This window comes from Dasypus novemcinctus, chromosome 18 (genome assembly GCF_030445035.2).
Source record: "Dasypus novemcinctus isolate mDasNov1 chromosome 18, mDasNov1.1.hap2, whole genome shotgun sequence".
NCBI lineage: Eukaryota > Metazoa > Chordata > Mammalia > Cingulata > Dasypodidae > Dasypus > Dasypus novemcinctus.
In genome coordinates this window covers 76268862-76413040 of record NC_080690.1, presented here as the reverse complement: position 1 = coordinate 76413040, position 144179 = coordinate 76268862, and the positions used below count along the sequence as shown (strand labels likewise).

Here is a 144179-nt window from a genome sequence, read left to right as displayed (position 1 = left end):
AACCAGCTCAGTAATAGGTTTGCTCGAAGGGAAGGCAACACAGAATTTACAGAAATAATGGACAAAGAGAAACATGAGAGAGGAACCAAGGATGGAACCAGGGGGATCGCAGCTTCTGGAACTGAGAGAGCCTCGACTCTAGTTTCCTCATCATATTTATTAGGAACTCCAAAGCAGCTGTTCCTCGTCAGCACAGCAATGTTTACAATAACTGGGGACAAGTACGACAAATAGGGAACAGGTAAGCCAGTTTCCCACATTTCCCCCTTTTTGTTTTTGTAAAGCAACGAAGGCAGATTCAGTGGTTTCTTGCTGCTTCATACCCCGAAGGGCTCGTTGCTTGCTTCTGAGGACTAAATTCAAAAGAAACAAAGACAAAAAAGCGACATTTCTCCCAGAATACCTCCTCCCCGACTTTTCCCCTGAGTCATAGGGTTTCGTGACTGTAGTCCATCTGCAATTCCAGCCATCATTTTAAGAAACAGGTCAGCATTCTGAATACCCATTACATCAGCTTGCAATTTGAACTATTATTATAAACATGTGGGGTTACACAAAAGTTAGATACATGTTAATCTCAGTTGGATATTTGCATTTTGTCATTTTTCTTCCAAGTTTAGAACAGCATTTTATACGTAATCCATAACTACAGCAGATTATACAAACTTCTAACTAGCAATGACTTATTTCTCATGGGCTTAAGATTTCCTACCAGCAAGGCTATAGAGGCCAGCACCCGATCAAAAATGACCTCATTTCCTTCAGTTTGTATAGTTTGAGGTATAGGCAATGACAAATTATTGTTACTTCCCCATTTGGGGCTGTGCGGTAGCTGGAAGTTTATCACATAATGTCAATGCCTTCCTTGGACCTGGGGCCACAACTCAATGTTGAATTTAAACTTAGTCCATCATTGTGAGGACTCTTTTTCCAGGCAGAAAACAACAGTTGACCTGTTATAAGAGTCCCGTTGAAGTGTCTGTAATAGTGAAAGCATATCTTGCCCCTTCCAAGAGCAGGAGGGTGCTGATGTCACAGTCATTGAAGTGAGCATTAAAGCCACAAGCTGTTAATGAATAGCAGACAGTGGGAACTGCTGCACTAGGCACCACAAGGTCTGGTATTCATGATGTTCACTTTTCTGGTGGAGCCACTCTGCTTCATTCTCAGGTGTCAATTGTATAGCTCTGGATCTTCATGAGGCCTCTGCCTGAATAGTCCTGAGAGGGATGTTAGAGAAGTGGGCAGGGACATGACAGATGTGGTCACCCCTTGGGCTGAAGTGTGGTTTGCTGGTGGGGGAGCAGCCGCGGCAGGCCAAGCCGCTGCCCCCACAATAGGGTGGCTGGTCGGACTCACCGCCACCCCTGAAGGGAGCTCGGTATGGGCGCAGAGTGCCCTCGGGTCTCCCCTTCTCGGCAGCCATGCTTCCGCGGCCGCCCCTCCTCCCGGATGGCGCCACACGATGCCTTGTGGGGTGGCACCCTTCTTCTTCTTTCTCCCTGTGCAGGCGCAGGGCGGAAAATTCCAGTCTGCCCTTCCCCCTCCCCCAGCAGCAACAGCCAGGCGTGGGTGGAAAAATCCAGTCTGCCCTTTTCCTTCCCCCCGACAGCAGCAACAGCCAGGCGTGGGCGGGAAACTCAAGTCTGCCCTCCACCCCAGCAACAGCAGCCACCAATCCCTAAACCCTGCCCCTTCCCCCAGCAACAGCGACAGCCAATCCCTAACCACCACCCCTCCCCCGTCCAGTACCACCCACTGACCTTTCTCCGGCAACCAATCAGAACAGGGCGTGGCTTCGACCAATCAGCCTTCCCCAGCCCCTATAAAACTGTTGCCTCTCCCTCAATAAAGTGGACTTGCGTGTTTACCTTGTCTCCGCGGTAGTTCTTCTGCCGTGTGCCCTCCAGTCCTGAGAGCCCCCGACAAGGGCCTGGCCTCCCTTGTCCCCAGTTCGTAGCCTGCTTCTCCGAGCGACCCCTTCGTCGCCGGCTTTGCCGGGCGACCCCGTCAGCCGAACCGTGCAACCCCTGTGAGACCAATCCCTCGTCTGCTGCCGGACCGACCCCTCGTCCCAAGTGGGACCGACCTCTCATCCCAAGAGGGACCGACCCCTCGTCCAGAGCTGGACCGACCCCTCGTCCGCAGCCAGACCCCACCTCTACCGACCGAGCAAGCCGCCGCAGACAGACATTTACCTGTCACTGCTGGCAAGCATCCCAGATGTTCTTCTACAGATCTCTCCCCCATAGAGGGTAATTCACAACAGTCCATTGTTTCTGTTTTGCTTTTAGTATTTGCAATCCATCTCTGGATAGGGATGGCAGTTTTCAGAGTGACCAGACACTATTGGGTTAGATCTTTCACCTTCAGCAGGGTTTGCTATGCTGCACACAATTGCTTTTTTATATTGTACTTTTGGCCTCTTCCCACATTTGTGACTAAAACCCAAGGGGTACTCAATTAGAATATTGCCTTTGCCACAAACCCCACCCAAAGCCAGTATTGATGCTGGCCACAGCCAATTCACAAACTAAGTCAATATGCACCTTCTCCCTCTTTTTTTATTTTTTAAAGCAGCCTCCTGGATGTCCTCCTACTCCCATGAAGGACCTTTCCTAATTAACACATCTCAGTGAGGGATGAAAGATTTTTAGTATTCCAACAATATTACAAATTCTATTAACATGAGAAAACATTGTACACAGATGGTATAAAGTTTTGTCTTACCCAACCAAACAACATTTAATAATTTGATAGAGTAGCAGGGACCTTAAAGCTTGTCCCAACTGCCTATTCCAGGCCCTTAAAATACCATTGTCTCTGATGTTTCTTAGTAGGGTCACTGCCACAGGTTTCTTCTGTGCAGCCAGATTCATTGCCATCAGGCCAGAGCAGAAAGCCTTGAACTGCAAAAGTTCATTGTTGACCTTTTCACATAGTTTTTGCACTTTTTATATTCATTCAGGCTTGTTTTACTTTTACAAAACACATCTCACTGAATGCTACCACAATACTTTTACAACTTGCTGTATTCATACTAGCCCTGTCCTGCATATCTCCGTACTAACCATTTTATTTTAGGACAAAATACACCTTATAACATTTCAGTTAGCATCCCCACAAACTTTTTACCTTTTTCAATATTCACTTAACTTTTACATCCCATTTTATTTTAGGACAAAACACACCTTATAACATTTCTGTTAGCATTCCCATAAACTTTTTACTTTTTTCAATATTTGTTTAACTTTTACATCTTTCATTTTATCCTATGAAGAAAAATAAATTATTTGTTTCAATTTAAGCAAGAACTATTTTTTCTGAAGAGATGTATAGTAATTCTATTATCAAGATTTACATTTCTTGGGAAACGGACTTGGCCCAGTGGTTGGGGCATCCGTCTACCACATAGGAGGTCCGCGGTTCAAACCCCGGGCCTCCTTGACCCGTGTGGAGCTGGCCCATGCGCAGTGCTGATGCGCTCAAGGAGTTCTGCCCCACTCAGGGGTGTCCCCCATGTAGGGAAGCCCCACGCGCAAGGAGTGCACCCGTAAGGAGAGCAGCCCAGCACGAAAAGAAAGTGCAGCCTGCCCAGGAATGTCGCCGCCCATACTTCCCGTGCCGCTGACGACAACAGAAGCAGACGCAGCAAATAGACACAGAGAACAGACAACGGCGGGGGGGGGGGGGGTATTAAATAAATAAATAAATCTTTTAAAAAAAAAGATTTACATTTCTTATTATTGTAGAGATCTCATTAACATTTCAAACCTAGGTAATAATATAAGTGCTTATTTAATTTTTGGCCATTTGAATAGAGCTCTTGCAGAATTTTTAAAAAATCAAATTAGGTCACCATTGGGAGGTATCAGAATATATGCTGACAATGAACAATCACAAAAACAGTTACAACATACACTGAAACAATTACAACATCCACACTGACATTGAACAAACAAACACAAAAGCAGTTCCAAATCTATTAACCTAGAATATCTTCATTGATTTTAATTTGACTTTTTATATGCTCTTGAGCTGCCCTGTCTTCTGCCTTTTCTCTGTTTCTTTCCTCTAACATTCTTTTTTGTCAACTCTTCTTCTTGCTTTCTTTTATAATCCATCTTTTCTTTTCCAGTTTTTCTCCTCTCAATTTCCTTCTTAATCTCTTTCTGTCCCCAAACCATACTTGCCTTATGATGCCATGACTGAACAAGTTCTGAAGTTTACATACTTTGAGGTAAAGCCATTCCAATCTTCAGAATAAGACCCAGCCATGTAGTTTTCAGTGTCCATCTCTCCATCTACATGGCTGGAGGTTCTGGGTTCCACAGGAACTTTCCTCGTCTTTTGGCATTCATGGTATGGCTTTATCTGATAAGCTGGTACCCACACAGGATGTTCTCTGTCTCCTGGGGAAATACAAACAAACTCTCTTCCCCAAGTTAACAGCTTCCCTGTTGACCATTCATTGGTCAGTGGATCATTCCACCAAATTAAAGATTTTTCAGACAGTTTAGGTTTGAGTTTTAGAATTAGTTTGGAAATGCCTTTCTTTTTTTTTTTTATTGATTTTGTAAAAATATTACATTAAAAAAATATGAGGTCCCATTCAACCCTACCACCCCCACCCACCACTCCCCCCCCCCCAGCAACCCTCACTCCCATCATCATGACTCATCCATTGCACCTGGTAAGTACATCCCTGGGCATCTCTACACCCCATGGTCAATGGTCTACATCATGGCCCATACTCTCCCACATTCCATCCAGTGGGCCCTGGGAGGATTTACAATGTCCGGTGATTGCCCCTGAAGCACCATCCAGGGCAACTCTAAGTCCCAAAGGCGCCTCCACCTCTCATCTCTTCCTGCCATGGAAATGCCTTTCAACTGCTGTCCCTTCCAGGGTTGTTCCACAGTTAAGAAAATTAAGAGTAAATAATGCTTTGTGTAACTGTACCTGTGTAGTCTCCCTGTCTCCCCCTTTTTGTTTTTGTAACATGAGTGTTTAAGGGTTTGATTTGCTCACTCGACAACAGCTTGCCCTTGGGGGCTATAAGGAAGTCTTATAGTGTGTGAAATACTCCAAGTATCTAGAAACCTTTTAAGGGAGACACTGGTATAAGCAGGAGCATTGTCTGTTTTTAGAGACTGAGGAAGACCATTACAGCAAAGCAAACTAACAAATGCTGTCTTACGTGCTGAGCAGTTTCTCTAGTCTGAGCTATAGCTCAAATGAATCCTGAACAAGTATCTATAGGGACATGAACATAACATAATTTTCCAAAGGAGGAGATATGAGTTATATCCATTTGCCACAGAGAGTTAACAGTTAAACCATGGGGATTTACTCCAGGTTCTGATTGTTTTGGATTATTGAGAATTTGACAGGATGGACAAGTGCAAACAATGTCCTTAGCTTGTGTCCATGTTAAAGGGAATGAGCTCTAAGGCCAGCTGCATTCAGATGGATTAAATTATGAAAATGAATAGCTTCTTGTAAAACAGGAATAACTAATTTATCAGCTTCATCATTGTCCCTTACCAATGGTCCAGGTAAATTTGAATGTGATCGAATGTGAGTAATAAAAAATGGACTTTTTCTATTCTTAATTATCTGTTGAAGCTTGTGAAAAAGTTTATAAAGAAATTGATTTATATTGGGTTTGATAAAAGCTGTTTCAATTAATTGGGTTACTTGAACAACATAAGCAGAATCCAAAAGAATGTTTATGGACTCTGATATGTCCTGCAAAGCAGTAAGCACTGCTACTAATTCAGCTTGCTGAGCCTAGAATCCAGGAGTAGGAGTTTTCTTAATTTTATACCCAGTATACCCAGCTGCACCATTTCCAGACCCATCAGCAAAGATTGGAGGGGCATCAGATATTGGTTGAAACCTAGTTATGTTAGGTAAAATCCATTGAGTGCATTTAATGAATTGTAATATATGATTCTTAGGGTGGTGATTATTTGTCCAATATAATCAGCAAAGGCTATTTGCCATTGTAAGTGATTTTGTAAGCAAGCTTTAACTTCTTTGCATAAAAGTGGGAGGATGATATAAGAAAAGCCCTGTTTGTGGAGGGCATGAGTGCATTCATGGCCTTTAAGTATAATCTGGGCCATAAAATCCACATAAGAAGATAAAGTTTTAACAACACCATTAGGCAAAAATATCCATTCTACAATATTATCTTGCTGCATAAGGACTCCTGTGGGAGAGTGTAAAGAAGGCAAAATAAGCAATTGCAGTGACTGTTCTGGATTAATGCGTTCAACTTGGGCATTTTGGATTTTTTCCTCTATAAGTTTCAATTCTTGTTCTGCTTCTTTTGTCAGAACTCAAGGGCTGTTTAATTGAGGGTCTCCTCATAATAAAGAAAAAAGATTAGACAGTTCATATGTGGAAATGCCCACTTTGGGCCTCAGCCAGTTTATGTCTCCTAGTAATCTTTGCAAATCATTTAAAGTTTTAATAGAGTCTCTAAGAACCTGAACTTTCTAAGGCTTAATTGTAATTTTATCAACAATAGTCCTGAGATAAGAAATGGGAGTAACCTTTTGAATTTTCTCAGGGGCAAGTTTTAACCCTGCTGCAGTTAAGCTCTTTTCTAAGGCCTGATATGCTAAAACTAAAGTCTGGGAAGAGGGAGCAGCACATAATATATCATCCATATAATGTATAATGTAACAGGAAGGAAAAGCCATTCTGACTGGATCTAAAGCTTTAGCTACAAAATTTTGACATATAGTAGAGCTATTAAGCATTCCTTGAGGAAGTTATTTCCACTGAAACCATTTCATACATTCTTTGTTATTGAAAGAAGGCACTGAGAATGCAAATTTCTCACAGTCTTGGGGAGCCTTTAAATTAATAACAATAAGTGACCAGTTATGAGGGATCATAGCTGGTGTGGGCAAACCTGGCTGCAGTGCACCCATAGGTTGAATAACTGTGTTTACTGCTCAGAGGTCTATTAAAAACCTCCATTTGCCTGATTTTTTCTTAATAGGAAACACCAGAGAGTTCTAAGGACTAAAAGATTCTTCAATATGCCCCTTGTCTAATTGTTCCTTAACTAATTTATGAAGTGCCTCCAATTTGTCTTGAATTAATGGCCACTGTTCAACCCAAATCAGAGAAGTTGTAGTCCACTTGAGAGGGATGGGTTCGGGTGATCCAAGGAGGCCTGACTGAGCAGTGGCCATTATGGAAAAGATGAATATCCTAATCCTTCATGATTACCATGAGCTGTGGGATCTATTGGTTTAACAATTCCCTGGTGGTGCTTACCCAACCCTAATCCTGGAACATGTCCTTGTTTCCTCATCAATTGTTGACTTTACTACGTTGGCCCTTCTGGGGAATATAAATTTCAGCCTGCCACTGTTCTAGTAGATCATATTCCCAAAGATCGATAGGTAAGTCTGCAACATATGGCTGCAGGGTGGCAGGTTGCCCATCAGGTCCCAGACACTGAAAATCTGCATACTTTGTTTCAAACCTCTGGGAGTGCTAAGTCCCACAATAGAAACAGATGCATCTTGTAATGGCCAAGCAGGCGGCCAATGGTTAGAACTAATGATAGAAATGTCAGCTCCAGTATCAATAAGTCCTTTAAACCATTTTTTTCTGAATGGCTACTTCACAAACAGGACAAGATTCTAAAATTTTTTCAGTTAAGAATACTCCTGTCATTCCTGTACTTCAAAACCATCTTTCCCTCAAACTTTCTTACTAGCTCCTATTGAAACCTAAGAGAGCAACAACAGTTGTGCTATATGATCTCCAATATTGGCTTTCCAAGGAATTGAGGTGGACATGATAATTTGAATCTCTCCTTGATAGTCACAATCAATTACTCCTGTGTGTACTCTAACTCCCTGTGAGGTAAGACTGCTTCTCCTGAAGAGAAGTCTGACCATGCCAATTGGTAAAGGTCTGTTTATTCATCTTTTTACACAGATGGGGTGTCCCCTGGAAGCAAAATAACAGGTTCTGCTGTAGGGATATCTACAGCTGAGCTTCCTGCTGTGGTGGGGGATAAATCCAGGACACTGCAGAGGGTTGGGGAGTGCTGGGGTTGCTCTTGGAAATCTCCCGACAAGGGGGTGCCATTCTTATGGTATTTAGACTGACATAGGTTAGACCAGTGATACCTTTTACTACAGTGGGGACACAGTTCAGGTCATTTCTGAGCTGGAATATTCTGTCTGAATGGCATTGTTTTCCCCTCAGACCTTTTCCAACAATCTTTTTTCATATGACCATTTTTTCCACAATTAAAGCATTTTCCAAAAAACCTCTTATTGATTCTCATCCCAGCCATAGCCTGAGCCATCATTGTAGCACATTGACCCTCCATTCCTACATCCTGGCACAATTTAATATATCCAGTCAAATCCACTTTACACTTCATAATCCCTATAGCTTTCTGACAATCCTGATTAGCATTTTCATAAGCCATTAGCTGCAAAATAGTATCCACAGTCTCTAAGTTATTGACCTGTTTTTTGATAGTCTCCTGTAACTGAGCAATAAGGTCAGGGTAGGGTTATTTTGGTCCCTGTAATATTTTTTGGAATGGCACCAGAGTCTGGCCTTTAATCTCAATCTTTTCCCAGGCTCTTAAGTTATAGTGCCAAACCTGTGTGATGGCTTGATCATTCATCGCTAATTGCTGATCTACTCCTGCCCAATTCCCCACCCCCACTAATTGGTCCAAGGAAATGGGGATATTATGGGCTCTATTGTGAGCAACCTGAGTCTTTGCATGATCTGCCCACCAGGTTTTGAATTGCAAAAATTCTCCAGGCCCTAGGGTGATGCATGCTAATACAGACCAGTCAGCCAGAATCAACCTAGAGCTTTGGCAAGCCCCTGTACCACACCATAGGTAAAAGGAGAATTTGGACCATACTGTTGCACTGCTGCTTTTAACGCTTTCAATATTTAAATGGGAAAAGTTCATGGGTGAACTCACAAACTCCATTTGGGTTTTGAGGATCTACTCCAGGACTATAATTTCTTGTATGTTAACTGGACAGACCATTTGAAATGCTTCCAAATCACCCTCCCTTCTAGCCTGTAAGATGCCCTGTTGTAAAGCGGCAACAACTTTGGCTGAGTGTCTCCAGATATGGGAGGGGGAAGGGGAGGGGAAACTGATTTTCTAAAGTCAGTTAATGAAGGAGGTGAAGGAAAGACAATGGGAGGAATTTCCTCACATTCTCTATCTTCATCCTCTTCTGTTTGCAAGAGTCCTAAAACAGATTTAATTATAATCAAAGTGGGCCAAATAGAAATAGGGAGTGGAACACCTCATTCAAGTAATTTTTCTCTTTTCCCACTTTTTCCCAGTCTCCTAATTCTAAACTTCCTATTGCTAGGAACCATGAGCAATATTGTTCTATAACCTGTAAGAGTTCCAAAATACACAGTTCAGTGACCATAGCTCCTCTTGCTTTGAGAAGTTATTTCAAGAGACAGACATACAAGTGATATTTTGTTGAACTTTCTCTGCTTCCCATCATAACCCTGCAAAAACACCCGAGAGTGTCCTTACTTACTCAGGACTTGGAAGGCTTTCTGTACCACTCAAGGCTTTATGCTGTTACACCACCTTTTAGTTTCACTCCGAGCAAGACTTCTTCCCTTTGAGCCCCATGTTGGGTGCCAGTTGCTGAGAACCAGCTCAGCAATAGGTTTGCTTGAAGAGAAGGCAATGCAGAACTTACAGAAATAACAGACAGAGAGAAACACAAGAGAGGAACCAAGGATGGAACCAGGGGGAACGCAGCTTCTGGAACTGAGAAAACCTCGACCCTATTTCCTCATCATATTTATTAGGAACTCCAAAGCAGCTGTTCCTCATCAGCACAGCAACGTTTACAATAATTGGGGACAAGTGCAACAAATAGGGAACAAGTAAGCCAGTTTCCCACAACAAAAGAATAAAATAATATCTCAAAGCAAAACCACAGAATAGCATCAGAAGCTCCAATATCTAAATCTAAACTGTGACTGATAAATCACTGAAACCAGGACAAGAGGAAAAAATTTTTAATGTATTTGAGATAATGCAGGACAGAGAAATGGCATGTACCCTCCTCACAAGATCCCTGGAAGGTGTACATCATCACTTCTTTCTTTTTTCGTTTTTCTTCTCCCCTACCCGTCCCCTTTACCTATGAAAACCCTTTCCCAAATCCTCACTTTGAACTGGTTTGGGGAAGATCCCCCCAGTTCCTTGCTTGTGCCCTCGCAATAAATCACCTTCTCACTGAGAGATGTGTTTCTCCTTTGTGGTGCTGGATTGGGCAGGCCCTTCTATTGCAAATAGCCATGCTTACAGCAACAGAAATTCTTATATTTCCCACCTCCTCTTTATTAAAAGCATGGAGGTATTAAAGCACACCTCTAATAATACTGAAAATTTAGTCTATGATTCCTGTAAGAAAGCATGAATAGCAGCTGGATTTGCTAACTATCATCCATAAGCATCAGAAAAATCAGATTACGTCATCACTGGGATTGTTCAACAGCGATCAGCCTCTGTGAGATTTCATTGCAGTGCATCAGGAGCCATCAGGGCTTAGTGTGGCATATAGGACCCTCACCTCTCTACTAGCTGAGCTCTTAGCTAAGGAATTGTTCCTCCTCCCTGTTTAGTTCTAGCACTGGAGCTGTGTCTACCCCAGAAGAATCCTTTTCCAGAACCAGAATGCCTTTAAACTCTTCTCCTCAGACTTTGCCTCACAGCCAGGACAGTGGGATCTCTTCGACAGTTGGGATAGATAGCATGTGTGAGGCAGGGCAGCCAGGTCCTGAGACAAAGTATTGTGATTCCATAACCTCCCCTCTCCACAAAACTGCAATTATCATTTCATCCTCAGCAGCAATGACAGTACACCCCTGGGGAGCTAGTATATTTTGGAAAAACATTCTTCCCTGTTGCTAATAACCAAAATAAATTGTAAGTTTCCTGTGACTCTCTCCAAAGAAACCACTGAAATATTTAGGAGAGGCTCTTACTTTTCCATAATCCCTGTAGGCAGACAGGGTCCCATTTGGAAGGAGCAGGAATCACTAAGATCTGACATGTGAAGGACTGGCAGCTAAGCATATGCATTCTTTACTCCCCTGAGAAGTTCTTCTATGCAAAACCAACTTCCTTCTTAATTTTAATCTTAATCTTAATCTCAGTAGAGCTCCACCATCATTTAAGTGTTCAGCAGATCAATGGAATCAAAGTAACTGAGAACGTGAGAAGTGGATTTGGCCCAATGGATAGGGCATCCACCTACCACATAGGAGGTCCAAGGTTCAAACCCAGGGCCTCCCAACCCGTCTGATGAGATGGCCCATGTGCAGTGCTGATGTGCACAGGGAGTGCTGTACCACGTAGGGTTGTCCCCCATGTAGAGGAGCCCCATGTGCAAGGAGTGTGCCCATAAGGAGAGAAACCCAGAGTGAAAAAAGTACAGCCTGCCCAGGAATGGTGCTGCACACACATGGAGAATTGATGCAGCAAGATAACACAACAAAAGAGACACAGATTCCAGGTGCCACTGACAAGAATACAAGCTGACAAAGAAGAACACACAGCGAATGGACACAGAGAGCAGACAACTGGGTGGTGGGGGGAAGGGGAGAGAAATAAATTTTTTAAAATCTTTAAAAAAACAAAGCACCTGAGAAGGATTTCTAGTGAAAAAGGAATAAAGGGAAGAAGATGACATTCATAATTTACACTAGAAATCATGGAACTCATTTAACAACTAAATGCAAATTAATTTCCAAATGATACAGAAGTTTTTTAGTGAAATACCCTTTAACAGTTTTAGTCCCAGCAGTGATAGGAAGTCTAACAAGAATAGCCATAGAAGAGAGATATCCATAAGAGTCCTTCACAGGTGAAAGCACCAACATTTGATGGTTTAACTGGCAGATTCTCCCATTCTTCTAAATATCAGATAAGCCAATGCTACTTCTCAGTTCAAGAGCCTTAAGTGATTACCAAGTTCCCCACCCTTGTTCTTACTGAATTTTCAGTATGGAACACTCCCTGGTTATATAATTAATGGAGAAATATACAACTTAAGATCCAAAATCAGTCTTCTGGATTTTCCCACAAACATATTCCTGATTAGATCTAAGTCCAGTATCTGTTCCCTTGCAACTATTTTAAGTCAACTTAAAATTTAAAAGAACACAGTCCAACCAAGCCCACACTCCCATCTCACACCAGCTACATATGCCAAGAAATAGCCTAAGGTTCAATAATTTGCTGGGTCTCATAGAATTTGCTGAAAGTTACTATACTTACAGTTATGGTTTAGTGTAGTGAAATGATACAGATCGAATCACCCAAGAGGGGAAGAAGTGCATCCAGCAGCATCCAGGAAAGGCACCTAGCACAGAGCTCTGTGGAGTCATTGGCAGGTTACTTTCCTAGCATCAATATTCGGCAATATGCATGGAACATTGCCAACCAGGGAAACTCACCCAAGGCTTGGTGCTCAGAGTTTTATTAAGGTTACTCACATATTGCCACTTGTATCTAATCTCTAGTTTCCAGTCCTTCTGGATATTGGACTGATATCTTTAGTTTAATCCCTCCAGAGGCAGAACTGATACCATGTGGTCCAATAAAAGTAAAACTTTTCTTGCAATTTAGGATCTCACAGCTTTATTGAGCAAGTCACGAATCAGGCAGCATCCTATTCAGAAAGTAAAAGCAAGCTCATAGAGGGTGAATGCAGATCTGAGTGAGGAAATATTCAGATTGACTAATATGAAGCTTCCATTTTACTTGGGTCTGTGGGGGTTTGATATTATTTCTGAATTCCAAAAATAGATATTGATTATGTTTGTAAACTGGTCAGTTCCTCTGGGTGTGATACCCTTTGAATGCATTAAATTCAAAGGGTATGTTTACTTGATTAAATTAAGATTAGGGCTCTGATTTGGTCACATCAGTAGGATGTTGAGTCCCTGCTCCCTTGGTGGGTGAACACTAATGCAGAAAAAGACACAGCAGAGGAAGAGAGATAGCTGGATAGACACTGCAGAGGCACCAGGAAGAGAGATGAGCCTAATAGTCTATAGCTGATCTTGTGAAGAGACCAGAACAGCTGAACCAAGAAACAAATGAGCCCTGGGGGAGAGACAAGCCTGATGCCAGCCTGCAGCTGAGATCAGAAGAAGCTGGAACCATGGAGCCTTAAGAGGAGGAACAAAGGCTGAAACCTTGCAGACATTTCCCACCATCTTGCTTCAACACATAGCAAATGACTTTGGGTGAGAAAGTACCTTTTATGGTAATAGTATCTTGAGTTGGACTCTTTAGGGCCTGATAACTATAAGCTTCTGCCCCAAATAAATACCCTTTATAAAAGCCAACAGAGTTCTGGTACTTTGCATCAGCAGCCCCTTTGACTGACTAATACAGTGTCCTGCCATGTGGGGAACCAGTGGTTGCTTAGCAACAAGTAAGTTAGCTGGTGATAATTGATAAAGATTTGGCTGTATTTAAATTTGGTCTTCTGGGCAAGTCAGGCATTTATAGGAAATAGAAACTTGCTATGGGGTTTAGTAAGGGGCCTCCATGTTGGGCCTGCTAGATTTTATTTATCAGGCCCAAAGTCCCTGTTGTAAGTCACATTGGTAGACTGTCAGTGGCCTCCAGGCAACAAAAGACACTCCTATGAGGCATGATATTCCAAGGATCACTTTCTCTCAGCTGAGTGCAAAGGCCAGACCTCACTTTGGATAAGGTTAATTCTTCACTACACAGGCTATTTCCTAGTCTTTGGCCAAGATTCCTAGACAAGAAAAACATTCTGTTTTTCTGGGCATCTACAATTAGTGTAGCATTTATGTGAGAGACACAGGATTATATATAACATTTAGAGAAGCCAGTGAGGGATAGGGATAGATATAAAGAAAGAGCTAATCCATCCTTTAAAGTTATTCCACATATTTTCTTTTTTCCCCCCAAAGATTTATTTATTTATTTATTTATTTATTTATTTATTTATTTATTTCCCCTCCCCCCCACCCCGGTTGTCTGTTCTCTGTGTCTATTTGCTGCATCTTCTTCTTTGTCCACTTCTGTTGTTGTCAGCAGCACAGGAATCTGTGTTTCTTTTTGTGCGTCAACTTGTTGCGATAGCTCTCTGTGTGTGCGGCACCATTCTTGGGTAGGCTGCACTTTCTTTCGCTCTGGGCGGCTCCCCTTATGGGGCGCACTCCTTGAGTGTGGGGCACCCCTGCGCAGGGACACCCCTGAGTGGCATGGCACTCTTTGCGCGCGTCAGCGCTGTGCATGGGCCAGCTCCACATGGGTCAAGGAGGCCCAGGGTTTGAACCGTGGACCTCCCGTGTGGTAGACGGATGCCCTATCCACTGGGCCAAGTCTGCTTCCCTTATTTTTTTTTTATTACTCATCTCCACCCTTCCTCTATGGCTATTTATACCTTATGAAGAACTTGTGCAAAACTATTTAGCATAGAAATGGTTAGCTAAATCCATTTCTTCCTCAGACCAGTCATTTTCTATTGATATGTTATCCTGAGGAGGATTTACCACAATCTCGCAATACATTTGAATATCAATTTGTATAAGACAGTTGAATCTCAGTATCAATGCCAGTTTTATACATATTGCCATATGGTCAGTGAATTTCATTATGGAACAAATTAGTAAGAACTACAAAGGTATTTGCTATGCCTTTCCAATGATATTGACCCTTGCCCACATGCCAGCTATTATTAAGGGCAGGTATCATTACTCTCAACCATGACTGATATAAGAATGCTTATATCTGAATTATGAAGAATTGTGAATCTCCATTAATCTGCTGTTGATCATAAAAACCAAACTTTTGGGCCTTATAAGCTAACACCAAACACTGTGCTGTTTTCAGAGCAGGCCCCAGAGCTCACCAAGAATTCAGTGAATCTATAGCTGAAACCAGACAGTAGGCCCACATTCTTTCCTCCTGTTTTCCTAAGAATAGTTCATGGTAAAACTCAGTTCCATAACCATGATATACCTTAGCTCCCTATTTGATTTATGTCAAGCCTGTATGTTCCTGTTTTAATGATCTATAGGTAAAGTAAGGTGCCTTCTGGATGCCAAGTTCCTCCATGGGGGAACTAGCCATTTCCCCAGGGATGGGCATTGGTGGTTTGGAATGTGCTGAACATCCATGAGTTGCATGTTTGGCAAGAGCTCTGAGGTTTCAGAGCCCCTTAAAAGGAGAGTCCGCTGTGGCTGCTGGTTGAAGTCTCACCCAGGAGAGGACGCTCTGCCTGGGACTGTAACTCCAATTAGGACTCTGGCCAGCTGTTGAATGGGACTTCCCAGCCTTGTGAAAGACCAGATGTACGGTTTGCTCCGGTTTGGTGAGCGATCGTACATATACTTTCATTTTCCCTCTATGTTATATAATTGATCCATTTCTCTTTGTTATATTGTTATTACTTAGCTACTGTGATTGCTTGATCTAAATTCCTACAGATAATATCCCTTTAACTAAATAAAGCTCTCTTTAACTAATTCTGGATTTCTGCCTCTTCCTTAGCAAAACAATGACTTAGTTATTTTTGAGTTCAAAGTCAGCCTGTCTCAGTTCACAGGGTTGTAGTGAGGCTGGTTTCCACTGTGTACTGTCAGCAGCAGGGCTTGTCTCCCTCCTAGGGGAGGACATGGGGGCTCAGAATAGCTCCCCCTTTCCAGGGCAGCAAGACACGGCTGAGCTGCTGATGTGCTCAATGTTATCCATCCCTAGACCAGGGGAGTTCAAAAAGAGAAAGCTTTTATTGTGTTTGCCCCAAGGCAGAGAGAACAAGAGGTTAATTCCTCCTATCTGTCCCCCTTGAATTGGAGAAACTTTGGGTGTTTATGAATTTCAAACATAGGGAGGTGGGGATAGTAACTTTGGGCTCTTGGGAGATATTGATGGATTTGTTCAATTGGAAGTGTGTAAATGCAGGCCCCAGAAGCTGCTCTTCTGCAATGACAAAAACTAGCTCAGATAAGCATCTGGTTGCAGGTTACAACTGGGTCATAAATTGCTTAATTAACACAAGATATCAAGAGACTGAGCTATACTCTGGTGGACTTGGCCCAGTGGATAGGGCATCTTTCTACCACATGGGAGGTCCCCGGTTCAAACCCAGGCCTCGTTGACCCGTGTGGAGCTGGCCCATGCTCAGTGCTGCTGTGCGCAAGGAGTGCCCTGCCACACAGGGGTGTCTCCCGCGTAGGGGAGCCCCACGCACAAGGAGTGTGCCCCGTAAGGAGAGCCACCCAGTGCAAAAGAAAGTGCAGCCTGCCCAAGAATGGCTCCGCTCACACGGAGAGCTGACACAACAAGATGATGCAACAAAAAGAGACACAGATTCCTGGTGCCGCTGATAAGGATAGAAGTGGTCACAGAAGAACACACAGCAAATGGACACAGAGAACAGACAACTGGGGGGAAGGGGAGAGAAAAAAATAAAAAATAAGTCTTTAAAAAAAAAGAGACTAAGCTAAACAAAATGGACCATTAAGGGCTATTTAGAACTGACCAAGTCCAGCTGGGGCAATACATAGAGTTATAGAAGAGTCTAAATAGTGCAATTAACGTAAGTTTGTAAAGAATAAAAACAAACTAACATTTACAAATAAAAGTTTGGTCAGCAGTTATAATCTGTAGGGAAAGAGATGGCAGTTACACGGTTACACCAACTCAGTCTTATTCTGAATACCCCTGGGAGTGAGGGCACCCACAGTGCATTGATTAAATTACACGTGCCCACAGAGAAGTTCATCATGTCTGGAGGTTCATAAGTTTCCCATGGGTGTGTTTTGAGCCTCAGCAGCTGAGATGGAAGGGCTATTGCCCATGGCTACCTCAGCCTCCACCTGAATTGACCTAGCCCCGAGGCCCTGTCCAGTCAGGGTACCAGCCCTTTCCCAACACTGGGTTCTAGTGTTGACAGAACGCTCTGGGTTTCTAGGTTCTTGGCTATGTCACATAGAGGAATTTAAGGATATGCTGTAGTGAACAGGTAGTAAAATAGGGAATCAACAGAGCTATCTGGAACCCGGCAAGAAGCCCATATGGGCATCAGTGCCCCCAAGATGGCTGCGGAAAGATCCTTGTGAGAATCCTATTTGGAACGAGATTTCTGCAGGAGCCAGGAGAAGCCCTGGATGTTTTCCAGGGTCCTTATCATTGGGCTTTCCTGGAAGATTGATGGGTGGGGTAATCAATCAAAACAGCAAACAGCTGGGACCCTTCTCCTGTCATTAGCAAAGGGGCAGAGTAGTTAATGGTTCAAAAAGCTGGCACAAAGACTGAACAGGCCCGTTCTTGCTTTCTACCCCCTGCTCATGCCTTCTTCCCCCCTGGCTGGAACAACACACAAGTACACCTGGGCATTTGTAACCTCTAATGGGGATTGTAGTCTATAGAATAGCCTCTTTATTGCTCTTCAGCTGCTTCCTCTCTACCTGGGACTCTAATCTGTTATTTTCTCCCATTTCTCTTCCCTCCCTTCCTTAATAAATTACTGACCTAGCTAAACCGGCTTGCACTTAAAATTCACTTTTTATAACTTAGCCAAGAACCTAGAGAAAAATCTGGCAATAGTAGGGTAGGCAAGCAAGTTAAGAGTTTACTGAGAAACAAGAATAAGCAAGGGAAGTGGACTTGGCCCAGTAGTTAGGGCATCCGTCTACCACATGGGAGGTCCGTGGTTCAAACCCCAGGCCTCCTTGACCCCCGTGCAGCTGGTCCATGCGCAGTGCTGATGCGTGCAAGGAGTGCCCTGCCACGCAGGGGTGCCCCCATGCAGGGGAGCCCCACGCACAAGGAGCACGCCCTGTAAGGAGAGCCGCCCAGCGCGAAAGAACGTGCAGCCTGCCCAGGAACGGCACCGCCCACACAGAGAGCTGACACAAGATGACTGCAGCAAAAAGAAACACAGATTCCCGTGCCGCTGACAACAACAGAAGCGGACAAAGAAAAAAGATACGGCAAATAGACACAGAGAACATACAACAGGGGTGGGGCGGAGGGGAGAGAAATAAATAAATAAATAAATCTTTAAAAAAAAAGAATAAGCAAGAGCACACCCTTGAGATCTGAGTGTGGGAGTGCTGCGGGATGTGGGGCTCTGGGATAGGCCTTTTTAAAGCCTTCCCTCCTCCCACCATCCAGTATTAAGGAGGGAGTTCAGCTATTTGCTGTCCTGGTTGGTTGCCTTTCTATCCTCACCTGTAACCTTTCTAGGAACCAATGGGGAGGCCTTTCCGTTTGGAGTTAACTGGGGCTTCTTCTGAGCCCTGGAGTTTCAAACAGGACCTGGTGACCAGGGTCTTATGGTTACAGCTGTGTCCTCATGCAGCTGCCTTCCTGCAGGGGGTTTCGGGCAGAGTCTCAGCTGTGATGGTTAGGGCTCTGTTCCCACCAGCATCCTTCCCTCGTTTCCCACACTGACCTGCCTCGCTAGCATTATTCTGCATTATTTGTTGAGTCTGCCTGACCCACTGTTGGAAACTGAGGCACAGTGGTCTTGCTGTTTCCATGGCTATGCTTGCAACCTAAGGAATGCTATAAGAGTTCCCAGCAAACAGGATGAAGCTGTTAAAGGCTGAAAGAAAAGATGAGCTCACACCTTTTGTAGTAAATAGAACACTTAGACTTTGTACCATGAGATAAGGTTTTTTAAATTCCTTAGATTATGAGTAATGCTGATGCTTAACTGCATGTTACTGCTAGTTCTCAAGTAGACTGGGCTATACATAGAGCCCCTTGTAAACAGTAAAGTTGTCTGATGAGTCTCTACTTGCAGACCCCCTGATCCCAGCTCTCTCCTTCTCTCTCTCTCTCTCTCTCTCTCTTTCACTCTCCTTTTTCTTTCTTTCATTCCCAATACCCTTTGGGTCCAAATCTCCAAAAACCCACTTCCCTAAAGCCTCGTTTTCTTTCAGAGCTGACTCCCAACCCTTGCCTTACTCTAGAATAGAATTCCCTCCAATATGCTTCTTCTAGTTAATAAATATTTTTTGTTCTACATGCTGCTTCTTATTAAAAGTGAATCCAGGGAAGTGGATGTATTTCAAGCAGTTGCGTGCCCACTTCCCACATGGAGGTCCCAGGTTCAGTTTCCAGTGCCTCCTAAAGACAAAGCAAAACAAACAAACAAACAAAAAGCAAACAAACGAAAAAAACTAACTAAGGGGAGCTGATGTGGCTCAGTGGTTGAGCATCTGCTTCCCACATACAAGGTCTCAGGTTCAATCCCCCACCTAGGTACCTAAAAAAAAAAAAAAGAATCCAGCTTGTCCCACCATACTAGACAAGCACCTATCTTCCCTAAAGTCCTTTTCTGGCTTGTGGGTCAGCGTTGTGTTATCCTCCACATGTGTTGTCACATTCCCTTTGGGGCTGTTCAACTGTCTGGTCCCTGAAAGATCATGGCCAGCCCAGACTCCCTTCCAGGAAGCAGCTCAGGTGGAGAACATGCCGCTCTAACCCCGCTTCTCCCTCCTGATGTGCATGACTGGGCAGTAATGGCCGCAGAGAAGGTGGGGAAACTACTCAAATCTGCGTGCAAGACTCCACAGGCACTGAGGCTCCCACCCCACCTGCCCAGAATTGCCCCTCCCACAATCCCAATGCCAAATGCTTGCTCATGCGCAAAGGTTGCATGCGGATGTCCTGCAGGTGCTGGACCATGTGCCTGCACCCTGCGTCCTGCCAGGTGGTCTTCAGCTTTTGCTACCCACCCCCCACCCCAGGGATTACCAGTCCAGGTCCCATTTCTTATACGACCAGACACTAAATGCCAGGCCCCAGCAGTATTTGTTTTGAGATGTACTGTTCTTGCTTGCTTAAGTTTAGGACTATGGACACTGGGGTCTGGGGAGAGCTGCAGCATCAGGGACCCCATCGCAGGTCTACCCCAATGTAATTTTTTTCTTTCCTTTTCTCTATTTTTAAAGAAGCTTTAGATTACATAAATAAACATCAGATTATGGTCAAGCTGGAGAAGAATTTTTTTTTCTTTCTGGAAGGTACTGGGGATTGAACCCGGGACCTCTTACATGTGAAGCAGGCGCTCAACCAGTGAGCTATACCAGCTCCTCCCAGCATGATTTCTTAGAGCAGGACCCCAGAATCTACTTCAACAAGATCCCCAGATGATTCCTAAGCACATGGCAATGTATTAGGCCATGTTTAGCTAAGTGGTCCTTGATGCTGGTTTCACTGGAAGATCACCTGGGCAGTTTTAAGAACCATGGAACCCAAGCCCTCCCACCTCCCACCTCCCACCTCCCACTTCCATTCTGGCAGTTGGTTTGGGGTAGGACCCAGCCTCAAGGCTGTTTGAATAAAATGCCCTCGGGGAATTTTCTGAGGGCTGATGCCAGGCTCTGGTCCCTTGGAAGGAAAAAGGGATTTTGTTGAGGGGTCTCAGGCCAGCTCACATCCCAGTGGTGTACACGGTTTGTGGGTATTTCTACGGGGGAAGTGCACCTGAAGAGAGGGGAGGAGAAGCACGTCCTGACGCCCAGGTTGGAGTGCTTCATCCCCAAATCCCTCCTGTAGGAAAGGACAGGGGCGGGCAGGTACACCTGCATTTCAAGATCCTGCTTGTGGGTATGGCAGTGACATGGGAAGGTATGCTGATGCCATAAAAAAAGACATTCTCAAATTGCAAATGTGATTTTTCAATATAGTCACTCTGAGAAAGAAGCTTGGAGAGAGGAGGGGGGAGTGTTTTTTTCTCAGATAAATGTTGAGTCCCAGATCAGGCGCTGTGTCCTCACTTTCTCTTGCAATGCCTTGTTTTTGTAACTAGAAAAACTTAACTTCCCTACCTCTGAGATGGCTGCCTAACATGTTTGTTTTCTGCTATTTTGGTTCCTTCACTACTTATTCAGCGGAAGGTTAACTGTAGGTGGTATGTTCCCCTGATTTCAGAAACGTCTGTCCTTTCTATCCACCCGGGCTTTTTATGAACTAATGACCTGGACCTACTGAAAAGGTTTCCTTTGGAACCGGGAAGGTTTTGGTGTGCAAGGTTCCTACTGGAGAAGGGAAGTCAAGTTCCCTGGTGTCAGGGATGGGGGCCAGTGGCGGTGTGCAGGGCCATTGAGTTGTTCCAGCAGCTCAGTGTAGACCTCACTGGGCATTCAACAGTACACCATTACTGGGCTAGAATAGCTCAGAAAGCTCTGGAAAAGAAGAGTAATAAGGGGAAACTCACTTTGCCATAATGCTGGAGCAAGACTTCCTAATTAAAATATACAACTACCATAACGGAAGTATACATTACTTGAAATTTGCATAGAACTTGTCCATAAACATCAGAATTTTTATAAGTTAGGAACATACCTTTCACTGCTTGTAAGATGTATGTTAAAATTAATTAGGTTTTCTGTTTCTCTTTTAGTTCATTTTAGAAGCATATGTTTCTAGAAAATAAAAGCAACTCATCCTAGATGCATGAAATTGTAAAACTAAGTTGAGTGTTATTACCTTTTATGATTTAATATTAATTCTAAATGTAGTCATTTATGCATTTCCATTGTGTCTCTTTTTCTTATTCACTCATTCCCCAGATTACTTTTTTTATTGTTTTTCTCAAATGTTTATTTTTGTTCTTGGAGCCTATTGCTATTTTTACATTTTTAAGTTATCTGTTTTGTTTGTAATAATTTAAAGCTTCTTTTACATTATGGTTTATTCTATCATACTTTTAGTTTACAGTTGTGATAAGTGGTTCATATTTCTCAGTTTCTGGTGGTATCTGAAATGCATTATTTAAAAACTTTTACTTCGAAATAAGTGATATTTGGCGTCCTGGGGAATTTCTGTCTTTCCATTACAACCCCCATTACCTCTCTTGTGCAGGTGGAGGTGCCCAGGTCTGATCACCAGCACCTGAGTGAAGGCAACTCTCTCGGTGTTGTGGAATTTAAGAGAAGTTCAATTAATTGAGTATAGAGAGGCCAGGACTCAGGAATGATTTTGAGAAGGAAAAAATGGTTTATTGACGGCCGGCCGGACTCGGGAGCTTTCTGTTTGAATCCCGAGCCCGGAACAAGATTTTCAAACGTCTTTTATACAGAGAGGAAAGGCCAAATGGTCCCTTTGTTTCAGTTCTCAATAGGCTTCAATTAGCATATATCTCTTTCACATCTTAGGTAAGCTTTTAGCAAGGACTCCAGACATTTTAGATAAGCCTTGGTTTTTGCATTTCCCCTAAATACTTAAAGTTTATAGCCCTTGCTTTGTTAAACATTTCCTGGGACTGGAGCCTGCTGTCACCATCCCTAAGGGCAGGACTGCAGCCTCTTACCATTCCACACCCACAAGTCAAATAACTTAGTTATCTCTGAAGAGACAAAGAGCCTTCCACCCATAGCCCACATCATTCCCCCCCTTTGTCAAAGTTTACTTGCTAAGCTTTGGCATAATTATTGTTGTAGCTATGAGGTGGATGACTGTTTGTTGTCTTGACTGATTATTTATCAGTCTTTAGTACAGCATCAAGGACCGTTTTTAGAAGTTTAGAACTTTTCATTCTGGACAGCAGAATCTTGGGCAGGGGCCTCCCGCAGTTATTCTGCTGCCACTGGCACTCACGTGGATTTCCAGTCAGGTTCCAGATCCATCTATTACTTTTATTTTACTCTTAAAGAGTTTACACCTTTAATTTAAAAGGGATGCTGAAGGGAGACGATCTCTTTTCTGTAACTGCTTCCTGCTGGCCATGGGCTGTAGTCATTGCCTAATAAGGTGTAAAACTCTTTAATTTATTCTAACTGGAGGAAGATGGATCTGGCATTCTGTACGAAGTTGGATGAAGTTTTCATATGGTTAATAAGATGTTCACTCTGAAAGAAACAAACTTAATTAAAAATTTGGAATACCCGTTTTTAAAAGAGGACACATTGGATTACAGAGATAGACAAGATTAGATGCCTATAAAGATGGCATTCCTTAAAAGCTGGTGGGAACAGCATATATATTCTTTTTTAAGTTATCCATCTTTAGAGAGAAATTGCAACAGACACTTAGCTTTGTCTGAAGACACATTCCAAGCTGTTCAATGATTGACACTCATTCGCTTTGTCAGATGCTCCTGGTGAACTGGCACTCCTTGGGCAACTGGCTTCACTCAGGATTAGAACACTAATTTGGAAATACTCTTAGTTTTCACCTGTGGGAGTGATCAGAACTACAGAATAAAGATTTTATACACCTTGGTTTTCATTGTACAATTTCTAGCAATTTTGACTTGTTCAATAGGTGACTCACCATCAGCAAGCAAGCCTCACTTTTGCTAACTGAGTCTGGCTGAGACTGCCACCTTATTCTATAGACATGTTATTAACTGTTTAGAAAATGATTTTACCAGGAATTTAACATGTCTAATATACTTCTGCACTTGATCCAAAATAGAAAAGATAACATTACAATTATTAGGCATATATTTAGTACAGGATAAAAGTACAGCACTTAATATTAACTAATGTATTACTTAATGCATAAGGATTCAGTGTTGCCATTATTAGTTTTGAGTTTCAGGTTTGTAATACTTTACATGTTATCTCTCCATGAGAGCAGGCCATAATGCCAATTGTGTTTAAGTTTTACTTACAGTCTCCTGGTATCATGGCTCCACTTAGCATGTTCTTCAACGCAGTGAGCAAGTTGCAGCATCCTTCCAGTATTCCAGAGATTTTCCAGTATTCTACTAGCCTGGTGCATAGTGCTCTCTGGCACCATGGAACAGTGCCAGTCTGGAGGCGATATCCATTGTACACTTGGCTGTACCGAGTCATTATTGGCTGCAGGAGCTTGAAACTGCAATATAGTTTCCATCAACTTCAGGAGCAGAACCAGAGACTGATATAGCACATATTTTTAATTGAGGGGTCAGTGACCAGCCTAGCCAATAACTCACATGGAGAGGCCACCTGTAATGTATACAAGGCCTGGTTCGAATGCACAAGAGTTTGACAATGTTAAAGTCTATTCCTTGTTTTATATATATTTTAAACAACTTAACGCAATACATATATCAAATGACCATCTACTTACACAATTTTACTATGAAGATAACAGTAGGTACTTCACTTTAGTAATAGAGGAAAAATATTATTTTTCATTGTTAGAATGAAAACAGAATATTTCCAATAGAATCAAGACAACCTTTTATTACCATTTACTTAAATGTGTATTTTGCAGTGGCCTTCAGACAGGTTTATTATCATGAAGTTATTTCTGCTACCAATACCAATCTAAGTTTCTTTAGTTAACAATAACTTCTACAACTAGAACTATTTAAACATTTTCAGTTTGGAAGATGTTTTACAAACTCTTTATAATTGACTATAACCACATTGAGTAGCCACCTCATGTTTAAATAAACTTACTAAATTACAATTACCAATGAAAGAAATTTACTCTCTATTTAAGAGAGCATATCTACAATCTTTTCCCTTTAGCCTAATTTCACCAATGTGAACTTACAATTTTCACTTACAATTTTCATTACCGTAAAGATTTGTACATATGTTAATTTAGTTTATAAATTAACTATGGGAGATTACACTCAAGTTAAATAAAATTGAAACCATAATAGTTTATGCAAGGAATGTTCTCTTTTTCCCTTACAGGAAGCTAAAAACTTCTTTTCTTTAAGTTATGAAAATTATTAATTTAAAAGCATAACTGACTACCAGGTTTTAAAACACATGCATACTGATTTCCAGGTTTCAAAACACATTACACAATTACTTAATTTTTTAAAATCATAACCCAGGAAAGATCTCTCCATAGTTTTTATGGACTTTCCTTTACTTACTGAAATTTGTTAATAGAGCCACTAATTACCTTATTTTGTTGGAAAGAAATCTTCTGGAAGAAAATAAGGCTCACCAGATTGTGGAGAAGAAAATACTTTATTCTCAATCTTGCAAGAAGGGGCGCAGAGCCAGATATGGCTGGTGCCCCGAACAAAGAAAAATGACACAATTTATACCCCTAAGCCTAGCATGCAAGCTCTTCCTGTTTTTCCATAGATTGGATACTTCAGAAGTTACAGCTTATCTGAGATTTAACTTTCCCACGCAAAAGTTTGATTTAACTGCTTCTTCTATCACATTCCAACCATTTTAGTTTTTACCTGCTCCCCCCCTTTGTCAAATAAGGAATAGAATTTAGTGCTGAAATGGCACCGACTTAGTTAGCTCCTTCTTGGGCATCCTTCCACTGCCCATAGGACTGGCCTAAACTGGTCTCCTCCTCCACTGCTGTCCAACCCGGGAGTGGGAGACTGAGGCAGCAGGCCGCCGGGTTACATCAACATTTTTCTTATGTGAAAATTAACCTAATCTTTGTTTTGTTTTTTCCAATTTATGGCTGACAAAGGTTTAAACTGGGAAATTACCAGGCAAACTGATTCTTAATTCCCTAGCCTAGTAGATAGGTTTAATCTGCCACACCTAGTCTTGCCTTAAAAGCTCTTGCAAAGAGGAGGCCCTTTCCCAATTGTTTCCATAATCAGATTTCTATGACTTTTTCATCCTGCTTAGTTCAATTTGGGCTTTAAGAATATTTATAAATATAACTGCATATTTAATTTTCAACAATTTGAGCAAATAGGCAGGCATGAATAGTTTGGCACAACAACATGACTTTAGTTACTTTAAACTTTTCAAAGACTTTTGAAACTCTTCTTAACTTGCACTATGACCATGCAGCTTACCACAAGAATTTTCTTTCCCACTCAATGGATTGTAATAACCAAAATGTTCTCAATGCCTCAGCACCACTTTGTTTCAGAACTTTACACTTTACTTTGAAATCAGCAGAATTTTGGATAAGCCACAAGATTAACTTTATATATTTACCGAGGCTATTTGAAGCCTCAGGGAGACAGACTGCTTTCTCTCATGAATTGCCACTCTTAGGAACACTGACCGTCAAGGCAGGAGACTTCTCCCCCTCCACCCCCCTTTTTGATTTTGGAGATAATAAAACTCCAGTGGCCATTTAACCTTATTCTATCAGGCAGCAATTTATTTAGTTTACACTTGAATTCATGAGAGAAAGGGTTACTAATACCAGAAGAGGAGACAGTGATGTCCCAGCTCTTCTCAATTATGAAATAACCACAGGCAAAGGCAAAGGGCGAGGTTAGGCCTGAAGCAACCATAAACAAAGGAAAGGTTAGTGTAGAATTTACACTTAAATAATAGTTTCAGGCTAAATTCACCCAGCTATAATCTCAGTTATTGTCTTTCCACTGTTTTACAATATAAATGCATTTATAAATGATTTTAACTCTTAGTTACAGTTTTTATTAATTTTTTAAAACCTATTAATTTTATAACACCTTTAAATACCTTTCATTCAACTTATAACATATTAAATGAACTTAACCATTACTTTAATTTTTCCTTTAAAGTGAAAGAATAAATCTCTTGCAGTTAGTTTGAAATAAAAGGCTACTTTTCAGGATTTGATTTCTAGAACATAAAATGTTCTTTTAAAAGAACTCTTCTTCAAACATTGAGGATGTGATGAGGTTAAAGCACAAGAAGCTATTGATAAATGATTTTCTTTATATATTGATCTTACTCAATTTAATCATAAAAATTTCCCTTCCACAAACCTTCTACACTTTCAGTATTCATTCAGGTTCCGTCCCACACTCTACTCTTTCCAATAATCAATCATTTTATCTTAGGACAAAATCATCTTCTGTTGCCTTAACAATAAAAACACACTCCATATATCCCACATACTAAGTTACCAGGCAAACTTCTTACAACATATAATTGCCATTAATACTAACCAAGTTTGTTAAAATAATGAACTTTTCTTCACTTTAAATACTTAGTAGCATGTAATACCAGAAACAGTTTTTTTGGAAGCAAGTTGGCAGGGGAGATTGGCTGCCGAATAAGTTTGTTATAAAATTGCCTTTTATTATTATTATTATCAATTCAGTTTTGTTAAATAATGACTTTCTGCAATTAGCCACTTAAATACCTTAAACAATGCTTTGTAAAACTTTTATAATTATTTATACCCTTAATACAAAGTTTACCTTCACAGAACACATTCTCTTACTTAAGGTTACTACAATACCTTCTAAGAACCTGAGCAGAATGCAAACGTATTTTGGCTTTGACACCCTAAGGAGGGAACTTTACTGCATTTATTCTGATTCTGCTTTTCACCTCCTTCACTTCCCCCCCTTCCAGGCAGTCGGGTGCACAACAAACAGGAATGCGGCTTATGAATAGAAGGGTGGACTCACTGGAAAGGGGCAAGCCGCTCCCCCCTTTCCAGCTTTCAGCCAAAATGGGCAGACAGAACCTACTCAAATTTGGCAACTCTCCCAGGAACCCAGCCGCCCTGACTGGGACATTCCCAACAGACTTGGGTGCTTGGCTCGGACACAGAAGGCCTCCAAGCCCCGGCAAAGGGCCAGACCAGAGACAAGACACCAGAACATGCACAAACATCTAGACTCCGCAAACATCCAGACTCCTCAGCTTTTGCCCCAGAATCATTTCACCCCCTTGCCAATGGCAAGGGAGGGCTCCAGCTCAGCTGTAATTCTACTTCATGTAAGGACACAACTCCAACACTAACATTGAGCTGACACAGACAGAAGCACAAAGGTCACTAATCTAACTCACAAGTTTATATATTTATTTTCACCACGGCTGCCCCCACAGCCATCACAAACCTCAGAACACTTAACATTTGGTATAAAGCAAATTCATTCACAAATTAGCACCATAACAAAAGATTTCAGCTAGACTTTTCCACTGTTTAAACTTTACACCCAGACCAAGCTCCACCAGAAAAGCCGATCCATTTTCCTGTAACCAAGTTTTGTTTTCCTTAATCTAGACCAATTTCCAGGATATTAGGACTCGAACCTATAAATACCCTTCCTATTAAAATCGAGACTCCACTCCTTTAGTGGATATAAGACCAGTACCAGATTCTAACATGCAGTTAGACAAACCCAAAACACCAGGGCTTTTCCCCGGTTTTCCTCCTTTTCCCAAGCCTAGAGAGAACGGCTTCCCCCCAGCCTTCTGGGGCTACTAGGGTTCTCTCGGGAGGTGATCAGCCTCCCCTTCCTAGCAATTAAAGCTAGGGCCTTCCAGACTCTGCTCACCCGGGGAGTCTTACCTTCTTCCCTGTTCGGAGCTCTTTTTCGTTCCCAGAATCTTTCTCTTCAGACCTTCCATTGCCCCTTGATTTTGTCGGGAAGATTCTGGTGGAGCCCACATCTTTTCTGGATTAAATTTAATCCAGGGGCGCCCAGATTTGGGGTTCACCCGAGTCCTCCCGGCTTCCTCGGGGATTTGGAAGGGGCAGCAAAATGCTACCGTCTCTGGCCTTCATTTTTGTCCCTTCGCGGTCGCCATTAATGTTGTGGAATTTAAGAGAAGTTCAATTAATTGAGTATAGAGAGGCCAGGACTCAGGAATGATTTTGAGAAGGAAAAAATGGTTTATTGACGGCCGGCCGGACTCGGGAGCTTTCTGTTTGAATCCCGAGCCCGGAACAAGATTTTCAAACGTCTTTTATACAGAGAGGAAAGGCCAAATGGTCCCTTTGTTTCAGTTCTCAATAGGCTTCAATTAGCATATATCTCTTTCACATCTTAGGTAAGCTTTTAGCAAGGACTCCAGACATTTTAGATAAGCCTTGGTTTTTGCATTTCCCCTAAATACTTAAAGTTTATAGCCCTTGCTTTGTTAAACATTTCCTGGGACTGGAGCCTGCTGTCACCGTCCCTAAGGGCAGGACTGCAGCCTCTTACCATTCCACACCCACAAGTCAAATAACTTAGTTATCTCTGAAGAGACAAAGAGCCTTCCACCCATAGCCCACATCATCGGCCACCTCTGTAAAGGAGCCCCCAGACCACGGCCGCCTCTGGGTTGGAAGATTTCCTGAATGAGTTTGGATGCAAACTTTTCTGTCTTCACAGAGTGGGCAGCCTGCATCCCTCAGCAACACCTGGTATTGAGTATCTTCCAGGTGACAGTGATCAGCCCCGGGAACTCCAGGTGGCCAGAGCTTACAGGGAAAGCGCCCAAGTACATCTGCTTCCCCATATCCCTGTGCTGGCTCCTCTCCTGCTGGTAAATATCACTTTCCTGTTAAGTGACTGGCGGTTGGAGAAATGATACCATCAGAACTAGAAATTATGGTGTACTGTTCTTCTGAGACTCCTGACAAAAGTGCAGACTCACGGCCTGCAACCTTGCTGTGCCCCCTGAGGCAGACGTTGGGGGCTCAGGCTCTGGGCCAGCGGCTACCTGGTTTCCATCAGGTCTAGGCACAAGCTGTGGGTCTGACACCCTCACGGGACCAGCCTCTTCCAGATCCTCCCCTGAGTCCAGAGCCCCCTACACCATCCTTGTCCTGGTGGATTCCACACCCTCACCTTGGTGGTTTCCACACCCTCTCCTCCCTCTTGTGAGTTGTCCGGGCTCTTTTAAATACTCCCTGCCAGTGGCTGGTGAGCACTTCTGCACTGATCACTGCCTGTTTCCCAAATGTCAGCCCTTTAGTGCTCCTGAGCCGTGGCCCCAGGGTGTCCAGACTCTGCTTTTCCTAGGTAAGGAACACAAAACTCCCTAATCTTATGAAGAAACTATAAATGGTTAGTTATTGCACAAGGTTCACTTGTTGACCCCTTTGCCTCCCACAGAATCCTAAGCACAACTATGAAACAGTCTATCACGGCAAGCAGTGGTACCTGCAAGAGCATAGAAGTGAGTGTGAGTAACTGAGTGTGTGCAGGTGTGAGTGTTCAGGCTCATATTGGTCATTTTGTTTCTTGCCCATCTTACCCATCTAGCATTAATGTTGGGGAATTATACCTTGTAGTAGTTTGATATAGTTATGAATTCCAAAAATAGATATTGGATTATGTTTGTAAACTGGTCTGTCTGAATTTCACATTTACTTAATTAAATTATGATTAGAACTTTGATTGGGCCACCTCAGTAGGGCATTGAGTCCCCACCCCTTGGTGTGGGAATTCAGAGATAAAAGACATGGCAAAAGAAGACAGTTGGAGTTTTGCTACTGGAGTTTTGATGCTGGAGTCTTGAGCTGAAGCCCTGGGAAGTAAACATACAGAGGAGCATGGTCGTGAGGAAAGAGAGAAGTCCCCAGGAAGAGAGGAACCCAGGAAGCTTGAACCCTGGCAGACATCAACAGCCATCTTGCTCCAACATGTGACAACAGACTTTGATGAGGGAAGTAACTTATGTTTTATGGCCTGGTATCTGTAAGCTTCTACCCCAAATAAATACCCTTTATAAAGGTCAACAGATTTCTTTGGCTTACACTTACCTTAAAAATGTAAAGTGTAAAATAATGCTAACTACAACAATGACAAACTGATTTAACACAAAGACTAGTTTATCAATTTATCTTGCCATTTGAGTTGATTAGTTAGAATGACAAGGAATGGATTTTTCATTTATCTGCTTCAATTCTTCTGTTTCATCTATACCTCTTGGAATTATATCCAATTGAATATACTCAAACAATATTTGACTTTAGTGGGTATAATTAGTCTTTTATGTTTAATATAATAATGGATATATTTGGGAAGTATTCACCAAATTATTTTTGCTCTTCTTAACACCTATTTTCTTATTCTTTCTATCTTCACTTTTTTGGTGTTAATTTATTTTAATAATTCTACATTTTGTTTGGGTGTTGCATATTCAGTATCTCTTCATTTGTAACTTAGAAATTATGGAAGAATTGAAAAATTAAGCAGAATAAAGACATGCAACACTAATCAATTTTCCTTACAACTTATATTTTAATTTCTAATAAGCATTTTTTTAAAAATGCATGTAGGGGAATGAGTGTATCTCAGTGGTTTGAGTGCCTGCTTCCCATATATGTGGTCCTGGGTTCAAACTCCAGCACCTTCTTAAAAAAAAAATTCATGCACAGGAGGTTATGAGTGCACAGTTCCATAAAATTTCACAAACCGAACACACCTCTGTGTGCAACTCCTAGATCAAAGAACAGAATATTATCAGTCCCCAGATATCCCCCTGTGCCTCCCCCATTAACTGTTGCTAAGAGTAACCACAATTTTCCATTTAACAGCAGAGATCAGTGTGTCTATTCTGAGCTTTATATTAATGGTATCATACAACACGAAGTCTTCTGTATTTGTCTTTTAATTTTCACGTGTTGTTTGTGCATTTATCCATATTTTTACATGTTTGAGATTGTGTAAATATCCCCCCAAATCAATTTAATCATTCCTCTGTTGAATGATATATGAGTGTTGTTCAGTTTTGGAGCCATTATGAATAGGGCTAGTATATAAATTCTGGAACATGTTTTGGTGACAAGTATGAATTTTTCTTGGGTATACATGTAGTAATGGAACTCATGGGTCATGTATTTATATCAGCTCAGCTGTAGGCAATATTGCCAGTTTCCAAAAATGTTGGTATGAATTTTCACATCCACCAACAATGTATGAGATTCCTGGTTTATTCATTTCCTTGTCTGCACTTAGTGTTTTCTGTCATTTTCCTTTTTTTTAAAGATACATTTTTTATTTCTATTCTCTCCCCCCCCGCCCCCCCACATCCCCCTCCCCCCGCCGTAGTCTGTTCTCTATGTCCATTCACTGTGTGTTCTTCTTTGTCAACTTGCATTCTTGTCAGTGGCATGGGGAATCTGTCTCTCTTTTTTGTTGCGTCATCTTGCTACGTCAGCTTTCCATGTGTGTGGCGCCACTCCTGGGCAAGCTGTGCTTTTTTTGTGTGGGGTGGCTCTCCTTGAGGGGCATACTCCTTGCGCATGGGGCTCCCCTATGCAGGGGACACCCCTGCGTGGCACGGCACTCCTTGCGCACATCAGCACTGCGCATGGGCCAGTTCATCATACGGGTTAAGAGGCCCTGGGTTTGAACCCTGGACCTCCCATATCGTAGGCAGATGCTCTATCAGTTAAGCCAAATCTGCTTCCCTCTGTCATTTTCATTTTAGCCTTCTGCTTGGTATGTGATGGTACAAGGTCATGATTTTATTTGCATTTCATTGATTTCTAATGAAGTTGATCATCTTTTCACGTGTATATTAGCCATTGGATACTCTCTTTTTTGAAGTGTTTATTGCTTTATTTTGCCCATTTTCCCCTAAATATATTGTCTCTCTTTTCCTTATTGATATATAAGAGTTATTTATTTATGCAGGTAATAAATTCTTTCTTGGCTTGCTCTCGCATCTTTCTCCCTCAGTATCATTTGATACCGAGAGATCATTTAATAGAAGCTCTTAATTTTTAAATAATATCATTTATCCTGCTCCACCTTTGTATTTAGTAATTTTTATTCTGTTTAAGAAATGTTTTACTGGCGGCAGACTTGGCCCAGTGGTTAGGGCGTCCGTCTACCACATGGGAGGTCCGCGGTTCAAACCCCGGGCCTCCTTGATCAGTGTGCAGCTGGCCCACGTGCAGTGCTGATGCTCGCAAGGAGTGCCCTGCCACGCAGGGGTGTCCCCCGCATAGGGGTGTCCCACACGCAAGGAGTGTGCCTGGTAAAGACAGCCGCCCAGCGCGAAATAAAGTGCAGCCTGCCCAGGAATGGTGCCACACACACGGAGAAATGACACAACAAGATGATGCAACAAAAAGAAACACAGATTCCCGTGCCACTGACAACAGAAGCGGACAAAGAAGACACAGCAAATAGAAACAGAGAACAGACAACCGGGGTGGGGGGTGGGGGGGGAGGGGAGAGAAATAAATAAATACATAAATAAATCTTTAAAAAATAAAATAAAGGATATTGCTATTCATGGAATGCTAAGCAGGGACATAAAATTAACGTATAACTCAGATAAGGAACCAGCAAAGACAGAGTTACAAGTTGGGGTAAAGGTCCCCAAGGACCGTCTCCTTACATAGACTAAGATAAGTTTACATTCTTAAGGCAGGAGAGATCTCTAAGCATGTCCACATCTAACTCCTCCACCTACATGCTCAAGGCAGTCATATCATACTTTCAGTTTCTTATTCACAATCCTTCCCCCAATGTAATTAACAACACAGACCCCAAGCGTCAATTTACTCAAGAGGGAGATTATTTTAAATTTTTAGTGGGCTCAGATATTGACTTGGGCCTTAAAGTGATGTTTTATTTCATTACTAAGATCATAGTTAATATGCATCAGAATGCTAGCTGTCACTGGATTAGTACCTAAAGTTTAAACACTAGAAATTACTGTTACAAAGCACAAAGAAAACATTATATTCCTCTATTTTTGTAATTGGGGCAAGATAAGAGGTCCAATTTGTTTAAGAACACTTAATGTACCCAATACTATCTGAATAAGAGACTTTTATTAATTCTTCTGCCAAACACAACACTGATTTCCATCAAAATTATTTTTTAAGATGAGAAATAGTAGGTCAATTAAAAAAAAACAGTTGTGGCCTTGAACTATGAAACATTATATTTTAACACATCGATTGAAAATTCTAGAACGTCACTGTAAAGATGTTAATTACTGGCCTTCAGCAATGAATGGATGCAGCTTTTCTGTAACTTCTCCAAAAATGCTTTGCAGCACCTAACACACTACTGATACACAGACTCAAGGTCGGAGCCATTCCCCTCAGATTGTTTTCATCCATACATAGAATACAATCAAATGTGGCAAAGTCTTCTGTGGTAACCTGCAGGCAATGTGATTCATAGGAATATCGTGCTTCTTTATGCAATTTGGCCCTTGATAATCAGGAGGGTTGCCTGTCTCCTATGTGGATGGGGAAGCGCAGTCTATCCTCCAAGTATCCAAAATATGTTAAGCAGTTATAAGTTCTCTGAAAACTGCTTCTGCAGTGGGAGATTGACAAATGTCACCCAGGCATACAAACAGCACCAACTTGGACGCCTGCTCTGCCATCTTCTCAGGCGCAAAGAGAGGAACACAGTCTCACTATTTGATTTTATTGTTCAAGTAAAAGAACATAAAATCTTCTAAATGTCTCTGGAAATATTGCAAAATTAATTTTTCATTAGTTCAAAGCCACTTCAAATATCTCTGAAAGAGGACATCTTCAACAAGCCTCATTATCTGCACTAGGCACAAAACACTGAAAAACAGAAAAGGAAAGTAGATGAAAATATCTTCACCTTCGCAGCCTCCTGCTGTGCACTGGTGCTGCTGCTACCGCTGTGCTTCTGTTTCCTTCTAGCACCTCACAGTGATGTGGGCTATGGGTGGGAGGCTCTTTGTCTCTTCAGAGATAACCTGAACTGTCTGTCCTAACTTGTGGGTCTGGAAAGGTAAGAGGCTACAGTCCTGCCTTTGGACTAAATATATTCGGTAACTAATGACAAATCAAAATAGGGATGCCAACTAATATGTGTCCAGGTATTTGAATTCAAGAAGTGTGGACTAGAAAAACATGTTAAATGTAAAGAAATAAAAAATAATTTATATCTACACAAACAGTTTTTCTTCTTTTAAAGATCAGGCCCAATGACGTTCCCAGAACTGAGCCCTGGGTTGCTCTGCCCTGGGGGCAATGGGGGATAGAAAATGAGGGTTGGCAAGACTAAGCTGCACGTGCAGCACCGGCAGTTTCGCATTTCACATCCTGGTTTCCATCACCCGCGCAGACAACTCCAACACTCCCTCAAGACAGAGGATCTGCTGGCCTGGAAGAAACCTCAGCCTTCGTGGATCCAGCCACAGCCGAGGTCCCAGCGCCGGACGCCGCGTCTCCCTCGCAGGACGCGGGCTCCACCCGCCCGCTAACACTGCTGTTCACTTAAACCGCTTTGAACTTCACGGCTTCCGACAGCCCCGAGCTCTTACCCTACGGAGTTTAAAACAATCATTTAAAACAGGAAGGACGCGGCCTTGCTCCACCCACAGGGCAGGGAAGAGATTCAAAAGCCGAGAATCAATTCCGGGTGCCAGGCGAGGTCCCCAGCCAGCCGCTCCCCCCAGGCCCCGCCCCCTGCCGCCCGCCGCCCGCCGCCCGCGGTGACGACCCCGACCCCGCGCACGCGCAGATGCCTGCAGACGCCTCCGAAGCGGGTGGCGATCAGTGAGGGAGTGTCCCACTCTGGTTCCAACCTGCGTTTCGCTGCCCCTCGGGATCCCGTCCTGCACACTCGGAGTCCAGGGATCGCCCCGGACGTTAAAGTCCCCGCACCCGGTGAGTCCCGGCGCCGCCGTGAGGCCGCGTCGCTCCCCTGGGGGTCCCGAGTTCCGCGTCAGTTTCCGCTTAGACTCGCTCTGAGGCGGCCCCGACCCCGGCCTTTACGCCTTCGGCCGTGTAGACGCCGCCTGCCGCGGGTTTTCCTGCTTAAACTTCACTGACCGCCAGCACCCTCCGGCCATCTGCGCGGGTGAAGCTCCCACACAGGAGATGCGCTCACGCCCTTCGCCACCGACCCGAACCCCAGCCTCGTCCCTCGAGGACAGTAACGGCCGCCCCGTGCCCCTGGGAGCCCCAGGGAGCCGCGTCCTCTGGCCTGGGGTCCTGCAGACAGCACCCCTTCCCCGAGTCGCCCCTTCCTCGGGTCCTCTGCAGTCGCCCGGGCCTCCCTCGCCCCCCCTGGTTCAGCCCACGCCTTGGGGAGGCCCCTCACCCCGGCTCTGGGGAGGTGACCCGCACCCGTTCCGTGACCCCGTGTTTCCTCTGCGCGAGTCGCGTCCCACTGGCCGCCTGGGGTGGTTGTTTCCATCCCCAGTGCCCAGTGGGAAGTGCTCTTCCTGGGCAGGGGACGTGGGGTCCTTACCTGTGAATGTGCAGGACGGGGTGGGGGAGGATCGGGGCTGTGCTGCTCAGGGAGGAGGGTGTTGAGGAAAGAGATTTAAAATCTAAGGAGTAAAGGTGCAATGAGGGAGAATCAGGGCAAAGAGGGGATGGAGTGGGTGGACTTAGAATAAGAGTGAAAGACTGAAGTAGAGAAAGCAGAGAAGAAAAGGAAATAAGAGAAATCTAGAGAAAAATCAGTCCCTGAATTGATTGGTAAAACTGAGTGTAAGTGTCTGTGTGGCAGTTTTCTGGGAGAGAATGCAGATGCCTGATTGTAATTAGAATCTTAACCGGGTCCCAGTCCTCCAAAATAATGAGAACTGAGATAAAGGCTGAATCGTTAAGGTTCAGAGATAGGGGATCTTCCTCCCTTCCCATCCTTTCTCCCTCCCTCTGTCTCTCTTTCTCTGTCTATGTCTCTCTCTGTCAGGAACTTTTCCCTTGAGGGATCTGCAGAGGCTTTTCTTTCTGCTGAGTTTAGACTCTTTTTGCCAAAGTGGGTCTGCTCAGCCTCAGGCTGCCATCCCAGATGCTACTCGCTGAGTTTCTGGTTGAACTTTATACTCGAAATAGGAAACCTGGGAACGTCAGTCCCTAAAGTGAAGGCTTTGCCAGAGGGTTCACCAAGGTCACTGACCATTTGTCCTCTAGGTACCTCCGTAGCCTCTACTGTGTGGCAGTGATTTTATCATAATATTGGTTTCAAAAAAATGGTAAAAAGGAAATAGTCTCCTAGACCTCATCCATATTACTTTTGAATGATGGAGAGAGAAAACCCCATTCACTTACTCATGGTCATACAGTCAAAGGATGCCCCAAAGACCCCCGAATTTAAAGATGGATATAATCATTCTCTCACATGTCCCCAGTTTCTTTGCTTTTTGCTCACATAATCATCACATCCAATTCTGTCTCCTCTTTGCCTGTCCTGGTGTGGCTGGTCACAGATGGAGGAACATATAAACCGAAATTCACTGATCTCACTTCAAATTCCTGGTCTAGTTCTTCTTGTATTTGCTTATTCATTTATTCTATACCTTTTCCTCTAGATCCCACTAGAAACCCAACTCTTCCTTCCCAGTCATTTCTCTCAGTCATAGACCTTGCTGCTTACTCCAAAGAAGCAATGAGAGAGGTCTTCCCTAACTGGGCTGCCCACTTGCCTCAGACCTGTGTCCCTGTTTCACTGTTGACTCTGAATAGTCTGACCCTGCTCCTGGCTGTTCCCAACCCTGCAATTGTGTCACTCAGCGCTCCTCATAGTCTCAGGAGAACTACTGCAACCTTTTGCCACTGCATCATCAATTAAAAAAAATTTTTTTTAATTAGAGAAGTTTTACTTTTACCGAAAAACCATGTAAAAAATACCAGGTTCCCAAATACCCCCCTATTAATGACATATGCCTTAGTTTGGTGCTTGTGTTACAATTGATGTAAGAATATTAAAATTGTACCATTAACTATAGTCCGGGTGTTCAGGTAGTCCATAAGCTTGAATTAATTTTAAATAATCTAAAATTTTAATTTAAAGACATGCCAGTGTTAAGTGTCATAAAACTATGTGCTGCTGCATTCTGAGAAGGAGTCTATAGTTTTCACCTCACTTGCAAAGAGGTCTGTGGGACAAAAAGATTATGAGCCCCTGCTATAATCTATACTTTACATTAGATATTTTTTACCACTCTATTATTAACACTTTGCATTAGTGTTACTTTTGTTATAATTCATGAAAGAATATTTTTATAGTTGTACTAGTAACTATAGTCCATTGTTTATAATAGGTTTTACTGTTATAAAGTCTTATATTTTATCTTTTAATTTTTATTCTGCTAACACTGTGTGGCCTAAAATCTCCCCCTTTTCTTATGTAAAAAAATGCCTTTAATAAGTTTTTCTTCTTTCACATTAGGGTAGAGGCAGGAAGTCTTTTTTTTTAAGTTTTATTTTTAATTTATCTCTCCCCACCCCCTCATTGTTTGCACTCACCGCGTCTGTTCATCTTCTTTGTTTCTTTAGGAGGCACCGGGAACCAAACCCCGAACTTCTGATGTGGGAGGGAGGTGCCTAATTGCTTAAGCCACCTCTCTTCCCTGCTTTGTTGTATCTCTCATTATGATTTTCCTCTTTTGTCTCTTGTGTCATCTTGTCACATCAGCTCACCACGCCTAGGCAGGAAATCTTAAGAGTGTTTCCCCTTTTATCTATGGTAACGCAAGAGGTCAAGCCTGGGAAGGCTAACCAAATAATTCAATATTCCAGAGAAACCACATGGGAGCCCAGTTTTGGTCATACCTTTATTATGTAAGATTACTCATGTAACTCCACGGTGGCAGATCAGGAAAAACTCTGCACAGCCCGTTGGGGGTGGCAGATCAGGAAAAACTCTGCACAGCCCGTTGGGGATTACAGGTTTATACAGACAATATAGCAGAGAAGTGTATGTGTGCAAGTAGGGAACAGCACATTTTTGTGTAATGGGTACAATAAGAAGTATAGTTAATAATAAACTTGTGCCCAATACAGTTTCGATATCTTGTCATTTCTTTTACAGTCCTTCCACCCAAGAGGGTCGTGTTGCTGACTAGTTCAACTCCACCCTTTCCAGCAATGTACACAAATAGCTAGCAGGAGGGGAAAGTGGACATTCCGTATTCCCACATGTACATTTACATATATAATTCAGTGCTGTTAATTACATTGAGAATATTGTGTTACCATTCCCACTATCCTTTCCCAAAACCTTACAATCAAACTAAATATAAATTCTGCACAAATTAACCATTTACGCCCCATTCTTCATCCCCAACCCAGCCCCTGGTAACCTAAATTCTATGTTCTAATACGAGTTTGCTAATTATCATTTTTTTCTTATTAGTAAAATCATACAATATTTGTCCATTTGTGTCTGGTTTATTCCACTCAGCATAGTGTTTTCAAGGCTCATCCATGTTGTCACGTGTGAGGACTTCATTACTTTTTTAAAAAGATTTATTTATTTATTTCTGCCCCTTGTTTTGCGCTGTCTACTCTCTGTGTCTGCTTGTTGTATGCTCTCTGTATATGCTTGTCTTTTTTTTTTTTTTAGGAGGCACTGTTCCCAAATCTGGGAGCTCTTCTGTGGGAGGGAGGCACCCAATTGCTTAGGTCATATCTTGTTGCTTGTTGTTTCTTTCATTATGTCTATCATTATGTCTCCTTGTTGTGTCAGTTCACCGCACTTAGCACATTGCACCAGGTCTCTGTCTTGCTCGTCTTCTTTAGGAGTCATCGGGAATTGAACCTGGGACCTCCCATGTGGAAGATGGGTGCTCAACTAATTAAGCCACATCTGTTCCCCATTTCATTACTTTTTACAGCTGAATAATGTTTCATTGTATATAAATACCACAAATTGTTTATACATTCATCAGTTGATGGACACTTAGGTTCCTTCCATCTTTTGGCAATTGTGAATAATGTCTGTATGGCCATTAGTATGTTAATATCATTTTGAGACCCCACTTTCAGTTCTTTGGAGTATGTATCTAGTAGCTATATTGCTGGGTCATATGCTAATTCTGTACTTAGCTTCCCGAGGAACTGCCGTTTCGTTTTTCTCCTCGTCCTTACCAAAACTTGTAATTTTCCATTTTTTAATAGTAACCATTCTAATGGGTGTAAACTGGTGTTTCATTGTGGTTTCAATTTGCATTTCCCTGATGGATAATGTTGTTGCACATTTTTTCATGTGCTTTTTTAGCCATATCCTCTTTGGGGAAATGTCTGTTCAAGTCTTTTGCCCATTTTCTAATTGGGTTGCTTGTCTTTCTAGTGTTGAGTTATAGGATGTCTTAATACTGTTCTGGATATTAAAACCTTATCAGATATGTGGTTTCCAAATATTTTCTCCCTAAAGTAGGCTGTCTTTTAACTTTTCCGATAAAGTCCTTTGATGTACAAATGTTTTTAATTTTGATGAGGTTCTATTTGTCTATTTTTTTCTTTTATTGCTTATGATTTGGGTGTAAAATCTAAGAAACCATTACCTAACACAAGATCCTGAAGATACTTCCCTGTATTTTCTTCTAGTAGTTGTATATTCCTGGTTCTTGTATTTAGGCATTTGATCCATTTTGATGTATGGTATAAGATAGGGGTCCTCTTTCATCCTTTTGTATATCAAGTTTTCCCAATACCATTTGTTGAAGAGAATGTTCTTATCCAATGAGTGGAGTTGGACGCCTTGCCAAAAATCAGTTGACTAGGAGAACCAGCAAGACAGCAGCGGAATAAGGCACTCCTAGAGTCAGATCCTGCTATAGGACAGTTAGTAAACACCCAGAGCTATCTGGAGCTTGCTGAAGCACCTGTTTGGGGGCTCCAGGAGACCAGAAGAGCATCCTACCACATTGTTGAAGGAATGGAAGGAGGAGACTGCCCATCTACAGAGAAGATTCGTAATTAGAGCACTTCACGCCATGGAGGCCGGTGCCCATCCTCCACTGGAGGCATAACCCACCTCGGAAGCTGTTCCATGGCTGAAATTGAAAACTCCACTTCCCAAAAATGGGGGAGGAAGAGATGATTGAGCATTGACTTCAGCTACTGATGAGTAAATTCAGCAGCCTCAGTATAATCCTGAGAACAGCTAAAGTTTGAGCCTGTCCAAGTAGAAAGAGGCCAGTAGCCACCATCTTAACTCCATGCCTGGTACGAGGGAAAGCAGGGAGGACTGAAAATCACAGTGCTGGTAGGGACCAGCTTCTTTCCATCCAGATCAGATCGTAGGTCTAGCCTAAGTCCCAGCCCCACCTTTGGGAGGAAGGAAGCTGGGGGGACCTGTGCCAACCTCTCTGGGAAGTTACTGGCCTAGCCACAGAAGCCGGTGATTGTCCTACTTTGGCAGCACCAGCTGCCCCAGGAGCTATTCTGTGGCTGGAATTGGAAGCTCCATTTCCCCAAAACAGGGGAGGATGAGATGGTTGGCCACTGATTTTGGCTACTGATTAGTAGACTCAGCTGGCCAAGGTATAACCCTAGGAACAGCTAGGGTATGAATCTGTCCTAGTTGGAAATAGGCTGGTAGTGGCCATTTTGACTCTGCCCCCAGGCTGAGGGGAAACATGACTGACTGAAAATCACATTGACCTTAGGAACCAGTTTCTTTCACCCAGATTGGACTGCAGCCCTGACTTAGGCTTCAGCCCCAACTTTGGCAGGGAGGAGGCTGGCGGGCCCTACACCAGGCTATCCAGGTAACTGCAGGTACCTTTGGCTGGCACAGACTGAATAATTGGAAGTCAGCCGGGGCAGTGGTCATCTTGGACCCACACTGCATAGATTGTTGCCCACACCTGCAGCTCCATCCCTGCCCCAGGCAGGGGAGAAAGGGACTTGAAGCCTCATCAGTATCTTTGGGCAACTACAGTCTAGGCCTGCATGACTTGGATTATTCCACACATCTGTGACTCTGTCCTACCGCTGGCAAAGGAGAAAGTTGGGAGAAGCTTCATCTGTCTCTGGGGCAATGAGGGCAGATTGAGCCTCCACAGCTTATTGCACCAATTATATCCTTGGTTCCTACTGCACAAGCAGCAAGGGAGAAAGAGCAGGAAGCCCTAAACTAAAGAGAAAAATTGCACCCAGAATAAATACTCTAGTAAGCCAGATGCCAAGACACCAACCAAAAACTACAATCCACACCAAGAAATAGGAAGCTATGGCCCAGTTAGAGGAACAAGATAAGCCTCCAGATGACATAAAGGAGTTGAGACAACTAATCATAGCTGTTCAAACAAATCTCCTTAATAAATTCAATGAGATGGCTGAAGAGATTAAGGATATTAAGAAGACACTGGATGAGCACAAGGAATTTGAAAGCACACATAGAAAAATAGCAGATCTTATGGGAATGAAAGGTGCAATAAATGAAATTTAAAAAACATTGGGATCATATAATAGCGGATATGAGGAGGCAGAAGAAAGGAGTGGTGAGTTTGAAGAAATGACCTCTGCAAGTGAACATACAAAGGAACAGATGAAGAAAAGAATGGAAAAAATTGAACAAGTTCTCAGGGAACTAAATAACAGCAAAAAATGTGCAAACATATATGTCATGGGCGTCCCAGAAGGATAAGAGAAGGGGAAAGGGGCAGAAGGAATATTTGAAGAAATAATGGTAGAAAATTTCCCAACTCTATTGAAGGACGTAGATATCCATGTACATGAAGCGCAACATACTCCCATCCAAAAAAAATCCAAATAGACCAACTCCAAGACACATAATCATCAGAATGTCAAATGCCAAAGACAAAGACAGAATTCTAAGAACAGCAAGAGAAAAGCAAATGCATACCATATAAGGGATAACCAATAAGATTAAGTGTTGATTTCTCACCAGAAAGCATGGAGGCAAGAAGACAGTGGTATGATATATTTAAGGTACTACAAGAGAAAAACTTCCAGCCAGGAATCTTATATCCAGCAAGATTGTCTTTCAAAAGTGAGGGTGAGATTAGAATATTCACAGATAAACCAAGAGAATTTCTAACCAAGAAACCAGATTTTCAGAAAATCTTAAAGGGCGTGCTAGAGTCTGAAAAGAAGAGACAGGAGAGAAAGGCCTGGAAGAGAGTCTAGAAATGAAGATCGTATCAATAAAAGCAGCCAAAAGTGTCAAAAGAATGGGGAAAATAAAATATGACATATAAAACTCAAATAGGAATAAACTTAACCAATGATGTAAAGCACTTGTATTCAGAAAACTGCAACTCAAAGTTAAAAGACATCAAAAAAAGGTCTGAATAACTGGAATAACATTCTGTGCTCATGGATTGGAAGACTAAATATCATTAAGACATCAGTTCTACTCATATTGATATATAGATTCAATGCAATCCCAATAAAAATTCCACCAGCATTTTTAAAAATTGAAAACATGATTATCAAATTTATTTGAAAGGGTAAAGGGTCCTGAATAGCCAGAAACATCTTTAAAAGGAAAAGCAAACTCTCATCTCCAGACTTTAAATTATATTACCTAGCTATAGTGGTAAAAGCAGCATGGTACTGGCAGAAAGACAGACACATAGACCAATGGAACCAAATTTATGGCTCAGAAACAGACCCTCACATGTATGGTCAAGTGATTTTTGACTAGCCTGTTAAACCCACATGGCTTGGGCAGAAGTCCATTCAAAAATGGTGCTGAAAAAACTGGATATCCATAGCCAAAAGGAGGAAAGAGGACCCCTATCTCACACCTTTTCCAAAAATTAACTCAGAATAGATCAAAAACCTAAAAATAAAAGCAAGAACCATAAAGCTTCTAGAAGAAATTGTCGGAAAATATCTTCATGCCCTGTTGGTAAGTGGTGGATTCTTAAAGGAGATTAGAGGAGGGCTGAGATGGACTACTGATGTTTACTCTATGTAGAAGGTTTAATTAGTTTTAATGTAAAAGGGTGGAAATGAACAGGGTGGATGGTAACAAATAGTGAGTAACAGCTAGTTTATAAATGGGGATGTGGCTGAAAATGGTAGTCTAGGGATATAAATGCCAATTGACAGAATGCTAGGTAATAGTCTAGGAAATAACACAGTAAACCAAGATGTGGATGAGAATTGTGGTTGATGGTACAGATACAAGAGTGTCCTTTGTGAGATATAGCAAAGGTACATCACTACTGCAGGGTGGTGGAAATGTGGAAAAGTTTGGGGAAAATACAATTGGAGTGACCTATGGACTGTGGTTAGCAATAATGTAATATGCTTGCGTCTATGTCAAAGATGTACTGTGTTTATAATGTGGCAGTATAGAGAATGTGTGCCAAATGTACACTATGGATGTGATAACAATCAGATGATATTATTTTATCTGTAACAAATGTTCCATCACAGTGTGATGTGTTGATGGACGGATGTTGTTTGGGGATTCTGCATATGTGCGTGATTGTTTTATAAGTTTATAACTTTTGTCATAAAAAAAACATATTTAAAAAATAATAATAGGATGGGTTGGGGGAAAAATACCCCAAATGTAAGTTAAGGACTATAATTAGTAATAAGATTTTGATAATATTCTTTAATAATCTGTAACAGATATCTCAAGACAATGCAAGGTTTTGGTGGAGGGTTGATGTATGGGACCCCTGTATAATGTTATGCATGTTTGCTTTCTAAGTCCACAACTTTTACTATACACTTACTGTTTATGTATGTTCATATGTAAATGATGTAAAGATAATAATAGGGTGGTTTAGGGGGAAAATACTTTGGTTACTAGTAATATATTGACAATGCTCTTTAATCATTAGTTAAAAATGATGAACAACAATGCAAGGTATTGGTGGTGGGGTGAGTTATGAGACCCATGTATGATGCTATATATGTTTGTTTTTTAAGTTCACAACTATTACTATACACTTATTGTTCATGTATGAGTGATATACTTCAATAAATTTTTTAAAAAATCATATGGCTATTCGGTAGTAGATGTAGCTCAGTGGTGGAGCACCAGCTTCCCATATACAAGGTTCTGGGTTCAGTCTCTGGCCCTGGTACCTCAAGAAAACAACAACAACAACAATTGACTATAAATGTGGTGGGCTGTTTCTGAACTCTCAATTTGATTCCATCTGTCTGTATACCTATCCTTGTGCCAGTACCATGCTCTTTTGACCACTGAAGCTTTCTAATAAGATTTTAAAGTCAGGTAGTATGAGTCTTCCAACTTCCTTCAACTTTTTAAAGACGTTTGTGGCTATTCAGGGTCCCTTACCCTTCCAAATAAATATAATTGGCTTTTCCATTTCTGCGAAGTAGGCTGTTGGAATTTTGATTGGGATTCCATTGAATCCATAAGTCATATTGGGTAGGATTAACATATTAATGGTATTTAGTCTTCCAGTTCATGAGCAGGGGATGTCCTTCCATTTATTTAGGTCTTCTTTGATTCTAATAGCAATATTTTATAGTTTTCTGTGTATAAGTCTTTTACACCTTTGGTTAAATTTATTTCACAATATTTGATTCTTTTATTTGCTGTTGTAAATGCTATTTTTTCTTGATTTCCTCCTCAGATTGCTCATTACTGGTATATAGAAACACTGCTGATATTTGCTTTTTGATCTTGTACCTCACCATTTCGCTGAATTCATTGATTAGCTCTAATAGCTTTTTTGTAGGTTTTAGGGGACTTTTGATATAGGATCCTGTCATCTGCAAATTGTGAAAATTTTACTCCTTCCTTTCCAATTTGCATTCCTTTTATTTCTTTTTCTTGCCTAATTCTCTGGGTGGACAATGTTTAATAATAGTGGTAACTGTGGGCATCCTTGTCTTGTTCTAGATCTTAGCAGGAAACTTGAGTCTTTCACCACTGAGTATGTTGTTAGCTGTAGGTTTTTCATATAGGCCCTTTATCATATTGAAAAAGTTTCCTTCCATTCCCATTGTTCTAAATATTTTATCAAGAAAGGATGCTGGAGTTTGTTAAATGCCTTTTTGGCAATCTGAGGAGGAAATCAAGAAAAAAATCACATTTACAACAGCAAATAAAAGAATCAAATATTGTGAAATAAATTTAATCAAAGGTGTAAAAGACTTATACACAGAAAACTATGAAACATTGCTATTAGAATCAAAGAAGACCTAATCAATTGACATGATTATGTGTGTTTTTTTGTTTTCCTTCGTTCTGTTAATGTGGTGTATTACATTCATTGATTTTCTTATGTTAAACTACCCTTGTATACCTGGGATAAAATTCACTTGATCATGGTATGTAATTCTTTTAATGTATGCTGTTGGATTTGATTTCCAAGTATTTTTGAGGATTTTTGCATCTATTAGTCTGTAATTTTCTTTTTTTTGTAGTATCTTTAGCTTTGTTACTAGGGTGATGTGGGCTTACAGAATGAGTTAAGTAGGTTCCCTCCTGTTCAGTTTTTTGGAAGGGTTTGAGCAGAATTTGCTATTATTTTTTTGTGTGGAATGATTGGTAGATTTCACTTGTGAAGACATCTAGTCCTTTTTTTTTTTGATGACTGAATCAGGCTCTTGTAATTGGTCTCTTGAGATTTTCTATGTTCTAGAGTTAGTTTAGGTTGTTTGTGTGCTTCTCAGATTTTGTCAGTTTATTGGCATAAAGTTGTTCATTGAATCCTCTTATCCATTTTATTTCTGTAAGGCCAATAGTACTGTCTTTCCTCTCATTTCTAATTTTATTTGCATCTTCTTTCTTTTTTCCTTTGTCACTCTAGATAAGAGTTTGTTAATTTCATTGACCTTTTCAAAGAACCAACTTTTGGCTTTGTTAATATCCTGTTGTTTCTGTTTCCTCAATTTCAATTATTTCTGCACTAATCTTCATTATTTATTTCTTTCTGCTTGTAGGTTTAGTTTGCTGTTCTTTTTCTAGTTCTTCCAAGTATGTATTTAGGTCTTTGATTTGAAGTCTTTCTTTTTTTTTTAAATCCACAGTTTTTTAAAATTTAATTTTCAGTAAGTTTAAATTCTTGAGGGGTTACAGCATCACATGGATTTGGTATCAATGGCCCTAGCAGGAAGGTTGCTTTGGAATTTAGCATGAACCATACCACTGTTTTCATGGGCACGAGTTACCTTTCCCCAGGTTTTTCTGGTTTTATTAGGTTTGCTGTCAGGAGTCACTGTGTTCTTTTTTGCTTTGTACACATAAGCACATCTCTTGCCCAAATAGAATTCAGTTTCATTTTGGGTATAAATTACTTCAAGTTTAAGAAGAGCTGTGTGTTCACTCTGGTTCCAGAGTCCCTGCATATATCCAGCAAAAGTGACTTTGGACCACAGCCTTCCAGACATACTTGCGGTTTTAGAAGTCCTGTTCCCAGCAGACCTCTACAGGCTCCAAGATGGCGGAAAGAGTTTCTTCTTTTTTAATGTAACCAGTTAGGGCTATAAATTTTCTTCACAAGACTGCCTTTGCTGCATCCCATACGTTTTGATATATTATGTATTACAGTCTTTTGTCTCAGTATATTTACTGATTTCCCTTACAATTTCTTCTTTGACTCACTTATTGTTTAAGAGTGTGATATTTAACTTCCATATGTTCGTGGATTTTCCAGTTCTCTGCCTGTTATTCATTATCAGCATCATTCTATTATGGTCAGAGAGGATGCTTTGTATAATTTCAGTGTTTTAAAATTTATTGAGACTTCTTTTGTGACCCATATGGTCTGTCCTAGAGAATGATCCATGTGCACTTGAGAGGAATGTATATTCTGCTGTTTGAGGGTCCAGCGTTTTCTGTATATGTTGGGTGTATTTCTTTTATCATATTATACAGCATCTCTGTTTCTTTATTGATCTTCTCTCTAGGTGTTCTATCTATTGATAAGAGTCTTGTATTGAAGTCTTCAGTTATGATTTTATCTTACTTTATTTTTTCATTTTTTAAATTTTTAAAAATTTTTTTGTCTTCATTTGATTTTTTAATGTTAATTCAAAAATATGAGGTCCCCATATACCCCCCACCCCCCTCACCCCACCCCTCCCCCATAACAACAACCTCCTCCATCATCATGAGACATTCATTGCACTTGGTGAATACATCTCTGAGCACCTCTGCACCTCATGGTCAGTGGTCCACACCATAGCCCACACTCTCCCACAGTCCACCCAGTGGGCCATGGGAGGACATACAATGTCCGGTAACTGTCCCTGCAGCACCACTCAGGACAACTCCAACCCCTGAAAATGTCCCCACATCACATCTCTTCCTCCCACTCCCTACCCCCAGCAGCCACCATGGCCACTTTCTCCACACCAATGTCACACCTTCTTCGATTACTAATCACAACAGTTCATGAATAGAATATCAGTAAGTCCACTCTAATCCATTCTCTATTCCTCCATCCTGTGGACCCTAGAATGGTTGTGTCCACTCCACATCTATATCAAGAGGGAGCTGGATGCTGGATGCAATTCTCCTGCTTTCAGTTGTAGGTACTCTTGGCTCCCTGGTGTGGTGGTTGATCTTCTTCACCTCCATGTTAGCTGAGTGGGGTAAGTCCAATAAGCCAGAGTGTAGGAGTTGCAAGTCTGCTGAGGCTCAGGGCCTGGCTATCACATGGTCAGTCCAGAGATTCAGGTCCCCTGGGTATACATTAAACCCCAGCACCAACTACAGTTCCGGTAAAAGTAACAGGAGAGGCTTGTGGACAGAGATCACATCTGAGTCCAGTTCCATCACACAGAAACACAAACTCCAAAGTAGGGCCAACTGACATGGCACTAAACTCCATCTGCCATGACCATAGAACCTGTGGGTCTTTGTAGCCCTCAGAAGAACCAATACCTGAACTTGTATCTACTTTATCTATCTCTGAGACTTTGCTCAGGTGTGCACAAGGGCAACCCCTCTGATAACCTACCAGCTCTTTTTGGAGACTCATGGCCATATAAACTCATTTGTCCTTTCCATTTCCCCCTTTTGTTCAGGTCAAAAAGCATTTTTAACTCCTGGTATTATATGTAGACTGAGATATTCTGCTGGTCCGTTTTGACCCTTTTATTCATGGTCATTACATCATCAGCTGGTACTTGGTAGTAATCCCTCGGCGCCAGGGAGGCTCATCCCTGGGAGTCATGTCCCATGCTGGGGGGAAGGCAATACATTTACATGTTCATCTATGATTTTAGAGGTGTCATTTGCTCCTTTCAGTTTTGCCAGTATTTGCCGCCTCCTTTTTGGGGCACTGTGGTTAGGTGCATGGAGCAGTTTGATATTACTAAGAAATTGCAAGAAAGATATTTCATTATGTTTGTAACCTGGACTGTTATTCTGGGTGTCATACCCTTTGATTTTATTAGATTCAGCTGAGAATTCTTTGATTAAATTATGTTGCAATTAGGGCTTTGATTCGACCATATCATTAGAGTGTGCAGGGTTGAGTCCCCACCCCTTTGGTGGGGATAAAACAGACTCTCACACAGAAGTGGAGATACAGAGAAGCAGATATGTGAGGAAAGAAAGAAGGCTCCATTAGACACTGCAGAGGCCCTGGGAAGAGAGCTGAACCTAATAGTCTACAGCTGACCTTGTGAAGTAGGCAGAGTAGCTGAGCCCAGAAAGAAACTAGCCCTGGGGAGAGAAACCTTATGCCAGCACACAACTGAGATCGGAAGAAGCTGGGACCCTGGAGCCTTAAGAGGAAGAAGGAGGGATGCAGACTTTGCCTAGTGGTTAGGGCGTCCACCTACCACATGGGAGGTCTGCGGTTCAAACCCTGGGCCTCCCTGAACCGTGTGGAGCTGGCCCATGCGCAGTGCTGATGTGCGCAAGGAGTGCCGTGCCACATAGGGGTGTACCCGCATAGGGGAGCCCCACGTGCAAGGAGTGCGCCCCATAAGGAGAGCTGCCCGGTGCGAAAGAAAGTGCAGGAATGGCACCTCACACATGGAGAGCTGACACAACAAAAAGAAACACAGATTCCCATGCCGCTGACAACAGCAGAAGTGGACAAAGAAGAACATGCAAATAGACGCAGAGAACAGACAACCAGGGCGGGGAGAAGGGAAGAGAAGTAAGTAAGTAAGTAAAGTAAGTAAGTAAGTTAAATGAATGAATGAATGAATGAATGAATGAGGAAGAAGGAAGGCTGACCCTTACAGATATTGCCCACCATCTTGCTTCAACACATGGCAAATGATTTTGGGTGAGCAAGTCCCTCTTATGGTGCCTTGAGTTAGACTTTTTAGGACCTTGTGACTGTAAGCTTCAACCCCAAATAAATACCCTTTATCAAAGCCAACAGATTTCTGATACTTTGCATCGGCACCCCTTTGGGCTGACTACTACAGTGCATGAATATTTACGATTGCTATTTTTTCTTGGTGAATTGCTCCCTTTACTAATATATAGTGTCCTTCTTTGCCTCTTATAAGAGCTTTTGACCTATAAATCTATTTTGTCCAATATTAGTATAGCTACCCTAGCTCTTTTTTGGTTACTATTTACATGGGATATCTTTTTCCACCCTTTCACTTTCAACCTATGTGTGTCTTTGGGTCTAATGTGGGTCTCTTGTAAAAAACATATAGTTGGATCATGCTTTTTTATCTATTCTGCCAGTCTTGATTGGAGAGTTTTATCCATTAACATTCAGTGTTATTACTGTAAAGGTAGTACTTCCTTCTGCCGTTTTGTCCTTTGGTTTTTATGTCATATCTTTTTTTTTTTTTTGTCCTTTCCTTCATTGCAACCTCTTTTTCGGTACAGTAGATCTTTTGTGATATATCTGAATGATCCCTTTCTCATTTCCATTTCTGTATATATATTTTTAAATACTTTCTTTGTGGTTACTCTTGGGATTATATTACACTGGCTACATCTCTAACCTACTAATTTTGAAAAGGTACCAATTAGCTAATAACATATACATTCTCTGCTCCCATATCCCTCTGTTTCCCCTCCTTATGTTATTTTTGTTCCACTTTACCTCCTTTTATTTCATGTCCATTACCAGGAAATATGCCCTTGTTTTGTTCAGTGTATGCTAACTCTTATAGAGTTTTGTATATTGAGGATTTAGTACTAATGGGTTTTGCATTTACTGTTACCCTTACTGAAGATCTTTATTTCTTCATATGTTCCAAGACACTTTCTCCTATCTTTCCCTTTCAACCTGTAAAAATCCTTTGTACAGCAACTCTTTGTTAATAAACTCAGTTTCTTTTTTTTTTTATTGACTTTGTAATAATATTACATTAAAAATATATATGTGAGGTCCCATTCAACCCCACCCCCCCCCCCACCCCACCTCTCCCCCCCCCAGCAACACTCGTTCCCATCATCATGACACATCCATTGGATTTGGTAAGTACATCTTTGGGCACCTCTGCACCTCATAGTCAATGGTCCACATCATGTTTCTGCATTCCCACCAGCAGTGGATGCAGGTTCCCGTTCCTCCACATACTCTCCAACACTTGTAGTCTTCTGTTTTTTTAATAGCCTGCAGTCTAATGGGAGTAAGGTGGTATCTCATTGTAGTTTTGCATTTGCATTTCCCTAATAGCTAGTGATTTCAAGCATCTTTTCATGTGCTTTTTAGCCTTTTGTATTTCTTCTTTGGAGAAGCATCTGTTCAAATCTCTTGCCCATTTTTAAATGCATTGTCTTTTTATTTTCGAGATATAGGATTTCTTTATATATGCAGGATATTAGTCTCCTGTCTGATACATGGTTACCAAATATTTTCTCCCATTGGATATGCTGTCTTTTCACTTTCTTGACAAACTCTTTTGAGGTACAAAAGGCTTTAATTTTAAGGAGGCTCCATTTATCTATTTGTTCTTTTGCTGCTCATGCTTTGGGTGTGAAGTTCATGAAGCCATTTCCTAGAAGCTTCCCTACATTGTTTTCCAAGGTCTTTACGGTCTTGACTCTTATGTTTAGGTCTTTGATCCATTTTGAGTTGATTTTTCTATAAGGTGCCAGATGGTAATCCTCTTTGATTCTTTTGCATATGGATATCCAGTTCTCCAAGCATCATTTGCTGATGAGGCCATTCTCTCCCAGTTGAGTGGGCTTGGTGACCTTCCCAAATATCAGATAACTGTGTATGTGAGGATCTATATAAGAACTCTCTTTGGTTCCATTGGTCAGTATGTTTATCTCTGTGCCAATACCATGCTGTTTACACCACTGTAGCTTTGTAGTATATTTTAGTTAGATAGTGCGATTCCTCCAAATTCTTTTTTTTTCTCAGAATGTCTTTAGCTATTTGAGAACTCTTTCCTTTCCAAATAAATTTCATAGTTATTCTAATTCATTAAAAAATGGTGTGTTGGGAATGCGGATGTGGCTCAATCAGTTGGGGCCCCGTCTATCATATGGGAGGCCCTGGATTCACATCCCAGGGCCTTCTTGTGAAGGCAGGCTTGTCCACACACAAAGAGCACCACCCGACCCGCAAGCACCACAGAGCGCCCTCCAGCCTTCATATGCCACGGGAGCTCCACCTGGCCTGCAAGTGCCGCAGACAGCCAACTCAGCAAAGTGATGCAATTAAAAAAAGGGAGACAAGTGAAAAAAACAAACAAACAGAGGAGTGTGCAGCGAATGGACATAGAGCAGACAGTAAGCAAGCTGCAAGGGGGGTGGAATAAAAAATGGTGTGTTGATTTTTATTGGGATTGCATTAAATCTGTAGATCAGTTTGGGTAGGATAGACATCTAAATGATATTTAATCTTCCTCTCCATGAGCAGGGAATGTTCTTCCATTTATGTAAGTCTTCTTTGATTTCCTTTAATAGTATTGTGTAGTTTTCTGTGTCTCATCTGTTATATCTTTGTTACATTTATTCTTAGGTATTTGACTTTTTAATTTACTATTGTAAATGGTATTTGTTTCTTAATTTCCTCCTCATATTGCTCATTATTGTACAGAAAAGCTACTGATTTTTGCACATTGATCTTCTAACCTGTGACTTTATTGAACTCATTTATAAGTTCTAGAAGCTTTGTTGTAGATTTCGCAGGGCTTTCCATGTCATCTGCAAATAGTGAAATTTTTACTTCTTTCTTCCTAATTTGGATGCCTTTTATGTCAGGTTCTTGCCTTAGTGCTCTAGGAAGTACTTCTAACACAGTGTTAAATAGGAGGGGTGATAGTGGGCATCCTTGTATTGTTCCTGATCTTAGAGGGAAAGATTTTAGGATTTCACCATTGTAAATGACATTAGCTGTCTGTTTTTCATATGTACCCATGATCATGTTCAGAAAGTTTCCTTCAATTCCTATCTTTTGCAGTGTTTTTATCAAGAAAGGGTGCTGTATTTTGTCAAATGCTTTTTCTACATCTATAAACATGATCATGTGATTTTTTTCCTTCGTTCTGTTTATGTGGTATGTTACATTGATTGATTTTCTTATGTTGAACCATCCTTGCATGGCAGGTATGAAACCCAGTTGGTCATGGTGTATAATTCATTTAATGTGTTGTTGAATGTGATTAGCAAGTATTTTGTTGAGGATTTTCACATCTAGGTTCATTAGAGAGATTGGTCTGTAATTTTCCTTTCTTGTGGTGTCCTTATTTGGCATTGATATTAGGGTAATGTTGGCATCATAGAATGAGTTAGGCAATGTTCCTTCTATTTCAATTTTTTGAAAGAGTTTAAGCAAGACTGGAGTTAGTTCTTTCTGGAATGTTTGGTAGAATTCACCTGTGAAGCCATCTGGCCCAGAGCTCTTCTTATTTGGGAGGTTTTTAATACTGATTCTATCTCTTTACTTGTGATTGGGTTGTTGAGAGCATTACTTTCTTCTTTCGTCAGTGTAGGCTGCTTTTGTGTTTTTAGGAATTTGTCCATTTCCTCTAAATTGTCCTTGTTGGCATATAGTTTTTCAAAGTATCCTTTTATGATAGTCTTTATTTCTGTGGGGTCAGTGCTGATATCCCCTTTCTCATTTCTTATTTTGTGTTTGCATCTTCTTTCTTTTTTTCTTTGTTAGTCTAGCTAAGGTTTTGTCAATTTTATTGATCTTCTCAAAGAACCAGGTCTTTTTAAATTTTTTCTAGTCCTTATTTTTAATTTCATTTAGTTCTGGTCTGATTTTTGTTATTTATTTCTTTCTTCTTGCTTTGCCTTTAGTTTGTTGTTTGTTTGTTTTTTACTAATTTCCTCCAAGTATGCTCTTAGGTCTTCAATGTTAGCTCTTCTTTTTTGATGTATGAATTTATGGCAATAAATTTCCCTCTCAGTACAGCTTTTGCTGCGTCCCATAAATTTTGATATGTTGTGTTGTCATTTTCATTAGTTTCAAGGTGGTTACTGATTTCTTTTGAGATTTCCTTCTTGATCCACTGTCTAAAAAGTGTGTTGCTTAACTTCCATATCTCGGTGCCTAATCTGGTTCTCTGGCCCTTGCAGATTTCCAGCTTCATTCCAATGTGATCAAGGAAATTATTTTGTATGATTTCAGTTTTTCTGAATTCATTAAGACTTTCTCTGTGGCCTAGCATATGGTCTGTCTTGGAGAATGATCCATGTGCACTTGACAAGAATGTATATCCTGCTGTATTTGGGTGTAGTGTTCTGTATATGACTATTAGGTCCAGATCCTCTAATATTACTCAAGGTCTTTGTTTTTTTATTGATTCTGTGTTGAGATGTTCTGTCTAATGGTGATAATGGTGTATTAAAGTCCCCCACTATAATTTTAGTGACATCTATTTCTCCACTTGGTTTTTCCAACATTTACCTCATGTATTTGGAGGTGCCCTGGTTAGGAGCATAAATGTTTATGGTTGTTCTTTCTTCTTGAAAGATTACCCCTTTTACTAATATGTAGTGTCCGTCTTTGTCTCTCACAATAGTTTTGCATTTAAAATCTATTTTGTCTGATATTAATATAGCTACTTGTGCCCTTTTCTTGGTAATTGTTTGCTTGTAAGATTGTTTTCCTGCCATTCACTTTTTTTTTTTTTTTAATTTCTTATGTCTTCAAAAAAGTTTTAGATCACAATAAAGTCACATATAGAATATAGGGGACTCCCATATACCCAGCATCAAACCCTTTTCCCCATTCCCCAGCAATGATCTTTTTACATGTGGATGTTACATTTGCTGCAACTGATGTAAAGATATTGAAACACATCTACTAAGCATGGTTCCAGTCTGGTTCACATTATGGTTTACATTTTAGACTATACACATTTATAAATTTTTGGTTACATTATGGTGGAGTTATGGTTTACATTTTAGACTATACATTTTTATAAATTTTTGGTGAAATTTAACATGGCCTGTATCCATTATTGCAGGATCATGCAGTACACTTCCATTGCCCCCCAGTTACCCCCTCTTCCATCTTTTCTATTCCTCTCTCCCCCTATTCTCGGGGCTCACAGTGACAACCAAGGTTTACTGCTTGAAGGACAAGATTCATAGATACTTGCAACAATGCTGAGGGCTTGACACACTAGTCTGTCCTTCCCCATTCCAGCCGTTCACTTTCAACCTCCTTGAGTCCCTGTGTTTAAGATGTGTTTCTTGTAGACAGCATATAGATAGGTCATATTTCCTTATCCATTCTTCCAATCTGTGTCTCTTGACAGGTGAGTTTAATCCATTGCATTCAGTGTTATTACTCTCAAGTAATTACTTACATTAGCCATATTTTCTTTGGATTTGTGTATGTCATATGTTGTGTTTTTTTCTCTTTTTGTCTTTTTAGTTGTTCTTACAGTCTCCTCCAACTTTGTCTCTCCTGTTTTTTTTCTTTTCTCCTTCAGAACTCCCTTTAGAATTTCTTGAAGGGCAGGTTTCTTGTTGATATACTCTCTTAGTTTCTGTTTATCTGTGAATATTTTGAACTCTCCATCATTTTTGAATGCCAGCTTTGCTAGATAGAGTATTCTTGGCTGGAAGTTTTTTTCTTTTAGTAACTTGACTGTGTCATACCATTGCCTTCTTTCCTCCATGGCTTCAGATGAGGAATAAGCACTTGATCTTATTGAGCTTCCAATATATGTGACGGTTCTCCTTTGTTTGCTACCTTCAGTATTTTCCCTTTGTCTTGAGCATTGGATAATTCAACAAGTATATGTCTTGGCATATGCCTGTTGGGATTTATGCTTTTCGGGGTGCATTGTACTTCCTAGGCATGTACGTCCATCTCCCTCAGTAGGTTTGGGAAGTTTTCAGCCATTATTGCCTCAAACACCCCTTCTGTCCCTGTATTAGTCAGGGTTCTCTAGGGAAACAGAATCAATAAGAGATATCTGTCAATAGTATGCAATTTTATAAGTGTCTCTCATGTGACCATGGGTATGCACAAGTCTAGGTTCTTCCGGCAGTTTGCAACCAGCAGCTCCAATGAAAGTCCAGTGAAGGTTCTGGACTAGTTCTGGGAGATGATGGCTGTCTAAAGACAAGCTGGGAAATTCTCTTTTAATGCTGGAATCACTTACCCTTTTAAGGCATTCAACTGATTGGATAAAGCTTCACTCATTGCTGATGGCAATCTCCCTGATTGATGTAATTGTAATTTCAGCTATCTATGATTTACCACTGCAGTAAAGTCAATGGTGACTAAAGTCCATCAATGCCCTTGTATTATAGTTAGCCCAGTGCTTGCTTGACCAAACAACTGAGCACAATTACCTGGCTGAGTTGACACATTAGTCTAACCATTATGTCCACCCCTTGTCAACCTGGCAGCCATACACATTACCTTAAACCATACTATATAAGTAAAAGCAATTTTCTGCCTAACAATGTTCAACTCTCCTGCATACAACCAGAAACACATTAATTCCACACAGAATAGGGTGCAAATACTTGGGTAATATTCACTCTTAAACTTGACATCCTCAAATATTATGACATGAAACTGATAAAACTTGTTGTATGATAAGGGAAAAGTTTGGGGAAAAAGACAAATTTGTTTTGTGTACATATACAGTCATCATCATAATGAAACTAGGAAAAAAGATTCTTGACCATGACAGTCCTTGTTTCTGAAACTGGTCACATGTTCAAAGTTTGTATTTATCACTACCTTCTTCCATTAATCATTCCATGTTTCCATTACCTCCAGCAAGCACTTCAGCTCTCCATGGTTCTTTGCCTGGTGGGGTGACCCAAACTTCCATTCCTGAAGATTCTGGGCCATTATTAGACCTGCTTGAATTGGGTTATTGCAATTTCCCCTTGACTTTAATCATAGACATGGCAGTACTAAGAAAAGCCCTAGAGGATATCCTGTATTCCAGGCAAACTCTTCTTTATTCCCATTATGTAGATGCAGTCCTAGTTCCCCTTGATAGTCAGGATCAGTCACCCCAGCCAGTACAGTAATTCCCTTCTTTGAATGTTTATTCAAAGATGAGAGGAGCACAAAGTGTCCAGGTAGCAGTTTTAAGTTCCAGTTCATTGGAATCATTGTTGTGTTCCCTGATGACAGCGCTTGTCCTTTTGGGACAAAAACCTGTAGACCAGCAGAGTTTGAGGTTGCAGGGACAGGAAGCAAAAATTTTCCTAGTGGGTCACTAGAGGTAATAGTGAGAGGTTCCACTCCCATTTCCACCTGTTGATTCCTGGACCCATGGATCCTGATTATGGGCAAAACAGCACCATAGTATGCACAATGATTTAGAGAATACACAGCCTCCTGAAGAACATTGCCTCAGCTCTGCAAGGTATTGCCACATAGTTGGCTCCATAATTGGGTCTTTAAAAGGCCACTCCACCATTCTATCACTCCACCTGCTTCAGGGTGATGGGGAACATGGTAAGACCATGGACATGTACCCATTCCCACACATTATTTGCTGTGCAATGGGTTCCTTGATCAGAAGCAATGCTGTGTGAAATACCATGGCAGTAGATAAGACATTTGATAAGTCCACAAATGATAGTTTTGGAAGAAGCATTGTGTGTAGGAAATGCAAACTCATGTCCAGAGTATGTGTCTATTCAAGTTAAAACAAATTGCTGCCCCTTCCATGTTGGAAGTGGTCCAATGTAATCAACCTGCCACCAGGTAGCAGGCTGGTCACCTCAAGGAATGGTGCCATATTGGGGGATGAGTGCGGGTCTCTGCTGCTGGCAGATTGGGCACTCATCACTGCATGTAGTCAAGTCAGCCTTGGTAAGGGGAAGTCCATGTTGCTGAACCCATGCATAATCTCCATCCCTACCTCCATGGCCACTTTGTTCATGTGCACATTGGGCAGCGACAGGTGTGGCTGGGGAAAGAGGTTAAGCATTAGCCACAGAGCCAGTCATCTTATCCACTTGATTATTAAAATCTTCCTCTGCTGAATTTATCCTGTGGTGAGCATTCACATGGGACACAGATATTTTCATGTTTTTATTTTTTAAAGATTTATGTTATTTATTTCTCTCCCCTTCCTCCGCGTTGTCTGCTCTCTGTGTTCATTAGCTGTGTGTTCTTCTGTGTCCGCTTGCATTATCCAGTGGCACTGGGAAACTGTATCTCTTTTTTGTTGTTTCATCTTGTTGTGTCAGCTCTCCATGTGTGCAGCGCTACTCCTGGGTGGGCTGAGCTTTTTTCACACAGGGCGGCTCTCCTTGCAGGGTGCAATCCTTGCATGTGGGGCACCTCTATGCGGGGACGCCCGTGCATGGCAAGGCTCTTGGGCACAGCAGTGCTGCACGTGGGATAACTTACCACACAGGTCAGGAGGCCCTGGGGATCGAACCCTGGGCCCTCCATATGGGAGACAGATGTTCTAGCAGTTGAGTCACGTCTTCTTCTCTATTTTCATGGTTTTTTTTGCCCTCTCAAAAAGGTCTGTCCACATACATCTTCCCCAGACCTCTTTGTCACCAAGTTTCCAATCATGTTCTTTCCAAGTCTTTGACCATCCAACCAAACCATTGGAAACAGTCCATGAATCAGTGTACAAATGCACCTCTGGCCATTTCTTCATTTCTTCTTCCAAGCAAAATGAACAACCAAGTGCACTGTTTGAAGTTCTGCCCACTGGGAGGATTTGCCCTCACCACTGTCCTTCAGGGACGCCCAGAAAGGGACTGCAGTGCTGCAGCTGTCCACTTGTGGGTGGTTCTGCATATCATGCAGAACCATCTGCAAATCAGGCCTGAATTTTCTCTTCCTCAGTCACTTGATGGTAAGGGACTACCCAAGAGGCCAAAGCTGTGGGTTGGGAAAGAGAAAGTAACATGGCGAAGGGTGGTGACCGTGGGCATTTGGGCTACTTCCTCATGTAACTTACTTGTGCCTTCAGGACCCGCTTGAGCCCTATCTCATATATACCATTTCTGCTTTACTGTGGAGTGCTTCTGTGCACACCCAACTTTATGATCTAGTGGGTCAGACAATACCCAGCTCATGATAGGCAACTCAGGTCTCATGGTAACTGGATGGTCCATGGTTAAGGGTTCAGTCTTTACTAAGGCCCAGTAGCAGGCCAGAAACTGTTTCTCAAAAGGGGAGTAGTTATCGCAGAGGATGGCAGGGCTTTGATCCAAAATCCTAAGGGTCTGCATTGTGATTCTCCTGTAGGGACCTGCCAAAGGCTCCAGACAGCATCTCTCTTTGCCCCTGAAACTTCCAGCACCATTGGATCTACTGGATCATATGGCCCAAGTGATAGTGCAGCTTGCACAGCAGCTTGGACCTGCCACAGAGCCTTGCTGGGTTTCAGAAGTGGGATGAGTCTTGTCTAGCAAGACTCATACACATGAAGAAAGCACACACATACATGGCTATTGTATGCTTAAAGTAGAAACTCTCTCTATTAGTTTTTTCCCAGTATATATTTCTCTTGATTCTAACCTTGGTGCAGAATCAACAATGAAATCATAACTCTTGAATCTATTTTCCTGTTTATTCATATACATGTCTAACTTAGTACAGCTCGTGATTAAATGTCTCGTGTGTTTCAAGCAGGCTATGTTCCAAACATTACAGTTGCTTTCATCCCCTTGTGTAGTACAGCTCGTGATTAAATGTCTCGTGTGTTTCAAGCAGGCTATGTTCCAAACATTACAGTTGCTTTCATCCCCTTGTGTACGGAGTAAATTTTTTGGGTACTATGTGACTTACAAGCCTTCCTACGATGGCGCCTGTGTGCTCTAGTCTTTTCTGACAGCCAGGATTAGCTGTCTCAGCCTACCTCTTAGGCCCTTACAGAGGCACCCTGGTTCGCCACATTTCCCCCTTTTTTGTTTTTCAGATAAGTTAATAACATAAGAAATATATCATCTTTTGATCTTTTTTTTTTTTTACAAATTTGTAGCATAAAGAATGGCTGCTATCACTAATATAATGAAAGCAGATTGTATCCAGTTACGTATATTAAGATGTGGAAGCCAATTGGAAGGGGAAAAGCATTGCAGTATAGATGTAATCACATTAATGTATCTGACTATGCTCACAGCGATTACAAGACAAATAGGTTAGTAATAAGGCAAGCTCTTGCAATGTATTTTGAGAAAAAGCAGTAGTGAGGTTATGCTGGACAGTTTGCTAGGTTTCATTCAATAAATCTTGTGAAAAGAGGGTTACACAAATAGGAGAAAAGTTAGAATCACACAACAACTTGGTTCATATAGCTAAAGCTTCCTGTTGTTGTCCTATGCACATAACAGCAGCTTCTAAAGCATCTAATCTAGACCTAATTTCACTGTCTATATTAATTTGCATCAGCAGTTCATTTGTTATATTGTACGTAAATGAATCTAATTCTTCAGCAGTTTGAATTGAAGTAGTTAGAGCAACAGCAGTGGTAGTGGCTAATGCAGCAATCATTACGATGGAGATTATGGTGGCTATCAGTGTGCCAAGGAAGCGCTTCACTTGTAACTTGTCAAAAGCTTCAGCTAATAGGGAAAGTCCTGTAGGAGGTTACCATTTACATTGAGGTTAACGGGTACTCACCGTTGGTGTCTGACGTTGAAGAATAAACAAAAGAAGTAATAGTTAAAGTAGTAACATTGTAATGAATTAAGCAATTTACATAATATATTGGAGGTTTAAGTGTGACATTATAACAGCTCCTTCAAAGGTTAGGAAGTAATTGGTAGCTGCAAGGAATACATTAGGATGGGTAGTACAAACAGTAACAAAATCTATAGAACCTTTAGCTACAATAGTGGTATTGCATTGAGGATTGTCAGGACAGGCCATGGTACCCTTAGTATATTGTACAATCCACTGTTCTCTAGGGAAAAAAGGCAATCCTAGTTTCCAAAGGTTTGGATGCATGGAGACTTTAAAGGGTTAAGTAACTGAACTGATGGACTGCCACTACTGGCACCACTCCATCTGGTTGTCTTTTTTTTCCCTAAGATTTATTTATTTATTTATTTCTCTCCCCCCCCCACCCCGGTTGTCTGTTCTGTGTGTCTGTTTGCTGCATCTTCTTTGTCCGCTTCTGTTGTTGTCAGTGGCATGGGAATCTGTGTTTCTTTTTGTTGCATCATCTTGTTGTGTCAGCTCTCCATGTGTGCGGCACCATTCCTGGGCAGGGTGCACTTTCTTTTGCGCTGAGTGGCTCTCCTTACGGGGCGCATTTCTTGCACGTGGGGCTCCCCTACGCGGGGGGCACCCCTGCGTGGCATGGCACTCCTTGCGCGCATCAGCATTGTGCATGGGCCAGCTCCACACGGGTCATGGAGGCCCGAGGTTTGAACCGCGGACCTCCCATGTGGTAGACAGACGCCATGTGGTAGATGGACACCCTAACCACTGGGCCAAGTCCACCGCCTGGTTGTCTTATTAACAGGAAAAATACAGTAAGTAATATTCTTTACATAAACTTCAAACCAAGGTCATCTGGGGTCATAGTCATCTCCAGTTTGCAGGTGGGAGGTCAGAGACCCAGCTCAGAGAAGTCCATGATATGGCTTTACATTTTGGGTTGGCAGCCAGCAGATTCCTATAGATGTAGAAACACAAGCATACCCCTGTCCCCATGTAATGAGAGAGGGAGTTGCCTGCCATTCAGGGCCTCAGTTAGGATCTTTATAACAAACCAGTGGATGAGAATGAGGACATGAGGGGCTAAAAAAGGTCTTTTTATGGCAGAATAGGAATGAGCACCACGGTTTTAAAAATTTAAGGTATATAAGACCTTTTGTAACTGATCCTGTGGGGGGAGTTCTATATTCCCCCTTTTTTGTTTCTTAAGATAGGTTTCCAAAGATGGTGTCAGTGGTCCACAATAGTTTGTCCTTGTGGGTTGTGAGGAATGCCAGTAATATGTTGACTATTCCAATTCTGTAAAAAACGTTGAAGAGCCTGTGAAGTATAATTGGGACCATTATTAGTTTTCAGAGTGCTGGGATGACCCATGATGGAGAACCCTTCAAGAAGATGTGAACGCACATGAGAGGAGCATTCTGCAGTGTGTAAAGAAGCAAATAAATAATGTGAGAATGAATTGATAGTAACATGAATATATTTCACTAGACCAAAAGAGGGGTAGTGAGTCACGTCCATTTGCCATAATTCATTAGGTCGTAGGCTGCGTGGGGTAACAGCCATTGCAGGCTGCCGTGAAGTCACTGGTTGGCAATCGGCACAGCTGCAGACAGTTTGTTTAGCTTGAGCTAGGACAACTGTTTCATGAGAGCTCTGGCATTCTGGTGAAAGAAATCATGAGATAAACGAGCATGTTGAAAAGCAAGTGTAGAAGTCATGACTAAGCAGTCAGCTTCAGCATTTCCTTCTGTTAATGGTCCTAGTAGAGAAGTGTGGGAACAGATGCAAGTAATATAAACAGAGTTAATTCAAGCATGTAAAAGAGATTGGAGGGTAGGAAAAAGTGTGTAAAACTTTGTCATCCGAAGGTTTAATAAGTGCAGTTTGAATAGTGTGAACCACTTAGACAGTATAAGCAGAGCCGCTATCAATATTTAGGGGCTGTAAAGAAAAATATTGTAAGGACGCAATGACCTCTGTGAGTTCAGCTTTTTTAGTAGATGAATAGCCCTACAAAGGAAATGAATGCCAGCCTTCTGACATTTTCCAGGTAATAGCAACTTTACTGGTTTTTCCAGATCCATCGACAAAAACAGTGAGGGTATGAGAAATTGGCTGATGAGAAGTAACAGTAGGGAGAGTAAAGGGCAAGGTATGTAGGTGTTGGAGAAATTTATCATCAGGAAGGGAGCTGTGATCAGCTCAGCGACAAGTTGACTCGAAGGAAAGGCAACACAGAACTTTACGAACTAAAGGACAGAGAGAAAGACACGAGAGGAGATAAAGGTGGGACCAGGGGACTCACAGCTTCTGGAATTGAGAGCCTTGATCCTAGTTTCCACATAGTGTTTATTAGAAATTACCCAGCAGCTGTTGCTATCAGAACTGCAACATCATCTACAGTAATAGGGAACAACTGCAACATCTACAATAAGGAACAGGTCATATAAAGTTCAAATACAGTCTAAACTCTTTTTCCCACATTTCCCCCTTCTTGTTTTTGCACATAGGGGGTCACAGAAAAACTAGATATATTCCAATAAGTGTTCTGTTAGATAAAGTGCTTTTCCAAAGCTTTGCAACATCTAATTTACAGGTAGGAAGTCCTGAAACAGCAGCCGACCAGAATCTTGAAAGTGCTGACCCATAAGGCATTGGTTTACTGATTAGCAAAGCTTCCTGCATGATATTTTCACTTTTAGGTTTGAACAATGCTCATTAAATTTTCTGTCAATATATTCAGTCCCAGGATTGTTCAAACTTAAAATGAGATTTACATATACATTCAACAAGGTACATTTATATATCACTTACAGTTCATCAGATCATTTTAAGTACACAACATGTTTCATTATTAAAGTTCTGATTAGTATTCAGGCATTTTATACATAATCCATAACTGCAACAACAAACAATAAGACTTCCAACTAGCAGACATTTAATGAATAGACTTTCATTTCTCATAGGCTTAAGATTCCCAACCATTAAGGCTATATAGGCCAGTACTCGATCTAAAACTATCTCATTTTCTCCAGTTTGTATAGTTCTCTTAGCATCTTCACTGAACCTAGGACCACATCCAATTCACAGGCTAAGTCAATATCCACCTTCTCCCTCTTTTTATATTTTTAAAAGCAGTTTGCTGGAGGTCCTCCTACTCCCATGAAGGACCTTTCCTAATTAACACATCTTAGTGAGGGATAAAAGATTTTTTAGTATTGCAACAGTATTACAAATTCCATTAACATGAGAAAGCATTGTACTTCATCAGTTACAGCAGAGAGTATAGTTTTGTCTTATCCAACCAAACAACATTTAGTAATTTGATAGAGTAGCAGGAACCTTACAGCTTGTCCCAATTGTTTGCCTCTTCCAGGCCCTTAAAATCTCCGTGTCTCTGATGTTTTATAGTAGGGTCACTGCCACAGGTTTCTTCTATGCAGTCAGATTCATTGCCATCAGGCCAGGGCAGAAAGCCTTGAACTGCAAAAGCCCATTGTTGACGTTTACACACAGGTTTTGCACTTTTTATATTCATTCAGGCTTGTTTTGCTTTTACAAAACACATTATCTCATTGAATGCTACCACAATACTTTTACAACTTGCTATATGCATACTAGTTCTGTCCTGCATATCTCCATTTCTGATTTTATAAAACTATTTTATTTTAGGACAAAATACACCTTGTTAAATTTCAGTTAGCATTCCCACAAACTTTTTACCTTTTTCAATATTCTCTTAACTTTTACATCTTTCACTTTATCCTATGAAGAAAAATAAATTATTCATTTCAGTTTAAGCAAAAACTTATTTTTATGAAAAGACTTACAGTAATTCTTATTTATGAAGACTTATAATTTTTATTATTATAGAGATCTCATTAACATTTTAAACTGAGATAATAAGTGCTTATTTAATTTTTCGGCCATTTGAATAGGGCTCTTTCAGAACCTTTTATTTATCAAATTATATCACCATCCAGAAGTATCAAAATATACACTGACAGTGAAGCGGACTTGGCCCAGTGGATAGAGCGTCTGTCTACCACATGGGAGGTCCGCAATTCAAACCCAGGGTCTCCTTGACCGGTGTGGAGCTGGCCCACGCGCAGTGCTGATGCATGCAAGGAGTGCCATGCCATGCAGGGGTGCCCCCCGCGTAGAGGAGCCCCACGTGCAAGGAGTCCACCCTGTAAGGAAAGCCACCCAGTGCGAAAGAAGTTCAGCCTGCCCAGGAATGGCACCGCACACACAGAGAATTGACGCAGCAAGATGACGCAACAAAAAGAAACAGATTCCTGTGCCTCTGACAACAACAGTAGCGGACAAAAAGAACACACAGCAAATGGACACAGAGAACAGACAACTGGGGCAGGGAGGGGAGAGAAATAAATAAAATAAATCTTTAAAATATATATATATATATATATACACACACACTGACAATTCTTTCTCTTTTTTTCCCTCCTTTTTCTCGTTCTCTTTTTCTCTTTCTTTCTCTCTTTCTCCTTTTCTCTTTTTCTTTTTTCCTTTTTTTCTTTTTCCTCCCTTTTTCTTTCTTCCTCTTTTTATTTCTTCCTTCCTTTTTATCTTTTCTTTTTTACACACACTGAAACAATTACAACACACACTGATATTGAACAAACAGACACAAAAGCAGTTCCAAACCTATTGATCTAGAATTTCTTCATTGCTTCCTTTTATAATTCAACATTTCTTTTCCAGTTTTCCTCCTCTCAATTTCCTTCTTAATCTCTCTTTGTCCCCAAGGCATACTTGCTTTATGGTGCCAAGCTTGAACAAGTTCTGTAGTTTAGATACTTTGGTGTAAAGCCATTCTAGTTTTTGGAGTGAGACCCGGCCATGCGGTTTCCAGCATCTGTCTCTCCATTTGCATGACCAGAGGTTCTGGGTTCCACAGGAACTTTTGTCGTCTCTTGGAGTCCATGGCACGGCTCCATCTGTTGAGCTGGCATCCACACAGAAATGTTTTCTGTCACCTGGGGAAATACAAGCAAAGCCTGGAGGACTTTGAAGGCTTTCCAAACCACTCGGCGCTCTGCCCCATCACAACCACTTTAGTTTCACTCGCAGCGATCCTTCTTCCCTTCGGGTTCCTGGTCAGGTGCCAGTAGCTGCGAGCCTTTTTCCCTTCAAGTCCCACGTTGGGTGCCAGTTACTGAGCTTCCCTTTGGGCTGCATGTTGGGCACCAGTTGCTGTGATCCGCTCAGCGATAGGTTGGCTCGAAGGGAAGGCAACGCAGAATTTTATGAACTAAAGGACAGAAAGAAAGACACAAGAGAGGAGATAAAGGTGGGACCAGCGTATTCACAGCTTCTGGAACCCGAGAGCCTTGATGCTAGTTTCCACATTTTATTTATTGGAAACTACTAAGCACCTTTTAACTATTAGAACTGCAATATCATCTACAATAATAGGGAACAACTGCAACATCTATGAGGAACTGGTCATATAAAGTTCAAATACAATCTAAATTCTTTTTCCCACAAAAGCAATTTGAAAGTCATGAGAATGCTGTAGCAATGTGTTGAACTGTGAGGTGGTAAAGGGAATGAATAATGATGAAGGTTCCTTTCCAGTTACCTGCAAGCAGGGATTCTGTCCTTTTATGATCAAAGAGGCAACAAGTTGAACATATGGAGTAAATGATTTCTCTGGGGTCTGGGATAAATAAACCCACTTGAGAATTTAAAGTGCTAGAGTCAATTGGCCTATTAATCCTGTTGGAGAATGTGTGTAAAAAGACAGAAAAAAGGTATCGGGAATTCAGGGTTAAGATGATGTAAATAAATACCTTTGTGAGATGGCTTGTGACTCTAAGTCCAATTCAGTTTTGGCTTCAGCAGTTAGCACACGTTTGGAAGTCAGATTTGTATCTCCTTTAAGGGTGTTAAACAGATGTAGTTGATACGTAAGAATACCTAATGTGGGTCTTATCCAGTTTATGACTCCTAAAATATGCTGTAAATCAGAGGGAATGGTTAACTTAAAGATTGATGGCCGCACATTTCTGTTGGCTAAAATATAACCTAAATACTGCTACGATTCAATTCTCTAAATTTTTTCTTGAGCAATAAGTAACCCATGAATTTGGATGATGTGAAGGACTCATGTAAAAGAATTTGTAAGCTTTTTTCTGTATTAGCTGTGAGTAAAATATCCATATAATGATAGAAAATAACTTGGATATTTTTCATGAATAGGCTGTAAAATTTGATGAAGTAGATATTTACAAATGGTAGGACTAAGCCATACCTTGAAGAAGCACAGTCCATTGGTATCTCTGCATGGGAGAAGCATTGTTAATAGCTGGCAAGGAAAAGGCAAACTGAGGGTGATCTTACACAGCTAAGGGAATAGTAAAGAAACTGTTTTTCAAGTCAATAATAATTAGAGGCTAATTTTCAGGGATTATAGTGGGGTTCGGGAGACCTGGTTGTAAGGCTCCCATGGGTTGAATAATTTTGTTAATTTGTCTAAGATCATGAATAAGTCTCCATTTTCTAGAATTCTTTGGAATAACAAAAATAGGAGTATTCCAAGGACTGTAGGACACTTCTAGAGAAGCAAGGGCCAATTGCTCTTACCAGTTGATGTGCACAATAAAGTTTCTCCTCTGATAAAAGCCACTGATCTACCCATACAGGCTTGTTAGAGATCTATGTAAGGGGCATGAGTTAAAAACAGTCAGTTTGGCAGCTATGAAAAAAACAGAAGACTACAAATGCTGGAGAGGATGTGGAGAAATGGGAACACTCATCCACTGCTGGTGGGAATGCAGAAGGATCCAACCATTCTGGAGGACAGTTTGGCGGTTTCTCAAAAAACTAACCATTGATTTGCCATATGACCCAGCAATTCCACTGCTGGGTATATACCCAGCAGAACTGAAAACAAGAACACAAACCGATATATGCACACCAATGTTCATAGCAGCATTGTTCACTATCGCCAAAAGTTGGAATCAACCCAAATGCCCATCAACAGATGAATGGATCAATAAAATGTGGTATATACATACAATGGAATACTACTGAGCTTTAAGGACGAATATACTGCAAACACATGTGATAATATGGATGAATCTTGAGAACCTTATGTTGAGTGAAGCAACCCAGGCATTGAAGGACAAATACTACATGACCTCAATGATATGAAATAAGTAAACCAAGCTGCCTCAGAGAGCTAGAGACTGGATGATAGGCTTACAGGAAATCAGGGGGTAGAGGAAGGATGTAAACTGACACCTACATGGGTGAAATCTATGATAAGCTGGAGGTAAGTATGTGTGCAAGGAAGGGATAAAATGGGGGCATAGGGTTACCTTTGGGGGGGGGCTTTGCAGGCTTGAGGGGGGCTAGGGATGGGCGGATGGATAATATTGCCCAAGAAATTGGGGGGAGGGTGGGGCAACGTACAAACATAGGAGATTGTCAGGTGTTCGTTGAGAGCATAATGCTGAGAAAACCTTTTCAAAACTATAATAAGAAAAGTTACCTATTTAAGATACTTAAAGGGGATAATCTGACACAGGACAGACTCCTAGGGAATAAATATGTGAATGCTCATTTTGCCAGAGTGGGTTATATCATTGGGTAGAGACCCATATAATGAGAGTGAAGGTATACCCACATTCTGGGGAGGACTGATGCCATCAAATAGAGCGAACTGTATCTCTCAAGAGAAATGGTGGCTCCCAGGGCATTAGGGCAGTTGAACATGTCAAGCCCTCAACACTGTTGCAAGTGTCTCTGAATATGGCTCTTCAAGAAATGAAGATTGACTGTCACTGTGGGCCTTAAGGGGAGGGGGAAATAGGTATTGAATAGATGGAACCAATGTAACTGTGTGGGCAATAGAAGTGTTTCACAAGCGTACGCAAGGATTGATATAAGACATGTAAAATTACACCAAAAACATATAGGGGCTGATAGGCTAAAATGTAAATCATAATGTAAAACATAAGATAACTAAACATTTAGAAAATTGTATAGTCGAAAATATAAACCACATTGTAAACCCAATTGTTACCTTGTTTAAAAGCTATTGTCTCAATATCTGTACATCAGTTTCAGTAAATATGGTATGAATATGTTAAAAGATTATTGCTGTGGAAGGGAAAAGGTTTTATGTTGGATATGAGGGAGTACTGTATATTGTATATATGAATTACTGTGATCTAAAACTCTTGTGAAGATAAGCTTAATAATTAGAAAAAAGAAAAGAAAATGATAGGATGTAGAATTTTCCAAATTAATATGTATTCTATATCTAACCTTTAAACTCATCGCTATATTCCATTTTACTATTAAGGGAACCTGTCAATATATTGGGCTTCACTTTTCAGGAAGTTTTGGATCACAGAGACATTCAACAATGGCAGCGGAGGAACACTGGTATGGGATGTTACTGACAGGAGACACATGGTTGGCAGGGAGTTCTACAGGGCATATATCCAGGGTACATAAAAATGTTTGGATATTTTCATAGTGGAAACAATTAAAAACAACAACTGAGGGAGTGCTGAGTTCCTAGCCAGGGGAGCTCTGTCACAGTCCCTAAAGGAACAGCAACAATCCCCCAAGTGCAACAACAAAGACCAAAAAAGAAAGAAGGTCCAGCAATGAGCCCCTGATACTAATGACTATGCTTGTGAGCCTGTGCACCTGAAATAAGAACAAGGCCTAGAGCAGCAGTTTGCCTAAGAGTTACCTCCTGAGAGCCTCTGTGTTGCTCAAATGTGGCCTGTCTAGAAGCCAAACTCAGCATGGAAATTTGTTGCCTTCCCCCCCAGCGTGGGACATGACTCCCAGGGATGAGCCTCCCTGGTGCTGAGGGATTACTGCCAAGTACCAGCTGATGATGTAACTAGAAAATGACCTTGAATAAAAGGTTCAACTCGGACCAGCAGAATATCTCTGTCTACATATAATAACAGGAGTTAAAAATGCTTTTTGACCTAAATCAAGGGGGAAATGGAAAGGACAAATGAGTTTATATGGCTATGAGTCTGTAATAAAGAGCTGGGAGGTTATCAGAGGGGTTGCCCTTATGTACACCTGAGCAGAGTCCCAGAGACAGATAAAGTAGATACAACCCCAGGTATTGGTTCTTCTGAGGGCTTCAGAGACCCACTGGTTTTATGGTCATGGCAGATGGAGTTCAGTGCCATGTCAGTTGGTCCTTTGGAGTTGGTGTTTCTGTGTGATGGAGCTGGACTCAGATGGGATCTCTTTTCACAAGCCTTTCCTGTTACTTTACCAGAATTGTAGTTGATGCTGGGGTTTAATATATACCCAGGGGATCTGAATCTCTGGACTGACCATATGATAGCCAGGCCCTGAGCCTCAACAGACTTCAGCTCCTACACTCTGGTTTATTTGACTTACCCCACTTAGCTAACATGGAGTTGAAGAAAGTCAACCACCACACCATGGAGCCAAGAGTGCCTACAACTGAAAGCAGGTTTGCATCCAGCATCCATGTGGAATCTAAGCCCCCTGGACACAACCAATCCAAGGTCCATAGGAAGGAGGAATAGAATATGGATTAGAGTGGACTTACTGATATTCTATTCATGAAGTATTGTGATTAGTAATTGAAGAAAATGTGGCATAGGTGTGGAGAAAGTGGCCATGGTGGCTGCTGGGTTTGGGGAATGGGAGGAAGAGATGAGATGTGGCAGTGTTTTCAGGACTTGGAGCTGTCCTGGGTGGTGCTCCAGGGACAATTACCAGACATTGTAGGTCCTCCCATGGCCCACTGGATAGAACATGGGAGAGTATGGGCTATGATGTGGACCATTGACCATGAGGTGCAGCAGTGCTCAGAGATGTATTCACCAAATGCCATGAATGTCTCATGATGGTGGAGGAGAATGTTGCTATGGGGGGAGTAGTGGGGAGAGGGGTGTGGAGGGTATATGGGGACCTCATATTTTTTTAATGTAATATTTAAAAAATGAATAAAGACCAAATAAATAAATAAATAAATAAATAAAAATTTAAAAAAATAAAAAAACTAACAGTGGACCATCATAAAAAATGTAGAATGGTGATGTTTGCATTCCATTGGGATAGTCTCTTCCCCACAAATTAATAGGGATGGGGACAACATAAGTTTGAAAATGTTCTTGCTGTTCCTCTGATCCATTTCCCTGTAACAGCATAGAACTATGCTGTGTAGTTGTTGAGCCTCTGATTCCTTGCAAAGGAAAGGAGCAGGATTCTTAAGGCCAGACAGATGGCCAAAAGGACTCTGAAATAACCAATACATCAGCTCCCATGTTAACTAGCCCAGGAAATGATTCCATTTACAGATATTATTAGCATGGGTTTATTCTGCTGTAGGGCTGAGTCCAGAATTGTTGAACAGTGGTACTGCCAAAGTCCCCAGCTTTAGATTTTTGTTTGATAGAAGGCATAGGAAGCAGCAAAAGCTACATGATACACAGCCCCTTTGGAACAATTTGAAACACATTGGAACTAAGCATAGTTTTCATTTCTCCTGTATGATCATTATCAGTAACACCAGGGTGAACAGTGAGCTCATTAGTAGTACTAGATCATCCTACAAGAAGACCAAAGGTATTTTTGGGTAGAGGGCCCCAAACACCTGTTGGAACCAATTCATTCTTATTCTGTTCTTTTAAAATTATTTCTTGAGTGGAGCAAAGGTCAAGTCCAGCACTTCCTTGGGTGCTTGCCCTAAGGTCAGAGACTGAAGACTGGGCATTTCCCTGAGGTTTGTTTGCTCTGGTATGTTTTGGGAGCACAGGAAGCCCTCTCCTCTGGGGGTTTCCTGATAGGAGTCGTCCTTGATTGTCAAACCAGGATTTGCATTGATTAGCCCAAGGCTTTCCTTTTTTACATTTAGGACAGACTTGAGGAGGCAAGTGTTCAGAGGGAGAAGAATTTTTAACAGTACAGTTTCTCTGAACATGCCCTCCTCTTCCACATTTAAAGCAAGTGATATTGATATTAATAAGAGTGGCAAGAACTTTTGCTTTATGGATCTCAGTACCCACAATTTGACAAGCCTTGAGATAATCTCCTATGGCAACTGGGGTTGATTTGATAGGTAACAGAACCTGTTGACTATCAGCATTAGCATTTTCATAATCCAATTGCATAAGCAGTGTATCAGCAGCCTGAGTATTGTCTATTTGCCCTATCAATAGCCTCTTTAAGCTGATCTGTGAAATCCATATAAGGTTTATGGGCACCCTGTCTAATGGAGGCGAATGATTTCTGAGGGCAATTACCTTCTGGTATAGCCTTCCATGCCTTTTGAGCAATTTCAGAACATTGAGTAAACCTCTTATCCACTTGAGCCTGAGCCTGAGGATTAGCAAATTGGCCTATACCAAGAAGAGCCTCAAAAGTAACAGGAATTTGGTGATTAAGTTTTTTCAAAAAGATTTATTTATTTATTTAGTCCCCTCCCCACCCCCTTTATGGCTTGTTTTGCTGTCTGTTCTCTGTGTCCATTCGATGCATGTTTTTCTGTGTCTGCTTGTCTCCCTTTGTTGTGTCATCTTGCTGCATCAGCTCTCCGCGGTGCACAGCTCAGCTTGCCTTCACAAGGAGGCCCTGGAATGTGGACCCAGGGCCTCCCATATGGTATATCGGAGCCCAACTGATTGAGCCACAGCCACTTCCCTGTTGATTAAGATTTTGAATATGCTGCTGTTCAGCTCATTCACAATATTCAGTTAGCGAAATGCTGTATTGAGCCAGCATAGTGAAAGTGTGGACTAACATTCTCCCAGTCTACTGGTATCATAGCATGAGCATTTGCCAAGGCTCTGAGGAGTCCCTCCATATAGGGGAAGTACATTCCATTTTCTTTCATACTTTAAATTCCTTAAAAACATAAGGAAGGGACCCATGAACAGGCTGTTGTTGAGGATTCAATACCACCAGATATAAACTGGCTGATATATCTGCCTCCTTTAAGGCTTCTTTTAAACATTTTTCCATTTGGGGAACAAAATTATGATCACATTCAGAAATGTCTTTTTCAATTACATAGGCTTTAGGAAGTACTTCTTTGGGAGCTTCAGGGGCTGAAGGTGCCAATAAAGGTTTACGTGGTTCAGGAGCAGAATCCAGTTGTACTGGCTCAAGAACAGATTTAATTAAACCCCAGAGAGCTAAATGCTCACCTGTAACCTGTTCTGCCTCATGATGATAGTTCAATTTCTCACCCACTTTTTTCCAGTCTCGCAAATCTAGGCTCCCTTCACTGGGACCAAAGACAATAATCAAAGAGAATGCAAAAAAGACACAAATTGTTCCTGTGCTACCTTAGCTCCAGCAGCTTTGATTAGCTGCTGCAAAACCTTAAGAAATTTTGACTGTTCCTTAGATAACTGTGCTCCCATAGTTACAGCGAGTTGTGGACATGAATTGCCCTGCTTCCCTTACCAGGAATGTATGACTCGTCCTCCTTGTCCTCGTCGCTGCGTTAGGTCCCTGTTCGGGTGCCACTTGTTGGGGTTCAGAAGTGCCAAGAGTCTTGTCTAGCAAGACTCAGATGCATAAAGAAAGCACACACATACACAGCTGTTGTATGCTTAAAGAAGAAGCTCTCTTTATTAGTTTTTTCCCAGTATATATTTCTCTTGATTCTAACCTTGATGCAGAATTACCAATGAAATCATTAACTCATGAATCTATCTTCCTGGTTATTCATATACACATCTAACCTAGTGCAACATGTGATTAAATGTCTCATTCTGTGTTTCAGGCAGACTATGTTCCAAATGTTACAGTTGCTTTCATCCCTTTATGTACTCAATAAATTTTCCTGGGTACTATGTGACTTACAAGGCTTCCTGTGATGGCGCCTGTGTACGCTCTAGGCTTTTCCGACAGCCAGGATTAGCTATCTCAGCTGAGCTGTTAGACCCTTAAACAGAGGCAGCCTGGTTTGCCACAGAGTCTCATCTTGTTCTGGTCCCCAATTAAAATTAGCAGCTTTTCTGGTCACCCGGTAAATGGACTGGAGTAGCACAACCAAATGAGGAATGTGTTGTCTCCAAAATTGAAAGAGACCAATTAAGTGTTGTGCCTCTTTTTTGGTCGTAGGAGGGGCCAGGTGCAATAGCTTATCCTTCACTTTAGAAGGGATATCTTGACAAGCCCCATACCCCTGCACACCTAGAAATTTCACTGAGATGGAAGGACCTTGTATTTTAGTTGGATTTATCTTCCATCCTCTCATGCAAATGTCTTACTAATACGTCTAGAGTCTTTGCTACTTCTTGCTCACTAGGTCCTATCAACATGATATCATCAATATAATGGACCACTGTGATGTCTTGTGGGAGGGAGAGACAATCATAACCCTGTGGACAATGTTATGACATAGAACTGGAGGGTTGATATACCCTGAGGCAGGACAGTAAAGGTATACTGCTGGCCTTGCCAGCTGGAAGCAAACTGTTTCTGGTGGTCCTTACTAATATCAATTGAGAAAAAAGCATTCACCAAATCAACAGCTGCATACCAGGTACCAGGGGATATGTTGATTTGCTCAAGCAGTGATACCACATCTGGGACAGCAGCTGCAATTGGAGTCACCACCTGGTTACATTTACGATAATCTGCTGTCATCCTCCAAGATCTGTCTGTTTTCTGTACAGGCCAGATAGGAGAGTTGAATGGGAATGTGGTGGGAATCACCACCCCAGCATCCTTCAAATTCTTGATGGTGGCACTAATTTCTGCAATCCCTTCAGGAATCTGGTATTGCTTTTGGTTTACTATTTTGCTAGGCAGGGGCAGTTCTAGTGGCTTCCACTTGGCCTTTCTAACCATAATAACCCTCTCTCTCCACAAGTCAGGGATCCAATGTGAGGATTCTGCCAGTTCCTGAGTATGTCTTTTCCATTTATTCATTCTGAAACTGGGGAAATAAACACAGAATGGCTCTAGAGGCCCAGTGGACCAACTGTGAGATTGACCTGAGCTCAAACTCCATTACTCACCTGACCTCCATAAGCCCCTACTCTGACTGGTGGACCACAGTGATGTTTTGGGTCTCCTGGAATTAATGTCACTTGTGAGCCAGTGTCTAATAATCCTCGAAATGTCTGATCATTTCCTTCTCCCCAGTGCACAGTTACTCTGGTAAAAGGCCATAGATCTCCTTGGGGAAAGCTGGGAGGAAGATTAACAGTATAAATTTTGGGCAGTTTAACAGTACCCTTCCCCAAGGAGACCTGGCCTTCTCCTCATTCAAGGAGCTCTGGGTCTGTAAACTGTCTCGAATCTGGGAATTGATTAAGGGGCTGTGATTCTCTGCATCTGTCATTTGAGTTAGGGTTTTGTTCACTTGACCTAGAACTCTTCTGTTTATACAGATCCCAAAGAAATTTAGTAGACTGCCTGTCTATTTCACTGCTAGGTACCCCATGATATATTAGTCAGTGCCATAACTCTATGTGACTCAGACTATTTTGAGTGCTTTTTTGAATCTGCCTTTCATTATGGTAGCCATGCCCACCTGACTTTGGCAGTTAACTGCCAATACTTGACTTTTACCAGACCAACATCTGATCGTTCCCATAATGTTTGAAGATTCTAATTCCATCACAGCACTCCCTACAGTAATACCTGGACTACAGAGAAGAGCAACCATGGAGCTCTTCAGGGATGATGAACTTAGCCTTATAAATTTATTCCTAACAGTCCTGGTTAAAGGTTGTCCTCTGGACATTCCTGGGGTGGATGGGCAGCTCTCAAATGGTAAATCCATTCTAGCATTCCAGTCTCCCTAAGCCTTTGAATTCCATCTTCTACTGTATACCAGGGCAAATCAGGCGTCTCAGCTTCAGAAATGCTAGGTCATCTTTTAGTCCATGTTTTAGTCAGACACACGAACAAACTGTTAGAGCCCTTTCTCACCCCTCTAGCTACAATGTTGAATCCATAATTTCTGCTTAGTGGGCTTATCTGGTAAAGTCTCAGCAGAATTCAGGGTTCCAGTGTCACTACCAATATTATCATCATCCCATATGTCCCCATCCCAGTTCTCTCAGTTCCACTCAGACTTTCCTGGACAAAGGTGCAGGCAGTGGAGATTTAAAGACACAGTGCTTCCACAGGGCTGGTTTTGCTGGGCAAGCCAGGAAAGCTCAGTTTTTTTGGAGCCATCAGAGAAGTTTTTGACACCCTTCCTGATCCCTTCTGGAAACCTTGGAGCTAGGCTGCAACCCCTTCATAGGTCCCTGACCCTGTTTTGGCTGGGAAATACTCTTCTGGATGTCTCTCCTATCATTTATCCCCCATGGAAATCAAGTAGAGACAAGGAAAGGAGAGTAAAAAACTATACAGGCAGGGAACAGATTGACTCAAGTAGTTGGGTGCCTGCCTCCCACATGGAAGACCCCGGGTTTGGTTCCCGTGTTTCCTATAGAAGACAAGCAGATGCAATGAGCTGATGCAACAAGCAGGAAGTGTATGTGGCTCAAGTGGTTGAGTACCCCCTTCCACAAGGGAGGTCCCAGATTCGGTTCCCAGTGCCTCAATAAAGAAGAGCAGACTCAACAAGCAGACAATGAGCAGACAACAAGCAGGTGCAGTGAACAGATAATGAGCAGACAGACGAGGGAGCCATCTCAGTTGGGGTATGGGGCAGACAGTCTCAGGCAAAAGCTGATAGCTTCAGACACCCAAGATAGGGAAGTCTGTCTTCTGGGAAGTAGAGGGTTCAACCAAATTCCAGTAAACAGAGGAATTCCAAAACAACCAACAGGCAAAAGCCCAGAAGACAGAAGACGGAGACCCAGAAGTCAGGGAAAACCCTGCACAGTACATTGGCCTTGGGCAGACCTTCCTGATAGGAGGGATGAAGCTAAAAAAAAAAAACCTCTGTCTTACCAATAGCTGGTTACAAAACCAAGAAATAGACAACCCAGGGAATAAATCCCAGGGTTAATGCTTTAAAATGTTAAAATGTACAGTTAATAACAAAAGAATACAAGACAAAATTAGAAACAGGAAATGATGACACATCAAAAGGAAGTGGATAAAAATACAGAAAATACTAATGAAGGAGTTTAGTATGTGGACATACTGAACAAAGCCTTTGTCCTAAATGATATTGCAGGGACAGATACTGGACATTACATATCCTGGCATAACCCACTAAATTTCCTGGGGGAGAGTGTAAACTACAATGTAAACTCTAACCCATGCGTGCATCAGTGCTCCAAAATGTATTCACCAAATGCAATGAATGGGCCACAAGGATGAAAGCGGTTGTTGATGTGGGAGGAGTAGGGGGGTGAGGTGTGGGGTATATGGGAACCTCTTATATATATATACTTTTTAAAAAGATTTATTTTATTTATTTCTCTCCCCTTCCGCCCGTTGTCTGCTCTCTGTGTCCATTCACTGTGTGTTCTGTTTCTACTTGCATTCTCTGCAGCACTGGTAATCTGTGTCTCTTTATTGTGTCATCTCTTTTTTTTTTTTAAAGATTTATTTATTTATTTCTCTCCCCTCCCCCCCCCCACCCTGGTTGTCTGTTCTCTGTGTCTATTTGCTGCATCTTCTTCTTTGTCCGTTTCTGTTGTTGTCAGTGGCATGGGAATCTGTGTTTCTTTTTGTTGCATCATCTTGTTATGTCAGGTCTCCGTGAGTGCAGCGCCATTCCGGGGCAGGCTGCGCTTTCTTTCACGCTGGGCAGCTCTCCTTACAGGGTGTACTCCTTGTGCGTGGGACTCCCCTACGCAGGGACACCCCTGCATGGCAGGACACTCCTTGTGTGCACCAGCACTGTGCATGGGCCAGCTCCACACAGGTCAAGGAGGCTCAGGGGTTTGAACCGCGAACCTCCCATGTGGTAGATGGATGCCCTAACCACTGGGCCAAGTCTGCTTCCCTTGTTGTGTCATCTTGCTGCATCAGCTGTGTGTGTATGTGGCACCACTCCTGGGCAGGTTGCACTTTTTTCATGGGGGGTGGCTCTCCTTGCAAGGTGCACTCCTAGTGCATGGGGCTCCCCTATGTGGGGGGCACCCCTGTGTGGCATGGCACTCCTTGCATGCGGCAGCACTGCACATCGACCAGCTCACCACACAGGCCAGGAGGCCCTGGGTATCGAACCCTGGACCTCCTATATGGTAGGTGGGTGCGCTATCAGTTGAGCCACATCCACTTCCCATATTTTTTAATGTAACCTTTTTTGTGATCTATTTACCTTATATAAAAGAATTGAATTTTAAACATGGATTAAAAAAAAAAGGGGGGGGTTGGGGCAAGATGGTGGCTGAGTGAACTTGCCTGGTAATGTCTCTGCAGGGGGCAGCTGGGCAGCGTTGAAGGCTCTTTGGGACCTCACTGTTTCGGGGATTTTTGCTGGTTGGAAGGTGTCTGGACATCGATTTTGTGGGAAGGTAACAGAGAAGATACGTCTATAATATATAAATGGAGGTCCCAGCTGGGCACGGAAAGTTCCCTCCTTGGGTGGGCGGAGCCGCAGTATCCGGCGCTGCTGCAGCTCGGGGAGCCGCCGCGGCCAGGGTTTTTTTTTTTTTTCCTTTTTTTGGAGGCTCTGCGGTGCTGAGGAATTCGCGGGTCCTGGTTGGGCTGGTTGATGGGACAGGACTCCTTTGCAGATCGATTTCGGGAGACAGACGGTGTTTTGTTGTGAAGCGGGGGACGTTTTGGTTGCGGACAGGGGTGGTTGCGCTTCCGCCTGGAGCCCCATCCCCACAGGTCCGGCTGCCGATCTGCAACGGAATTGGATTTTTGGCAATAAGGGGACACAATTGGGAGATTGTTGCAGAGTGCAGTGAGGGAGGGGGACACATCTGGAAGCCGATTGGGGAATATTTTGCGAAGATTGGGACTTCCGGTTTTGGAGTCTGTTTTCGGCATTTCCAGCTGAAGCCCAGCCCACCCGGTGGGGCTTGGGATCTGGGTCATTGAACTGGCTGCGGTGTAGAGGCGCCCTCAAGTGGCCGTTGCGTGGGAGCACAGGGTGGGAGCTGTCCAAAGGCTGGAACCCTGAGGAGTAGGTGAATTGCAGGGTTCAGCCATTAAATATAGAGTTTGCGGATCTGGCTTCCCCCATGGGGCTGGCACCCAGCTACGGGGATCCCTGAGGGCTGTGTTGCACTGCAGGGCTCCTAAGCTTCCTGTTGACCAGATTTGAGGTTGCCAGGTCTGGGTCCCCTGGACTCTGGTGGTCCACACCCCAGACTCACACCTCTTGAGTCTTCAGTGTCTCAGACTTTCCACCCCTGAATCCATCATGCCCTGGCATCTACCTGGGGTCCTTGAGTGCCCTGGACCTTAGCGTTTGCGTTTTATCTTTATTGGTTCATATTGTTTTGTTTTTATTTTCATTTAATCTTATTTTTTACTCTTTTTGATGCCTTGATTGCTAATATTGCATTATCCCCTAGTCTTTTCTCCCAGCGTGTCCCCCAAAGTCCTTTTTTTATACAGTTATTTAGGGGTTTTCTCGTTGTTGTTTTAGATAGTGTTGCAATTGTGGCTCATGTATACCTGTATCTCTCTTCCCCCTACCTGTTCCCCACCGTTTGCCCACCCTCTTTTTCTTTCTTCCTTTCTTCTCGTCTTTCTTTTTTCTTTATTATTATTAGTTTTTCTTTTTCGGTTTTCTCTCTCCCTCTTGTCCCTCATTTTCCACTTATTTTATTTTAATTCAAGTATACAATAGGTGCTACAGGGAACACCTCACATTTGCTGGGTTTTCCCATCCTCCACTGCCTCATTTCTGTGTGAACTGATTTAGGCTACCTACACTATCCCCCTTCCCCTGCATCTTGATATCCGTTATCATCTACTGTCTCTCCTATATTCCACCCCCCACCTCCCGTTCTGTGATCCACAAAGTGTCTAACTCTTAATTTCTAATACCTTTGTTTTGATTTCTGTCTGGTATCCACTCTTGAAACTATTACCTTTCTTTTCTTTTTCCCTCTCTCACGAAAACAATAGCTTTGTAGCTCATACCATATTCCTCCCATATTCAGTCATCTACCTCATAATAGGTACTCTACCTACAGCTATAACTCTACACAATCTACATGAATCTAACCTCCATCCTCCCAGATCTCATATTCTTGCTTTGTTAACATATATCACCAATACTACTCTACACTTTTTCCTTGCTTACACAATTGCCTTTCCCCGGCACTAATACTTTCCTTTAAAGTGAACTTAACCAGCAACAAGAAATTAGAATAAGAAGAACAAAGTGACAAAAAGAAGATATAACACTTACGCAAAAATAACAGCTAATTAATCTCCAAGACTAGACAAAGAAGCTAAGGAACTGATTAAACCCGTCAAAATAAAAGGATGACCAGAAAGCAACAAAAATCGACAAACCAAATCAGTAATCAGGAAAACATGGCTGAATCCAATCAACAAACTAAAAATCAGGAAGGGGAGCAGAACTTCGCACAAGCAATGAAAGATCTCAGAACATTTATCACCAACAAATTTGATGAAGTAATGAAAGAGGTTAACAACATGAAGACAACACTGGGAGGGGAAATTGCAGACATACGCAAAAACATAACAGACATGATGGGAATGAACACCACAGTTCAAGAAATCAAAAATGCACTTGCAGCAAATATCAACGGACTAGAAGAGGCAGAGCAGAGAATTAGTGATGTGGAAGACAGTACATCAGAAATCAAACAGATAGTAGAAGGGGTCAGTAAAAAGACAGAAAAAATCCAGCTAGGATTTAGGGACCTGAATGACAATGCAAAATGCTCAAATATATGTATTATAGGTATTCCAAAAGGAGAAGAGAAGGGAAAGGGGTCAGAAGGAGTGTTGCAGGAAATAATGGCTGAAAACGTCCCAAATCTACTGAAAGAGACAGACGTACATATCCAAGAAGCACAGCGCACTCCACTGGTCATAAACCCCAACAGGCCCACGCCAAGACATATACTCGTCAAATTATCCAATGCTCAACACAAAGAGAAAATCCTAAAAGCAGCAAGAGAAAAGAAAACCATCACATACAAGGGAAGCTCCATAAGATTAAGTGCTGATTTCTCAACTGAAACCATGGAGGCAAGGAGGCAGTGGTATGATATAGTCAAGGTACTAAAGGAAAAAAATTTCCAACCAAGAATACTATATCCAGCTAAACTAACATTCAAACATGATGGAGAGTTCAAAATATTCGCAGATAAACAGAAACTGAAAGAGTATACCAACAAGAAACCTCCCCTTCAAGAAGTTCTAAAGGGAGTTCTGCAGGAAGAAAGGAAAAAACAGAACAGGCAGAGTTGGAGGAGAGTATAATAGCAACAAAAAAAGACAAACTAGAAGGGGAAAAAAAATACAAACAAAATATGACAAACACAAATCCAATAAAAATATGGCTAATACAAATAATTGCTTGAAAGTAATAACACTGAATGTCAATGGATTAAACTCACCTATCAAAAGATTCAGACTGGGACATTGGATAAGGAAATATGACCCATCTGTATGCTGTCTACAAGAGACACATCTTAGACCCAGAGACGCATGGAGATTTAAAGTGAATGGCTGGAAAATAATCATACAAGCAAACAATAACCAAAAAAAGGCAGGAGTAGCTATATTAATATCAGACAAAATAGACTTTAAATGTGAAACAATTGTGAGAGACAAAGAAGGATACTACATTTTAGTGAAAGGGAAAATCTGACAAGAAGATCGAACAATCATAAATATTTATGCTCCTAACAAGGGTGCCTCTAAGTACGTGAGACAAACGCTGAAAAAACTAAGTCAAACAATAGATGCATCTACAATCATAGTGGGGGATTTTAATACACCACTATCTACCTTGGGCAGAACATCTCAAAAGAGAATCACTAAAGAAACAAAACATTTGAACAGTATATTAGAGGAGCTGGAACTAATAGATATATATAGATCATTACACCCAAACACAGCAGGATATACATTCTTCTCAAGCGCACATGGATCATTCTCCAAGATAGACCATATGCTAGGCCACAAAGAAAGGCTGAATGAATTCAGAAAGATTGAAATCATACAAAACAATATCTCTGACCACAGTGGAGTCAAGTTGGAAATTTGCAAGGGACAGAGGCCCAGGTTTCACATCAAGATTTGGAAATTAAACAGCACACTCTTAGAAAAACAGTGGGTCAAAGAGGAAATCTCAAAAGAAATCAATGACTACCTTGAAACAAATGATAATGATAACACAACATACCAAAATTTATGGGATACAGCAAAAGCAGTACTGAGAGGGAAATTTATAGCCATAAATTCATATATCAAAAAGAAGAAAGAGCAAAAATTTAAGAATTAACTGCACATTTGAAGGAATTATAAAAACAACAACAAAGAGACCCAACAGGAAGAAAAAGGAAGGAAATAACAAAGATAAGAGCAGAACTAAATGAAATAGAAAATAAGAAAGAACTTGAAAAGATAAACAAGACTAAGAGCTGGTTTTTTGAGAAGATCAACAAAATTGACAAACCTTTAATGAGAGTAACAAAGAAAAAAAGAGAGAAGATGCAAATACACAAAATAAGAAATGAGAAAGGCGATATCACCACTGACCCCACAGAAATAAAGACTATCTTAAGAGGATACTTTGAAAAACTATATTCCAACAAAAATGACAATTTAGAGGAAATGGACAAATTCCTAGACACACATAAGAAACCCATATTGACGAAAGAAGAAATTGATGATCTTAACAAACCAGTCACAAGCAGAGAGATAGAATCAGTCATTAAAAATCTCCCAACTAAGAAGAGCCCAGGGCCAGACGGCTTCACAGGTGAATTCTACAAAACATTCCGGAAAGAACTAACACCAATCCTGCTGAAACTATTCCAAAAAATCGAAACAGATGGAACATTGCCGAACTCCTTCTATGACGCCAACATTACCCTAGTACCAAAGCCAAACAAAGACACCACAAAAAAGGAAAATTACAGACCAATTTCTCTAATGAACCTAGATGCAAAAATACTTAACAAAATACTTGCTAACCGTATTCAACAACACATTAAACGAATTATACACCACGACCAAGTGGGATTTACTCCAGGTATGCAAGGATGGTTCAACATAAGAAAATCAATCAACGTAATACAGCATATAAACAGATTGAAGGAAAAAAATCACATGATTATATCTATAGATGCAGAAAAAGCATTTGACAAAATACAGCACCCTTTCTTGATAAAAACACTCCAAAAGATTGGAATACAAGGAAATTTTTTGAACATGATAAAGAGTATATACGAAAAACCTACAGCCAACATTGTTTAAAATGGAGAAATCCTAAAATCCTTCCCTCTAAACTCAGGAACAAGACAAGGATGCCCACTGTCTCCGCTCCTATTTAACATTGTCTTAGAAGTACTTGCTCGAGCACTGAGGCAAGAACCAGATATAAAAGGCATTCAAATTGGAAAGGAAGAAGTCAAAATTTCATTATTTGCAGATGACATGATCCTATACATAGAAAACACTGAGAGGTCTACAACAAAGCTGCTAGAACTCATAAATGAGTTTAGTAAAGCCGCAGGTTATAAGATCAATGCGCAAAAATTGGTAGCATTTCTGTACACCAATAATGAGCAAGATCAGGAGGAAATCAAGAAACAAATACCATTCACAATAGTAAATAAAAAAATCAAATACTTAGGAATAAATTTAACTAAAGAAGTAAAAAACTTATACACCGAGAACTATACAAGACTGTTCAAGGAAATCAAAGAAGACCTAAATAAATGGAAGACTATTCCTTGTTCATGGATAGGAAGACTGAATATTATTAAGATGTCTATCCTACCAAAACTGATTACACATTCAGTGCAATCCCAATAAAAATCAACACAGCCTTCTTTAAGGAACTAGAAAAACTAACTATGAAATTTATTTGGAAAGGAAAGAGACCCCAAATAGCCAAAGACATACTGAAAAAGAAAAACAAAATTGGAGGAATCACACTACCCGACTTCAGAACATACTACAAAGCTACAGTAGTGAAAACAGCATGGTATGGGCATAAGGAGAGACACACAGACCAATGGAATAGAATTGAAAGCTCTGATATAGACCCTCACATATATAGCCATGTAATATTCGATAAAGCCACCAAACCCTCTCAACTGGGAGAGAGTGGTCTATTCAACAAATGGTGCCTGGAGAACTGGATAGCCATATGTAGAAGAATGAAAGAGGATTACCATCTCACACCTTATACAAAGATCAACTCAAGATGGATCAAAGACCTAAATATAAGAGCCAAGACCGTAAAAACCTTGGAAAGCAGTGTAGGGAAACATCTACAGGACCTTGTAATAGGAAATGGCTTCATGAATATCACATCAAAAGCACGAGCAGCAAAAGAACTAATAGATAAATGGGACTTCCTCAAAATTAAAGCCTTCTGCACCTCAAAGGAGTTTGTTAAGAAAGTAAAAAGGGAGCCCACACAGTGGGAGAAAATATTTGGCAACCATATATCTGATAAGAAATTTATAACTTGCATATATAGAGAACTTCTATATCTTGAAAATAAAATGATAAACAACCCATTTAAAAAATGGGAAAAAGACTTAAACAGACACTTCCCCCAAGAAGAAATACAAATGGCTAAAAAGCACATGAAAAAATGCTCCAAATCTCTAGCTATCAGGGAAATGCAAATCAAAACTACAATGAGATACCATCTTACTCCCATAAGATTGGCAGCTATAAAAAAAACAGAAGAATACAAATGCTGGAGAGGATGTGAAGAAAGGGGAACACTCATCCACTGCTGGTGGGAATGCAGAAGGATCCAACCATTCTGGAGGACAGTTTGGCGGTTTCTCAAAAAGGTAACCATAGATTTGCCATATGATCCAGCAATTCCACTGCTGGGTATATACCCAGCAGAACTGAAAACAAGGACACAAACCGATATATGTACACCAATGTTCATAGCAGCATTGTTCACTATCGCCAAAAGTTGGAATCAACCCAAATGCCCATCAACAGATGAGTGGATCAATAAAATGTGGTATATACACAGAATGGAATACTATGCGACTGTAAGAACAAATACACTACAAACACACGTGATAAAATGGATGAATCTTGAGAACCTTATGTTGAGTGAAGCAACCCAGGCATTGAAGGACAAATACTACATGACCTCAATGATATGAAATAAACAAGCTGCCTCAGAGAGCTAGAGACTGAACGATAGGCTTACAGGAAATCGGGGGGTGGAGGAAGGATGTGAGCTGAGACGTCTGCAAGGGTGGAATTTATGATGAGCTGGCGGTAAGTATGAACACAAAGAAGAGATAAAATGGGGGCAAGGAGTTGCCTTTGGGTGGGACTTTGCGGGTTTGAGCGGGGCTGGGGATGGGCAGATGGGTAATATTGCCCAAAAAGTGGGGGGAGGGAGGGGTAGCATATGAACTCAGAAGAGTGTCAGGTGTTGGTAGAGAGTAAAATGCTGAGAAAATCGTATCAAAATATAATTAAGAGGGTTACCTGTTTAAGATGCTCGGAAGGGATGGTCCGATGCGGGTCGGGCTCCTGGGGAATGTCTGAATGCTCATTTTGCCAGAGTGGGTGATACCATTGGGTAGAGACCCAAGTAGTGAGAGTGGGGGTGGACCCACATCCTGGGGAGGACTAATGCCATCAAATAGAGGGAACTGTATCTCTCGAGAGAAAGGGTGGCTCCCAGGGCATTGGGGCAGCTGCGCAAGTTAGGACCTGAACACTGTTGCAAGTATCTCTGGACGTGGCTCCTCGGGAAACGGAGGTTGGCTGTCACTGTGGGCACCAAGGGGATGGGAAAATGGATGTTAAATGTGTGAAACCAAGGTAAATGTGGGGTAAGAGAGGAGTTTCATGAGAGTACACAAGGATGGATATAAAATATGTAATATTACATCATAAACATATAGGGGACAGCAGAATGATAATGTAAACCATAATGTAAAACATAGGATAACTAAAAATGTTAGAAAACTGCGTGTCCTAAGTATGCACCACAATGTAAGCACAGATGTCACCTGGTTTGAAAGCTATTGTCTCAGACTCTGTACATCACTTTAAGTAAATATGTTGTGAATAGGTTGTAAGAGTATCGCTGTGGAAGGGAAAAGGTTTTGTGGTGGATGTGTGGGAGTGCTGTATATTGCATACATGAATTGCTGTGGTCTAGGGCTCTTGTGAAGAGAAGTTCAATAATTAGGGGGAAAAAAAAAGGAAAAGAAAAAGATAGGATGTAGAATTTTTCCAAGTCAACACGTATTCTATATCTAACCTTTAAACCCATCGCTATATCCCATTTTGCTAGTAATAGATCCTGACATTATATTGGGGCTTCAATATTCAGGAAGTTCTGGATCCCAGAGTGGTCCAACAATGGCAGCGGAGGAATACTGGTATAGGATACTATTGACAGGGGATATATGGCTGACAGGGAGCTATACAGGGCATATGTCCAGGGTGCATGGTAATGTTTGGATATACTCATAGTGGCAACAATTAAAAACTAAAGCTGGGCGGGTACTGGGTCCCTGGCCGGGGGTGCTGTGCCGTGGTCCCTAGGGGAGCAGTGGCAGTCCCCCAAGTGCAGCGGCAAGGACCGAGAAGGAATGAGGGTCCAACAGTGAGCCCCTGATACTAATGACTATGCTTGTGAGCCTATATGCCTGAAATAAGAACAAGGCCTAGAGCAGCACTGTGCCTGGGAATTTCCTCCTGACAGTCTTCATGTTACTCAAATATGGCCAGTCTCGAAGCCTAACTCAGCATCTAAAAGCAATGCCTTCCCCCCAGCGTGGGACATGACACCCGGGGATGAGCCTCCCTGGCACCGAGGGATCACTATCAACTAACAACTGATAATGCAACTGGAAAATGACCTTGCATTGAAGTTTCGATACGGATCAGTAGAATATCCCTGTCTACATAGAATAACATGACTTTAAAATGCTGTTTGATCTAATGTAAGGGGGAAATAGAAAGGAGAAATGAGTTTATATGGCTATGAGTCTCTAAAAAAAAAAGAGTCTGGAGGCTGTCAGAAGGATTGCCCTTATGCACAACTGAGCAGAGTCTAAGAGACAGATAAAGTAGATACAATCCCCAGGCATTGGTTCCTTTGAGGGCTAAAGGGACCCACGTGTTCTATGGTCATGGCAGATACGGTTCACTGTCATGTCAGATGGCCCTTCTTTGGAGCTGGTGTTTCTGCGTGATGAAACTGGACCCAGAGAGGATCTCTTTTCATAAGACTATCATGCTACTTTACTGGAATTGTAGTTGGTATTGGGGTTTAAGATATATTTAGGGGATTGAATCTTTTTACTGACAATATGATAGCCAGGCCCTGAGCTTCAACAGACTCCAGCTCCTACAATCTCATTTATTGGACTCACCTCACTCAGCTAAGATGGAGTTGGAGAAGGACAACCACCACACCATGGAGCCTAGAGTGCCTACAACTGAAAGCAGGAGGATTGCATCCAGTAACCATGTGGAATCTGAGCCTCCTCTTGACATAGAGGTGCAGTGGACACAACCAATCCAAGGACCACAGAGAAAAGGTGGCATTGGAGTGGGAAAAGTGGACATGGTGGCTGATGGGTATGGGGAATGGCAGGAAGAGATGAGATGTGGAGGCGCCTTTGGGACTTGGAGTTGCCCTGGATGGTGCTTCAGGGGCAATCACCGGACATTGTAAATCCTCCCAGGGCTCACTGGATGGAATGGGGGAGAGTGTGGGCCATGATGTGGACCAATGACCATGAGGTGCAGAGATACCCAGAGATGTACTTACCAAATGCAATGGATGTGTCATGATGATGGGAGTGAGTGTTGCTGGGGGGGGGAGGGGTGCGGTGGGGGTGGTGGTGTTGAATGGGACCTCATATTTTTTTAATGTAATTTTTACAAAATCAATTTTAAAAAAAAGGATAAAAAAAGAACTTTAAAAAATCCTAAAAATGCTCAAGGAGATGAAGGAAAATAGTGAGAAGGAGCTACACGATAATAGAAAAACGATGAAAGAGCAACCTGAGAGTCTAAGTAAAGAGGTAAAACTTTTTAAAAGCAAATAAATTGGAAAGTAGATATGGCTCAAGTGATTGGGCTCCCATCTACCATGTGGGAGGTCCAGGATTTGATTCCTGAGGCCTCTTGGTGAAGGCAAGCTGGCCCATGTGCTGAGCTGGCCTGAGTGGTGAGCTGGCCCACACAGAGTGCTGGCCCAGGTGGCAAGCTGGCCCGCACAGGAATGCTGACCTGCACAGGAGTGCTAGCCCGTATGACAGGCTAACCTTGAACAGAGAGCTGGCACAGCAAGATGACACAACAAAAAGAGACACAGAGGAGAGACAGTTAGGAGGCACAGCACACCAGGGAGCTGAAGTGGTGTAAGAGATTGAATACTTCTCTCTCACTCTGGAAGGTCCTATGATTGGTTCGCAGTGCTGCCTAAAGTAAAGACAAGCAGACATAGAAGAATGCACAGCAAATGGACACAGAAAGCAGGTGGGGGGTGAGGGGGGGAAATAAATCTTTCTTTGAAGTTACAAAATAAAAAGTAAACAGAACTACTGGAGTTGAAGTTCACAATAAATGAAATGAAAAATTCCCAGGAGGGTTCAAAAGGAGATTGGAGCTAGCAGAAGAATCATCATCGAACTTGAAGACAGTACATGGGGAATGAGTCAGGCTGAGGAGCAGAAAGAAAACAGAAATGCTAAAAGTGGAAATTGCCTATGATAACTATGGAATACCATCAAGCACAACAGTATTTGTATTATGAGAGTCCCAGAAAGGGGGAAAAAAAAGAATAGTCAAAGAAATAATGACACATTATTACCCAAACTTAGCAATAGACATGAATATGCACATCCAAAAATCTCAGAGAACTCCAAAAAGGATAAACATGAAGAAAAACACCATCATATATTGACTACACTATCAAATGCAAATGACAAGGAGAGAGTTCTGAAAGTTGCAAGGAGAAAGCAATGTGGGAAGCAGATGTTGGCTGAAGCAGTTGAGCTCCTGCTGCACACATGAAAGGTCCCAGAGACAAGCAAGAGAGTGAGTTGATATGACAGGATGGTGTGGCGAACTGACACAACAAGATGATGCAAAAGGAGACACAAGTAGGAAAACATAATGAGAGACCCAACAAAGCAGGGAGCAGAGGTTGCTCAAGTGATTTGGCACCTCCTTCCCACATAGGAGGTCCTAGGTTCAATTCCTGGTTCTCCTAAAAAGAAAACAAGCACACAATGAATAGATAAAGCAAGTGCAAATAATGAGTGGGTAGGGAGAAATAAATAAAACCTTTAAAATAAAGAAGAAACAATGTGTTACATACAAGGTAGTACCAGTTAGATTGAGTACCAATTCTGATCAGTAACCATGGAGGCAAGAAGGCTGTGAGTCAAAATACTTAAAGTGCTGAAAGAAAACAAGTGCCAGCCAAGGATTTTATCTTCAATGAGACCCTTTTTCAAAGATAAGAACAAGACTAAGATGTTCTCAGATAAAAGCTGAGGGAGTTCATCACCACTAGACCTGCCCAAGCAATGTTAAAGGGCGTTCTACAGACTGAAACCACTGGACGGTGGCTCAAATCAGCATAATGAAATAAAGACCTGTGGTAAAGAAAACCATTTGGGTAACTGTAAATGCCAGTATTATTGTATTGTTTGGCATGTGTATTAGTCTGTGAAAGGGGTGCTGATGCAAAGTACCAGAAATCTTTTGGCTTTTATACAGTTCCAGGACCATAAGAAGTCTAGCTCAAGACACTATAGAGGTGCTTTCTCTCCAGTCAGTTGCCATGTGTTGAAGCAAGATGGCTGCCAATCTCTGCCTGGTGTCTGCCAGGTTCACTCTTTCCTCTTGAGCTCCATGGGCCCAGCCTCTTGAGCCAGGGATTCTTAACAAGGGCTCTGTGAACTTGAATGGAAATTCAAAACATTATACTTGAGAGGACGTATTAGTGCGGGTATGATATATTTCTTAAATAGTACACAGTATTGTGTGGTGTCAGAATGTTAGCCCGAAGGGTATCGGGAATGAAAGAAAGAGAAAAAGGAGAATGAAACAGAGAAAGAGAGCTGGGATCAGGGGGCCTGCGAGTAGAGACTCATCAGACAACTTTATTGTTTACAAGGGGCTCTCTATATACCCCAGTCTATATGAGAACAAGACTGCATGCAGTTAACTAGTTCCATTACTCATGATCTAAGGAATTCAAAAAATCTTCTCTCAAGGTGCAAAGTCTTAAGTGTTCTATTTCCTATAAAATATATGTGCTCATTTTTATCTCTGCCTGTGGCATCATCCTGATAGCCATCAAGCATTGAACCTTTGCATTCCTTGTGTCGCAAGCATAGCCATGGAGACAGCACGAGCCACTGTGCCTCAGTTTCCAACAGTGTGTATTTAATAAGGGGTCTGTGGTTTTCACCTGACTGGCCAAGGAATTGGTGGAACAAAAAAGATTAAGAACTTCTGTTCTTATTACCCAGGTAAGCTAACAGGGAGGTGAGGATGGTCAGCCACCACACAAGGGGAACCAAGAGAGTCTACAACTGCAAGCAGGAGAATCACATCCATCAGCCATGTGGAATCTAAGCCCCCTCTCGATTTAGAGGTGGAGTGGACATCACAATCCCAGGGTCCAAGGATGGAGAAATAAAATATGGATTAGAGTAGACTTACTGGTATTCTACTATAGAACTGTTGTGACTTTAGCAATGGAAGAAATTTCATCATTGATGTGGAGACAGTGTTCATGGGAATTGCTGAGGGCAGGGAGAGGGAAGAAGAGTTTTATATGGGCATATTTTCAGGATTTGGAATTGTCCTAAATGATATTGCAGGGACAGATGCAGGACATTATATGTCCTGCCATAACCCACTGAATGGAATGTGGGAGAGTGTAAACTACAAAGTAAACTATAATCCATGCAGTCTAGCAGTGCTTCAAAATGTATTCACCAAATGCAATGAATGTTCCACAATGATGAAAGATGTTGATGTGGGAGGAGTGGGGAGGGGGGCAGTATATGGGAACCTCTTATATTTTTTAATGTAACATTTTGTGTCATCTATGTATCTTTTTAAAAAATTGCTGAAAAGACCCCCTGCTCTCAGGCTTCATGCTTAAGTGATCCTGTAGTCCTCTCTCTTCTGGCATAAGGCTTATTTATTTCTGGGTCTCCTATATCAGTCTAGGCTGTTTAACTCCCTTCCCAGTATCAGCTCTAAGCTATCAGGCAAAATGGCTCATCTATCCCCAGGGCCTCAGCTGTTTGAGCCTTCTACTTACTTTCCTTTGGCAGGATCAAAATTGACAGAGGTCTCTCTTCTTGTGTGTCTGTGTGAGTGTCCATTTATATCATACCCAGCAATGGGATGGGGACTCATCTTGAGTGATGCCCACTGACAGTCCAATTAGAAGCTCAAAGCAGTCTTATCAGATAATCTATTCAAAGGCTTCTCAACTGAGTTTAATACAATCAAGGGGTATCACACCCAGAGGAATAGGTTAGTTTACAAACATAATCTTTCTCTTTTGGGGATTCATAAATAATCTCAAACTGCCACAGCATATAACTCCACTTCTTACTTCCTACAGGTGCTCAAATGCAAATGCATAAAAAGGAATGATAAATCTATGGTTTTGGACATAAAGTGTACAAAGATATATGTGCTAGCCAGTGTGAAAAATTGTCAGGGACAGAGGTATAGGAAAGGTATATGTGCATGCTATTGAAGTTAATTTGCTATCAAAGCAAATATGATTGTTATGTGTTTAGGATGTTATATTTTGACCCCTTGGTAACCACAAGAAAAATAGATGAAAAAATATATCCAGATAGCAATGAGAAGGCATCCAATATAGATAACACAAAAAAGCAAGGAAATATAAAATAAACATTAACGAAACTGAAGGACAATAAAGGTATAAGACTTATGTAGGCTAAGTAGAATGACAGAGGAAAGTCTAGTGTTACCAGTAGTGACTTTAAAAGTAAGTGGACTTGGGAAGCAGCTACGGCTCAAGCAATTGAGCTCCCATTTACCATACGGAGGACCCTAGTTTGATCCCTGGGACCTCCTAGTAAAAAAAGGAAAAAGGTGTCCCAGACCTGCGTGGTGAGGCACAAGCCCCTGCATGACACGGAGAAGCTCAAGCCCCCCTGTGGTGAAATGACACATTGAAAATACGATGACCCAACCAGATAGGAAAAAAAAGTGCGTAAACTCCCCACTCAGAAGGCAAAGATTCGTAGAATGGATAAAAAAGCATGACCCAACAGCAGTCTTCAAGAAATTCACCTTAAGGTCAAAGATACATGTAGGTTGAGGGTGACAGGATGGAAGAATATGTACCATGCAAGTAATAACCAAAAGAGAGCTGGGCTGGATATGTTAGTATCAGAAAGTAGACGTAAATTGATACAGTAGTCAAAGATGGTCATTTTATACTGATAAAGGGGACAATTAAACAGGAAGATGTAACGATTATATATGCAATTAACAGTAGAGCCCCCAAAATATATCAAGCAAATATTAACAGATTTGAATGGAAAAATTAATACTTCCACATTAATAGTAGGAGACTTTAATACACTACTCTTAATGGATAGAACATCTAGTTGGAAGATCAGTGAGGAATGACAGGGCTTGAATAATACACTAAAACACCTAGATCTAACAGACCCATTTTGCACCCAACAAAAACAGGATACAGGTTCTTCTTGAATGCATATGGATGGTTCTCCAGGAAAGACCATGTGTTAGGTCACAGAACAAGTCTCAATAAATTCAAAAAAAACTAATCATGCAATATATATTCTCTGCCACAACTGAATGATGCTAGAAATCGATAACAGGAGAAGTGGAAAATTCACAAGTGTGTGAAAATAACCAATGTACTTGTAAACAATCAATGGGTTAAAGAGGAAATCAGAAGCAAAATTTGGAAATATCCTGAGATGAATGAAAATGCAACATACGAAAACTTACGGGATGCAGCAAAGGCAGTGCTGAGAAGGAAATATGTAGCTCTTTTAAATGCTTATATTAATAAAAAAAGGAAGACTTCAAATCAGAGACCTAACCTCAAAACTGAAGAACTAGAAAAAGAAAAACAGATATCAGATCGGACACCTAAGCCCAAAACTGGAAAAACTAGAAAGAGAGAAAAATAAATCCAAAGTGAGTAGAAATAAGGAAATACAAATATTAGAGCAGAGCTAAATGAACTAGGGGGAAAAAAAACCACAATACACAAAACCAGAACTTGGTTCTTTGAAAATATCAATAAAATTGACAGGCTTTTAGCTATACTGACAAAATAAGAGAGAGGATACAAATAATGAAAATAAGAAATGAAAAGGAGACATGACTGCTAGCCCTATTGAAATAAAGTGGACTATATAAGGATACTATGAACAACTATATGTCAGTAAATTAGATAACCTAGATGAAATGGGCAAATTCTTAGAAACACAAACCACCTACATTGAATCAAGAAGAACAAAATAATTACTAGTAAAGAAATTGAATTAGTAACCAAAAACCTCCCAACAACAGCAACAACAACAAAAAACCCAGGCCCAAATGAGAAAAAAACACGCATACACAGAAAATTAGAAAACATTGCTAAAAGAAATAAATGGAAGGACATTCTCTATTCGTGAATTGAAAGACTAAATATCATTAAGATGGCAAAACTACCCAAAGCAATCTATAGATTCAATGCTATCCCAATCAAAATTACAAAAAAAAAAAATTTTGGCAAATGGAAAATTAAATGGAAACGCCAATCAGATTTTTATGAAAGAGTACAGGGTCCAAAATAGTTAAGCCATCTTGAAAAAAAAAAGTGTGAAGTTGGAGGACTCACACTTCACAATCCTAAAATGTTTTACAAAGCCACGGTAATCAAAACAATGTATTGGCACAAGGACATATATATAGACCAATGGAATATACTTGAGAGCTCAGAAATCAACCATCACTTTTATGGCCAACTGATTTTTAAAAAGATGGCAGAGACCACTCAGTTGGGGAAGAACAGTCTCTTCAACAAATGGTGTGGGAAAAATCTCCATTTGCAAAAGAAGGAGGAGCCCTACCTCACGCCATATGCATAAATCAAAATGGATTGAAGACATTCATATAAGAGCTTTACCTATCAAACTCCTAGAAAAAATGTAGAGAAATATCTTCAGTATCTTGTGTTTAGCAGTGGTTTCTTAGACTTGGGAGACCTACAAATGGAATAAAATATCAGAAAGCACACAGTAAGATGTTCAATATCATTAGCCAATAGGGAAATGTAAATCAATAACAAAATGAGATACCTTTTCATACCCATTAGAATGGCTACTATTAACAAAATGGAAAATAACAAATGCTGGAGAGGATGCAAAGAGATAAGAGGCACTCATTCATTGCTAGTGGCAATGTAAAATGGTGCTATCACTGTAGAAGACAGTTTGGTGATTCCTGAGAAAGATTAATATAGAACTACCATATGACCTGGCAATCGCACTGCTAGTTATATACATAAAAGAACTGAAAGCAGGAACTCAAACAGATATTTGCACACCATTGTTCATAGTGGCATTATTCACAATTGCCCCAAAATGGAAAACAACCCAAGAGTCCATTAACTGATGAATGGGTAAATAAAATATATACACAGGCAGAGGAAGGAGGAACAGGTGTCATATGGGGCATTTTGGGGACTTGAAGTTGTCCTGAGTGATATTTCAGGGACAGATGCAGGACATTGTATATCCTGCCATAACCCACTGGATGGACTGGGGGAAAGTGTGAACTACGAAGTAAAAACTATAGTCCATGCGGTATGGCAGTGCTTCAGGGTATATTCACCAAATGTGATCAATGTGTCTCACTGATGGAATTTTGATGTGGGGGGAGTGGGGGATATGGGAATCTCTTATGTTTTTTAATGTAACGTTTTATGTGATCTGCCCGAACCGGCGGGGGCAAGTCCAGGGACCTGTGGGAAGAAGCAGGGTGGGGCAGGAGTTGAGAGAAGAATGGAGGCAAGACAGGGTTCTGATCAAGCCTCGTTTATTGGGGGTAGAACAAGGGAATTTATACTGAGGGGAGGGAACATATCCATAGGTGGTAGTCTGGTTTCGCGGGTGGCAGACGTCCAAGGAGGGGATTGGCTGAAAGTTCGTGCCGGGTCTGCAGAGTCTCCCGCTTGTGCATGCGCTTGTGCATGCGTATCGCTGATGGTCACCAGAGTTGTGGTGGGAAGGGGAGAACAAAGAAACAAGGAGGAGGAAGAAGGAAGTGGCGGGGCAGGGCTGTAGTAGTTATGAGATCCGCCCTGTTGTTGGAGGCTGTAAACAGACCTCACAGCGGGTGGCTCCCCACAGTGATCTATTTATCCTTTTTTAAAAAGACAAAAATAAATAAAAAGTTGAACTGCTGTTGAAGCTTGTTGGAATTAAGACTGATGTAATGACAACAAAAAAAAACAAATTAAGGATTTTAGGTTGAATTTCCTGTTGTGGACAAATACAGTCAAGACAAAACTAAATAATCCAGTTTAAAGAATATATAAAATTTGTATTATATTTGTTAGGTAATTAATATTTTAGCCTGACTAAATCCCTTACATATAATTGATCATCCCTAATCTCTTATTGAAATCAGTATTTAAAATGGATTATTTAGCTGTGAAAAGGAATGAGATTCTAATAAATACTGCAACATGGATGAACCTTGACGACATCATCTTGAGTGAAATAAGCAAAACACAAAGGACAAATATTGTATGATTTCACTGATTCGAAACAATTAGACCATGCAAACTCATGGTGTCAGAATCTAAATTATAGGTTATCAGACGATGGAGTGGGGTTAAGGAATGAGAAGATAAGGCTATAAATGTACATGGGTCTTATTTATAATGGAAATGTTTTGGTAATGGATGGTGGTGATGGTATCACAAAATTGTGAACATGATTAACAGCACTGAATTATATATCTGATTATGATTAAAAGGGGAAATGTTAGATTGTATAACATGGTAACAATAAAAAAAATTTTAACCCATGGAACTACACTACATAGTGAATCCTAAGCTAAAAAAAATGGATTTTAATTAATAGTACAATTATAAAAATTTACTATCAATTATAACAAATATTCCACACCAGTGCAAATTGTTGTTGGCTTCATTGTATGAGAATCCTGTATTTTGTTTATGATTGTTCTGTAAATGTGTGACTTCTTAAAAAGGGGGGAACCCCAAAAGCCTTTTATTCAATACATTCCCTTTTATTCAATACATTCCCTTTTATTCATTATATTCTTACCTCTCTAAAACAAAAAATTTCATCTATTAACTACATCTTCTCATTTAGTAATAGCCCCTTCTCTATTTTCCATTTTAGAACAAAATATGCCATATTCTCTGGCTTCAATTCTTGCCTTCATTTGTCACTTGAACCCCATCCAGTCACACTTTCATATCCACCATTCCTTGTCAGAGTCACCAATGACCTCACTTTTTGTAAATCCAGTCAACTAATTCTCCCTCATTTTACTTTTTTATCAGCAGCATATTGCATAGTTGATTTAAAACACTCTTCCTGCTTTTCAGGGCATTAGGTTATTACTTCTTTAAAATCTTTCTAGCCCAAACCCTATTCTTACAGCAAAATTTGTGGGTTTCACTAGGAGGGAAGGGCTTTTGAAGAAAGTGTGGGAAACTCACTTCTGTCCTCCATGAAGGAGTGTATTGTCCCTGAATCACTTCAGTTGCACTGGATAGCAGAGGACCATCTTTTTCCCCCCGTCGAGGTCCTTCCTATATGTGGTTGTAGCACAGGAATGGGGCATGTTGAACCTCAGCATTAAACAGCATATTTTTAACACTCAGGATTGACTTCTCAAGACTGACCTTGCCTGAGAAAGAAGCCCGGGGAGCTTACCTAAGAAAGAAGTGTCAGGAATGTCTCTTTTCCAGGTAAAAGTCATATTCTTGGTTGATTATTTTGTCTCTCCTTCCTGAAATGTCACCTTTTCTTTTTGTTTGAGAGATTGCGAGTTTACAGAACAAACATGCATACCATACAGGGTTCCCGTACATCACCCCACCACCATTGTTGTGACACATTTGTTACAAATGATGAAGCAACATCATCATATTACTGCAATCAGTAATCCATAGCTTTTGTTTTTTCCCCCCACAAACTATCCTGTTATTAACACCATGTATTAATATTCTGTATACTTGTTATAGTTGATGGGTGAACATGCTCATATTTGTACTGTTAACCACAGTCCATCATTCACTATGGGGTACACTGTTTTATATGGTCCCCTGCCTTGTACAGTCCATCCAAAGTGTGTGCTCATTGACTGTGAGTTGCATCATAGAGTTGTACTGCCATCAACTCAGTCCATTTCAGAACGTTTTCATTACTCCAAAAGGAAAAATCAGATACCCCTTATACACCCCCTCGTTATTGACCCTTAGCATTGCTATAGTACCTTCTTTATCATTGCTATAAAAATATTTCAACATTGCTGTTAACTCTAGTCTATACTTTATACTAGTTGTACTTTTCCCATGTATTTCCATTTTCTTAACACCTTGTAATAAAGAAACATTCTTATATTCTTACTATTAACCACAGTCGTCATCTACCACCAAAATCACTATGTTATACAATCCCTGGATTATCCTCTAGCTTTCTTTCAATTGACATTAACATCCCACACTATCCCTTTCAGCCACAATCACATTTATTAATCAGCATTGTTAGTTATACTCACTATAATATATTAGCATCAACTCTATCCAGTGCCCTTTTTTTGACTTGCTGATCTTCTCAGAATTGGAGGTATCCCACTTAACCCATTTGTTTATACTCACCCAGGGGATCATCATGGGAAGGGTTCCAACCTGGGCATGGATTGGACATGGGAGTGGGTCCCATTGTATCAGAGAAGGTGGGCAGCAGGAATTCTTTAGGCTTACGTATTTGGAGGCCCTTTGAGCTCTCTGTAAACCAGGATTAATGGAACTGCATTTCATTAATGTACAGTAACACTAGAAAATTCTGCAAAGAAGAATGAAAAGGAGGAACCTGGTTTGCCTGATTTTATAATGTATTTGAAACTAAACAAGTGAATTATTGTATTTCTGGCCCCAAAATATTAATGATTTGGGATGAAGTGGAAAGTTCAGAAAAAGACAGCAATAATAGAGGATATTTTATTCCATAATTGCTGTTAAAATATGGAATCCAGCTAATGTCTTATAAGAAGAGGTTCTTTAAATCATTCTCAGCACATCGTCCGAAGGAGAATGTGTTATCCACATTGGGACTCTCATGCAACAGGTGCTTTAAGTAAAAATGGCTATAATTCAGACAAGACATTGAAGCCAAGAATTTTATCTTTGTTACTAGAGAGAGCAGGGCCAAATTCTGGTTCCACCATTATATTTTTTAATAGATTATTTAGAATATTATACTTTAGAATATTCAGCAACGTAGGTTCAATTAAGTACAATTTATTCATGTTCATTGTACCAAAAATGCTGAAATGATATGCATATAAAATGACAGGTCATGAAAATTCATTCAAGAAAATCTATCATTCAAAGACAATTACGTTATTGCAATTAATTGTGTGTATATATGCTTACCCAGGAGTCTGTGGTTTGTAAAGAAGATGCGTCTCATTTCATAAATAAGTTTAATATTTATATTAACATTTGAAAATATATCTTAAATTTTTTCCATGGACTTTCTACATTATTATGTTAGCGATTTAATACTAGAAAAAACAGTAACTCCTTAAGTGTTTGAATGTGTGTGTGCACATATATAATGATCTTTTATCCAATTCCAGGTTGTTAGCCTTAAACTTGTTTCTGTTTTTCTCAGTTAGGAAACCCTTTGCGAATGTACTTATAATGCTTTATGTGTTACTTAACTATGTGATTCTTTAGGCTCAATTCTAAAGCCCAACTTACTGGGTGCACTTGCTGGCCCTGTCATTTATTAGCTGTTTGAGCTGAAGCAAATTTCGTACATGCTTTGTAACACAGTTATCTCCTCTCTAGAGTAGAATTTGATCTTTCCATAATAAACTTTTATGTCATTGTAGGACTTAAGTGAAGCATTTAGACTAACACTTAGTATGTGATGTGTTCAAAAGCTGTTAGTCATTGCTCTTGCTGTCTGCTCAACATGTTTTAGATTCTGACCTTTATAAACCACCATGGACTTTGTCATCCCTGAAGACACCATTTCTGTGCTAGCTTATCTAAAAATTGACTATTCCTTGGTGTGTATATTATATCTAGACTTCCATATAGAGAACCCTGTGTTAAATAGTTTTCTCTTGTATATTTCTTTTATCATCCACAGAAATTTGAAATTCATAGTGATTTAGTGTACTTTCATATCTTTTGATGGAAAAGTATGATGAAAGAAGAATAGGGATATATAATTTGCTCAGAATTATCTTACTTGCATCTGTCAATACTCTCCTATCAATTGAGTTGATTCTTAACTCGTCTCCTCTCATTTTTGGGAGAATAACAGTTCTCTCCATGGCCACTTGGTGAAATGTGCTTTTCATTTCAGGGACTGTTGACATTCCAGGATGTGGCCATAGAATTCTCTCAGGAGGAATGGGAATGTCTGGACCCCGAACAGAGGTCCTTGTACAGGGACGTGATGATGGAGAACTACAGGAACCTGGTCTCCCTGGGTGAGGATAACTTCCTTCGAGAAGTCAGGAGGTGCCCTTGGTTATCTTTGCATTTTCCCTTGTATAACTTGGGAGCCTCAGTCTTGCTTAGTTGAGATTAAGTGGTATTGATTTCAGAAAAGAAAAGTGTAATACTATAGCATCTGGATTTTAACCACATATTTCATGCTAGATTAGTGGTGGTTATAAGGACTTGAATAAATACAAAACCTCATGTCACACTGTTTTCTTAACAGCTTTATTGAGATATAATTCACATAATATACAATTCATTCATTTAAAATTTATATTTATTCACAGATATTCACATCATTTCAAAAACAAACTTTTACCCTTCAGCTATCACCCTCATATTTCCCTATCTTCTCCAGTCCTAAGTAATCACTAACTACCTTTTGTTTCTATAGGTTTCCCTATTCAGGACATTTCTTATGACTGTAATCTTATGATATATGGCCTTTTGTGATTGGCATCTTTCTTTAACAAGTTTTCAAGGTTTGGCCATGTTGTGGTATGTATCAGTACATCATTCTTTTTTATGGCCAGGTAGAGAAACCATCTGTATAGATGCATTCATTACTTGATGAATATTTGAGTGTTTTCCACCTGTTTGGTTATAATGAATAATGCTGCCATAAACATTTGTATTCAATTTTTGGAAGTCAATTTTTGGAAGAAGAGATGTTTTTGTTTCTCTTGTGTATATATGTAGTAGTAGAATTGCTGGGTTGTATGGTAACTATGTTTAATCATTTGAGAAAATGCCAGACTATTTTGCAAAATGTTTGTGCCATTTTACATCTCCACCAGCAGTGTATGAGTACTACTTAGTTTCCTGGCTATTTAAACATAGAGTACGTTGGGTTGGTGGAACAACAGGAATTTAATGACTCCTGGTTTCAGAGGCTAAAAGGCTTGCTTCCTCCCAGGGTTGGTATCTTCTAGTAGGTCAGCAATTTTTGAGGTTCCATGGCTTTTGTGACACATGGAAATGCACATGGCAGTGTCTTCTTTCTCCTCCATGTTCTGTTGACTTCTGACTTCTACTCATGACCTGTTCTCTTTATAATGGACTCCAGTAATCTTGATTAAAACAGCCTGGTTCATTTGGGCAACACCTTAACTGAAGTAACATCCTCAAACGATCCAATTTAAAAATGGTCCACACCCACCAGAATGCAGACCAACACCAAGAAGTGTCCAAACTGGGATGCACAATTCAGTCTGCCACAGTTCCAGTTTTCCACATCCTCACCAACACTTACTATTGCCTGAATTTTTTATTCTAGCCATCCTAGTTGTGGTAAAGTGGTATCATATTGCACTTTGAATTTCTCTTACCTGAAGTCGAATGATGATACCACTGTTATAGGTGATGTGATATCATGTGCTTATTGACCATTTGTGTGTCTTTCCTGCTTAAGTGTCTAGTCAGATCCTTTGCCCTCTTTCTTTCCTTCCTTCCTTCCCTTCCTTCCCTTCCCTTTTCCCTTTTCTCTTTCCCTTTCCCTTTCCCTTCGGGTGGGAATTGAATCACAGACATTGTATGTGGGAAGCTGGTGCTCAACCACTGAGCCATGTCAGCAACCCTGAGTTGGGTTTTTTTTTTTTGCTTGTTGTTTGTTTTTGGTTTTTGTTTTTAGGAGGCACCAGGGACCGAACCCAGGACCTCCCATGTGAGAAGCAGGCATTCAACCTCTTAAGCCACATCCGTTCTCCACTTTGACCACTTTTTAATGGACTTATTTGTCTTTCTCTTCTTAAGTTGTAAGAGTTCTTTATATAGTCTAGATATAATTCCCTCATCAGATACATGATTTACAGATATTTTCTCCCATTCTGTGAATTGTCTTTCACTTTCTTGATGGTGTCCTTTGAAGAACAAAGTTTTTATTCATTTATTTTAAACACATGCTCCATATACACCAATCCTACACTCTCACTCCACCCTCTTCCCCTTGTAACCTCTAATCTACTTCTGACTACAAATTTACTATTTCTGGACATCTCTTAAAGGTGATATGATTCAATATTTGTCCTTATCTCTCTTGCTTATTTTGCTGAACATAATGTTTTCAAGGTTCTTCCATGTTGCAGCACATTTCAGAACTTAATTCTTTATGACCAAATAACATTTCATTGTGTGTTTGTACCACCTATTGCTCATCCATTTATTTGTTGATCAATATGAGTATTTTCCACCTTTACTTTATTGTGAACAATGCTGCTATAAACATTGGTGTACAAGTATCTATTTGAGACCCTGTTTTCACTTTCTTTGGGTATAGATCTAAAAGTAGAATTGCTGGGTCATGGGGTAATTTTACTTTTTTGAGAAACTGCTGTATTGTTTTCCACAGTGGCTGCACCATATACATTCCTACCAACAATGCACTACAGTTCCAATTTCTCCATATCCTCTCAAACACTTGTTTTCTGGTTTTTTATTTATTTATTTATTTATTTATTTATTTATTTATTTTTCTTCCCTTACCCCTAACCCCCTGCCCCGGTTGTCTGTTCTCTGTGTCTGTTTGCTGTGTCTTCTTTGTCTGCTTCTGTTGTTGTCAGTGGCTTGGGAATCTGTGTTTCTTTTTGTTGCGTCATCTTGTTATGTCAGCTCTCTGTGTGGGTGGCACCATTCTCAGGGAGGCTGCACTTTCTTTCGTGCTGGGTGGCTCTCCTTACGGGGTGTACTCCTTGCGCATGGGGCTCCCCTACACGGGGGACACCCCTGCGTGGCAGGGCACTCCTTGTGCGCATCAGGACTGCACATGGGCCATCTCCACACAGGTCAAGGAGGCCCAGGGTTTGAACCACAGACCTCCCATATGGTAGACGGACGCCCTAACCACTGGGCCAAGTTCACTTCCCTGGTTTTTTTAATAACATCCATCTTTGTAAGTTTGCAGTGATAATTCATTTTGTGTATGGTTTGCGGTTCCCTAATGCAAACTTGTATTGAACAAAAGTCTTTAATTTTCATTAAATCATATTTACCTATAATTTCTTCTGTTCTTTGTGCAATTGGTGCCATATTTAAGAATCCATTGCCAAATCCAAAGTCATTTACTGCTTGGATTTACTACTGATTTCTTCTAATAATTTCCTATCTTTAGCTCTTCTATTTAGGTCCTTTTTCCACTTTAAGTGAAATTTTGTGAATGGTGTGAAGATAGTGTCCAACTTCATTCTTTTGCATGTGGATATCTGGTGTCCCAGTACCACCTTAAGAAACTATTCTTCCCACCATTGAATGATCTTGGCACCTTATCAAAGTAAATTGATTATAGATGTATGGATTTATTTTTGGGCTCTCATTTCTATTCCAGTGATCTATATATCTGTCCTTATGCCAGTACCAACCATAAGGTTGTTTTCAGTACCGCACCTTTTTATAAGTTTTTTTTTTCCTTTATCAGAGAAGTTGTGGGTTTACAGAACAATCATGCATAAAATACATGATTCCTAAAAACCAGCCTATTGTTAACACCCTTACATTGGTGTGGAACATTTGTTACACGTGATGAGAGCGTGTTTTTATTATCGTACTACTGACTATAGTCTATGGTATAACTTAGGGTTCAATGTTTGTGTAGTGTAGTTTCATGGATTTTTTAAAGTCTAATACCATACATACAATCTAACATTTCTCCTTTTAATCATATTCAGATATATATTTCATTGATGTTAACTTCATTCACAATGCTGGGCTACTCTCATCACTAATACTAAAACCTCTCCATCATTCCAGTTAGGTACCCTGTATGTTGTAAGCCTTAATTTCACATTCTCTGTCCTTATGCTGTCCCAGGTTATTTATAATCACAGTTCTGACTCTATGAGTTTGCTTATCTAATTGTTTCAAATCAGTGAGATTATAAAATATTTGTCCTGTTTTGTCTGACATATCTTACTTAACATGGTGTCTTCATAGTTCATCCATGTTGTCCCATCTACTAGGGCTGCATTACTTTTTACAGCTGAATAATATTTCACAGTATGTATACACCATTTTTTTAAATCCATTCATCAAATGATGCACACCTGGGTTGTTTCCACTCTTGGCAGTTGTGATAATGCCACTATGAGCATCAGGATGCAAATATTGGTTCAAGTCCCTACTTTCAATTCTTTTGGTTGTCATCAGTGTTTTGTTTTTTGTTTTTTTTTGAAGATTTGCCCTCTTTTTTAAAAAACTTTTTTGTCTTTGTTTTTTTAATCTTACATTCAAAAAACATGAGGTCCCCATATATCCCTCACCCCACTCCTCCCCCCATAACAATAACCTCCTCCATCATCATGAGACATTCATTGCACTTGGTGAATACATCTTTGGGCACCGCTGCACCTCATGGTCATTGGTCCACACCATAGCCCACACTCTCCCACAGTCCACCCAGTGGGCCATGGGAGGACATACAGTGTCCAGTAACTGTCCCGGCAGCACCACCCAGGACAACTCCAAGTCCCGAAAATGCCCCCACATCACATCTCTTCCTCCCACTCCCTACCCCCAGCAGCCACCATGGCCACTTTCTCCACACCAATGCCACATTTTCTTCAGTTACTAATCACAATAGTTCATGAATAGACTAGCAGTAAGTCCACTCTAATCCATACTCTATTCCTCCATCCTATGGACTTTAGAATGGTTGTGACCACTCCACATATATATCAAGAGGGGGCTTAGATTCCACATGGATGCTGGATGCAATTCTCCTGCTTTCAGTTGTAGGCACTCTTGGCTCTCTGATGTGGTGGCTGACCTTCTTAACCTCCATGTTAGCTGAGTGGGGTAAGTCCCATAAACCAGAGGGGAGGAGTTGCAAGTCTGCTGAGGCTCAGGGCCTGGCTATCACATGGTCAGTCCAGAGATTCAGTTCCCCTGGGTATACATTAAACCCCAGCACGAACTACAGTTCTGGTAAAAGTAACAGGAGAGGCTTGTGGAAAAAGATCGCATCTGAGTCCAGCTCCATCACACAGAAACACAAACACCAAAGTAGGGCCCACTGACATGGCACTGAACTCCATCTATCATGACCATAGAACCTGTGGGTCTCTGTAGCCCTCAGAAGAACCAATACCCGGGATTGTAACTACTTTATCTGTCTCTGGGACTCTGCTCAGGTGTGCATAAGGTTAACCCCTCTGATAACCTCCCGGCTCTTTTTGGAGATCATAGCCATATAAACTCATTTGTCCTTTCCATTTCCCCCTTTTTGTTCAAGTCAAAAAGCATTTTTAACTCCTGGTATTATATGTAGACCGAGATATTCTGCTGGTCCGAGTTGACCCTTGTATTCAAGGTCATTTACTAGTTACATCATCAGCTGGTACTTGGTAGTAATCCCTCAGTGCCAGGGAGGCTCATCCCCAGAAGTCATGTCCCATGCTGGAGGGAAGGCAACACATTTACATGTGAGTTTGGCTTTGAGACTGGCCACATTTGAGCAACATGGAGGCTCTCAGGAGGTAACTCTTAGGCACCCTGCAGCTCTAGGCCTTGTTCTTATTTCAGGTGCACAGGCTTACAAGCATAGTCATTAGTATCAAGGGTTCATTGTTGGACCTTCTTTCTTGGTCTTTGCTGTTGCACTTGGGGGATTGTTGCTGTTCCTTGTCATAAGTTTTGATTCAGGAAATTTAAGTCCTCCAACTTTGTTGTTTAAGATGGTTTCCTATTCACCATGAATGAATTTTAGGATCAACTTTTTCCATTTCTTCAAAAAAGCCCATTTAAAGGTTGATAGTGATTGCATTGAATCTGTAGATCAATTGGGGGAATATTGCCATCTTTACAATATTACTTATTTCAGTCTATGGAAATGGGATGTCTTTCCATTTATTTAGGGCTTATTTATTTTTTCCAATAATGTTTGTGGTTGTCAGTGTGTGTTTTACCAACATGGTCAAATTTATTCCTCAGTATTTTTTTTCCTTTGACTTCTATTATGAATAGAATTGTTTTCTTAGTTTCCTTTTCAGTTTGCACTCTGCTGGTATAGAGAATCTCACAACTGATTGTTGTGTGTTGATTAGTACCAATTAATTTTGCTGAATTCATTAACTATGTATGTCTGAGTACACTAGATGGCATTCCACTGATCTCCTGGGAACTGGTCTGTTTTCTTCATTCTTTTCTCTGTAAGACCATCAGATCGAGTAACCTCAATTCACCTATCATGAAGTTCGCCAGTTATTTATTCTGCATTTTCAAATCTCCATTGAACCCCTAATCTGTATTTTTTCATTTCAGCTATTATATTTTTCAGCTGCCAAGTTTCAGTTGATTCTAGATAATTTCTATCTCTATTTATATTCTCTATTTGGAGAAGCACTGTTCTCATTGTTTTCTTTGGCTCTTTGTACATGGTTTATTTTAGTTCTTTCAACATATTTAACCAGTTGACTTAAAGTCTTTGTGATGTAAAGTGCAATATTTTGGCTTCTTCAGAGACAATTATATTTATTAATTTCTTGTTATTTTCTTGTGTATGAACCATAATTGGTAGTTGCTTTGCGTTTTTTGAAAGTTGTTGTTGTTGCTTTTAAATCTGGACATTTTCAATATTATAATGTGACACCTCTGTAAATCAGATTTTCCCCATGCCAAAGTTCTTGTTTCTTCTTCTTGTGGTTCTTGTTGTTTAGTAATTTTTCTGACCTAATTTTGTAAAGCCTGTGTTCTTTTGTCATGTGTGGCCATTGAGTCTCTGTGTGGTTAGCTTAGTTAAATTAGCTAATAATTTTATAGATATTTCCTTAAACGTATTGGGCAACAACAAAAAAAAAATCTCTCCCTCCTTGCAGAAAGGCTCTTTGTGTTGGAGAGAATGCTTTAACACTCAGACTTGAAGTTTAAATCTATATTTTAGTCTTTACTTCCTGTTTGTGCAGCACCTGAAAGTTAGCCAGAGGTGAGACCTGGGCCTTTTCTGGTATTTTCTCAGTGTTTGCCCAGCCCTGTACACACACATGACCTTCTAGATTCCCAGCAATATGTAGGGGCCTTTCAAAGCCCTATTCCCAATATTATCCATCTCTCCAGATTCTTCAGTATTTCTCTTCTTTGCCCCAAATGTAATCCCTTGCTCCAGACACTAGCAGCTGATAAATTTGCTTTTAAATTTAAGCACTGGATGGTTCCCCCCCTCTCCTCCAGTAGTGCTTTTGCTGTGGGAGTGTTCTGCATTAGGCAAAATAAAGGCATGTTCTTTGAGCTCTCCTTTTAGGGAGCCATCAGTCATCAGGCAGGTGAAAATCCTCAATTCTTTGAGAATTAGGTTTGTCTTCTCTCTGATACTCAGCCATTTTACGGGGATTGTGGGCTCTTATCTTCAAGGTTAGTGCTGATGAGGGGAGCATGGTATGTGACTAGGCTAAATTAAAACACTACAAAGCTCTCCTACTGAGATTCAGATGCGTTTTCTTAAGTGATCAGTTGATACACCTTTGATTAGCTTCCAGATTTTGATAAAATCGGTTCTGCTAGTTGCCAGTTTGTTTGCTGTTTTTGTAAATTTATGTACTTTTAAGAGAATGTCTTAAAATTCCACACATTGTAATTTAGTATCATTTTGGTTACTTATTATTTGTGGTATTTAACTTGAGTTATTAAAATGTTTTATTTATTAGTTTTTATTACTGTTTTTTATGATGGATTTCCAAGATCTGTTGTGGAATATAATTGCAAGGCACTGTTAATATTGCAAAATCTTTATACTGCATGGATAAATTTAGTTTTATAACAGATATTCAGAAAAATATTTTGTTATTCTTTCCATGTTTTTTTAGAAGATTTATTTATCCACCCCACCCACCCCCATTGTGTGCTCTCTGTGTCCATTCGCTGTGCATTCTTCTGTGTCTGCTTGCCTTTTCTTTATGCAGTACCGGGAACTGATCTTGGCATTTTCCAGAGTGGGAGAGAGATGGTCAAACTTTGTGCCACCTCAGCTCTCTGGACTGCTGTGTCTCTTATTGTCTCTCCTCTATGTCTTTTTTATTGCATAATCTTGCTGCGCCTGCTCTCCACTCAGGCCAACTTGCTGCATGGGTCAGCACTTCTGCACAAGCCAGCACTCCACTCTGGCCAGCTTGCCTTTACCAGGAGGCTCTGGGAATTGAACCCTGGATCTCCCATATGGTAGATGGGATCCCAGTCACTTGAGTCATATCCATTTTTCCCAGTGGTTTTATTTATCAAGTTCTTCCTGATTTTCCTATTCATGTTTTAGTTTTCAAGTCTGAATTGCCATTTATGTTATTCATTAGATAAGTTTTTTGTGTATTATTTACCATTACATAGTCCTCTGCATTAGTATTTATTTGCAGACAACAATTTTACAGCAATAAAATATCTGTCTTTCTCCAAACATCAGACACCAATATGTCCACTGGCATTTTTTTTTTGCTTTGAGATGGTAGTGGAAAAATACTCCTTTTTTCAGGGCACATTAGTATGTTTACATAGTGCAAGTGGTTTTGTCATCGGGTGTTTCAAATTAGGCTTTTCTTAAAATAATTAGAATTACATGTAATCACCCTTTATTGAAGGATTCTGGTCTCTCTGTGATCCTAAACATTTGAAGATGGTGATTGAGAAATTTCTTAATTCTGGCCACTCTTAAATATCATTTTTGGTGTAATATTATGTTTTCCAATATAAAATATTCATCTTCCAACTCTTGTTAATAGGAAGCCTATGGTCTTTTCTGTCTTTCAGATATCTCTCCAAAATGTGTGATCAAGGAATTATTACCAGAAGAAGACATTAATAAGGGAGAATTATGCCAATCAGTATTATTAGAAAGACCTGAAAGCCATGGCATTGATGATTTTGACTTCAGGAAAGTCTGGGAAGATAAGCATGAATTTGAGAGTCAGCTGGGATACGGCAAAATAAATTTTAAAGGAGTGCCTAGGACCCAAAACAAAAATCTCACTTATAGAAAAGATCAGCAGCATATCAAATCCTGTAATAATTTCCCTCTAAAACAGAGTCTTTATGTTCAAAAGAGTTCGTATCAATATTTCAGACATGAGAAGCCATTTTTAAGGAATTTATTCAAAGTGAAAAATAATGTAGGCTATGCAGGGAACAAGTATGTCAGATGTTTTGAAAATAAACTTGAATTTCAGTTACATCTGGCTGAACTGCAAAGATTTCAAACTGTAGAGAAAAATTTTGAATGTAATCAAGTTGAAAAGTCTATCAAAAATTATTTCTCGGTTTCACCACTTGAAAGATTTCCTCCTACTGTCAAAACCTACATTTCCAATAAATATGGGAACGTTTTCATTCATCATTCATTGCTTGCGCAACAGCAGAAAACTCACTTTAGAGAAAAACCATACATATGTAATGAGTGTGACAAAGCCTTTAGCCAGTACTCAAACCTCACAAGACATCAAAAAGTCCATACCACAGAGAAACCATATAAATGTAATGTATGTGGCAAGGCCTATACACAAAATTCAGAACTTGTAAGTCATTGGAGAATTCATACTGGAGAGAAACCTTACAAATGTAACGAATGTGATAAAGCTTTTACCAAACGTTCATACCTTTGGGATCACGAGAGAATTCATACTGGAGAGAAACCTTACAAATGTAGTGAATGTGATAAGGCTTTTACCAAACGTTCATATCTTTTGGATCATGAAAGAATTCATACTGGAGAGAAACCATACAAATGTATTGGATGTGGCAAGGCTTTTAGGCAATGGTCTGGCCTCAAGATCCACCGAAGAATTCATACTGGAGAGAAACCTTACAAATGTAATGAATGTGGCAAGGTCTTTAGGCAAAGTTCTGGCCTCAAGATACACCAAAGAATTCATACTGGAGAAAAACCTTACAAATGTAACGAATGTGGCAAAGCCTTTAAGCAGTTCTCACACCTCTCTAATCATCAGAATACACATCCTGGGGAGAAGCCACACAAATGTAATATGTGTGGCAAGGCTTTTATCCATAGTTCAAGCCTTGTAAAACATCAGAGAATCCATACTGGAGAAAAACCACACAAATGTAATGAGTGTGGCAAGGCTTTTCTGAAATTTTCAGACCTTTGGTGTCATGAGAGAGTTCATACCGGAGAGAAACCTTACAAATGTATTGAATGTGGTAAAGCTTTTATAAAACGTTCATACCTTTGGGATCATGAGAGAATTCACAATGGGGAGAAACCTTACAAATGTAATGAATGTGGTAAAGCTTTTACCAAACGTTCATACCTTTTGGGTCATGAAAGAATTCATACCGGAGAGAAACCTTACAAATGTAATGAATGTGGTAGAGCTTTTACTAAACGTTCATACCTTTGGGATCATGAGAGAATTCATACTGGAGAGAAACCATACAAATGTGTTGGTTGTGGCAAGGACTTTAGGCAATGGTCTGGCCTTAAGATCCACCAAAGAATTCATACTGGAGAGAAACCTTACAAATGTAATGAATGTGGCAAGGTCTTTAGGCAGTGTTCTGGCCTCAAAATCCACCGAAGAACTCATACTGGTGAGAAGCCTTACAAATGTAATGAATGTGGCAAAGCTTTTAAGCAGTTTTCACACCTCTCTAAGCATAAAAATATACATCCTAGAGAGAAGCCACACAAATGTAACATGTGTGATAAGGCTTTTATGAAATGTTCAGACCTTTGGTGTCATGAGAAAGTTCATACCAGGTAGAAACCTTACAGATGGAATGAATATGGTAAAACTTTTAAAAGATGTTCATACTTTTAGGTCACAAGAGACTTCATACCTGAGAGAAACCATAAAAATGTAATAAATGTGGTAAAGGTTTTACTAAATATGCATACCTTTTTAATCATGAAGGAATTCATACTGGAAAGAAACCTTACATATGTAATGAATGTGATAAAGCTCTTACCTAAATTTCATACCTTTGGGATCACAAGAGAATTCATACTAGGGAGAAATCATATAAATATGTTAGATGTGGAAAGGCCTTTAGGGAATGGTCTGGCCTCAAGATCCACTGAATATTCATATTGGAGAAAACCTTAAAAATGTAACGAATGTGGCAAAGCCTTTAAGAAGTTCTCACACCTCTCTAATCATCAGAATACACATCCTGGAGAGAAACTACACAAATGTAATGTGTGCAACAAGGCTTTTGTCCATAGTCCAAGTCTTATGAAACATCAGAAAACTCATAATAGAGGTAAACCATGCAAATATAATGAACATGCTTAGTGTTTTATCTGAAGTTTAAACCTTGTGGAACATCAGAGATTTCATATTGGGGAGGAACCTTCCAATGTAATGAATGGGGCAAAGCTTTTCAGGTTATTTGGAACAAATGGGGCGTTAAAATACCAATTTTTAATAAATACTCTCAGTTGAATGTATTCTAAGTCCATGAAGAAATCTAACAAGTCTCTGTTGCTTCCATGAAAATGTCAAATGCAGTGTTTTCCCAGTTCTGAAAGTACTTGAGTAATGACAGTCATAATTACATGACAGCTATATTTATTGTCTGATATTAAAACTCAGATATGATGTTCAGTGTTTCACAAGTACAGTTGTCTTACATATCTTTGCTATTTTGAGGTTGGATGGTAGTGAATGAAAAATATTTCAAATTCGATGACTTCTTTATCCTTTCTTGCTAATAGAAGCTGAATATCTATATAAATAACCACAAGAGATGTTCCAGTTTGTTTAGATTCAGTTAACTAGAGCTCCAAGGAGATAAATCTAAATCATAGATATATACACACACATCCTACAATGTCAGTTTCCTGGTTTTGATATTGCACTATAATTAGGTAAGATGTAACTAACCAGTGGGGAAAACAGAATGAAGAGTACATAGGACCACTCTGCACAATCTTTGCAACTTGCAGTCAATGTATGTTTTTTTCAAAATAAAAAGCCCACCATACTGAGTTTTGAAAGTGAATCTTTAATGGTTTTAATATCAATTCTTGACATCAGGTTTTTTTGTTCACTCTCACGTCATTGATGAATATTCCATTATTTGTGTCACTCCATTTCAACTCCTGCAACTTAAATTAAGCTCAGAGGTCTTAAAATTAACTAGTAAGTAGATTTTGGGTAGAGTTTTTTAGGGCAACACAGATTCTAGTGAGATACATGTGCTTCACTGCTGGGCCTCTAAGTGTGAGACCTCAGCATTTTCTGCTCCCTTCCATGTATGCCCCTGTGTGTCTCTAGGAATCATGGAAAGAAAGAGCTTGGTGATGTCTCTATGGTGACACACATTAAGAACTTGTAATTATTCCTGCAAACTGACAACTGACACAAATTTTTTAAAAAAATACCCTCAGCTCCCCGAGCCTACCCAGTTCGTCACTGCAGGTGACATGACCATTGCAATTATCTTAGAAGGTGAAGTACAGGATTACAAACCATTTTCTCAGGGTCTGGCTGCCTCCCTCCCCAAAATACAGTGGTATACCTTACTGAGATGCAGTCCTGACAGAGGACAGTTTCTATTTCAGTCTCAGAGACCTAGTCTGTAATGGAAGGAGGCATATCAGGAGTCTGGGTAAGTGATTGTGTCTAGAAAAGGGATTTTTCTGGTGCATCCATAGGTCCAGTGCCAAAGACACACAGGAAAGAGGAACAATTATTGAATCCTAAACAGAGCTTGTGGAGAGAGGCTAGAGATCCTAGAACCTACAGGGATCCTTTCATGTAACTCTGAATAATTATGGTGATTATTTTTTATTTGTAGACTTGTAGTTTTCAAACTTTGTTCTCTTGCTAGTGTCCTTCTGTCTTAATCTCCAGGATACCTGAAATACTCTTCTTGGATTTTTCTTGGAGCCATTCAAGCACAAATAGATTAGGCTATTTGGACAGAAGCCCTGTCCCTCATTCTGACCCTTTACCTGCACAATCTGCTTTTCTGGAAGAATGGTATTCTAAAGTCTCCTGAAAGTGCCCATAGCAAGGTATCTCTTTGCCCCAGTGTAATTGATTTAGTGAAGTTGCAAGAGGAATGTGTAAAATTCATTTTATACTGGGGGCTGGTTCTAGGTATCCCTTACATGATTTGTTTCTGGTTTTCTCAAATGTTTATAAAAATTGATTCCTTTCTAGGTGGTAGAGAAACAGAAGGAGCAGCAGAACCCCACACAGGAAGTAGAAAATTGAATGGATGCTGCATAAAGTCAAAATTGACCCTGCCAAGAGGTACTAAGTCTTCTCAGAAAAAGTAATTCTCCATCATGTGATATACATTTTTGCCACTGGGCATGCAAGGCAAGAATGTGTGTGCTGAATTAAGTTCCAGACTTGTATCACAGAATGATGGAAGTAATCCAAAGGATTCTTCAAGATGGGGAAGAGGACAAAAGGGAGAAAGTGAATCTATGACCCCTCGCCCCACGGCCCAGTTCTAGCAGATTCTAGCCCTGCAGGGCCAGCTCAGTTTCTTCACTTCTTTTGGCCTCTATTTATTCCACGTCCTTCCTGTCATCATATAAAACTATTCCTTGGCATAACTATTCCACAGGTAATCTGCACATCAGCCAGGCCCAGCTTCATCCCTTAGAGACAGTGGCTCTTACCCCAACAAGTTCCACAGCCTTGAAAGGCTGAAATTTTCTCAGGAATTTGTGCTATTTCCAAGGATTTATATTCTCAGGATCTCCTCTGTCCTTAATTCAGTCTTCCCTATAAAATTGGAATTTGCCTTAAATAGACACAAACATGAAACTCAACCCTCCCTCTAGTATGCCCCTGAAGAATCTACTTTTAACATAGGAGCCTCAGTAAGCCAGATGGGCTTTATTAAAGGGACCGTAAGGGTGACAGGGAGAGAATCTAGGGCAAACAATTTAAAAGCCTCTTAACAATTGGTTTTCCTCCGAAGTCCCCCCTGGGCTACTTGTCTGTGAAGCCTCTTGGCTCATCCCCTGCCTATTCAATGCCCCACCAACTCATCCTGCTCTCATCTCTCCCATATGCCCTCCTTGCTCTAACAATTTACATTTCCCACCATTTTGATTCACATCAGCTTGCACATCCTAACCTGAACAACTAAATCTATCGTGATTTGGAGCATAGATAAGCTTTCTCTTTTGCATAATCCAGCTTTTTAAGAGAGTAATTTCTGTGTCTGTCATCCATCTATCATTCATCTATCTATAACAACTCAGTTACTCATGGCACATGAGGCAGCATGAACATCTAGTTGCCTCAGTTTCCTTGCCTTCTGATTGCAGTGGGGGTGATGTATACAAGTCAGGTCGTTGCTGGACATGCAGTAGGATTGTGCCATAGCTGAGGAAATTTATGCATAGGAAAAACTCAGTATTTTAAAGGACAATGCTAGCAAACCTGCCTCACCCTTATCCCCAGAGGGAAACATCTTTGTTTTCATGTACATACAACCAACAAAGCTGTCTTCTGTCTGAGAGGGTGACACTGTCCTGTGTTGTTTTGTTTTGTTTTTTTAAGATTTATTCTCCACCCCCATCTGCTCTCTGTGTCCATTTGCTGTGCATTCTTCTGTGTCTGCCTGTCTTCTCTTTAGGCAGCACCGATCCTGGGACCTTCCAGAGAGGGAGAGAGGTGCTCAATCTCTTGCACCACCTCAGCTCCCTGATCATCTCTTATTGTCTCGTCTCTGTGTCTCTTTGCATCATCTTGCTGTGCCAGTTCTCCTCTTGGGCCATCTTGCCATGCACTCTACATGGGCCAGCCCTCCACTCGGACCAGCTTGCCTTCACCAGGAGACCCCAGGAATCGGACCCTAGACCTCCCATATGGTAGACAGTAGCCCAGTCACTTGAGCCACGTCTGCTTTCCCTGTGGTACTTTTTTATACAAACGTTCATGAAAGGATAGTTCAGACAAAAAGCTGTCAGTGGCTGCCCACCAACTTGGAATATTAAAAACAGCAATGTAAACAGGAAACATGGAGGAGAGAGAATGAAAGATACAAAGTTGATTACCAACACAAGGATGCTTTGGGTGACTTGGGATTCAGGAGAAGATCTAGAGGAAATATGAGTCTTGTGAATCTGTTTGACCCATTGCTAGGATCTGTACAGGATGAAAATCGTGGAGCTACTGGTCTAGATCATGAGTCCAAAATAACAAACTTCAGAGAATACTAACAATGCTGCATATAAGAAGTCTGTGATTATGTTGTGATCTGGAACAGAACAATATCCAAAATCTCTTTTCTGGGTAGTGTTTCAACTGATCCATTTTCTAGGCATGTACATAGGACAAATGATATTTGCCAACAAGTACTGGATCCAGCAGGGGGAAGTGGAAAGGTCAATGTGCTTTGGAGCATTTGCTTTCAACTCCAACTGGAGTTCATGGGGCTGATTGTGATAGTTTGGAAGACACCTAAGATGTAGGTGGTGAAAATGAGCAAACTCCTGCCCATTCTGTGACAATAGAAAATGTTTACATTTAAAATCATGAAAGAAATGTTTCAACCTAAATGCTCCCATTGTCTGGGGCATGCCATTAGAATAATCAAGAAGTTGGCTATAATTAAGTGCTAGACAATCAAACCTGTGGACCTTAACCTGCATCCAGTGAAGTGGAGAGATAATGGTAAAAGAGGAATTCACCAGAATTCCAACAACAAACAGTCTGTTGTAAGAAGTGTAAACCCATTGTCAAATATCTGTAGGCCATTCTGTTGTTCAGCACATTTTCCTTTAAGATGGGAATAATCATTCCTGTGAGCAAAAATGTGCATTGAAGATTTTTAACACCAAGAGTAACTTCAATTGTGTAGATCTGTGGGATTGCTAAAGACTTCAGAGGCAGAAGAGATGCAGAGAATCACCAATGTATTTCACAGCAAAGTCTGCACCAAAGAAGAGGCAACGTTAACCTGGGTGAAGCAATGACAAGTGAGAGCAAATGGAAAGAAAACATAATAGAGTACTTTCAGAGTACACTGTAATTTGTTAGCATATTGGAAAAAACAAATCTTGGTCACTACCCACACCACACAACAAATTGATTCTGAATGGATTGTTGATTTGTTTTAAAGATAAATAATGATATTTTTAGAAAAACACAAAAGGGTATCTGTAGTCTTGCAATAAAAAATTTTAAGAAAAAGACATTAACCATTCAGGTGAAATGACACATTAGATTATATTTAAATGATTTGATTCTCATCAAGAGAGATGGAGAAGAAAGAGAAATCATTTCCAGCATCAAACTCTATCACACCAATAAAAAGACCACACAATAGAATAAAAAATGAACACATTCCAATGGAAACTTTTTTTTTTAAGTTATTCAATGGATAGTAAAAACATTAAAAAGGCTCAGTGTTTTTAATACCCAAAAAAGACATAAAACTGCTGCCAGGTACCATCACACAACAATCAGAAAGGTAAAATGAGAAATGGCAAGAAATACCAAATTTGACAAGAGTGTGGGTAAGTCAGAAATCTGATACAGTTCTGGGTGGGTGAAAATTGGTACAAACATTTTGAAAAACTGATAGTAATACCAATCAATGTGGGAGTTCTTTCCCTGGTGTGCATGGAAAAGCCAATTGCATGACATCAAAGAGAGTTTATTGCTGAGAGCAAAGCAAGGAGAATGGAAGGTCAATTGGTCATAAATATGCCTCCCCAAACTGGAGAAACTTAAAATGTTTTGTACCATTCAAACAAGGGCAGGCAGGCTCAGGATGATAATGAAGTTAGACATCGTATAATTGCTGAACATGCACAGATTAATTACATGCTTACTTTACTTGGTTTAAAGTTTAGGCTATTGTGCATGTCAGGCAGTCCAACTGATTAGAGCTACTTTGTTTTAGCAAGATAACTTAGGGATTTGGGGTGGTCAGTCCTGGGCTGACTCATTTTAAGGGGCTACATGCAAGGGCACCTGATTTCAGTGGGCTGTGTGCAAGGGTACCCCACTTAAAGGCTACAAAATAAGGTAACGAGATATAAACAGGGACAGTAACAAGTTGTTTGTGAGCATTTATCAGGTAAGGACATGCAGTTTCAAAACAGCATCAGCAGTAAAGAAAGGCATCTGGGTTGCAGCCTACTAAAAGGCTGACATGATTCAAGGTTATAATTCAGTAAATTCACAAGTATTGGTATTTTCTTTTGGCTGCATTGTAAAATATCAAAAGGATAGCAATTGCTTAAAATACAATTCGGTGAGTCAAAACACATGTTCATTTTTCAGTTGTCAGTCCTCCATCTTTTTGCCAATTCCTTAATCCTGAGGGATTTATGGGTCTCAATTGTTCTACCTTCTTCCTCCTGAAAAGGGGCAGAGTCCTCATAGTTATAGAGGTTGAAGGAATGGAACACTTAGATTGCCACTGCATGTATTCCTTTACTCTGGGTTTTGGCTGGATTATCAAGGTCTTTTCTGCTAATTTAGTTTGGCAAGACTGAGACAAAAAGCAGAGACGATTTAAAAATGAGTATACCTATAAGTATCAAAAAGAACATCATTAGCCTGCTTGTAATGTGGAATAGAGCCAAGATCCTCTACTTGAGGGAGGCCAACTAGATAGATCAAGGATGCTGAAATAGGGAGGATGGGTGTCTATTGCCTCAATCTGATTTTTCATATGGTTTAGTGTTCTAGTTACATTGTCAGAATCATTTGGTATATAGGCACAACTTTCAGTTTTTATTTTATCACATGTTCTTAACTGAGAGGCTGCTAAAATATCTTATGCCATTCAGTTTGCAGCACTGCTTTATGCATGAAAGTCATTTCAGTATTTTAAAAAGATATGCTATTGAGGCTGTCATTCAGAGCTTGTATAAAATTGTTCAGTGCTTCTAAGTATAACATCATCTATGTAAAATGATAGCAGAAATATATTAGCTGCCAGGTGATCCTACCAGTGGACTGCAGACCTGACACATCTGGTCTTTAAGAAGGGTAGATTGGCAGTGGACTTTGCCCAGTGGTTAGGGTGTCCATCTACCACATGGGAGGTCCGCGGTTCAAACCCTGGGCCTCCTTGACCCGTGTGGAGCTGGCCCATGTGCACAAGGAGTGCTCTGTCATGCAGGGGTGTCCCCCACGTAGGGGAACCCCACGCACAAGGAGTGCGCCCCATATGGAGAGCCGCCCAGTGCAAAACAAAGTGCAGCCTGCCCAGGAATGGTGCCACACACACGGAGAACTGACATAACATGATGACACAACAGAAAGAAACACAGATTCCCGTGCCGCTGACAACAACAGAAGCGGACAAAGAAGACGCAGCAAAAAGACACAGAACAGACAACCGGGGTGGGGAGGTGGGTAGGGGAGAGAAATAAATAAATCTTAAAAAAAAATAAAAAAGGTAAATTTGCTGCTGGTGGTAGATTTTTGTGAATACTTTCTTAAGCTCAGGGTAATCCTATAGTACATACACCTATCCAGCCTAGGGGTAAGCAAGGCCATAAGTTGGTACCACAGATCCATTGATTTCCATTTGGAGCTATTTGGTAAATGCCAGGCCTGTTGAGTCAATTTGTCCCAAATCCATCATTTTCTTTTAATACTCTGGTTTGGAGATACTGATCTGGAGGTAACCATCCCATGCTCTTGGTATTTTAAGAGTTATTTCACTTGGAATGGTTCCATGTTCTCCACAGAGAGGAGCTGTTTGACTTGTTTGACTTGATCTGCCATACCCAGGTATAAGCCAAACCATACCATCCCAAAGTTGTGTGTGCTCCTCTTTCTCCCTGATAGTTCAAGATTCAGCCTTGTCTTCTAAATGGTTGCATGTTAGAAGGCTTTAGCTATGGTTACATTATAAAAGAAGACAATTCAAATCCCGGGGCCTCTAAATAAACTGGCCATTCCTCTAGGTCAGCATTAGTTATATCTAAGGTATTTATTTATTTATTTTTCTTTTTTTTTTTAATTGATTTTGTAAAAATATTACATTAAAAAAAAATTATATGAGGTCCCATTCAACCCCACCACCCCCACCCCACCACTTCCCCCCCCCCCCCCCCCAGCTACACTCACTCCCTTCATCATGACACATCCATTGCATTTGGTTAGTACATCTCTGGGCATCTCTGCACCTCATGGACAGTGGTCCACATCATGGCCCATACTCTCACACATTCCATCCAGTGGGCCCTGGGAGGATTTACAGTGTCCGGTGATTGCCCCTGAAGCACCATCCAGGGCAACTCCAAGTCCCAAAGGCGCCTCCACATCTCATCTCTTCCTGCCATTCCCCATATCCATCAGCCACCATGTCCACTTTTCCCATTCCAATGCCACCTTTTCTCTGTGGGCCTTGGATTGGTTGTGTCTGTTGCACCTCTATGTCAGGAGGAGGCTCAGATTCCACATGGATACTGGATGCAATCCTCCTGCTTTCAGTTGTAGGCACTCTAGGCTCCATGGTGTGATGGTTGACCTTCTTCAACTCCATCTTGGCTGAGTGAGGTGAGTCCAATAAATCAGATTGTAGGAGCTGGAGTCTGTTGACACTCAGGGCCTGGCTATCCTATTGTCAGTCCAGAGATTCAAATTCCCTAAATATATCTTAAACCCCAACACCAACTACAATTCCAGTAAAGTAGGATGAAAGTCTTATGAAAAGAGATCCCACCTGAGTCCAGTTCCATCACGCAGAAATACCAGCTCCAAAGAAGGGCCATCTGACATGGCAGTGAACCCCATCTGCCTTGACCATAGAACCCGTGGGTCTCTTTAGCCCTCAAAGGAACCAACACCTGGGGATTGCATCCACTCCATCTGTCTCCCAGATTCTGCTCAGCTGTGCACAGGGGCAATCCTGACAGCCTCCAGACTCTTTTTTAGAGACTCGTAGCCATATAAACTCATTTCTGCTTTCCATTTCCCCCTTACATTAGGTCAAACAGCATTTTAAAGTCATGTTATTATATGTAGACAGGGATATTCTGCTGATCCGCATTGAACCTTTAATTCAAGGTCATTTTCTAGTTCCATCTTCAGCTGGTATTTGGTAGTGATCCCTCGGTGCCAGGGAGGCTCATCACCAGGTGCCGTGTCCCACACTGGGGGGAATGCACTGCATCTACATGCTGAGTTTGGCTTCGAGACTGGCCACATTTGAGTAACATGAAGGCTGTCAGGAGGAAATTCCCAGGCACAGTGCTGCTCTAGGCCTTGTTCTTATTTCAGGCATATAGGCTCACAAGCATAGTCATTAGTATCATGCTCTCCCTGTTGGACCCTCATTCCTTCCTGGTCCTTGCCGTTGCACCTGGGGGATTGCTGCTGTTCCCCTAGGGACCACAACAGAGCACCTCTGGCCAGGAACTCAGTACCCCCCCAGCTGTAGTTTTTAATTGTTGCCACTATGGGTATATCCAAACATTACCATGCACCCTGGACATATGCCCTGTACAGCTCCCTGTCAGCCATATATCACCTGTCGATAGTGTCCTATACCAGTATTCCTCTGCTGCCATTGTTGAACCACTCTGTGATCCAAAACTTCCTGAAAATTGAAGCCCAATATAATGTCAGGTTCCCTTACTAGTAAGATGACATATAGCGATGGGTTTAAAGGTTAGATATAGAATACGTGTTGACTTGGAAAAATTCTACATCCTATCTTTTTCTTTTTTTTTTTCTTCCCTAATTATTGAACTTCTCTTCACAAGGGCCATAGTCCACAGTAATTCATATGTACAATATACAGTACTCCCCCACATCTACCATTAAACCTTTTCCCTTCCACAGCGATATTCTTATAACTTATTCATATCATATTTACTTAAAGTGATGTACAGACTCTGAGACAATAGCTTTCAAACAAGGTGACATCCGTGCTTACATTGTGTTCCATACTTTAGGATATACAGTTTTCTAAATTTTTAGTTATCCTGTGTTTTACATTGTGGTTTACTTTACTAGTCTGTCATCGCCTATATGTTTATGGTGTAATATTACATGTTTTATATCCATCCTTGTGTACTCTCGTGAAACTCCTCCCTTACCCCACATTTACTTTGGTTCCACACATTTAACATCCATTTTCCCATCCCCTTGGTGCCCACAGCAACAGCCAACCTCCATTTCCCAAGGAGCCCCGTCCAGAGATACTTGCAACAGTGTTCAGGGCCTAACTTGCTCAACTACCCCAATGCCCTGGGAGCCACCCTTTCTCTCAAGAGATACAGTTCCCTCTATCTGATGGCATTAGTCCTCCCCAGGATGTGGGTCCACCCCCACTCTCATTGCTTGGGTCTCTACCCAATGGTACCACCCACTCTGGCAAAATGAGCATTCAGACATTCCCCAGGAGCCCGTCTCGCATCCGACCATCCCCTCCGAGCATCCTAAACAGGCAACCCTCTTAATTATATTTTGATATGCTATTCTCAGCATTTTACTCTCTACCAACACCTGACACTCTCCGGTGTTCGTATGCTACCCCTCTCTCCCCCCACTTTTGGGCAATATTACCCATCCGCCCAGCCCCAGCCCCCTCAAACCCGCAAAACCCCACCCAAAGGCAACCCCGTACCCCCATTTTATCTCTTCTTTGTATTTATACTTACCGCCAGCTCATCATAAATTCCACCCCTGCAGACGTCGGCTCACATCCTTCCTCCACCCCCCGATTTCCTGTAAGCCTATCGTTCAGTCTCTAGCTCTCTGAGGCAGCTTTCTTATTTCATATCATTGAGTTCATGTAGTATTTGTCCTTCAATGCCTGGGTTGCTTCACTCAACATAAGGTTCTCAAGATTCATCCATGTTATCACGTGTGTTTGTAGTGTATTTGTTCTTACAGCCGAGTAGTATTCCATTGTGTGTATATACCATATTTTATTGATCCACTCATCTGTTGATGGGCATTTGTTGATTCCAACTTTTGGCGATAGTGAACAATGCTGCTATGAACATTGGTGTACATATATCGGTTTGTGTCCTTGTTTTCAGTTCTGCCGGGTATATGCCCAGCAGTGGTATTGCTGGGTCATATGGCAAATCTATGGCTAGTTTTTTGAGAAACCGCCATACTGTCCTCCAGAATGGTTGGATCCTTCTGCATTCCCACCAGCAGTGGATGAGTGTTCCCCTTCCTTCACATCCTCTCCAGCACTTGTATTCTTCTGTTTTTTTCATAGCTGCCAATCTTATGGGAGTAAGATGGTATCTCATTGTAGTTTTGATTTGCATTTCCCTGATAGCTAGAGATTTGGGGCATTTTTTCATGTGCTTTTTAGCCATTTGTATTTCTTCTTGGGGGAAGTGTCTGTTTAAATCTTTTTCCCATTTTTTAAATGGGTTGTTTATCTTTTTATTTTCAAGATATAGGAGTTCTTTATATATGCAAGTTATAAGTTTCTTATCAGATATATGGTTGCCAAATATTTTCTCCCACTGTGTTGGTTCCCTTTTTACTTTCTTAACAAACTCCTTTGAGGTGCAGAAGGATTTAATTTTGAGGAAGTCCCATTTATCTATTAGTTCTTTTGCTGCTCATGCTTTTGGTGTGATATTCATGAATCTATTTCCTATTGCAAGGTACTGTAGATGTTTCCCTACACTGCTTTCCAAGGTTTTTATGGTTTGGCTCTTATATTTACGTCTTTGATCCATCTTGAGTTGATCTTTGTATAAGGTGTGAGATGGTAATCCTCTTTCATTCTTCTACATATGGCTATCCAGTTCTCCAGGCACCATTTCTTGAATAGGCCACTCTCTCCCAGTTGAGAGGGTTTGATGGCTTTATCGAATACTATATAGCTATATATGTGAGGTTCTATATCTGAGCTTTCAATTCAATTCCATTGGTCTGTGTGTCTCTCCTTATGCCAACACCATGCTGTTTTCACTACTGTAGCTTTGTAGTATGTTCTGAAGTCGGGTAGTGTGATTCCTCCAATTTCGTTTTTCTTTTTCAGTATGTCTTTGGCTATTCGGGGTCTCTTTCCTTTCCAAATAAATTTCATAGTTAGTTTTTCTAGTTCCTTAAAGAAGGCTGTGTTGATTTTTATTGGGATTGCATTGAATGTGTAGATCAGTTTTGGTAGGATAGACATCTTAATAATATTCAGTCTTCCTATCCATGAACAAGGAATATTCTTCCATTTATTTAGGTCTTCTTTGATTTCCTTGAACAGTCTTGTATAGTTCTCGGTGTATAAGTTTTTTACCTCTTTAGTTAAATTTATTCCTAAGTATTTGATTTTTTTATTTACTATTGTGAATGGTATTTGTTTCTTGATTTCCTCCTGATCTTGCTCATTATTGGTGTACAGAAATGCTACCAATTTTTGCGCATTGATCTTATAACCTGCGACTTTACTAAACTCATTTATGAGTTCTAGAAGCTTTGTTGTAGACCTCTCAGGGTTTTCTATATATAGGATCATGTCATCTGCAAATAATGAAATTTTGACTTCTTCCTTTCCGATTTGAATGCCTTTTATATCTGGTTCTTACCTCAGTGCTCGAGCAAGTACTTCTAAGACAATGTTAAATAGGAGTGGAGACAGTGGGCATCCTTGTCTTGTTCCTGAGTTTAGAGGGAAGGATTTTAGGATTTCTCCATTGTAAACAATGTTGGCTGTACGTTTTTCGTATATACTCTTTATCATGTTCAAAAAATTTCCTTGTATTCCAATCTTTTGGAGTGTTTTTATCAAGAAAGGTTGCTGTATTTTGTCAAATGCTTTTTCTGCATCTATAGATATAATCATGTGATTTTTTTCCTTCAATCTGTTTATATGCTGTATTACATTGATTGATTTTCTTATGTTGAACCATCCTTGCATACCTGGAATAAATCCCACTTGGTCGTGGTGTTTAATTCGTTTAATGTGTTGTTGGATACGATTAGCAAGTATTTTGTTAAGTATTTTTGCGTCTAGGTTCATTAGAGAAATTGGTCTGTAATTTTCCTTTCTTGTGGTATCTTTGTTTGGCTCTGGTACTAGGGTAATGTTGGCATCATAGAAGGAGTTTGGCAATGTTCCTTCTGTTTCGATTTTTTTAAATAGTTTCAGCAGGATTGGTGTTAGTTCTTTCCGGAATGTTTTGTAGAATTCACCTGTGAAGCCGTCTGGCCCTGGGCTCTTCTTAGTTGGGAGATTTTTAATGACTGATTCTATCTCTCTGCTTGTGACTGGTTTGTTAAGATCATCAATTTCTTCTTTCATCAATATGGGTTGCTTATTTGTTTCTAGGAATTTGTCCATTTCCTCTAAATTGTCATTTTTGTTGGAATATAGTTTTTCAAAGTATCCTCTTAAGATAGTCTTTATTTCTGTGGGGTCAGTGGTGATATCGCCTTTCTCATTTCTTATTTTGTGTATTTGCATCTTCTCTCTTTTTTTCTTTGTTAGTCTCGCTAAAGGTTTGTCAATTTTGTTGATCTTCTCAAAAAACCAGCTCTTAGTCTTGTTTATCTTTTCAAGTGCTTTCTTATTTTCTATTTCATTTAGTTCTGCTCTTATCTTTGTTATTTCCTTCCTTCTTCTTCCTGTTGGGTCACTTTGTTGTTGTTTTTCTAATTCCTTCAAATGTGCAGTTAGTTCTTCAATTTTTGCTCTTTCTTCTTTTTTGATATATGAATTTATGGCTATAAATTTCCCTCTCAGTACTGCTTTTGCTGCATCCCATAAATTTTGGTATGTTGTGTTATCGTTATCATTTGTTTCAAGGTAGTCATTGATTTCTTTTGATATTTCCTCTTTGACCCACTGTTTTTCTAAGATTGTGCTGTTTAATTTCCAAATAGTGGTATGAAACCTGGGCCTCTGTCCCTTGCAAATTTCCAGCCTGACTCCACTGTGGTCAGAGATATTGTTTTGTATGATTTCAATCTTTCTGAATTCATTAAGCTTTTCTTTGTGGCCTAGCATATAGTCTATCTTGGAGAATGATCCATGTGCGCTTGAGAAAAATGTATATCCTGCTGTATTTGGGTGTAATGATCTATATATGTCTATTAGATCCAGCTCCTCTAATATACTGTTCAAGTGTTTTGTTTCTATAGTGATTCTCTTTTGAGATGTTCTGTCCAAGGTAGATAGTGGTGTATTAAAATCCCCCATTATAATTGTAGATGCATCTATTGTTTCACTTAGTTTTTCCAGCATTTGCCTCACATATTTAGAGGCATCCTTGTTAGGAGCATAAATATATCTAAGGTATTTAAAGTTCCCATTTGTTCTTACATTTTTTAATTCTCTTAATTCTTTCCAGTCCATTCCCTTGAGGGATGATATCCACCAGGGTAACCCAGAAACACTAGATATAGGTAATTGGCCACATACTCAATAATCTAAGTGGTTCATAATGGTAGCATAATATTGTGCCCACTGTAAAAAGACATTGGTTGGTAGCATGTCACTTTCTTGGATAGCAGGAATACATAGCAAGTATGTAATTCCAAAGATTCATATTGGGAGGTGGTTCCTGTTGCAATACAATATTGTATTATCTACTGACTACAGGTAAAAGTGTTCCAACCTTTAGGCAACACGCACATATCCATTAAAGTTTTGAGTATAATAGCATTCCTTGAAGGGATGCTAAAAATATGTGAATATCAGCTCTGTCAATATTTATCATTTATTTGTACTGCTGAAAATGTATTTTAAGTATTCTAGAGGTTCATTTCATTATCTAGCTGATGGAAATCCATGAGCTACATCTCCTTCCTTGACATTTTCTACAATTTGGCTCTTGGTATGTGTCCTGTGAAGAAGTCAGGAGAGAGACTGTTTAGAGGATGCTATTTTTACTCTATGGTAGTGTATCCATGGTTTTACTCCCATCAGTTTGACAGAGGAGTGTGTGATTAGTAAACCTCATAGAGAACTTCCCATTTGTTTCTAATTGGTCAATTGGATGTTGTTTCTTCATTTCTTTAGAAGTACTCAGTCCCCAGGCTTAAAGTGATGTAAGGGAACATCTATGGTGAAAGAGAGCCGACTAGGGGTATATTGGTGAATTACCTCTATTTTAGCTCCTAATAACTGAATACATTTCTTAGTTTCCAATTCTTGCAGTTGTCCAAGCCAGGTATACATACCCTCTTGTTTCAGGAATGGTTTCTCATATGCCATTCCAAAAAACTCAGAAGGAGTCTGCTTCTGGGTGCCACTTCTACCCGCATCAAAGCTACTGGAAGTATGTTATCCCAGGAGAGATTTGTTTCTTGGCAAAGTTTGGTTATTATTTTCTTCGAAGTATGATTCATTTCTGTTTTGCCTATAGATTGATGTGTCCATGGTGCATGTAGCTTCCAACATATACTCAATGCTCCTAACAGCTCCTGTGAAATTTTTGACACAAAAACCCCACCATTATCCTTTGTGTTGGAAACAGAAGTCTAAACCTTGAAATCATCTCTTTCAGGAGTGCCTTAGCTACTTCCGAGGGTTGTTACATTCTGCATGGAAAGGCTTCCACCTTTTCTTTTTTTCAATAACTAAAATTTTTATTTAACATACAGATTTAAATCTCATGTATTTGCTTAAAATATTTTTTTCTAATGAAAAACTTTTGAGAATTGCATGCTAGTTCTACTAATCCCCTTTTCACTTTTATATTTATAATCTAAACCTCACACTATCCTTTCATAATCCAAGTTAGCACCAAGAAAAAAATAGCTGTTGGTCCCATTCCTTACAGCAACACTGGGATTGAGTGTACATAAAACATGTTGGGGAGGTTCATGTTTAAATCATTGTTTGCATGTCAATATGTGGTTTAGTAAATAACACAGTAATGGGTAAAGTCTAATGAAGACAGTTCCATTATAAAAGAAACTTGAATATACCAATGGACCAGCTTGTTTAACCTGGCTATGTCAGTTATCATGTGCATTATCTGCCTTGTAACTGCAGAGTGCCAGTATTTACAATTTAAGTGTGGGAAGAAACCTCAGAAAACCCTTCCATTTTTCAGATAAGGAAAGGGATTCAGGGAACCCTATCTAGTTTTTAACACCTCAAATAGAAGGAATTTTTTTCAGTAAAAGGTGATATAAATTATATAGAGAAATATAATATTAAAAGACATTCAGAAGTAACCCTAGTTGTTAAAAGCATGGATGGGCAGCAGGGCGAGGAATGTGCTAGACTCCAAATGGAGTTTTCTCAGCTCCAAAGTTAAAAACAGTTTTCTAAGATAAAAAGAATGACAGCACAAGAATAATCACTGAATTTTAAAGTGGAATGATTCACATTAGTTTCCAACTAAAAGCACCAGTGCTTATTTACTTTCCTGACAATGATTTTTGCCTCTCACTGTCAAATTTAGATCTGTCATTTGTAATGTTACCTGGATTATCTAAATATTAACATCTTTAAAACGAGTGGGCTTCCCGGGGAAGTGTGGATTCTGGTAAACCCAGATGAACTATTCTTATTGAGCAATAAATCACTGGTAATGAGGTATGGTAGAGAAACACCTATGAATGCCAGTTGATAGATTAATTTTTGATGGCCATGGTCCAGAGGAATGGCTATCAGTTTCCACAGCGACTACCCCAGATCCATCGCAGGTATTAGAAGTACTACTGATCAGTGTTCCAAAACCAAGCATGTGATTTGTGAGATTCCACTCAGGCCTATTGTGGTAACATGATTGCAAAACTGTCCAACAGGAACAAGGCCGTACCAGTCCCTTTGGGAGTTTACATGCAACTTGTGCTTTCCCAGGTGGAGCAGGTAGATGAGAGATTCCTTTTGAATTATTATAATCGGTAAAAGAGTGATATAAGTTGCATGAAATAAGGTGCACACAGATGGAATAATCTCGTCAAAACGTCCACCAAGTCTTTTAAGTGTCACAATCAGATCAACCTCAAGGTTTTTTCCTTCTATCTTCTTCTGGAGCTCTAGAAGGCACTTGGTAAAATCAGCGTAGTTTTCATCAGGAGTTGCAATCAGCTCACGTCCCTTACTAGTGTAGTACTCTGACTTCAGGGCTAATGAAATAAAAATTTCCATTGATGAATTGGGGCAAAAAGTTTTCCTGAACTCCTTCAGTGATATCATATAAGTGGTTGGTGACTTCATCAGTAGTCTTTTAAAATAACTTTACTCTACAGATGATGAAAACACTCGTCCAAAGACTGATTCAGAATCAGAAGGCAGTACTAAAGATTTCCATTGGGAAGCAGGGGTTCCAATGGGGTAAACATATGCTCCATGTTGGACTTTGGGCCTACAAAGGCAGGTGGAGCCACCAGCAAAAGGAGCACATGCAAGAGCAAGGGCACTGGACTGCTCAGCACTCAACTGAGAAGACTCCTTCCACCTTTTATAATTTAAAATTTGTAATGTCCACAAACTTTAGGCATAGTGGTAAAATCTATTTGCGAGTCTCCCCCTGCACTTCATTCTCTTACTTGAACTTCTTTTACCAGGGCGGAAGGGGGGGTCCTAGCTCTTGGATTACTCTTGGCACAGGTTAATCTAAGTTAGTTTCTGTATGGTCCTTCCTATTCTGGTCCTACAATGTAGTTTTTCAGCCATTGATGCATGGCTTCTCTTCCATAATGAGTACTTTGATGTAAGTAAGGACTCTCCTTTCAGTGTTCAGGAGTGAGGATTACTCCATGTTCATTATAAGTCCATCCTTTGTTGGTATCTTTGTATGGAATATCCATTAGGGAATTAATTTCTGTTACTTTCTGGTCAAAACTCTGCTCTTTTGCTCTTGACAAATTGTGGGTGGAATATTGAGGAGAGAAATCTTTTAGCCTTATATATGGTATCAATGATGAAGATGGGAATTTTTATTTTGCTGCAGCTATTGCTCCTAGATCTGCTGTCCTTTAGTCTATTTCTCCCTTTGATGACCAAAGTAATGTATTACAGCTACTTCCTTAGGCAACATCAAGGCTTCCAGCTGCATGTTTAATTTCTTTCTTATCAGAAGTTAGGAGTCTTTCTTTCCAAATGGCCCCATTTGGAATGAACTACCTTAAAGGTATATTTAGAGTCTGTATATATGTTTACTCTCGGTCCTTTTCTCAGATATAGGGCTCTGGTGAGTGCAATGAATTCTGCCCATTGCACAGATGTCCCTGGTGAGAGAGCTCCACCTTACAGCACTGTTTGTAGAGTTACTAATGCATACCCAAATTTTTGAAGTCCTTGATCCATGAAACTGCTTCCATCAGTGTACATCACTATGAATGTTCTGAAGTTTGGTCTACTAAATATGGGAGTCTAGAATAGACTTCATCAGTTATTTGTATGCAGTCATGCACAGGTTCCCCTTCCCTGCTTAGGAGTAAGGTAGCTGGATATAAATAGAGAAAGCTTTAGAGTAATGTTTGGATTGTCCAGTAAAATAGCTTGATATTTACCCAACCATCCATGAGCCAATATCACTGTTCCAATAAAGCAATACACTATGTGGTGTATGCACAGTGATAGGTTGTTCTGGGGTGAATTTTTCAGCCTCTTTGAGTATGTCACATGTGGTGCTACAGCCCTTAGACATACTGGCCACCCTTGTATAGTGTTGTCTAGTTGTTCAGAAAAGTAAGCCACAGGACATCTGGCATTCCCCAAGTTTTGGATCAGCATCCTTAAATGGTGGGGTGACGTGTGACTGCAAGTGTGACTGCTAGAAAGAAAGAAGCCTCTGATCCTGAGTAGCCTTCAGATGCTGTCAGGGATAATCGGGAAAGACAGAACAGTCCTTAAGGGGAAAAGCTAAAAGATTTTATGAAAAAATGAGTGTGACTATATATGTGTGTGTGAATATGTGTCATGAGTGTGTATGAATGAATGTATGCAATGAGGGTGTTCATGACTGTGACAAAGTGTGAGACTATGTGAGTATGTCAAGAGTAAAGTATGAGAGTGTATATTACTGTATTTGAGTGTATGATTGTATATATACATGTGTGTTTACCTTTGTAGTAGGTGTCCAAATGTGTGTGTGTGTAGAATTAGAGTTGTCAATCATTATGGTCCTAATCCCTGACATGAAAATTGAAAAGGAATGGATCATGGACCTGGACCAAATTATGGGTTTGTTTTTTTTTGGGGGGGGGTGAAAACCAAAGGATTAATTTGAGCTCATAATTTTTATTTCTTAAATAATTATAAAAGTAACCAGTTCTCATTCCTAAAAATTCAGCAAAACTAAGTATAGAGAACTACAGTAACCACTTAATGTCTTTAAAATGAGAAAGTAGCATTAACTTATCTGATGGCTGATCCTACCATTCTTTTAACAATCTGTTTTAAATTGAGAGGCCTGTTCATGGTCTTCCCTCTTCCTCCTGTGGATATTGTTCTGGTTCTACTGCTGGTATCAATATTGGTAATGTATAGCTTCTAAAATTTCCCTACTCATTGGCATCAGGTTGTGCAAATGAGTCCAAATTAATTGAGATTGAGTTGTGAAACTGAAACGTATGGTTTCTAGGTTCATTGTTGGCATAATGTTCTTCCTTTTACCTGTATCTCTTTGGAAATCCATGTCAGGTACTTGGGCTTATTCTACTGTGCTCCATATGACATAAATGATGGTGCAGCTCAGTATTCTAAAGATCTTTATTTTGAGTAGAAAATCTTCTCAGGGAAGCATAGCATCCAGTGAGACACCTGTTTTGCTCTGAGTTCCTCAAATGTCAGATATCAACATTTTCTGCTCCATTCCATGTATCTCCCTGTCTGCCTCCAGGGATCATGGAAAAGAAGGAGCTTCTCCAAAACACTTCTAGCAGTTCTTTGGAAATGCTCACTAGAAACCTGTCATTGTTTTTGGTAATTAGCAACTGGAAATTGAGTTTTCTCAGAAATATTCTCAGCTCCCAAGCCTGCACTTCTATTGCTGCTACATGTGAAATGTTCATACAGCTCTGAGGGGAGGGTGGGTCACAGAATCACAGTGTCTGCTGCCTTCCACATACACACTGGCCATCAGGAGACACACTGAGCCCACTGTCCTGGCAGCTGGAAGGAGCTGGGTGAGAATTTTCTGTTTCAGTCTGAGACACAGAATCTGTAAGACAGGGAGGCACATCAGGAGTCTTAGTAAGTACTCATTTTGGAAAAAGTGATTATCCTGGGTACGAATTGGGTTCATTGCCAAAACCACCCAGCAAGGAGGAATCCTTCCTGAAGCCTGGGTTGAGCTAGTAAAGAGGGGCGGATCCCAGACTGGACACCAATCTCTGATGGCTCCTAATGGGGTCTAATGAATTCCTTATTGATAATGATTATTGATTTATAAGCCACACGATAAATCTGAATTTTAGAAAATGTAAGGTTTCTAGTTCCAAAATCAATATGTTGTTCACCCTACCTCAGACAAAACTTTTAGGATTACTAGATGTGTGCATATAAAGTCTTTGTGCTTATAATAAATGGTAGGGCAGAGGACTTTACAGGAATCATCTAATCCTGTGCAGAAAGTGTATTCAATGACAATCACCTGAGTGGAAATGTTTTCTCTAACTCTGGGTGTATGGTGTCATTAATGGAGATGGTAATTGTGTCTCTATTGAAAAAATCCATTGTCTGTTAACTCTGGTGGGTCTGTTGACTGTCTTAAAATTAGAGAAATAACATTTAAGCGAAAGTTCACGTAATTATGGGTTTCAGACAGCAGCTGTCAGACATATGTATCTTATGGTATTTTCGCTGGTTTGAAAGATTCTAATATCAATCCAAAAATCTACTTATCTGGTTTATAAAATGCACAAGATGTCATGGCTTACAGATTCTATTTTACATATGCATTTTCTATTTTTTTTATTCCCTCCCACAGTTGTCTGCTCTCTGTGTCCATTCACTGTGTGTTCTTCTGTGACCATTTCTATCCTTATCAGCGGCACCGGGAATCTGTGTTTCTTTTTGTTGCATCATCTTGTGTCGGCTCTCTGTGTGCAGTGCCATTCTTGGGCAGGCTGCACTTTTTTCGCACTGGGCATCTCTCCTTACAGGGCGCACTCCTTGCGTGTGGGGCTCCCCTATACGGGGGACACCCCTGCGTGGCACAGCACTCTTTGCGTGCATCAGCACTGTGCTTGGGCCAGCTCCACACGGGTCAAGGAGGCCCGGGGTTTGAACCGTGGGCCTCCCATGTTGTAGGCAGATGCCCTATCCATTGGGCCAAGTCTGCTTCCCTGCATTTTCTATTTTAATATCTTCACAAATCTTGCCTCATTTTTAATAGATTTACCTAATTCAGGTACTAATAAATAAAATATATGATCTAAAATTAATATAGTTACTAACACACATGAATTTATAAATAGTGTTTTTATTTCCCATTGGTTAGGGGAGATTGTTCAATAGGAGCTGTGATAGATGCCATTTTACTTTTGATCCTGACATAAAAACCAATGAGTCTGTTGCTATCCTAATATTGAGCCATTCTTGAATTCATTAAATCCAACTTGTTATGGGGCAAGCTTCTACAGGATTATATTGCAGTCAATGCATCTACATTTATTTATTTATTTAGAGGTACCAGGGCCAGGGATGGAACTCAGGACCTTGAATGTGGGAGCCAGTGTTCAACCACTGAGCCACATTAGCTCCCCTGAATTAGTGTTTTCATTTGCTTGTTGTTTGTCTTTGTTTTTAGGAGACACCAGGAATCCAATCTGGGACCTCCCAAGTGGGAAGCAGGTGCTCAACCACTTGAATCACATCCATTTCCTGTCTACATTTATTAAGCTATCTTCATAATAATTGATATTGGCCTATAGAATAAAATCTTCCATATAAATGGAAACTTGTTACAACAAAAACCATAAAATACTGCCAATCTAAATTAAATGGCCAGGTGTAAAAATATAACTAAATATAGATCTGGATTATTTGAAGAATAACATGGCTAATTTACTTTTGAGTTTACCACCATGGGCCAATGTTCTATCTTTGTTGCCTGTAACTCTTTCCACTTTACTAAGTCAATTCTGCTGGCATAAAGTGATACATTGAGTTGGGGCCTCTTAGGAGAGATCAGAACATTATCCATCTAGGGAAGCCATTTGGGCAGGGTATGTCTCAGAGTGAGAGCTAGGGCTTCTGTCCAATTTCACAATCTGTGTGTGGCACAGAAGAATTCCCAAACAAAGTGGTTCAGTAGCCATGGATAAGTTTATTAAGAGAGGATAGGACATCTGCAAGAGAACAGAGGCCCCTAATTCTTGTTTCTCAGGCACCTCTCCTTGTCAGTGCCTCTGGGCCAAGCCTCAGTGATAGGGCCAATCTGGAGAGCAATGTGGCACCTCAGCACATAGGAAAGGGGAATCTCTGGCCTCAGTAAGCAAAATCCTCTCTGATGCAGATTCAAGCTTCTATGGATCTGAGATTCTGTGTCCTTCGGGAGTAGAAAAACACTGACTGAATAATCAATTGAGGATCACACCTAGATTGGTTTTCTGTATTTGAATTTCTCAAAGAAGGAAAAAAAATATATTTTTATCCACTTACAAAATGAATGACAAGGAAGGAACAGAGACCTGAACTAATTCACTAGAGAAAGTCATAGTATTCATCCATAATAGATGTCTACAGTTTCCCAAGAAAGCAGAGTGAGAACTAGGTCCCAGTCCCTCATTCTCTTCTTGGTTCTCAGCATCAGTGCAGAGACAAGAAGAGTGACAAGTGATGATGGTGTTGCACTGAAAGTTAAGGAGATGCCTGCTCAACTCTGGCCTCACCAAGTTACCTTTAATCTCTTCTTTCCCTGAGGTACCAGGTCCATAATCTCTGAGGCTGTCAGCTGATAGAGTAACCCCTCTCAGAATGTAGAGCCTGCAGGGGAAGGCTCAGAGGAGGATAAATCAGAACATGGGACACTTCTAGTCTCAGCCCATCTAAGAGAATTAGAAGATGAGGGAACTTTTCAAAAGGTCTTGTTTACTTGGGGTGATGTGAAATGTAGTGGGAGGACTATTTGTTGGTTTTGGAAGCAGAACTTCCTGGCCCTGACTTTGGACAAGTTATTTAACCTCCCTTGGTCTTAGAATCCTCCTATGAGATGTCATCTGACCTGCATAACTCACAAGGATGCTGTGAGGCTCCCATGGGATTCTGCATGTAAAACACTTCTTAAACATACAGCACTGCTGATGTGTGAAATTTCGTATTAGAGTCACAGATGACTGGACCTTGTATCCTAATTCCAGACACTTTAAATTTGTAACAGTTTACTCCCAGAAGGTCATTCTTTTCAGCTTCCTATGAGATCCCTTTGCTCCTAACTTCACCTGTGTATCTCAAGTTCCTATTTCCCAACTTGGAAAGATATTCAAAAAGAAAAAAAAGTAAGGTCGAATGCATCCTTTTCTCCTTGACAATGCTGATTAATTGATTCCTCTTCTTTCCTTTATTCCATCTCCTATACTGTCCTATGCAATTTCAGGCCCACGTACTTCCAGAAGTTGACATGGAAGAGAGAACTAATAATGAGGGGAATGTGAAAGAAAGTCTTGGGTTGCAGGATACAAGGATTGTTTTGAATTCCGGGATCTAACCTCTATTCGAACCATGGAAGTCAAGTCAGCCAAAGGCACCAAATGGCTCCTCAAACTCATCCACATGCAGGTGGTCTAGGCCAACGAAGCTGAAAGGCTGACTAGAGCATCTGCTGGCAAACAAATTCCACCAGAGAAGCAAAGTCATCAAGAAAGGACACAAAAGTTAGGTGAGGGTTCCCATGGTTGGGGTAATAAAAGGAGCCACTAGAATCAAAAGATGAACTACTGTTGGGATTTAGGCCAGGTGGGAAGGAGATATTAGGGCAGTGATGTTCATCCTGGTCCCACCCTGGTCTCTACACCCTGATCTGGCCCTGGGATCAAGGTTCTAGAGCAGCAAACTTTAATTCCCACAAAGAGGAATTGTAGAGCAAGCAAGGCCTACAGCCTAGGGTGATAAATACCAGCTCCTAGTAATATATATTTAGTAATATCACACATTCATCATTTTATTTAATTATGCAACTTGAAGATCTGAGATACTGAGTTACCCATGATGGAGAGCTCAGAGAATGTGGCTCCCAGGAGGGCGACAATTTCCACAAGCCCCATGACTGTAGCTCTTCTCAAAAAGTGAGACTTGATGGAGTAAAGAGCTGAGGGGCTGGCCTAGGTCACACTTCTCTTGCAGGACTTTTCTTATTTATGGAGACACACACTGATAGAATTTTCACATTGAAGAAGGCTAGTGAGTGACCTATTGAAAACAAGGCAGAGACAAAATCCAGGAGGTATCCCTGGCTATCTCTTGACCTGATCACTCTTGCTCTGCTTCCTCCATACTTACTCATAAATAATGAGGGTAGGGAATGTGGAGTCTTTGCTCCAGGTGGTGCAATTGGCATAGAATGCAAAGAATGCAACTCCTGGATTTACACCATGCCAAGCTCTACATCCTACACCTAATGTCAGGGCAACCATGTGTAGAAATGGCTGGAACCCATGGAGGTGTGGACACAAGGACCGTAGATCCCAGCTGGCAGGGCTAGGTCTTATCTAAGATCCTTGGGGCTAGTATTTAACACTAAGAACTGGACCAGACGAATTCAGGGATATAACCTCTACTCAAGGGGAGAGGTCTAGGCTAGGGAAAATAGCTTTCCCTTTTTAGGCCGTTCAGATAGAAATTTCATTAGCTCTGGAAACTATAACCTCAATTAGCTCGTTATTTTTCTGAAGTCATAATGACAGGTTTGGGCTTTATTATGGAAGCCAAATGGTAATCCATATACTTGAGGCAGCTTCTCTTCACTCTTCTATGGAGATCCAGGATCTATTTCTTCTATTTTGGGCCTTGAGAAGAAACTGATAGCCATGCCTGTCTAATAAGTATGGCAATGATATAAGATTGGAGAGAGTTTGGGCTGACAATGGCGCAAGAGTGTACTGTCCCCCATAGGGATTCTTGTTCTACCTACTTACACTGTTTTATGTTATTTATATCTGTAAAGGATAGTTTACCAAGTTTTCCAGATACCGTTTTATTGCCTCCGAGTTCAACTTCACTATTTAGTACCTGTTCCATAATAATATACTAGATTCTTTAAGCATTCCTCCTATGCAGTAAGAACAATATTAATGTTGGTCAGTAGAAAGTGGTGAAGGGACATTGGAGGAAGAAGGAAGCTGCTCTTTCTGGTTCCAGCAGTTGCATTTGATTTGTTTCCTGACTCCAGCAGTCAGTCAGCACTTGGGTTTGTGTGTCCATCCAGTGGTGCCCTACTCCAGCCCAGAGCACACATTCCCTTGGTGATCTCATAACTTTGGCCTGGGCCCTGTGATCACTTTCCTGTGTCCACCCCAGTGGGGACAGAGTGTGCTGCATGCCTCACAATTGCAGTGGCATTTTGATCTATGTACACCCCTCCCACCAGCTTTCATACATCTGCACCCCAGAGACTTGTTTTCTGCTTCTCCAGTGGCTGCGGACAGCTGTGGTCTGGACAACTCAAAGCAATTCTCTGTCATTCAGTTGATCTACAACACATCTTCAGAGAGGTCTGAACACACCCTTAGGGGAAGACCCCACCTTGCAGGTTTCTCCTTCCTTGGCTGCTTTCCCTCAGCTTTAATGTACCCTTAAATTATCTTTACGTTTTTTGGTTGTTTTCCTATCATAGTTTAACAATTCTTTATATTACAATTCCTGTTTAAATGACCATGTGCTTTCTGTCTCCTGATTAGAGCAGGCTGTTTCAGAATTGGTACAAAAATAAAAAATAAAAAATAAAAAAACCCAGATATTTTTAGGAGATAGAGCCTTAAGCATGGGCTTTGGGAATTATATGGTCATATACTTGGGCTTGAATGCCATGCTGTGCTCCTTGCTAGTGGGCAATGGAATGATAGTACTCCATGGCAGGAAATGGCATCACAACCAACAAAGCCATCCGTTGAGGGTTACTTTGAAGAAGTGCCAGCTGAAGCACTTTCCTTCGGAGCTCAACTGGCTGCTGTACTTGATCTTTATGACAATAATGATGATAATCAAGACTGTAGTGTGGGGTGGATTCTTTTGAGTGCACTTGAGCACTGCCAGAGAGAAAATTACTTTAATTCCAAGGCTCTTCTGAATAAAAGTAAAAGCAGCTCTTACTTTCGAAACTGTAGGGCTGTTACTGCTAAAAAGCAAATGCAAATTTAATTACAATGATAGTCAAGGCCACAGTTGTACCAAATTTCTCGTGAAATTTTGGGCATTAGTCAAGAAAGAATCAGAACCCAAAACTTGGAATGGGGACACCTGATTAGACACGGATGAAACTGACAATTTTGAACCACCAGCTCATTCTGAACCTCCTTTACCAGTGGAAGCAACCTGACATCCAGTTTCAGTGAAGACTAGACTTCTTCTCCATGACAACCCAGGGGGTAACCTCATCTGGGACAGATGTCTTGAAAGTGCATTTCCATGGACCTCATGACTCACCACAATCTGTTCTTATGCCATTTAGACACATAGTTAAGTCAAATCCTAGCATGATCTGGAGGACAAGTATACCATGATACCTAGGTGGAAATAATTTACACAGCAAAAGTATAACAAGATTTGCTAATACATATCAACAAAATTGTAAGGAACAAGTGTGGAAGTGAATTCTAAGGGAGATAAATCATGTAGGCTGGTATTTAACACTAGAACGGACTGGATTCATTAATATCATTCAATATTTTGACTTAATGAGTTAGCTCACATAGCTGTAGGTGCTTCTAGTAGCTTAGTTGTTTTATTGAATGACACCTGAGCTCAACAGTTACCTCCAGTTAATGAGACTGAGATCTCTGAGCTTTCCTGGCATGATGGGGAGAGGGAATCCAAAGCCTTTGGCAGATAGAAATATGAGATTGGACTTTTTCATGAGACTGACATATCCACCCCCAATTCTTTTCCAAGAGAAGGCCCAGAAGATACTTCCTTTACTAAGGCATTGAGAAATACATTAGAGACAGGAGCACCTGAATCCTTGAAAAGCTCTGTAGTTGCAGTCCTTTGTAGGCCAGATTGTAGATTATGCCATTGATATAAATTCCCTGATTTCAGTGGAGATATTGGGACCCCAGAATAGCAGAGACTCAGTGGCAGCAATAGATTGCTAAGTAAAGTTTGGCATGTGGTTGGCAGAATTCTACCATTGCCCCCCCCCCAAGATTTCTATCCCCTGTAGTGTACACATCTTGTAAAATCACCTCCCCTTGAATATGGAAAATTTTCTGAATATTTTGAAGCATCATTCCTATGATTGAGTTATATAACAAAGGTCAAGAGATTTTTTTTTTTAAATCAGTTGACTTTAAGTTAATCAAAAGAGCAACCTTCTTATACTGAGTGGGCCAGACTTAATCACATGAATTCTTTAAAAAGGATGTAGAAGGCAAAGATAGATGAAGTCAGAGTCTCCCACTGGCCTTGAAGAAGCAAACTGCCTTGAGTACTTCAGCAGCAAGGAAATGAATTCTGCCAAAATCCATGTGACTTTGGAAGAAGACCCTGAGCCTCAAATGAGACTGCAGGCCCAACTGATGCCTGGATTGCAGTCATGTGATACCCTGGGTAAGGTCATGCCACACTCCTGACCCTGGAAACTGAAATAATAAATGTGCCTTGTTTTAAGAAGCTAAGATTGTGTATATTGGTTTGGCAACAATAGAAAACTAATACAGCACATGTGTTGTGAAGTACAGCAGGCATTTTCAGACCATCAAAATACCTTGGCCCCCAGAGGTCTTTGGCCATGTACAATTGATCAGAGTTTCGATAGGAATGGAACAGGTAAGTATCCTGCTCTAACAGGGGCTGGCACACATTTTCTTAAACAGACTATATAATAAATATTTTAAGTTTCATAGGCCATATGGTTTGTCTCACTACTACTCAACAATATCATTGTAGTATGCCAGGAGCCATAGCCAATTGTAAACAGATGAGCATAGTTATGTTCAAGTGAAACTTTAATTATGGATGCTGAAGTTTGAATTTTATAAATTTTCATGTGTTACATATTCTTTTGTTAATTGTTTGGTTTTTTTCTTTTATTTTTCCCAATGGTAAAAAACCATTCTTACCTCATGAGCAATACAAAAAAATAGGTGGCAGTCCTTATTAGATCTATGGTCCAATGCGTATTAATACCTATACTAAAGTGTTGCTTTATCTAGTAACAGGGAAAGCTATATATCATATAGAAAAAAAACCTGAGTTGAGTTTCAATAGTAGATGAATCATAGCCTCTTAGGCCACTTCAAAACCAACATGAATTCATATTATGTGAATTCTTGTACTGTCTTGGTGTTGCCCGGTGGGCTTCCAGGTTCTTGGTCACATGGTGAGAAAGAATTTAAGGATGTGCCACAGTTTACACAAAAGAAAGAGTTTAAGGTAAAACAAAAGTATACTCTCAAGGTCAGGTGTGCTTAAGAGGGAGATGTACCCTTGGGCTGGGGTACAGCCTTATTAAAGCTAACCTTCCCCCCCACACCCGTTTCTTCCCTCCATGTAAATGAAGACTTGTGAGTAGCAACATTCTCATTGGTTCTGAGTGTGTGCCAGCCTGAGTGGCGGTCAGGGGAGGGCGTCTGCAAACATGCAATGGTCAGGTGATGAATGGGCTTTAGGCACCCAACCTTGGCAGTCCACTCCTCCCTTGTTGACAGAACTTTTTTTTTAAGATTTATTTTTTATTTATCTCCCACCCCCTCGTCATTTGCACTTGTTGTATCTGTTTGTCTTCTTTGTTTCTTTAGGAGGCATCAGGAACCAAACCCCAGACCTCCGATGTGGGAGGGAGGCATCTAATCACTAAAGCCACTTCTGTTCCCTGCTTTGTTGTGCCTCTCGTTATGTTTTTCTTCTTGTGTCTCTTGTTGCATCAGCTGCCGTGCCTGCCCGTCATGCCAACCTGCTGTCTTCTTTAGCAGGCACTGGGAACTGTGCCTCCCATGTGGTAGGTGGGAGCCGAATCACTTGAGCCACATCTGCTTCCCTAGCAGGACTTTTCGATGCTGTTTTGTTTCTTCACAGCAAGGGATAGGCACAAGCACAAGTGGGTGACCATAGGCAGAAGGTCCACAGAACTGACTGCTTTGTCCCCATTGCCTAATACTCTCCCATGGCACCCTTTCTTTCCACTCAGGTCCCTGTTCTAGCCTACCTCACTGGGAGATGGATAGAGGAATTTAGAAACTGGGCCTTGCTTTCCTAGGGGCAGGGATTCTCTTTGTCTCCTCTCCTTCCTTATCATTGATCATAAAAATAATCACGTGTGATGACAGCTAAATATAGATGGAAGATAGCAAGGCAGAAAAGAGGACTGAATTAGTGGATTTGAGATCTATCTAGATGATTTGTTCATTTGTGTCTATTTTTTTCTTTGTTTTTAATATGTAGAAGTAGCAAAGGACCCCAAGGAATGGAAGATGTGCTGGGAGACACTGGTGAAGTACAGGTTTCAACCAGAAAGACAAAAATCCACTCACCAGTTCAAGCTCTATTATCCCCTTTATCTGTGTCAGGCAGTCAGGAAGTTGTGAGGACCAGAGGGGACAGAAAGGAGTTTCCCCGATTGTCTTCACCTCATCTGTTTTAAGAAGGGAGTGCAGGAAGTGATGCCAGGTCTGGGAAAATTCCTGGTCTTAAGATTTATTTTAAATGAAACCTGGACAGAGGCTGTCCTGTTAGGGCCTGCAGATCCCAGAGACGCAGAGGGAGCACTTGCTAGGTCCAGATTCAGGGATCAGCTCGGCTTTGCTCCCACAAGTTTGTTACTCTGAAGTGCAATACAGGGTTCAGGGCCTGTTGCCCACTCCTCCTGCAGCCTGGTGGTCTGTCGCGCAAGGTAATTCTGGACAGCCAGGCCCAGGGCCTTGCTGCTGCTCTCCAGGACATCTGAACTCTAGAAGATGCTGAATTCAAGCTGGAGGTTTTGGACCAGCAGGAGGAGGTAGAAATGGGGGAAGCGGCCATCAAGGGCCCATAGGAAATGGGGTAACATGGGGTGGAAGGACTGACTTGTGCCACAGATTATGACACAAAGCAGGCCAGGACTAAACTCTAATGGAGTTTGCCCTGTTGGGTTTCAGACTTGTTTGGAGTACATGACCCCTCTTTTCCTTCCAATTTCTCCCTTCTGAAAAGGGAATTTTACCTTCTACAGATCTCACAATACTTGAAATTTTATACAAGCATGAAACTGGAATGATCAAATGATTTTACCAACCATTTTGATTTGCCTGAGCTACCATTTTATCCAGGGAATTATAAAGGAGAAACAGAGGTTAACTGAAGCAGGCTGACATACCAATAATCCTTTGAGGTGCTGATAAAAACCCCTGCCCCAGCCGGGGAGGAAGAACTATAACAAAGAGTTCAAGCTGGGAATCAGATGTGGCTCAAGCAGTTGGGTGCCCACCTACCACATGGGAGGTTCTGGGTTCAGTTCCTGGTGCCTCCTAAAGATGAGCAAAACAGCGAGCTGACATGATGGGCTGGCATGGCAAGCTGACACAACGAGCTCACACAACAGAAAGACACAATGAGGAAACACAATGAGAGACACAACAAGTGGGAACAGAGGTGGCTCAAGCCATTGGGCACCTCCCTCCCACATGGGAGGTCCTGGGATTTGTTCCTCATGCCTCCTTAAAAAAAAAGGAACATGAGCACACAATGAACAGACATCGAGAGCAGACAGTGAATGCAAAACAATGGGGGAAGGGGATAAATAAATAAATTATTTTAAAAAAAGAAAGAGTTCAAGCTGACACCAGCCAAGTCTGCTGATCTTCACCAAATGGTCACAATCTTACATCAATATCCTGCTTGCTAATGAACAAACTGGGCCTCAAGGACACCCTGCCCAAACAGCCCTTGTACCCCATAGTCCACTCTGCTCACAGAACTCACATACTAAACATAAATCACATCCCCATTATCCCTCCCCATTCCCCTACACCTTCACTTTGTTTCAAACAGCCATATAAGCAGCTCCCCAGCTCACCCTTTCCAGGGTGCATTAATGCAACTTTAGTTCAGTAAACTTGCTCTGCACGCCCCCCCCCTTTTTTTAAATTTATTTCTCTCCCCTTCCCCCGCTTAAGTCTGTTTATTTTGTTTTCAATGCAACATAAGATTGAATTCCTGAAGTCTTAAAAGCTCTGCTAGCATAACTTTCTGTGCTGTACTTAGTTCCACTCCAGTTCAGTCTGTCCATTTTTTACATGAAAATATTTAAATATGCAAATCATCCTCCATTGATTCCTAGTTTGAATGACTACTATCACCCTAAGGACATAACATACATAATCCACACCAGGGCCTCCAATGCCTCTACTACCTGAGCTGAATTTCCCCTCCAGGTTCACCACAGGTCATTTCATTATAATGTGGGAACATTTTTTAATTCAGTTACTGGAGTAATCATTTCACATGCTGTTCCATTTAATAGAACCTTTCCTCTAATTCCATATCCAGATAATGGGAGAGAAAACTTGATGTGTTAAATTGAAAGTAACACATCCAAGACTTATATATAATCTCCAGATTGTTTTTGTTTGTTTAGGTATGAGGGCTAAGGATTGAACCCTGGTCCTTGTATGTGGAAAGCCAGCACTCAACCACTGAGCCACATCAGCTCCCTTGAGCTGGTTCTTTTGTTTCTTTGCTTGTATGCTTGTTTTTTGTTTTTGTTTTTAGGAGGTACTGTTGTGGAATTTAAGAGAAGTTCAATTATTTGAGTATAGAGAGGCCAGGACTCAGGAATGATTTTGAGAAGGAAAAATGGTTTATTGATGGCCGGCCGGACTCGGGAGCTTTCAGTTTGAATCCCGAGCCCCGAACAAGATTTTCAAACGTCTTTTATACAGAGAGGAAAGGCCAAATGGTCCCTTTGTTTCAGTTCTCAATAGGCTTCAATTAGCATATATCTTCCACATCTTAGGTAAGCTTTTAGCATGGACTCCAGACATTCTAGATAAGCCTTTAGCATATTTGGTTTTTGCATTTCCCCTAAATACTTAAAGTTTATAGCCCCCGCATTGTTAAACATTTCCTGGGACTGGAGCTGCTGCTAGTCCCCAAGGGCAGGACTGCAGCCCCCCACCGTTCCACACCCACAAGTCAAACAACTTAGTTATCTCTGAAGAGACAAAGAGCCTTCCACCCATAGCCCACATCAGTACCAGGAACCAAACTCAGGACTTCCCATGTGGGAAGCAGGTGCTCAACCTCTTGAGCCATTTCCACTCCCCTCCAAATTGTTTCTTTTCTTTTTTTTTTTTTTTGTTGTCATAAAATCAAATTACTACTTTATTAAATGAGTTATTTTACACAATATAAACATCAGTATAGTTACAATTGTAAAAAAATTTTATAACAAGGATGGACTGATTTCATATTTCCAAATCAGAGTCAACTGCACATTTTACACAGAATTGTCTTTGCATGAAGCCCAAAAGAGAACAGAATAAAAATGAGTGTTTCTGTAGCCCCTTTATTTTTGCTGATCAATAGTTTGTTAGAAAAGCAGCTATAGCTTTGTTACCTAAATTCTAAGACAGTAGAAGAATTCATGAATTCACCTGTAAACAACTCTATGCCTGAACATCAGCCAATTTTGGAGGAAGTGGAGTCTTAGGATGCTTGCTCTTAAAGCGCTGCTTGAAGGTCTTAAGGACTGGCATTTTTATCCTACAGACAGTGCAGGTATATATTAATGTAGCTTCAGCAGCAGCCTTTTGGTCATGTCCTTGTTTCTCCTTTTGTCCAGCTTGCTTTTTGGCATTTTTCTGTTGAGACTGAATTCTATTTATCACTGGGACAGTAGCCCAGTCTACAGAATGTTTAGCATTCTCTTGTAATGTGACTGTTATATGATTATTCTTAAGATTCTGTGGAACACGAGTGAATAAAAGACTGAAATAGACAGTTTGTATATTTCTGGTAATATAGGATTTTGTATGCCTTATTCAGGCAAAGCAGAGCCTGGATACCTCAGGAGCAGAGTTCAGGAGAAAAAAGGTGCTAATTGTTGGGAAACAAATGGCAATTAGTGCAGAGGTGTGTACACCCAATATTATCACAAGAAATTATTAAAAGGAGCTGCGTAAACTTGAAAGCTAGAGGAGGGGATAGAAAAACAAGGGCGCTCACCAGGACAAGGATGCTTTGTGTGGCCCTGGCCATGGGGAAGGATCTGGGGGACATGTTGTTCCTATGAATGTCTGGATGTGCTGTTTGTTTACACAGGGTGAATATCATGGAGTCACTGGCAGTTTTAGTCTCCTTCCTGCTAAAACAAAAACCATTCAATGTGTTAGCTTAACAACTGGAATTTATTGGTTCCTGGTTGTAGAGGATAGAAGGCTTGCTTCCTTCAGAGGTCGGTATCTTCTGGCTGGTCAACAATCTTTGGGGGCTCCTTGGCTTTTCCTTCACATGGCAATGCACATGGTGGTGTCTTCTCCTTTCTCTTCTGGGTTCCATGGACTTCCAGCTTCTTGCTGCTTCCCATGGCTTCTCTTTCCATGTCCAATTTCCTTTGTAAGAACTTCAACCAGGTTGTACTAAGGTCCACCCTCATCCCAAAGGCCCTGTATACAAATGGGTTCTCACAGCACCAGGGACTGGGACCTGAACATGCCTTTTGTGGGTACATGACTCAGTCCCCAACACTGGCCCAAGCCATGACTCAAAGGCACAAAATATCAGGAGGTTCACAGTGAAGTAGGGGTTACTTATACCAAAGAAGTATCTGAAATCTTTTTTGGTTGTGAGGTTTTTGTTGGTCAATTTGTCAGTGACACATGTAGGAAAAGTGTTATTTATCAGCATGTACAGGATCCCATGCAGGATAATCAAAGATCTAATGTTTTGGATCTTTTACTTTAAGCTCTTTCTAGCTAAAGTTCCTAGGGCTGATAGTGATGGCCTGGAAGATACATAAGAGGCAAGTGGTGCCAGTGGGCTCATCCCTGGTCAAGTTGAGAAAATAAACCACAGAAAACAAAAACATTTTAAATGAAATTGTTTATAT

General features: G+C 40.8%; 1 protein-coding gene and 1 pseudogene across 2 annotated transcripts; one reads left to right on the top strand and one right to left on the bottom strand.

Moving 5' to 3' along the window:
• Positions 1–35014: 35014 nt before the first annotated feature.
• Positions 35015–115432, top strand: LOC101430970 (zinc finger protein 677-like). Of its 2 annotated transcripts, XR_011646399.1 has the most exons (5): positions 35135–35284; positions 96338–96424; positions 99060–99186; positions 107918–110383; positions 112291–115432. XR_011646399.1 is itself a non-coding variant. In XM_071209429.1 (4 exons), exons 2-4 carry the CDS (start codon positions 96410–96412, stop codon positions 109882–109884), a joined length of 2109 nt encoding a protein of 702 aa, XP_071065530.1. In that variant the 5' UTR covers positions 35015–35284; positions 96338–96409; the 3' UTR covers positions 109885–115432. The 2 variants fall into 2 exon arrangements, 1 of the variants encoding a protein (XP_071065530.1); XM_071209429.1 differs by having other exon boundaries at positions 35015–35284; positions 107918–115432.
• An 11189-nt stretch (positions 115433–126621) lies between these two features.
• On the bottom strand, positions 126622–127344 carry LOC101430536 (thiamine pyrophosphokinase 1-like; annotated as a pseudogene).
• Positions 127345–144179: the final 16835 nt, after the last annotated feature.

Excerpts from the sequence above, each read along its gene's own strand:
- LOC101430970 (XM_071209429.1), top strand. Across the intron at positions 99,187-107,917 it reads CAGGAACCTGGTCTCCCTGG|ATATCTCTCCAAAATGTGTG; the intron begins GTGAGGATAACT and ends TCTGTCTTTCAG.